Below are 129,297 nucleotides of genomic sequence, written 5' to 3'. Positions count from 1 at the left end.
TGTTGGTAACAAGTGACAAACACAACCCCTGGCTGTGTTAAAAACACTCGATGTGTCTGCTGGCTCTGGAGCCTGTCCAGCATGTGCCACACTTTTTTTTTTTTTTTTTTTTTTTCTCCTCCCTGATTTCTATGTCTCTCTGGGTGTTATTGTTCAAGCTCAAGCGTTGTCTCACTGTTGAAGTGTTGTGCCTGTTCTCTCTTGGCTTTTTCAGGTGTGTTTTGTTGGGAACCTGCCCCTGCTTTGTGCTGGGGTTTTCCTGAGCTGAGGTGCTTCAGCCCAGCCCCATTGCCCCACCAGGAGCTTGGCCTGGCTGCCTCCCTGCAGTCCCTCCCTCCTTCCCACGTGGAATTTTCCTGCCATCCCAAGTTGACTTTTTTGTACGAGGCTTTAATTTCTCTTGACAGCGTTCTCCAATTTAGAAGATTTGTTGCTTAGCCAGCTCCATCAGCCCCATCTGCTCCTGCCTTAATTGCAGTGAAATCATCATGATTTCATATCAGCTTGAGGTCATAGCACACGGCGGTGAGCAGGCAGGAGCAGGAGCTGCAGGGATGACACAGAGCAAATGCCCTCCCTCCTAATAGGGCCTGAGTGGAGGGACTGAGTCCCTGGCTGTTCTCATGTGGAAATGGCTCTTTAATGTGATCCTCGTTAGCCTGGGCTCAGCACGAACGGGGAGGATGGGAGGCATCGAGACTGCCTCGTGCTGGGGCACAGCTGCTCCAATGAACCTTCCAAACACACCCAGCCCTGTCCCTCTCTTTAAACTCACCACAGTGAGCTCAGCTGCTCACTGAGCAGTACTAAAGGTGTAAAACCCATTCCTCTGAGATGCTAATGTAACTTTTTACATGATGTGAGGTGTTCTTCGATGTCACTGTGGGTAGGGCTGGATTTTGGGAGCTGCAAATCCAGAGGAGCCAGGGAATATTCTCACAGCAGACTCAAGTTGTTTGAGTTTGCAGGTATTTTGTGATCATAAATTAATAAAGATTGATGTAGCTCCTTTCTCAGGGGTTTTGGTATCAGGCACTGCTCCTGGAAGTACCTGAGCACGCTCAGCCCTCCCCATTCTGCCTTTTGTTCTTTGTAAACACAGCTGATTACCTGCATTTCTTTCCCCCTCTGAGTTTCTCGTTTGGCTGGAGGAGAAGCTCTTCCAGAGCTCCAAGGCTCTGCTGCTCCATCCCCAGCCCTGGAATGCCACCGTGCCTTGGGCTGTTTTGCAGGTGGCAGACTTTGAACTTCTTTTGAATGGAAGCAATTTGAGCTGCTGGGGAGCCCTTGAAGGAGTGAGCGTGTTGTCCTACAGGGTGGACTGGCTTGTGAGCTTCCCTGCTGCACTCAGAGTGAGCATGATGAATTCATGCTTCACTTTACAGGCCTGGAAATGCCCGGGGCAGGAGCCTGACTTGGCAAAATCCTGTGCCTGGCAAGGTGGGGCAGGGAATTGGTGTGACTCAGCTTGGTGGGACTGCATGAGCCACCAGGGCAGGGGCACGAGGAGCAGATCCTCCTGTCCCTTCCTCATGGCTCAGGTGAGTCCCTCGTGTTCTGTGGCCAGGGCAGTGCCCTGGGACTTGTCCCAGTGAGACCATCCTGAGTTTAACTGGGAATCTGCAGGGCTGGGCTCTGGGCAGGGCTTGCCTTGATGGGTCTGGATCTCCTGAGCTGCTGCACTTCCTTCTCCTGGGGCTTTCACTGCTGCTCAGCCCTGGGCATGAATTAAGGACTCTTGACTCACCCATCTCTGGTGACTGCGAGGATTTCACAAATCCAAGTGGGCACAGTGGGGACCAGGACCAGCCTGGGGCTGGCAGCTGCCTCTGCTTGAGCAGCCAGACCGAGCTGGGTGACCTCTGCTGATGGCATCTGCCACATCCTCATCTGCTGGGAGCCCAGATGGGGCACAGAGGGCAGGGATTGTTCATCCTCATCTGCTGAGAGCCCAAATGGGGCACAGGGAGCTGGGATTGTTCATCCTCATCTGCTGGGAGCCCAAATGGGGCACAGGGAGCTGGGATTGTTCATCCTCATCTGCTGGGAGCCCAAATGGGGCACAGGGAGCTGGGATTGTTCATCCTCATCTGCTGGGAGCCCAAATGGGGCACAGAGGGCAGGGATTGTTCATCCTCATCTGCTGGGAGCCCAGATGGGGCACAGAGGGCAGGGATTGTTCATCCTCATCTGCTGGGAGCCCAGATGGGGCACAGGGAGCTGGGATTGTTCTCCTGCCTGGGCAGCTGCAGGCAGGCAGTGGGGGAGGAGAGCAGAGAGGTAAAACCAGAAACTGGTGCAAGTCCTTTGAGCTGAGAAAAATCACTTAGGCAGCAAATAGAATCGTTCTCATGTGCCAACAACTTCCCCCAGGCACAGCCCTGCCTTGTGCTGAGCTCTGCCTTCCTCCTCCTCCTCCTCCTCCTCCTCTCAGGCTGGAGTTGGGCCAGGGCTGTTGGTGCCACTGGGTCAGGGCAGAGCCTGTGAGCAGCTCCAGGGGGGTGGGCAATGGGCACGGTGGGTGGGGGCGTTAATGCCCCTTCAGGCTGGCATTCGTGGTGCCACCAAAGCCTTGGGGAGCTCCTGCTCCATGGAAGAGCAGACAGAGCCAGAAATCCCTGCTGACACACCCTGGGAGTGCCTGCCTTCCTTCCCAGGCCCCTTTCACTGGGGAGGAAGGTGAGGAACAGGCTGTGGCCATCCTTGGCTTTCCCAAGCCCCTTTTTGGGGGTAGGAAGGGTGAGGAACAGGCTGTGGCCATTCTTTGCTTTCCCAGGCCCCCTTTTTGGGGGTAGGAAGGGTGAGGAACAGGCTGTGGCCATCCTTGGCTTTCCCAAGCCCCTTTTTGGGGGTAGGAAGGGTGAGGAACAGGCTGTGGCCATCCTTGGCTTTCCCAAGCCCCTTTTTGGGGGTAGGAAGGGTGAGGAACAGGCTGTGGCCATTCTTTGCTTTCCCAGGCCCCCTTTTTGGGGGTAGGAAAGGTGAGGAACAGGCTGTGGCCATCCTTTGCTTTCCCAGGCCCCTTTCTTTGGGGAGGAAGGTGAGGAACAGGCTGTGGCCATTCCCCCTGGGCTGCCCAGGGGTGTTTGCTGCTGTTTTTTATGGGATGGCTCAGTGCTGTCTGTCCTGGGGAGTGTTGCCAACCCTGCCAGAGCTGCATCCCCAGGAAGGTGGAGCTGTGCTGGAGCTGTGCTGACGCCGTTCCCAGCCGGCCTGAAGCTGCTCACAAATCCCATAAACTGATTATGGGTGTTAAGTCCCTGCTCAGTGACCTTTCTCCCTCTCACTGACAGCTTTTAACATGGGGCCCCTCCCCGAGGTGCTGGCAGGGCTCTGGGGACAGCCAGGTGGGTCCGAGGCTGCCTCGCGTGCCAGCCCTGCCAGCACCTCCCAGGAGATGCAGCCCGGCCTTGGCAGCTTGATGCTGATGGGAAGTGATTTGTTTTTGCTTCCCAACATGCAAAACAGCTCCTGGGGTCCGAGCTGGCTCTGCTCAGCCTTGCCCAGTGAAAAGCTGCTGGCAGGAGGTGCCACCAGCTGTGCCCACTGCTGTGGTGCCTCCCAAACCCCCAGCTCCTGCCAGGGCAGGGCAGGGCAGGGCAGGGCAGGGCAGGGCAGGCAGGAGCCCGTGGTGGCTCTGAGGGATGGGATGATGGCCCTGGGCAGACTGGCTCAGCTGTGGCTGGCAGCTCTGCCTGGGCTGGCAGTTCCCAGGAGGAGCTGATCCTGAGTGCCAGGGAGCACCTGGGCATCCCTGAGGCCAGGGTGTGTGTGCACGTGTGTTCATGCGTGTGCATGTGTGTTTCCATGTGTTTCCATGTGTGTTTCCCTGTCTTTCCATGTGTTTCCATGTGTTTCCCTGTGCTTCCATGTATTTCCATGTGTCTCCATGTGTGTCCCTGTGTTCCCCTGTGTATGCCTGTATTTCCATGTATTTCCCTGTGTTTATGGCCTTCCCTGTGTGCCCATGTGTGTTTCCATGTATTTCCATGTATGCCCATGTTTATTTCCATGTGTTTCCCTGTGTATGCCTGTTTCCCATTGTGTCCATGTGTATTTCCATGTATTTCCCTGTGTTTATGGCCATCCCTGTATGTCCATGTATATTTCCATGTATTTCCATATGTGTCCATGTGTTTCCATGTGGATTTCCATGTATTTCCCTGTATTTCCCTGTGTTTATGGCCTTCCCTATGTGTCCATGTGTATTTCCATGTGTTTCCATGTGTGTCCATGTGGATTTCCATGTATTTCCATGTATTTCCCTGTTTCCCTGTGTTTATGGCCTTCCCTGTGTTTCCCTGTGTGTCCATGTGTGTTTCCATGTGTTTCCCTGTGTTTCCATGTGGATTTCCATGTATTTCCCTGTGTTTATGGCCATCCCTGTATGTCCATGTATATTTCCATGTATTTCCATATGTGTCCATGTGTGTCCATGTGGATTTCCATGTATTTCCCTGTGTTTCCCTGTGTTTATGGCCTTCCCTATGTGTCCATGTGTATTTCCATGTGTTTCCATGTGTGTCCATGTGGATTTCCATGTATTTCCATGTATTTCCCTGTTTCCCTGTGTTTATGGCCTTCCCTATGTGTCCATGTGTATTTCCATGTGTTTCCATATGTGTCCATGTGTTTCCATGTGGATTTCCATGTATTTCCCTGTTTCCCTGTGTTTATGGCCTTCCCTGTGTTTCCCTGTGTGTCCATGTGGATTTCCATGTATTTCCCTGTGTTTATGGCCATCCCTGTATGTCCATGTGTAATTTCCATGTGTTTCCATATGTATCCATGTGTTCCCATGTGGATTTCCATGTATTTCCCTGTATTCCCTGGGTTTGTGACCTATGGGGTGGGGAGCAGGGGAGGAAGCAGCTGCTCCCCACAAGCCCCATCCCAGTGCCAGGATCATGCAGGCACCTGCCTGTCCCTGCAGCCTCCCCCATGTCCCATGGCCCTGTTTCCTGCAGCTTTCTGCTCTGTGTCCCCTTGGGAAGCTCCAGGAGCTGCCCTGTCCCTGTCCCTGTCCCTGGTGAGCCTGGCACCCCTGCCCTGCTGCTCCTGTGACACAAACCCAGCAGAGGCAGTGCCAGCCCTGCCTGGAGCAGGGCACAGCTCAGGGGGCATTGAGGACCTGCCTGTGTTTGGGACACGCTGCTGACCCTCTGTGTGCCCCTTGCCCAGCCCAGGGGGCTCTGCTGGGCCAAGGTGGCTCCTTTGTGACCCCAGTTTTCATTTTGGCTGCTGGGGCAGCTGCTGAGCTGGCCCGAGGGTCCCAGAGGGTCCCAGAGCTGCAGCATCCCCATGGCCACGGTGCCTCTCAAACACCCCGTGCCTGCAGCTCCCTCCTACCCCCTAGGAAGAAGTGTAAATGCAGGATATTTAAAGTGTAAATGCAGGATATTTGATATGTGAGCAAGCAGGGCACAAAAATCCTGTCTGGCTGTTCCTCAGCCTCTTCCCAGGCCTGCCTGTGGGGAGCTGGTGTGTGTGGGGAGCACTGGGACTGGCACCCCAGTGCTGGAGGTTCTGGGACAGGAAAGCAGCTCTGGGAGCAGCCCTGCTCTGGAAATAACCTCCCAGCTGCTGGTGCTTGTTAAGCTCCTGCAGGAATGTGAGATGTGAGGCACTCCTGGATCAGTGTCCAAGGGCAGCTCTGTGGGGACGGGGAGGAATCCCAAATGCCAGGATACACTTTCCAGGAAAGCAGTGTTTGTGCCCAAATCCCAAATGTCTGGAAGGTCAGGGCAGCCTCCTCCGTGGCTCTGTGGCTGCTTTTATTTTGGCTGTGGTAACAGAGCTGGGGTTGGAGTCCTGCTCAGAGCCTCTATGGGAGCTGAGGGCTGGCCCAGCCCCACAGCAGCTCCCCCACAGCAGCTCCCCAGCTGCCCTGGAGCCACTGCTGGCACTGGGGCTGTGCCCTGCTCTGGGCACTGGGGCTCTGGGCATGGGGCTGTGCCCTGCTCTGGGCACTGGGGCTGTGCCCTGCTCTGGCCACCGGGGCTGTGCCCTGCTCTGGGCATGGGGCTCTGGGCATGGGGCTCTGGGCATGGGGCTGTGCCCTGCTCTGGGCATGGGGCTCTGGGCATGGGGCTCTGGGCACGGGGCTGTGCCCTGCTCTGGGCACCTGCATCTGCCCTGGGCAGGGTTCAGAGGTGCTGGCAAAGCCCTGATCTCACTCCCAGCTCCCCCTTGCTCCTCCTGCCCCACCAGGGTCCCCTCCTTGGTGTGGGGGAGCATCGGGAGCCCCCCATGTGTGGGGACAGCTGCAGTGGAGGTGGCACTGGAGCTGGTGACAGCTCTGCCTGCTGCCAGCATGCCCAGGGCATGGGGAAGCTGGGGACAGCTCACCTTGACCCTGCAGCTGTGTGCCAGCAGCTCTGGGAAAAGCCCTGACTGTGCTAAACCTCAGCGTGGATGAGCTCAGGTGAGCTCAGTGATCACAAAGCACCTCGAGGTCACCCTGGGCCCGTGACAGCCCCTGGAGCGTTCCCCAAGCAGGACAGACGCTCAGGAACCTCTCAGAGCTTTCTACCCCCCTTGAAAAAGCTTCTCTGCAGGGCACTGAGTGCAGAGGGGGTTTGGAGGGGCAGCTGGGCAGTCTGGGGTGGTGCTGGAGCTGCTGCAGGAGCCAGGAGGGGTCTGGAGCACAGGGACAGAGTGTGGCAGGAGCAGGCCAGGGCTGGCAGCGTCCTGGGGTGTGCCAGCCCAGCTGGGAGCCTGCCTGCACCACCCGAGAATGCAATTTGGGGTGCAGGCAAGTGCCTGTGGTGCTCTGCACGTCAGCTTTAAGGGAAGGGCTGGAAGTGTTCCCCAGGTGTATTTCCCTGGGTTTCCCTGTGTTTGTGGCCTTCCCTGTGTGTCCATATATGTCCCTGTGTGTCCCTGTGTATTTCCATGTGTGTCAATATGTATTTCCATGTATTTCCCTGTGTTTATGGCCTTCTCTGTGTGTCCCTGTGTGTCCCTGTGTATTTCCATGTGTGTTCATGTGTGTCCCTGTGTATTTCCATGTATTTCCCTGTGTTTATGGCCTTCCCTGTGTGTCCCTGTGTGTCCCTGTGTGTCCATGTGTGTCCCTGTGTATTTCCATATGTGTTCATGTGTGTCCATATGTATTTCCATGTATTTCCCTGTATTTCCCTGTGTTTATGGCCTTCCCTGTGTGTCCATGTGTATTTCCATGTGTGTTCATGTGTGTCCATATGTATTTCCCTGTGTTTCCCTGTGTTTATGTGTTTAAACAGGGAAACACATGGAAACACATGGAAACACATGGAAACACATGGAAACACATGTCTGGACAGCACAGCTCAGCCTGGCTGCCCAGCCCAGCCCCACAAACAGCAGCAGGGAGGGACCGAGCTGCTCCTTCCTGCAGCTGCCATCAGGAGGGCTGTGATAAACACCCAGCGCTCGCCTGGCTCTGCCGATAGCAGGAGGGGCTGCTGGTGGGAGCTGAGCGTGAGAGGAACGTTTGAAGGAGCTGGAGCTGCTCAGCCTGGAGAAGAGGAGGCTCAGAGGAGCCCTCATTGCTCTCTGCACCTTCCTGAAGGGAGGCTGCAGACAGGTGGGGTTGGTCTCTCCCACCGGGCAGCACTGACGGAACCAGAGGGCACAGCCTCAATCTACATCAGGGAAGGGATAGGTTGGATATGTCAGGGATAGGTTGGATATTAGGAAAAAGTTTGTCACCAAAAGAATAATAAAGCACTGGAATGCCCTTCCCAGGGAGGTGGTGGAATCACCATCTCTGGATGTGTTTAAAAAGACTGGACATGGCACTGGGTGCTATAGTCTGGGTGAGGTGTGAGGGCACAGGTTGGACTTGGTGATCTTAGAGGTCTCTTCCAACCTCATTATTCTGTGATTCTGTGATTGTGTAATCCTGTGATTGTGTGATTGTGTGATATTGTGATTGTGTGATTGTGATTTTGTGATTGTGTAATCCTGTGATTGTGTGATTGTGTGATTCTGTGATTCTGTGATTCTGTGATTGTGATTGTGTGATTGTGATTGTGTGATTGTGTAATTCTGTGATTGTGATTGTGTTATTCTGTGTATGATCCTGTGTGATTCTGCGTGATTCTGTGGTGACTCTGTCATCAGTGTCTATGTGACTCTGTCTGTGATTCTGTGACTCTGATTGTGTGATTCTCTGATTCTGTGATTCTGTGTGTGATCCTGTGTGTGATTCTGTGTGACTCTGTGACTCTGTGTGTGATTTTGTGTGATTCTGTGATGATTCTGTGACTCTGTCATTCTGTGTGTGATCCTGTGACGATTTTGTGACTCTGTGACTCTGTCTGTGATTCTGTGTGTGATCCTGTGTGTGATTCTGTGTGACTCTGTGACTCTGTGTGTGATCCTGTGACGGTTCTGTGATTCTGAGCTCGGTGTGAGGCACTTTTGGCTCTCTGTGCTCGCTGCCCCTCGGGTCCCTGCGGGAGCAGCCTCAGCTCCTGCGGGGCCGGGCCGGGGCAGGCGGCGTTCCCAGGGCTCTGTCCCAGCTCTGGGGGCACAGAGCCGCCTCTCTCTCACCCGCCCGTCCTGCCCGATCAGCATTTCTGCTCTCAGAGCCCTGCCCGGGCTCGGCAACGCCTCCGGTGCCGGGCAGCGCTCCTGCCATCAGCAGGATCCATCGGGAACATCCCTGTGCCTGCCCACCCTGCCCACCCTGGCAGGCTCCTGTGCTCTGCTGCCACCGAGAGCCCCGGCAGGAGCAGGGCTGAGAGCCCCCACCTCTGCTGGATCCCCTGTCCCTGAGCCCCCAGGATGGCTGGAAGTGTCCCCTGGATGGAAATGTCCCTTGGCTGGACATGTCCTCTGGATGGAAATGTCCCCTGCATGGATGTCTCCCCTGGCTGGATGTGTCCCCAGGATGGCTGGATGTGTCCCTTGGATGGAAGTGTCCCCTTGCTGGAAGTGTCCCCTGGTTGGCTGGAAGTGTCCCCTGGCTGGAAATGTCCCCTGCATGGATGTCTCCCCTTGCTGAGAATGTCCCCTGGCTGCTGGGCTCAGGATGCAGTGTGCAGCAGTGTGCAGCAATGTGCAGCAATGTGCAGCAATGTGCAGCAATGTGCAGCAATGTCAGTTCTTTCCCAGGCTGGGCTCCCTTTCCCCAGCAATAAAATCTTCAGGGCACTTTTGGAAGTGCTCTTCACTGGCTGCTCTGTCCCGAGTGACTCTGGAGCTGCAGGGCTCCGGCTGCTTCGTGCCACCCCCAAACACCCAGCTCCAGCTCCTGCATCCCACTTAGCCCAGATTTTCGTCTAAATAGGTCACTCCTTAATTGAGGGCAAGTACAAAGTTGTTCTGTTTCTCCTTGTTCTGCAGGCTGGACAGACCCACTTGAGGAGCTGCCAGGGCTGGGCAGGGCTGGCTGCTGGGAGCCTCCAGGAGCTGTGCAGGGCAGGTTGGGGCTGACTCTCCCCCTCCAAGGCCGTGTGAAAGCCCAGCCCTGGCTTGTTTGCAGGAGGAGAGGGCAGTGGAGCCTGGCTGGTGGCTGCTGGCAGGCAGGGAGGGATGGAGGGAGCAGGATGGGGTTTTACCCTCCATGGTGGAGGGGGACAGGCCCAGAGTGTGTTCCTGCCCCCAGGCTGGCTGCTGCTGCTGGGGGGTGACACCAGGGTGCTGGGGACAGGGGACAGTGTGGGCTGGGCTGTCCCCTGTCTCTGGGTGTCCCTCTGGAAAGGGATCCCCCATCCCTGCTCCTGCAGGGCTCAGCTTGCCCTGCTGTTTGCAGGCAGAGCCCTGGGCATGGAGGGGGGCAGCTGCAGCCTCTGCATCCCAGCAACGTGGACAAAGTCCAGCTGGGAGCCCAGCACAGCCAGCACAGCCCAGCACAGCCCAGCACAGCCAGCTGTGCCCTCCTGCTGCCCAGGGAGGGTCTGCTGGAGCAGGGCACTGGGTGCCACCCTTGGCCATGGCACTGCCCTGCTCTGGTGCTCCTGTGCTGCTTTATCCTGCCCAGGAGCTCATCCCCAGCCCAGGGTGGGGCTGGTGGGGTTGGGGCAGCCTCAGGACCTGCTGGGAGGACTTGGGCAGCTCCCCCAGGGCAGGAGGAGATAAGGCTGGAGCCAGGCCCGTGGAGCTGTGCCTTGAGTCAATATTGGCTGTGGCAGCCCGAGGGCACTGCTGGCAGGGCCTCAGCTGTGCCCCTCCGGGTCAGATATGCCCTGGGCTGGGCTCTGCTCGGCTCTGGGCTCAGCTCTGGGCTCTGGGCTCAGCTCTGGGCACCCTGTGGCCGCCCTGGTGGCTCCCATTGCCACCCCTGGTGCTGGGTAGGTGCTGGCAGTGCCCAAACCGCCTCCCCTGTGCCAGCCAGGCCCTGGCAGGTGTGTTTGGCACCGGGCTGGGGTGTGCCAGGTGTGCCAGGCTGGGACACGGCAGTGCCCTGCCCAGTGCTGACTCAGCAGGCACTGCCTGCCAGCCCAGCCTGGTGCAGGGTGCAGGGCAGGCTGAGCCTGGGCAGGGACAGCCCTGCCACGCTGCCACCCCCTCCCTGCTCCAGGGCTCCATGGCTGCCCCCTTCCTGTCCCCCTGCAGCTTCCCACCCCATTATCCCACCCCATCCCATCCCATTATCCCATCCCATCCCATCCCATTCCATTATCCCATCCCAAACCATCCCACCCCATCCCATCCCATCCCATTATCCCATCCCATCCCATTATCCCATCCCCTCGGCCTCCCCTCCCGGGGCTGTGCAGAGAGCAGGGAGCACGTGGAGCTCACCCTGCAGGAGCAGGGAGGTGAAGAACGAGCAGGGCAGCCCCGATCCCCCTGCCCCCTCCCTCCTGTGCCCGGGGTGGTGCCAGCGGCTGCTGCTGCTCCGGTTCTGCCGGCTGAGTCAGGGCAACTCCCCTTCCCTTCCCTTCCCTTCCCTTCCCTTCCCTTCCCTTCCCTTCCCTTCCCTTCCCTTCCCTTCCCTTCCCTTCCCTTTTCTCAGCATTCCCCAGGACCCTGTGCCAGCAGGGGGAAACTGAGGCAGGCAGTGTGTGGCACCTGCCATGGTGGCATCTTGCCATCCTTGCCCACAGCAGGCCGGGGTGGAGCAGAGCCCTGGCTGGGCTGTTCTGGAGGCAGGGACCCCGTGTGTGCCTCAGTTTCCCTGGCAGTGGCTGGGTCAGCACTCCTGAGCTTGGAGCTGGGGGATGCACCTGGAAAATTCCATGGGAATCGTGGCTGGGAGCTGCAGCCCAGCCCTGCTGGGGTGACTGGAACCAGACTGGAACATCCCCACAGAGCCACAGCTGGGTCACAGGCAGCCTCTGGCAATCAGGAATTCTCCAATTAAAGAGCTTTTTCTGGTCAAAAATTACTGATATTGTCCAAACCTCAATCTCTCTCAGGGACAGGGAAAACCTTGGCAAATTTTCTGGCTGGAAAAAAAAAGGGTAGTGGAGGGGAGAAGGAAGAAAGAAACACTCAAAGCTCCCAGAGCTGGCATTTCCTGGAGTAAGTGCCACATTTTTTTAATTGGGGTGTGTGAGAGCCGTGGCTTTCCCTCCTGCCCCGGCATGTCCTGCAAGCCCCTACCAACCCAAACCCAAACAAATGCTTGGAAAGTGTTGAAACAGAGAGGCTGGAGCCATGGCAAAGCCCCAGCGCTGGCACGGGGAGCAGCAGGGCTGCATTTCAGCTTCCCATTCCTTTGTGATTTCCACTTTTCCTTCTGCTGTGGGGCAGGAAGGGCTTTCCCCATCACTGCCTTCCCTTGGCTGGGTTTGGGGTGTCCTCCTGGGGCTCTCCTTGCCCATCCCAGGCACCCCAAACCTCACTGTGGGGTTTTTCCCATTAAATTTCCCCAAATGAGTTCCCAGGTCCTGCATGGGGCGTGTGGGGGGTTCTGGCCCCACGTCACTGTCCCCTCAAGGGACAGCTCTGCTGCTGGCCTGGGGACAGGGGACAGCTCTGCTGCTGCTGCCAGGGCTGGGGAACGTCTGTGGGGCAGCCTGGGGGGCTCCATGGTGGAACTGGGGAGTGTGGGGTGGATGGGATGGGATGGGATGGGATGGGATGGGGTGGGATGGGATGGGATGGGATGGGATGGGATGGGATGGGATGGGATGGGATGGGATGGGATGGGATGGGATGGGATGGGATGGGATGGGATGGGATGGGCAGGGCAGGGCTGGGCTGGCCCTGCCCGCTGCCATCGAGCCACCAGTGCCACCTGCCGGCCTGCCCAGCCTGTACCTGCACCTGCACCTGCACCTGGACCTGCCTGCTGGGCCAGGGCAGGCTCAGGGTGGGCACAGCAGGAATTTCCCCATGGGAAGGGGGCTCAGGCACTGGAAATGCCCAGGGAGGGTTTGGATCCCCATCCCTGGAGTGCCCAAGGAAGAGCTGGAGGTGGCACTGGGGGCTCTGGGCTGGCGACAAGGCGGGGATGGGGCAGAGGTTGGACTTGGTGGGCTGGGAGGGCTTTTCCCAGTGAAACAGTTCCGAGATTCTTCTGTCTCCATCCAGCACTGGGTGCAGGCAGGGCTGGGCGCCAGCGGGGATCACTGCAGGGTGCCCGGGGGGCTGCAGGGAGAGCCCCCAGCCCATGCCCAGGCCCAGCTCCTGCCTGCAGTGCCCTCGGTGCCCCACGGGGTCACACACCAGTGCTGGGCATGGGGGGGACACGCTGGGGACAGGTGGCTCCTGCCCCACAGGTGGTTCCTGCCCCACAGGTGGCTCCTGTCCCCCCACCCTGTGCTGGCAGCCCCTCTCAGCCCCCACCCTAAAGCACGGGCAGGGACGGGCACTGGGCACAGGAGACCCTGACTGAGCCTGGGTGCAGCCCCAGCCCCGGGCAGTGCATGGAGACCCCCGGGGACACCCATTCCCCCCTGGGTCTGCAGGGGCTCCCCTCCCATCCCCTCCCGTCCCCTCCCCTGTACCTCCATTGCCGGCTCTCCTCAGGCCGGGTTCCCGGCGCTGGCTGCCAGGCCGCGGCCCCAAGAACAGTATTTCCAGGAATCCCCATCCTAGAGCCTGAGGGATTCCTGGGAAAACTGGACCCCGGGGACACGGCACGCCAGGCTCTGGGCCAGCCCCGCGGCCTCGCTGCTCTCCAGGTCTGTGTGGGGCTGATGGGGGGAGCCACCAGCGTGTCCCTGCCGTGCCCCCAGCCCTGCCACCCCTGTGGGACCCCTCCCATCCCTGTGGGACCCCTCCCATCCCTGTGGGACCCCTCCCGTCCCTGTGGGACCCTCCCCGTCCCTGTGGGACCCCTCCCATCCCTGTGGGACCCCCCCCCGTCCCTGTGGGACCCTCCCCGTCCCCGTGGGACCCCTCCCGTCCCTGTGGGACCCCCCCATCCCTGTGGGACCCTCCCGTCCCTGTGGGACCCCTCCCATTCCTGTGGGACCCTCCCGTCCCTGTGGGACCCTCCCCGTCCCTGTGGGACCCCTCCCGTCCCCGTGGGACCCCCCCCGTCCCTGTGGGACCCCTCTCACCGAGCCCAGCGCCGGGCTGGGGGTCCTGAGCAGACACAGGGGTCCCTCTGCTGCAAGGAAAAGCCTCCCCACCCTCCTATCCCTGCCTCTCTCTGCTGGGAGCCCTGGGATGAGCCCTTTTCCTGCAGCCAGCTCTCCTTGTGTCACCTGTCCCCCAGGGCGTGCAGTTTCTCCCTTCCCGAGCTACAGTGCTTCATCTCAGACTCCCAATTGACCAGAGATGCAGCACTGCACCTTGGGCTGGGAGACATGGACGTGTCCGTGCTGCTCTCGCTGCGGGGCCATGCCTGGGGACGGGAAAAGGGGTCCCCAACCTTGGGGGACAAGCAAAGACAGTCCCCATCCTCCAGGAACAGGTAAACGGGGGTCCCTATCCTCCAGGGACAGGTAAAGAGGGTCCCCAACCTCGGGGGACAGGTAAAGGGGGTCCCCAACCTCCAGGGACAGGTAAAGGGGGGTCCCCAACCTCGGGGGACAGGTAAAGGGGGGTCCCCAGCCTCCAGGGACAGGTAAAGGGGGTCCCCAACCTCCAGGGACAGGTAAAGGGGGGTCCCCAGCCTCCAGGGCTGTGTGCCCCTGTCCCCAGCGTGCTGGCATGGCAGGCCTGGGCTGGGCAGCTCAGCCTGGCCCCAGCTCTGCAGGGACAGGGGGTGGTTGAGCGGCGGGGCTGCCTCTAAATCCCAAATGTGTCTCTGGTGCAGAGCTGGGCAAGAGGGCGAGGCTGATGGGGGTGGGCAGGACAGCGTGGGGCTGGGGGTGCCACACAGCACATCCTCCCTGCCCCTTCCCCACCCTGGGGATGAGGGGTGTGGGAGAGCTCCTGCTGTCCCTCCCAGCCCTGTCCTTGTCCCTGTCCCCAGGAGAGCCTGCAGCTGGCCAGCACTCAGCTTCCCAGGCCCAAACCACGGCCTGATCCATTCCCAGGCTGGCAGAGCCCAGCCCAGCCCTTCCCTGGGGCTGGGGGACAGAAGCTCTGTGGATCTCCTCCCTTGGCTCTGGACAGGCTTCAGCCCACCTGGCCTGGGAGTGAAGATCCAGGGGGAAGCAGGAGGCGAGGGAGGACGGAGGGAGCGGCCAAGCCCAAAAATATCCTTCCCAGGCAGACACTAACATCCTGAGCAGGGCTGGAGCTGATAAACAGACCATCCATCACAGCCCCAGCAGCCTGATGAGAAGCAGATGCTGCAGCTCTGCCCTGAGCCCCTGCATCCGGCCCAGCCCCCTGGTCCCAGCTGGAGCCGGGGCAGGAACCTCCCCGTGCACTGAGCTGGGCTCCCCCCCTGCCCCTTCCTCTCTGGGGGGACACAGTGGGGAGAGGAGCCCTGTGGAGCCCCAGGATTGCAGCATCCACTGCTCAGGAACGAGGCTTTGGAGCAGCCTTGGCCAGCCCTGAGCCCTGGCCAAGTGTGACAACAGCCACAGGGACACAGAGCAGGGCAGGGGCTGCAGGGACCCTCCTGCCTGTGCAGAGCCTCTGCCTGGCCCCTGCACATCCCCAGGAAGGGGCTGCAGTGAGCTCTGCTGGAGGGATGTGTGGCACTGCAGTGTGCCCTGGGATCCATCCCTGGGATCCATCCCCTGGGATCCATCCCCTGGGATCCATCCCTAGGATCCAACCCCTGGGCTCCATCCTTTGGGATCCATCACTGGGCTCCAATCTCTGGGCTCCATTCCCCGGGATCCATCCCTGGCATCCATCCCTGGCATCCAGCCCCCCTGGCATGGCTGGCAGGGAAAGCGAGCCCAGGGCCTGTCCCTGCTTGTGCCCAGGCAAGGGCCGCAGCGGTGGTGGCCGTGTGGCAGCGCGGTGGCACCAGCTCTGCCCCCTCTCCTGGTGGCCGTGTCGGGGCTGTGCCATCCTCTCGTGTGTTCAGCAGCTTCCAGACCCCAGGGGCAGCCTCAGCTGAGCCTGTAAAACACAGAGCATGGGGGTGAGCAGGGTGTGAAGGGCTGAGGGTGCAGCCACGAGCTTTGGGTCAGGGATGGCACTGGGCCAGCCCTGGGCAGCTGCTGTGGGGCTCCTTTGGGTGCTCAGCACCCCCTGGGCCTGAGGACAGCAGTGCCAACAGCTCTGTGCACACACCAAACCCTACAGCAGCCACTCAAAATCCTCCTTTTGCTGCTCACAGCCCTGTGTGCCCAAAGGCCACAGGTGTGGGACACGTCACCTCTGCTGGGAGCGACTGCCAGGTCCCCCAGGTGTGTGGGAGCCCTGCCCTGGGCCTGGCCCTGTGCTCCCCTGCCAGCATCCCCTGGTGGGACAGAGCCTGGTGTGCCCCTGGTGCAGGGCTGGCACAGCTCAGCTCTGTCCCACTGGGAGGAATGCTGGGCTGTGCATCCCGCTGGGATGGAGGCAAAACATCCGCACAGCTGCCCCTGCCCTGCCCCAGAGGGGCTCTCAGGACAGACAGACACACAGCCCAGAACTCCCTTCAGTGTCCCCAAAATGGGACAGAACCCCAGCCCTACAGGGCCTGCCCTGTCCCCCTTTGATTCCAGTCGTGGTTTTCCCCCACATTCCCAAGGGACGACGACTGCCACCAGCACGGCCCTGGTCCCCACTCCCACTGCTGCTGGCACCTCCCTGTGGGGGACACCAGTGTCCCCTGAGGCAGGAGAGCTCAGCCCAGGCTGCCCATCTCACTCCTGAGGGTGTGAGGGCACCACACGGGCTCAGAATGATCCGGAATGAAGAATGGCTGGGAGGTGATGGTGCTGGCAGCACTGGGCATCCACCTACCATGCCACATCCCCTGCTCAGCGTGGCCAGAGGGTGCCCAGGGCATGGCCAGGACAGTCCCCTGGCACCTCCCAGGGCCACATCCCCTGCTCAAGGTGGCCAGAGGGTGCCCAGGGCATGGCCAGGACAGTCCCCTGGCACCTCCCATGGGCACATCCCCTGCTCAGGGTGACCAGAGGGTGCCCAGGGCACGGCCAGGACAGTCCCCTGGCACCTCCCATGGGCACAGCAGCTCAGCTGGCACTGCCCATGCCCCGACCCCGCCGCTCACCTCCAGCCTCGCCTGTCCCTGGGTGTCCCTGGGTGTCCCTGGGTGTCCCTGCTGCTGCTGCTGCTGATGCCCCAGGAGGAGGATGAGGAGGAGTGGGTGAGGGCTCTGAGAGCTCCGTGGCCACCCCAGGAGCTGCTCCCGGCAGTGCTGGGCTGAGTCAGAGCTCGGCCCTCCCCGTGGTTACAACACTGCGCCCTTTCCCCTCTCCAGGCTGCAGGAAATGTCCTTTTTTAACAGCACTTGGGATTTGTTCCTCCTTGAAATTCCCCAGCCCTGCCAGGCCAGGCTGGGGCTCCTCAGGGACGCCGGAGCCCCCAGGCCAGGGGGGTTCTGCTGTGAGCAGCTCCTTGCTCTCAGCAGGGTGGAGGGCACTGGGTGATGCTCAACCCCATTCAGGTCCCCTTCCCCTCCTCCTGGCCCCCAAAATCCTGATCTCCAGCAGCCATCAGAGCCCCATCCCTGCCCCAGACAGGCTGTAATCCATCAGCTGCCCAAGCAGCCCTGATGGCACCACCGAGGCAGCACCAGGCAAGGTAAATCCTGCCCAAGAACCCCCCCAGCTGCCCCTCCTGCACTGGGATCCTGTAGGAGAGCATGTCCTTGCTGGAAGGACTCGCTCAGCTCCAGAAATTCAAGGGGCTGAGCCCAGGGCAGCTCCTGCAGGCAGTGATCACACAGGGCCCTGCTCCCTGGCACTCTGCAGCACGGGCTGGTGGCAGGGCAGCCCCAGTGCCCCCGGCAGCTGTGCCAGCGTCCCCATCCCGTCCCCCTCACACCACGGCGGCCTCTGCAGAGGAGAGGTGCCTCCCTTCTCCCTTCCTCCCTCCCTCCCTCGCCAGCACCGGTATTAAATCAAAGCTTTATGAGAAAATGGAGGGGCCAGGGGAGATCCTAATCTGGTCACAGGCTGATTAACCCCGGGTTCAGGCTGAGGTCCTGATGCTCAGCTATAAATAGCTCTGCCTTCCCTTTCCCATCCCTGCCGGGGCTGCGTGCCTGCCCTTTTATGGTCAAAAAGGCAGCTTGGAGCCCGAGCAGCCCCCATCTCCCCCCATCTCCCTCTGTGCTGGGGACGAGCCAAGGGGGCCCAGGGGATGCTGCTCTGGCTCCCTGGGTTCTGCTGGGATGAATTATAGTGCCAGGAACAAAGGAGCAGGTTTGGGGGGCTGCAGCAGGGCATGGGTGCGCGGGGAAGAGAGAGCATCTGGTTTGTGGGGCCAGAGCTGGGGAGAAGTCACCTCCTGTGGTGTCTCTGCACAACTGGGACCCTGCACACGCTGCTCTGCTGCTGGTGGCACGGCACGGCACGGCTGGAGGGAGCCCAGGGACAAACGAGGCCTCTGCCACCGTTCTGTCACCCCGGGGAAGGGCACTGTCCCCACTGTCCCTGCCTGGCCACCGCCGTGCCCGGCTCTGCCCTGCCCTGGTGCCAGCGCTGTGCTGAGGGGCTGAAAGCCTCCAGCTCCTGGCCTGGGGCTGAGGATTCTCCAGAAGGGGAGGAGCAGCAGAGCAGGGACTGGTTCATCCCTGGAAGGAGCCATGGCAGCTGCAGAAGAGCCCAGGCACACAGGGCACTGGGCACTGCCATTCCCACAGCCTCAGCTCTGCCCTGCTCCTGCCAGCCCTTGGATCACCAGCTCCCCATCATCCCTGGCTGCTTTCCTCCCCCACAGCTGCTCCACAGCCCCGTGCCCGCTGCCCTGCCCAGCCCTGGAGGGTGCTTTGGGGCATGGGGATGGCACAGGGATGGCCCTGGGGCACACGGGGATGGCCCTGGGGCATGGGGATGGCCCTGGGGCACACAGGGATGGCCCTGAGGCACGGGGATGGCACAGGGATGGCCCTGGGGCACAGGGGCACACGGGGATGGCCCTGGGGCACAGGGATGGCACCAGGGATGGCACTGGGCTGGCACTGGGACACGGGGCTGGCCCTGGGGCACAGGGATCGTGGGAGCCCAGCCTGCAGCAGCCTCCCCGCTCTGTTTACACTCTGTCCCATTCCCGGCCTGCAGGAAGTGGTGCAGGGGTGAGGTCCCAGAGGGGACAGGCCAGCACGTCACCGGGAAGGGCTGGTGGGAACCCAGAGCTCTGCAGGGACAGCTCCCCATGGACGCTGTTCCCAAGCAGAGCGGGGAGGCTGCTCCAGCATCCTCCTGAGCCCGGGCTCTGCTCCTCACCCCACTGCTGCAGGGCTCCTGAGGGGACACCTGGCATGGTGGGCATGCAGGAGCTGCCCCAGAACCTGGAGCTGCCTCCTGGGGCAGAGGCACAGCCATGGTGTGCTCCTTCAGCTGCCACAACTCTGGCTGCTTCTCTGGGTTCTATCAGCTTATCTCTTGGTGAGGTTGTAACTCACATCCCTCCCACAGGCTCCCAGCTGCCCAGCCATCTAAACAATAAAAGGCACCAAAATAAAATGCCATAAATGGGTCCAGTTCCCAGCACTCGGGAGATGAGATGTGGAAGATCAGGGAGCACAAATTTCCACCAGGATTGGTGTAACAGGCATTGCAGAGCCTCCAGCAGGAATTGTGGGGCTGCAGGGGAGGAAGAATCAAATTCAATTTAAAAAGTAAGGTTGAAAAGGGAGAAGGGGAAAAAACAAAAGACAAATCTGCAGTGAGGGATCCCAGTTAAAAAGGCCAAGCTGCAGAGACACTGTCCTAGGTGCCAGTGGCCACCGAGCTGGTCCCAGAGCGAGAGCAGGGTGACCTGCTGGCCACCAAGGAGCATCTGCCCCACATGGGGCACACCAGAGCCACAGCCCCATCTGCCCCACATGGGGAACACCAGAGCCCACAGCCCCATCTGCCCCACATGGGGCACACCAGCCCCACAGCCCCATCTGCCCCACATGGGGCACACCAGCCCCACAGCCCCATCTGCCCCACATGGGGCACACCAGAGCCCACAGCCCCATCTGCCCCACATGGGGCACACCAGAGCCCACAACCCCATCTGCCCCACATGGGGCACACCAGAGCCCACAACCCCATCTGCCCCACATGGGGCACACCAGAGCCCACAGCCCCATCTGCCCCACATGGGGCACACCAGAGCCCACAGCCCCATCTGCCCCACATGGGGCACACCAGAGCCCACAGCCCCATCCCCAGGCCCTGCTGCTGCCATCCCTTGTGCAAGGGGAGCTGCTCATCCCAGCAGGGTCCAGCCCAGGGACAGACAGCGCTGCCACCAAGGCAGGGCTGTCCCTGCACAGTGGGGACACCTGCTCAGGGCAGCCCCAGCCAGCCCCCACAAACCCTGCTGGCCAGGCTGGGAAGCCTCCAGCACTGCCAGCACATCCCAGCCCCTGCCACCACCCCCTGGCACTGGCACAGCCCGTCCCAACCCAGACCCAGGCAGGGCTGAGCCCCCTGAGATGCACTGGGGCAGGTGGCACTGGTGCCATGGCACTGGCACAGCCCATCCCAACCCAGACCCAGGCAGGGCAGAGCCCCTGAGATGCACTGGGGCAGGTGGCACTGGTGCAATGGCACTGGCGCCATGGCACTGGCACAGCCCATCCCAACCCAGACCCAGGCAGGGCAGAGCCCCTGAGATGCACTGGGGCAGGTGGCACTGGTGCCAGCCTGCAGGGCTGGCAGAGCCCCCTGAGATGCACTGGGGCAGGTGGCACTGGTGCTACCCTGCAGGGCTGGCAGAGCCCTGGGCAGCCCCCAGCACGTCCTGCACCTTGGGCATGCCCTGCAGCTCCAGCCCTGCACACAGCAGGTTTCAGTGAGGTAGCACAGGGAAGATGCTGCTGCTCAGAAGCTCCTGCCTGGATGTGTCACCTCAAGCAGAGCCTGGGCAGGGTGACCACACACAGCTGTCACCTGCTCAGCTGGCAGCCATGCCCACTGGGCACACAGTGGGGGCACAGGGCTGGCCATGGGCCTGCCAGGCCTCCAGAGCCCCCTCCCCACAGACAGCATGACCATCCCCAGCTTGTGCACAAAGCAGCTCCAGCCTGACCTCAGCCAGCAGCTGCAGCCCTGGCACTGCCCCTGCATGGAACTGTCTCCATGCCCATGCCAGCCTCTGTCCCTGCCCTGAGCCAGAGAGATGGGCACCCCAAGGGCTGGGGGAGCACCAGCAGCTCCCAGCCAGTGACCCCTTTGGGGGTTACCACAGGAGGAGGAGGGGGAGACCCCAGTCCCCTGTGCTCTGCCAGTGCCCGGCCGGCGGGTGCTGTGCTGGGCACACCCTGCCCCAGCAGCCCCAGAGCGGGCAGGCAGCACATTCCCAGCAGCCTGGCATGGAGACAGGGCAGGGATGAGCCCTGTGAGCACACACAGCCCCGGGCAGGCACAGGGTTTGGGTTCAGGAGCAGAGAGCACCCCCAGCACCACCGGCCCTCAGGCACAGGGTGTGCCCGGGGCTTCACCCGCCCTGGCTGGAGCAGATCTGCTCCCATGGCCTGCTCTGAGCTCCCAGCCAAGGTCAGGCCATGGTGAAACAGCCCCGGAGCTCAGATTTCAGCCTCTGGCCTCATTGCTGAGCTCTGCTGCCTCTGCCCTGCACAGCCTCAGGTGCTGCCCTGGGGACAGCGGGGTCCCCAGCCTGGCACAGCCCCTGCACTGCCCTGTGTGTGCCACACCACTGCCCACACCTGCCAGGGCATGGCACAGCACCCACCACAGCCAGAGCTGTCACTGAGCAGGAGAGAGCAGTGCCATGGCCACCAGAGCTGTCACTGAGCAGGAGACAGAGTGACACAGTCACCAGAGCTGTCACTGAGCAGGAGAGAGCAGTGCCACGGCCACCAGAGCTGTCACTGACCAGGAGAGAGCAGTGCCACGGCCAGAGCTGTCACTGAGCAGGAGAGAGCAGTGCCGCAGCCAGAGCTGTCACTGACCAGGAGGCAGCAGTGCCACAGCCACCAGAGCTGTCACTGAGCAGGAGGTCAGCTGTCACTGACAGTGCCACAGCCACCAGAGCTGTCACTGAGCAGGAGGTTCAGCTGTCACTGACAGTGCCACGGGCTGAGGGAGAAGCTCATCCCAGTGCTGCTCTCCAGGAGCCACTGCAGGATGATCCACTGATGATCCACTGCAGGATGATCCACTGATGATCCACTGCAGGATGATCCACTGATGATCCACTGCAGGATGATCCACCAGGCACCGAGCACTGGCTGTTCCCACTCAGCCTCACTCAGCCCCAGCAGAGGAGCAGGATGCCAGGGAAGAGCAAAGGCAAATTGTGGGAAATGGATTTGTAGAAAATACCCAGGCACTGCAGAGGAACAAACCTCAAAAAAGCCTGATCAGGGACAGGGGTAGCTCTTGGACAGAAAAGGAGACCAAGAGGGAAAAAAGGGATCTTAATCATGTGCAGGCTGTCCCTTGACAAGTGTGGAGGGAAATGCCACCCAGAGCTGCAGCCTGTCTAGACACGGCCTTTCCCCAATTCCTGCTGATAACTGCTTGGGAAATCTCTGCCTGTGTTTGCTGGGAGTTGACTTCTCTCCCAGCAGCTGGCAGTGAAGAGGCAGCTCCATTGTCCTGTGCAGGGCTCCCCGGAGGGTGCCCGGGGTCTGGGGAGCCAGGCTGGGCACAGGGAGGACAGCCCCATGCCAGGGACACTGCCAGGGGATGGGCACACAGCAGTGGCTCCCCAGCCCCACGTGCAGCATGCCAGGGCCATGCAACAGTGAGAAACCCCTGAGGAACTGCAGAGTGGGGACAAACTGGGACTGTGAGAGGCTGCAGTGCCCTGCTCACTGTCACTGCCCATTGCAGAGGGACACAGAGCCCATACAGAGCCTCCTGCACCCCCAGGGATGGCACCGTGCCCTGGCTGGACCCGATGTCCTTGTGCTGGACCCGAATGACACCTGGCAGCTGTCCCTGCAGAGGGAGGAGGCAGGAGGACGTGGCACCTTGCAGTGTCCCCAGGTGACCCACAGGGAGGGGACAGCCCCTGCCAGCGCTTTGGGGGCAGAGCAAGAGCACAGAGCTCACAAAGGCAGCCCTGAGGGACGAGGCACCAGCCGGGGAGCCTCTGCAAGGCCACCAGCCCTGCTGGCCACCACTGCTGCCCTCCCTGTGCCCTCCCCTGCATCAGGACAGGGCTCAGCTGTAACCCTCACTGTGCAGCCACCATGGCAGCTCCGGGGCCTTGAGAATGCAGCCACCATTGCCCAGGAGAGCGATGGAGCCGGGGAAGGGCCCCCGGCTGGGAAAACGCGATTTTTGGGGCCATTCCCGGGGGATGGAGAGAGGCAGGACAGGGCTGGGCGGCCCCGGGGTCCCAAAAGCCGCGGGCAGCAGCACCGGGATGCTCCCAAAAGCCGCGGGAAGCACCGGGATGCTCCCAAAAGCTGCGGGCAGCAGCACCGGGATGCTCCCAAAAGCTGCGGGCAGCAGCACCGGGATGCTCCCAAAAGCCGCGGGCAGCAGCACCGGGATGCTCCCAAAAGCCGCGGGCAGCAGCACCGGGATGCTCCCAAAAGCTGCGGGAAGCAGCACCGGGATGCTCCCAAAAGCTGCGGGAAGCAGCACCGGGATGCTCCCAGGTGTGAGTGCTCTGGGAACGGCGGCTCCAACACCCTGCGAGCCTCGGGCTCCGAGCCCCAGCTCCGTTCCCTCCCCAGCTCGTTTTCCCAGAAGGGGCAGCAGCACAGGAGCCAAGCAGGGGCTCCATGTCCCTGCTCTGTGAGGAGCCCACCCGCCCGGGCTCACCTCCACCTTCCCGGAGTTTCCATCCCAGACATGCACAGGGCAGGCAGCAATTCCTCCCCCAGCCCTGGGAGGGTCCATCCTCACATCTGCAGAGCTGGGCGAGCCCCGCCAAGCCCAGCAGCAGGACGGAGCTGTAGGGACAGATTTTGGGGACCCCCTTTGCCCAAGGATCCCCTAACCCTGAGGAGGCTTCAGCCACTCAATGCCCAGCAGATTTCCCTGCTTGTGCCTGTGCTCCACTCAGCTCCTGGGGTGCATCACCCTAACCCAGCTCCCCAGAGCTGCTGCTGAGCATCCCAGGCTGGGCTTCACTCAGGTCCTGGGGTACAGCCCAGCTCCCCAGAACTGCTGCTGAACATCCTGAGCATCCACTCTGCTCCCAGGGTGCAGCCCAGCTCCCCAAAGCTGCTGCTGGGCATCCCAGGCTGGCAGAGGGGATGCTGGATGAGCTGTGTTCCAGACAGTTCTCCCACACCAACCTCCCCATCCCCAGCGCCCCACACGCCCACCCGTGCCCCCTCCATCCACGGCCACCTTACCTGCGCGCCCACAGCCGCCCTGTGGCACCGCGGGGACACGGCCACGTGCCCGCCACCCACCACTGCCACCCCGGCCACGCCGCTCGGGCCTTTTTGAAGCGGCCGGCACGGGAGCCCTTGGGTGCAAAACTCCTCGCAGGCTCCCGAGAAGCTGGAAAAAGCTTTTTGTTTTTACCTTATATGAGCTGGCGGGGGAGGCCAGGCCGCGGCGGGCAGCGCTGTCAGGGGCGCTGGGGGGATCCATTGGCTGGGGGGCCGTCACGTGGGGCCCGGCGCTGCTTTTACCCCCTAAGGAAGGGCCGCTTGACAATTTTCATATTTCTTCTAAATTTGGAGATTTCAGACAATGCTGGGAGGCTTGGCTGGGGCTGCCAGAGGCCCATGTGGAAGTCATTAAGGCGGAGAGGGGGAGCGGAGGGAAGGAGGGATGGGGGAAGCGAGGGGGAGGAGAGCGGCCGGGGCTGTGCCTGGGAACCGGGGCCATGGCGGCCAGAGAAAGTTGTTTGGAATAACTCAACTCACTTGGAATAACTCACATGGAATAACTCACTTGGAATAACTCACTTGGAATAGCTCACTTGGAATAGCTCACTTGGAATAGCTCACTTCCTCCCAGTATCGTGCATGGACCCTGGTTACTCCGTTCTAGCATTAATTCTCCTATTTAAATACAGGTTAGCCTGTTAATGGGGAGGGAGTCATAAAGTTCTTGTATTTTTGTAGTGTAGAGCTGTAACGCACTCTTTGTTGATGGCTGCTTGAGGGCCCGCAGCGTAATTGGGAAATCAATATTTATCTGCTCGGAGAGATTGTATTCTTCTTTAAAGGAGCTGTACCCCCTTTAAATAGTCCTTAATTCGCTTCATTAGGGTTTGTGGGTTTTCCTTGGAGAAGGATTAATTCAGAAGAATCCCACAGCCCATGGGGAGGATGGCTGCAGGGAGCTGGGGTGGTGTGGAGGCCAGAGGAGGAAGAGGAGATGCTCCCCGGCCTGTCTGGAGGGTCCCGTGACTGCCATGACTTTGAAAAGCTCCATCTGGCCTTGCAGGAGCCCTGGGGCTCTGCTGGGAGAGCAGGGTGAGGTCCCTCGTTTTCCCAGAAGGGGCAGCAGCACAGGAGCCAAGCAGGGGCTCCATGTGCCCGCTCTGTGAGGAGCCCACCCGCCCGGGCTCACCTCCACCTTCCCGGAGTTTCCATCCCAGACATGCACAGGGCAGGCAGCAATTCCTGCCCCAGCCCTGGGAGGGTCCATCCCCACACCTGTAGAGCTGGGCGAGCCCCACCAAGCCCAGCAGCGGGATGGAGCTGTAGGCACAGATTTTGGGGACCCTTTTGCCCAGGATCCCTCACCTCTGCGTGTCCCCAGGGCTGGGGGGCACCCATGGGGCGGTGGTGGCGAGGCTGGGGCTGCAGGGCTCCTGCCTGTCCTGGTGCCAGGGGTGGGGGAGCCTGCCTGGGAGCTCCATCACCAGCCCAGCCCCTCCTGGCCCCGTGTGAGTCCATGTATGGCCTCCAGCCCCCACAATGAGCAGCACTTGGCAGCTGGGACAGGAACATCCCCTGCTCCATCAGCCCCCAGCAGGGCAGGATGGGGTTTGGCCCTGCTCTGGGCACCTCTGCTCTGCTGGGTGACACTGGCAGTGAATCCAGCACGGAGCTCAGCTCTGGAGCAGCAGGAACAGCCTCTGCTGCATGAAATTACTGAGGGAGACACCGCCAGCTTCAACTCTGGTTTCCCAAGGTGGTGACGTTCCCTGAGGGGAGCACAGAGCTGGGTTCTGTGTCCATCAGAGCGTCCTGGCTGTGGGAAGGAGGCTGATCCTGAGCCATGCACAGCCACAGTGGCTGCTATAACCTGGATAGGGAGAAATGTGGAGGAGGAGTCAGGCAGGGCAGAACTTCCACCAGAAACACATCCCAGAGAAGGCTCCTACCACCCTCAGGCCCCTGGGCAGGTTGGGACAGCCCCAAAGGCAGGGCCAAGGCCTCTGTGCCATCATACCAGGCTTTGTACAGGGATGGTGTGGAGTGCTTGGCATCCCTGAGGCTCTCCCTGGACTCAGGCACCAGCTCAGCAGCAGAGCCAGTGCTGCAGGAGCTGAACCTGCCCTCAGCACTCCGGGGATATCCCTGATCCCAGAGGGAGCTGCAGGAAAGGAGAAGCACGGAACCAGCCTGTGCTGGACCAGGCACCAGGAGCTGCCAGGAGAGCAGGGATGGGAGCAGCAGGGCCTGGATCTGCCAGCAGCATGCCCAGACCTGGCAGGGACAGGCACCTGGTGGCCTCTGAGGAGCCAGAGCCACCTGCGACCTACCTGGAATATGAAGCACTTCCCAGAGTCTGCTTGGGGGGAAAAAAAAAAAAAAAAAAAAAAAAAAATTAAAAAAAAAAAAATTTTTTTTAATTGGTGCACACACAGAGATGCAGCGGCCCTGGCAGCACGAGCCTTGGTTTTGCAGGGCCCAGCAGCTCTGCCTGTTGTCAGCAGGGCAGAGATGGGCCCAGGCTGACTGAACTGCAATGGGAATTGCACAGAGCACAGCCACAGCAGCACCCCCAGCACCCCTTCCCCTGCTGCAGGCAGCCTTGGTGCACAGCACTGAGCTGGGACATCACCTGTGGGATGTGCCCAGGGGCTCTCCCTGGGCACAGACCCTCCCTCACTGCCTCCAGTCCCCAAACCCCTGTGTGTCCCCAGTTTAATCCCCGTGCCATGCCCTGGGAGCCAGCAGGGAGATCTCCCAGCCCTCCCACTCCCCTCTCGCTCTGCTCTGGGAGGGCTGGCTTTGAGTGAGGCACAGCCATTAAACAAACACTATAATTAGAAGCCAGGTTCCCTAAATGAAGTGAAAAATGTAACGTTAGCCTCTGTTTGTTCGCTGGATGCTGCGCTCTTGTTCCATGACCCAGAGGGGTCGTGCCCTGCGGTTTCTGAGAAGCCTTAATAAGGTAATGTTTAGGAGGTTACTATCTTTACAGCTCTTGTCTTATTACAACTCCATAAGAAAAACATTTGGGGCAAAGCAGGATTCCTTGGCGCGGGTTTGTTTTTGTTACTCCTTCACTAAGATGCTGCCCAGCCATCCCTCCTCAGCGTGGATTCAGTTTCAGTATCTCCACAAAAGTGCCATTTTCCCCACCTCCCGCTGAGCTCCAGCCTCTCTGGCTGGGTGTAGGGGCAGGGGTCAAGTGGCAGCTCTGTCCCAGGCAGGTGGGGAGGGGACCACGGCTGCACAGGGGGCGATGCCACAGGGCAGTGATGGAAAGGGAGCCCTGGGCTGCTCCCACCTTCCCAGGAGCCTGGGACGTGGAGAGAGAAACCCTTCTCCTACAAGCCCTGCTAACATCCAAACACACCAAATTTAGAACCTTTTCATCTGCTGCCTGACATCAGAGGGGCTGCTGGAGGGCACGAGGGCATTTCTCAGCCCGTGTTTGATTACAGCCCCTGCTCCCTCAGCCCCTTGCAGGGGCAGGGCCGTGATGAATGGGCAGCTGGGCTGGAGCAGCTCTCAAGGTGACCTTCAGGAGTGGCCAGTGCTGCCCTGGAAATCCCTCCCCTCCCTGACACAGGAGCAGGGAATGGGGAGCAGGGCAGGGAACTGCCTGCTCTGACCTCAAGCCACCAGTTTCTACCTGGGGATGATTCCCCAGCAGTTTGGGGGTCCCTGCATGGAATCCCTTGCCCAGGGGCACAGAGGGAAGTTTGGCTTGGTCACGGCCCTCCAGGACAGACATCAGTGCCACTGCTGAGCTTTGCACTTACCCCCGCCCTTCGCCTTGCCCTGGGAACTGGCAGCTTGGACTCCTGCCCACCAGAAAAAGCCACCAAAGCCCTTCAAGTCAGAGGTTTTCTCCTCACAGACGCAGAGGGCACTGCTGCCCTGTCCCTGGGAACATCCCCCAACCCCTGGCCTGGCAGGGAAGGTGGTGGGGATGGCTCCAGGCTGCTCCGTGTGTCCCTCATGGGGCTGAAGGACCAGCCCTTCCCTCAGCCAGAGCTGGGGTGCAGAGGGATCCCCTGTCCTGGCAGGGCTGTCTCACCTTTGCAATCCAGCACAAAATGAAGCCACCCCTCCAAAGCACTCGGGGCTTTGTGTCTGACTGCCTGAGGCTGCAGGGGGAAGGAAAAGTGAATTATCTGGAAAGCCAGCAGTGCCCAGCCCATGCTCTGTGCTGGTGGGCAGGGGGGCACAGCCAGGACAGGCTGAGGGCAGGAGCCCAAAGGGCTGGAAAAGGTCAGAGAGCAGGCACAGGGGCATGGAGGGAGCAGGGGCCAGGCTGGATGGAGGGACCCATGGCCAGGTCGTGCCTCAGTGGTCCCAGCCTGGAGGACACCATGGTTCTGTCCCCCTCTGTCCTCCGGGGACCCGAGGCTGCCCCGCACAGAGGCACTCGCCGAGCCCAGGGTCTGTCCGTGCCCTGCACTCGCACCGGCCCCTCCAGCCCTCCCCAGAGCCAGCACCGGGGGCCAGACCCGGGCAGGGACGGAAGGAAGCTGTTCTCCGTTTCCAGAACAGGCTTTTTCCATCGGGGGCTCTGTCTCCAGCAGCAGGAGGCAAAAGAAAACAAAAGGCGCGAGAGGAGCGGGACAGGAGGAACCTGCGCGTCTGGATCGTGTAAGCAGCGACGTGCTGTAAACGGCAGCGGGTGATGGATGCGCCGGAGGGGCCGCGCAGGATGTGCCGGACGGACGCACGGACGGACGGACGGACGCGCATCTTCCCCCGCCCCGCCCGCACCGCTGGCCCGACAGCCCCGGTCCCCCCGGAGCCTCCTGCCCTCTCTGCTGTCCCCCAGCCCCAGAGGAGAGCCCGGCTCAGCTCTGCCTCCCGACGCCCAAACCCGGCTGATTTACAGGCAGCCCCGAGCATGGCCCAGCTGCCGCCCGGGGAGCTGGATTGGGGCTGGATAAATAAAATTGTGCTGGGAGCTGGATAAATAAAATTGTGCAGCGATTGTGCAGAGCCCGGGCCAGCCAGAGCTCGGCTGCCAGCCTGGTCACCCCTCCTGCCGCAGCACTGGCACCACGGTGGGGCAATGCCCCTTCCCTCCCTCCTGCCAGCGTGAGGGACTTTGGGACAGTGGGGGCACAGAAGAAGTGGGGTTCTTGTCCCACAACAGCTGCTGAGGAGTCTTTGTCCCACAACCCATCCTGCTCGATGCCAGCGATAAATTCCTGGCCCCCTGTCCAGCCCTGCCTGCTTCTGTGTTTATGCAATGGCAGGAGCCGGCAGAATGAAGCACTTTTTGTTTTTCCCTTTTTTGAGAATGGGGAGTTTAAATTCCCACCAAACAATGTTCTTTTTCCAGCAAGCTTAAAATAAGCTTTTTTGGCTCGGGTGTCTCTGGAGCCGTTGTGCAAATAAGGATGTGAGCTCCGTGCTCTGGCGGGGCCAGCAGTACCTGCCAGGGGGGTTCTGGGGGGCCTGACCCCCCTCCCAGCACGGCACAGGGCTGGCTCTGGCCAGGACAGCTGCCTGGAGCTTTGCTTTGATGAGTGGAAAATGTTGCTCACCCAGAGATAGGGATGAGCCGTGCTGGAGCCTCCTGCCAGACCCGCCCGTCTGGCTGGGGTGGGTGTGTGCTGTGCTCAGGTGTGCACAAACCCCATGGGGAGCTGGGTTCTGGAGCAGCCTGGTGCCCAGAGAAGCGGCCATGCCCTGCAGAGTGGCACCGGCGGTATTTCTGCCCATTGCCCAGTGGAGATGGAGGGGACTGCAGCCCTCACCCCAGCAGGGACATTCCTGCTTGTGGGAAACTGCACAAAGCTGTTTTCTGCCAGCCTGGAGCTGTGGCCTGACTTCCCCCCGTTCCCTTACCTGCAGTCCCTGTGCTCTGCCACACGATCCCTGCCCAGCACATCCCTGCTGCCAAGCACCAGCGTGGCACGACACAGGTGCCCTGCATCTCCTGGGCTGGGGTGGGTTCCACGAGGCTTATCTGGCAAATAAACACCTGGCTTTACTCAGGGCAGGTGGAGCTTATCTTCACAGCCTCTCCTGCCCCATTTGATCCCTGTTCCTCATCTCCAGGCCTTGCTCTCCACCCAAATTTCCCATGGCAGTGTGGTTAAGTGGTGACAGCAGCAGAGATGAGCACAAACCAAACCTGAGAGCACCTCTCCTGTCCCCTCTGGCTGCAGCAGAGCCCTGGGGGGTTCCAGCACACCCTGCTCCTTCAGGGGTGGCACTGCAGCCAGGATGGGCACAAAGAGCCCCAGGCTGGAGGCAGAGCTGGCCATGGCCCAGCCTCCCAGCACTTCAACCCCAGCACACCCTGCTCCCTCAGGGGTGGCACTGCAGCCAGGATGGGCACACGGAGCCCCAGGCTGGAGGCAGAGCTGGCCATGGCCCAGCCTCCCCATCCCAGCCCCTTCCCTGGGCAAGGCCAGGGGGGAAAAGCCTCCGGCCCCCGCCTCCCCCAGCTTATCAAATTTGGCCATGTCTGCAAAGGCCTGGTTTCCTTTTCACCAAAAAAGATCAAAACTGGGTAATTGGCTGCCGGCACAGATGCCTCTGCGCCTCTCTCATGTGTAAACAGCATTGCCGAGCGCTGACACAACGCTCGCTCGGCACACGCAGGCGCCCGGGGCTGCCACCGGCCCTGCCACAACAGGGCTGAGGGTGCTGGGTGCAGCCTGCAGCTGGCTCTGCACCCCAAAACATGCTGGTGGCCAAAGGCCGGGTGCTGCCATACACCTGAGCACAGGCGGGTGGGTGCAGGGCTCCTCCGGCAGGTGCTGAGGTGACAAACGGGACAATCTGTGCTCAGATGCCAGCCCAGGGGACAGCAAAGCCTCTGGAGCTGTGCTGGGCTGTCCTTGGGGGTGTTAATGTGAGATGGGGCAAGGGAGCAGCCAGGCTGGTCCCTGCTGCATCCCAGAAGGAGGGGGACAGCGTGAGCTGGGGCTGCAGAGACCTTTACCCAGTTATGAGGTTTCCCAGAGGCACAGCTCATGGATGGGAAAAGGAGGTGGAAATTTCCCTCTGCCCTACAAAGCTCAAGGGCCTTCAGATCCCAGGGGATGCACAGTGAGGCAGGAGGAGGAGGGAAACATCCCAAGGAGCAGGGCAGAGCCCGGGAGCGTGGGGAACAGCGGCGGCATCCGCCTGCGGCTGGGGCTGCAGGGGAGGAGACGGGGAGGGACGCAGGGAGGGATGGAGAGGAGGAGGAGGGATGGAGGGCGGGATGAAGAGGAGGAGGGATGCACGGAGGGATGGAGAGGAGGAGGGGCGGAGGGATGCGGGGAGGGGTGGAGAGGAGGAGGAGGGATGGAGGGCGGGATGGAGGGGCGGAGGGATGCACGGAGGGATGCAGGGAGGGATGGAGGGGCGGAGGGATGCAGGGAGGGGTGGAGAGGAGGAGGAGGAAGAGGAGGGATGCAGACGGGCAGGACTGGGAGCGGTTGGGTGGCGGACAGCACCATCGCGTGGCTCTTGAGCGCACGGACAGCGACAGAGCAGGGGGGTGCAATGCCAGCCCTTGTCCTCTGCACGGGGAATGACAGCCAGCGCCCCCGTGCCTCAGTTTCCCCCACTGCAGCACCCTGCAAAGCGGCGCCTGGCCCAGCACAGCCAGCCCCTCGCAGCCCCAGGGCGAGCTGTGGGCACAAGAGCTGCAGGACAGCACAAGGGGAAGGGTTTGGGGACAGACAGACCGGGGGTGCAGGGAGGGATGGGTACCATCATCCCAGTGCTGGGCAGAAGGGCCTGGCGGCTCCTGGGGACAGCAGAGCTGCTGCCGGGGGTGGCTCACAGAGGACAGCGGGCCCTCAGCCCCAGGTTACCCGCTCGCCTTGCTGCCAGCACGGGGCACAGCCACCCCTGCTCCTCCTGCTGCGAGCCCTGCTCTGCCAGCCCAGCAGCCGTGTCCCTCCGGCCTGTCGGGGCTGTGACCATGCCGGTGACACCGAGAGAGCCCAAACGGCCTCCCCAGAGCACGTTATTGCCAGGAGAGCCCCTCGGGGCCGCCTGCTCCAGAGGGGACTCAGCGCTGACCGCAGTCACCGCGGGCCGCAGAGGCAGCGCCCGGGGCGGTGACGGCGGCCCAGCCCCAGCCCACGCTGGCCCCCTGCCCTGGCTGCTCCGAGGCTCCCTGGCACCTTGGGGAGCGGACACACCTCTGGCCGGGCACAGCCCGGGGCTGGGGCTTTCCCTTTTTAGCTGCGCGGCTCGCAGGGAGCAGGCACAGCGCAGGAGGGCTCCGGCTCCCCTCGGCGGCCATGGAGCGGGCTCCAAACCTGGTAGGTGCCTCCCCGGCAGCCCGGGGCTTGCTCCTCGCTTTCCGTCTCTCACAGAATGATTTGCATGCTTGCTCACCTGGGGTTGTTTGCTTTGGGCCTGCCAGGGCCATCCCCCCGTGCCCAGCAGGGTGAGGATGCAGCAGCCACGGCCGGACAGACAGACGGCCGGACAGCGCGGCTCCGGGCACCGAGCCTCCCTGCCCCGGGGCACTGCACACCCACGGGCAGGGTGTGGGGCAGCCCGGGCCACTGCTGGGACACGAATAGCAGCGAGCAGCACTACAGAAAGCAACTTTGTTCCCTGCTGGGCAGCCTGCCGGGCGGGTGGCAGCACACGGCGGCGAGGCTGGAGGGAGAAGGGAGGGAAAAAAGCATCTGTTCTCTCTCACCGTCCTCAGAGCACAGAGGGAGGGAGAGGAGGGCTTGGATAAAGATCTCATTATTGACTGTGTCATCTCTGTAAGGCTCCTTTTAAACCAGAGGCTGCCCAGGTACAGCCTGGGCTGGGTCACTCCCCATGCCTCAGGGTGGGCAGGGAGGGGACAGGGCACAGCTTGGGCAGGACAGGCAGGGGCACTTTGGGGAACACAAACTGCAAGCAGGGTGAGGGGCAGCCACACGCATCAGCTCATCATGAGTGTGCCCACCATCCCTGCAAACTGCCCTCAGGTGTTTCTCACCTGCAGGCCAGCGCTGCCTTTGGGCATTGAATGTGCCACCTCAAAGCCAACGTGGTCCCGCCATCACCTGGTGACCCCTGGGAGCAGGGAGAGCTCCCCCTCCATGCCAGTCCTGCAGCCCAAGCAGCCTCTCACCATCCTCATCCTCCTTCTTCCTCAGCTTCTCCTCTGCATCTTCACCTTCGCCATGGTCCCGGTTCCCGAAGCCAAGGACCAGAGCAAGGCAGCCAAGGGCAGGAGAAGGGGCCTGGCACGGGCACCCACAGCCCCCCCCGGGCTGGCCTGGGCCCCGGATGACGCCTACAGCAGCATGGCAGAGTACGAGCACAGCATCCAGGACATGGTGCGCCAGCTGAGGAACGGCTCCGAGCCGGGGGACACCAAGTGCCAGGTGAACCTGAGGCTCTGGAGGTCCAACCGCAGGAGCCTGTCCCCCTGGGCCTACAGGTGAGCTCGGGGACAGGCAAGGGGCTCGGTGCCAGCACAGGGGCTGTGGAGGCTGCTGGAGGCTGTGATGCAGAACCCATTTCACCCCATCACCACCTCCCCAGCCTTGCCCCGTTTCCCTCTCCTCCAGGATAAACCACGATGCCACGCGGATCCCAGCAGACATCCCTGAGGCCCGGTGCCTGTGCAGTGGCTGCATCAACCCCTTCACCCTGCAGGAGGACCGCAGCATGGCCAGCATCCCCATCTTCAGCCGCCTGCCCGTGCGCCGCCGGCTCTGCCCGGGCCAGCTGGGCCACGGGCCCTCGGGCAAGAAGTGCCACAAGAAGTACCAGATGGTGATGGAGACCATTGCTGTGGGCTGCACCTGCATCTTCTGAGGCTGCAAAGCTCACACCCTGCAGCTCCCCCAGTGCTGGCCATTCTAACCAGCTTGCTCTTGCTTCCCCAGCTTGCCCAGCCCTTTGGGAGAGGCCACCTGGCTGGGCAGCAGGGTGAGGGGAGGGCCCTGTGCAAGGGCTCCTCAAAATCCCCTGCAGACTCCGTCAGCCTCAGCCCCAGCAGCTGCTCTGGGGACACCCAGTGCAGAGGCACCCCTGGGAGTCACCCAGAGCAGAGGCAGCCCTTGGATCAGGATCAGGATCAAGATCAGGCCTCCTCCCTTCCCAAAGTCCCCACTTCCCTTTGTTTGCTCCATCGCTGCAACAGCTTCTGGCAACACCCAGCCCTCCCATCCTCCCCAGTCCTCCCCAGTCCTCTCCAATCCTTCCAATCCTTCCAATCCTCCCCAGCCCTCCCACAGGTTCCTCTGTGCCAGGCGGGGTAGCCCAAGGAGTGGGGCAAGCTGCTGGTGCTTTGGGCAGCTTCTGAGGTCTCAATAAAGTGCATTGCTGGCTCTGGTCTGAGCTGCCCCTGCCTTGGCCCCTCACGCTGCCCCTCTGTCCTGCCCAGCTTCTCCCACTGAGGCTCTTCTGCCCCACAAACACAAGCCTGGACACCCCCAGAAGCACAGAGCACCTGGCAGGAGCTGTGAGAGCCCTTCCTGCATCCCTGGGGCACAGGAGGCAGGGTTGGGCTCCAGGCATGGGAGAGGCCCTGGGATCTCCAGCCTTACCTGTGAGGCTCCCAAGGGCAAAGCCAGGAAGGCAGGAGAGACTGGTGGGAGCTGGGAAGCTCGGGGGGACCCATCTGCTGCCAATGCCAGCCAGCCTCACCCCTGAAAGCCCCCCAGTATCCCTCCCAAACACTGTGAGCCTTTCTCAGGAGAAGGCACAGGCTCCTTTCCAGCAGAGCCTGGAGTGAGGAAACAGGGAAACTGAGGCACACAGCACAGACACAGCAACACTGGGCAGGAACTGTATTCCTGAAGGCCTTCAAGTCATTGGGACACAACCTGTCCCTTGTCTCCCAGCCCCCCTGGCCTCCCCAAGGCAATAAATACTCCCCAAACTACCGCACACCCCAAAGCTCCTGGCCCACCACCCCTCAGGGGCGTCACAGCTCCGTCTTCACCTTGTGCATCAAGTCCTTCTGGTCGATCTTGTCCAGCTGCTGATGCCAGCGGTTGTAGGCCAGCAGGGCCACGTTTTTGGCCGCCACTGCCGTCATCTCCATGGAGCTGGCCACCCACTCCACGCCGCTGAGGTAGAAGAGGCTCTCGTGGAGCACGACGGGCGGCAGCGCCTTGGCGGCGTCGTAGCGCGGGTACGTCGGCCACTCGGCCACCTGCACCGAGTAGTAGGACCTGAAGAGGGTCTTCAGCTGGGGCTTGTCCAGCGGCCGCGGGGACAGCACGCGCCACACGGCCGCCTCCTGCGGCTGCTTGCGCCGGAACGCCGCCGAGATGTTGACGGGGCAGATGTTGTCCATGGCGTGGAAGAAGAGCTCGGGGGTGTCGGTGGTCAGGATGCTGGTGAAAGGGAACAGCTTGGGGTCGGGGAAGCCGAAGTAGGAGGAGTTGAGGTAGCCGTGCACCACGGAGGTGACGGAGGGCTGGAAGGCGCCGGGCAGGTCGGCGATGGGGGGGTCGAAGTTGTCGAAGGTGAAGTTGCTCCTGCTGGGCTGCAGTGGAGTCGTCACCACCACCAGGTCGTAGAAAGCCGAGCCCTGGCCCTCGGTGCTCTCGTAGTGGACCTGGTACAGGGCTCTCCCCTCTGAAGAGAGACAGGGGAAAGTCAGGAGCAGCCCTGAGGTCCGGGTGGTGCTGCCCTCACCCTCTTTTTTTCCAGCCTGACCTCCATCCCCTGGTTTTCCAGCACACACCAGTGCCGGACCACAGCACCTGATGGTTATGGCAGAAAGGTTTCATTAAGACATAAAATGTTTCCAGAGAGGCCCAGCCTAGTGGGGGCAAAGAGGACTGGGGGAACACAGCCCACATCCCAGGCCCCAGATATTTTTCTGCTGCGGTGGAAGGGGGAGCGAGCCTGCAACAAGGATGGTGCCACAGGAGAACCTGATGGACCTCAGGAGGAAGGGAGGACAACCTCAGGGCTGAGGTTGGAGCTGCAGAGTCCCCACTGGATCAGACAGACCCTCAGGGCCTCTCCCAAATGCCTCACCAGAATCAGGATTCCCTCCAGCCACAGCACTCCCATGCTGCCACCACCAAGCTCCCACCCTGGTGCCCGCAGAGCCACACCTGTGCCCAGGCTCACCCGAGCTGTGCAGGGAGATGCCTGTCACCCTGGCTGAGATGACATTGGCTTTGGTCAGCTTCAGCAGACCTGAACACACCAGCTTATTCCCTCCTTCCACCGCCCAGGTGCTGCCCTGGGCTCCCGCCAGCGACATGGCCCCTGCAGAGAGGAAGACGAGGGTGGCTCCACAGCCTGGCCGCAGAGGGGCCACTGAGGAGACTCACACAGCAAGAGGAGGTGGCTTCACCTGCGAAGGCGGGCACCAGCACGGACTGGCCGTAGCTGGAGCGCAGGACGGCGGCAATGACATCGTCCACGAAGCGCTGGGTGACACCGACCTCCAGCAGGGACTCGGCCACCGAGCGCTGGGTCATGTTCACAAAGGCCTCCCCGCCCAGCGAGCGCAGCAGCTCCTCCAGGCTGGAGAAGGCGTAGCCGTGTGCCTGGTACTTGTAGATCCTGGAGGGGACAGGAGCAGGGGGCACCTGGTGATGCCCCAGCCCCGGGGAAACCCCCCCAGCGCCACGGGCTGTCCTACCTCATGAACTTCTCCATCACCTCCTCCACCCACATCTGCAGGCGCAGGAAGCTGATGCCATAGTGCCACCAGAGGCGGAAGAGGTTGAGCAGGTACCAGTCGGTCTCCTCCAGGACGAAGTGCTCCCCGCTGAAGATGGCGCTTTTCCCGGCCACCTCGCGCCGGTGCTTGAGGCCTGTGGGAACACAGGGAGCACGGGGCTGGGTCCCACCCTGGGACAGGCCAGCACTGCACACGTCCCGGCAGGGATAGGGGCAAGGATGCTCTTGGAGGAGCATCAGGAATGAGAGACCCCAAGGCACAGGTTCCCAGCCACATCATGTTGGGGCATCTCATGGAGCTGCTGCTGCCGACAGGGACAGACTGGCAGGAGTTTGTGAACAGCCACCCAACACTAATGCCACCAGACCCCGGATGGTGACCACCCTGTCCCCTTCTCTCTCCAAGGCACAACAGGAGAGAAAGCAAGGGGATCACCACATTCCTTGGGTGCCAAGGGGGACTGGCAGAAACCCTCCCCACCACCCCAAGCACAGAGCCCAGGGGTGTCCAAACCCCCCAGCTCAGCGAGGGAGGCCATACAAGCGCCGGGACGCCCAGTCTCACCCAGGATCTTGACGAAGTCCTGCATGTGGAGGCTGAGGGCGTGGATGGAGGCTCCGCGGCTCTCATACTGCTGCTTGTTGACGGTGACGGTGGCCAGGCGCCCTCCCACGCCCGCCGCCTCGTACACGTCCAGCTGCACCTGCGGCCCGAAGTGCTGCTGCAGGAAGTACGCGGAGGCCGAGCCCCCCAGCCCGGCGCCCACCACGGCTGCGGGCGAGAACGGCCAGAGGCCGGGTCAGCAGCGCCCCGGGGCCAAGGGGGTCCCGCCGCTCCCCGGGCCGCGGCGGGGAAACACCAGCGGGGATGGGGATGCGCGGGGATGGGGATGCGCGGGGATGGGGATGCGCGGGGATGGGGATGAAGGCTGCGGAGCGCAGGAGGGGTGCGGAACGCTCGGTGCCGGCCCCGGCGGGGCGGGGAGGCGGCCCGGTGCTGCCGGTGCTCCCGGATGCCCACCCCCACCCTGGGCATCCCCGCGTGTACCGATGGAGCGCGGCGCGGCGCGGGCGGCGGGCGCGGCCGGGAGCGCGGCCAGGAGCGCGGCCAGGGCCGGCAGCAGCGGCAGCGGCAGCGGCAGCGCGGCGGGCGGCGGGGCCATGGCGCGGAGAGCGGGGCCGGCAGCGCCCGCCCCGGCCCGCCCCTCCCGCAGGCTCGGCCCCCGCGCCCCCCGCGCCCGCCCCGCCCCGAGCCCGGCACGGCCCGGGAGGCGGCACCGGCCCCGGCACCGGCCCCGGCACCGCGGGGACGCGGGGGACAGTGACACCCTGCGACAGCCCCGGGCAGCCCCCCCTGCCCTCCGCTCCTCACAAGCGTCCCGCTGCGAGGGGCCAGCCTGAGCCTGAGATTTTCCATGAGCTCCATGTGCACCAGGTAATGCTCACAGAGCTTGGGCCCCGGTGCTGCCTGGGCACGCTTTCTATCAGCTCCATGTGCTCCGGGTGATGCTCACACAGCTCGGGCCCCGGTGCTGCCTGGGCACGCTTTCCATGAGCTCCATGTGCTCCGGGTGATGCTCACAGAGCTTGGGCCCCAGTGCTGCCTGGGCACGCTTTCCATGAGCTCCATGTGCTCCGGGTGATGCTCACACAGCTCGGGTCCTGGCAGAGCAGAGCAGGCTGGGTCCTGCCCGCCTCATGCAGCAGCAAAGGCGTTTCCAGCTTTCGCTCGGACTTTCTGCCCTGGGCAAAACAAGGTGCCTGACAGAGAGCGGTTTGTGCCAAGGGCATCCCACGGGAGCCCGCTGCTCCTCGGATTACAAAGGATAGCAAAGGCTGAGCAAAAACTCTCGAACAGGTTGGACATGTAATTACAGACCCAGAGCCTGCTCCAGCCCAGGGCTGGCTCCTTACCCAGGGACAGAATTTTGTTTGAGAATCCATCCCTTTGTCTCCAGGAAACACAACACAAGCACAGGCCCCTTCCTTTCCCCAGCCAGGAGCCACTCCAGACTTTCTGCACGTACAACCCTGAACCTCAAGGCTGAATATTTGGGGTGTGCACAGACAAAAATGACCCTTGCTCAGCTCCCCCCACAATGGGCAAGATCCCACCGGGATGGGGAGAAGATGATCCCAAGCAGCTCAAAACACAGCACACAAATATCTTTGCAGCACATCTCGGGTTTTAACAAGCTCTTACTTAACCAGCCTGATTTCCCCAGGGCTGTGGGTGACAAGAAATGTGCTGTGCACACAGCAGGGCTCCCAGGCAGGTCAGCACTGCTCCCAGTCCCCACCCTGCTCGCAGGAGTTTGGGTATTTTCTCATGCCATAAGCAAAATGCTCTGCCCCAAGCTCTGAGGCTTTTCTGCACATGGTGGTTTGAGAACTCCCAACTCTCACTGTTGCTGCAGAGAAAAACCAGCAGAGCCAGAAATTGCCTAATGGCAGCAGCAGGATTTCCTGGGCTGGGGTGCATTTCAGGAGGATGAGGAAAAGCCCTGTAATGGGCCATCACGGCTGGCTTTGCTGGCAGATCTTTAGCACGGAAATATTGATCTCGCCCCCATAAAGGCTATTTGTAAATGGTCTTTTGCAAATGCTTTTTATTGCAGGGAGAAGTGCCCGGGGGCATCCAGAGCTGTGGCAGAACAAGGCCCACCCGCACGGCACCAAATGCCACGGCAAAGGCAGGAATGGAGGCCCAGCTATTTTTGCAGAGAAGGAAATCTGTTACAAACACGCCCTCACAGAGAAAGCCTCGTCTTTTCTCCCACAAATCCCTGAAATTACAGCCTGCCTGTGGGTACCAGTGTGAAGGCACCCTGTAAATTAACCCACCCTTAACTGCAGTGCTGCACAATCCCTGGATTGCTGCAGCACAGCACACACAGGGGCAGAGCCAAGCAAAGATAAACCCAGAGATCCAACAGATTCCAGCTGTTGGCAGAGCTCTGCTGAACCAGCCACCACCAGAGAACATTTCTCTCCACAGTCACCCAGGAGCAGACACAGCAGAAGGTGTGGAAATGCCTGGGCAGGTTATCAGGGCAGGAATCACTGACACCAAGCCTGTGTGTGTGCATTTCTGGGAGTCCTCCTAAAGCATCATTAATAAAATGCTCAGCCAAATGCTGCTGTGGCCCTGTCACAGACAATGGGACCTGGAACAGCCAGAAACTTCCCGTGTGCAGCCCCAGCTGGCTGGAGTTGGAACGAGCAGCAGTTTGAGGCAGGGAAAAGGCAAGAGAAATCACTGCAATTCTTCTGTTTTATTAGCAAATGGACACATCTGGACAGCTAAAGGAAATCAGACCTTTCCAACATCAACTCAAATGTTGTTGTCAATTTCTTGCACTGCTCCCACACATCTCTGTCCTTCATACAGACAGAACCTTTGGGTAAACAAAGAGCACAGAAACACACAAAAATTACAATATATACACATTTTCCCTCCACTTCAATGGCCTTGGGTTTTTGGACATTAGCAACGCTTTGTTCGTTTGACTTTGCAAATAATACCAAAACATCTCGAGTTTTAAAATAAAAAAATACTACAATATTCACAATATAAAACTTAAATACTTTTTTGTTTTTTTTTTTTTAAATTAAGGTACTGCTAGGAGCTATTGAGTGATCACAGCTCTTCCAACAGAAGCTCTGCTGCTGAAGCACTGGAAGTTAAGGTTCACAAAGCAACATCCATTTCATTCTGCACTGCTCCTGATCAGAGCTCAGATCTTGCCATGCTCATGACAGTGCCACTGGAGACTTGTCCAGGTGTGGACATGTCTAAAAGGTACATGACACTTCCTTTCCTCTGCTATTCCTGCCCTGTTCATGTATTCCTGTGTTTTATTGGACAGTCACTGGATAAAGTGACTGCAGAGGAGCAGCTCATGGTCAGTGCCCTCCCTGCAGGAGTTACAGAAACAGGGCAGAAAAAGCAGCAAGAAACAAGGAGAAATTCAGCCCCCCCTTCCACAATCTCATCCAGGACAAAAAAACATCATTAAGTGTGCTTGAAAGGCAAGGGAATCAAATTTTACCTGTGAAATCTGGATTCTGTGATGGAATCCAGGTTTGGTTATTTCATTTTCACTTCACCTTTCAGAGGAAACAGAAACTGGGACAAACAACAGCTAGAGGATTTATCTCTTTGGTAACATCTGTGAAAGTCTCTCAGCACTGCCTCAGTTTCACAGGAATCATAAAACCTGACAGGATCCTGTAGAAGTTTTGTAGTGGGAGAAGAACTTGCCCCAAATTCAAGAGGGCCTCTGTGAGGGTGGGGAAGACTGCAGAGGAGCTGGATCCCTCAGAGTCCTGCTGCAGCCACACTGCAGTGCCTCAGTGAGGGCAGACCCCAGACAGACAAACTGAACAAACCACATCTCAGTACAGACAGGAGGCCTGGAGTGCATTTTAGGGTATTTCCTTAAGGCAGAAGTGGGTGAACACTGGCTGAGGGGACAGGCAGAGCAGCTCCATGGGTGACTTTAAAGAGGATTTGGATCCCATCACTCCTGGTCACACTCAGCTGCAGCCTCTCTGTGACAGAAAACTGTCTATAGTGTAAAATGTCAGTGCATCTGTCTGGCTCCTTACAACTAAAGTTTCACTTTCAAAGTTGGCTTCCACCTCTCCCCTCATACTGCAAGATTCAACTGATAGAGCAGGGGCTGAAGAGGCAGCAGAGACCTCACTGTGCCAGCTGAGGACATGGGCTCCTCCTCGCTTTTGAGCAAGAACAGCCACATCTGTAGTGTCATATTTCATATTTTACCATTCTTCTCTGGAGAAACAGCAAACCCTGGTGACCTGCTCAGCACAACAATGGATAGGAAGTCCTGTTTATCTCTGAAACTTCCAAAACCATGGTAATGATACAAGACACTGAACAAGAGGTCTGCCCATGAGCTAAAGCTGCCAGAAGTGCTGTTTCAGGGCTGAAATCTCCATAACCTACTGCACAGAGGCAGCAACCCACACTCCAAAAAGGATCCACTACAGACTCACACCCCAGCTGCCACTAAAGAAGGTTGCACGGAGCAGGTTAGAAATGTGCAAATTACTTAAATTTCTGGGCTGCCAACCCACTAACTGCACACAGTCTCCCTAGGTGAAAGACTGGCAGTATTAAAGGCTGTAACAATCTTGAAGTCCACCACTAAAGGGTTTTTCAGCTGAAGCCTCTGAAGGAATGGGAGAAGAATAAATTTTCTTCCAAACCAGGGATGGCATTCGCTCTAAAAGTAAAGCACTTTTGGAAGTGCATTTGTCAGGTTATGGAACCAATTCCAGACAGTAAAAGGAAAGGAATGAACAAATCAGTAAGAAACAAGCTGAAAACCAACCATTCCTGGTTTTGTGGCTTAAGTGTTCTTCTGTCATTTGACTACTTGCTACTCTGCAAAGGGTTAAATTCTGATCCTCCTCAGTGACTGCATCCTTTCAGCTGAGATAAATGAACTCCCAGGCAATAGGGCCAGTGGGAAATACATATGTGCTGTGACAACAACATGCCTCCAACCAGGAGGACAGCTCGAGGTCAGCTTTCACTTCCTCAGCCTTCTGCTTTTCTTGCTTTCTTGTCACTGCTGCTAAAATTGGTTCAAGGGCACTTGAGACTTTGGAGCAAAAAAGGTTTTTCTCCTTGCATCAAAACCCAAAAGGCTTCATATTTACTAGGATCATTGAAAGTAGAATCAGAATGAGGACTGGAAGTTGGTGTAATGTGAGGATCTCTGCTGGAGAGCTGAGAAAACAGAACAGTCCAGATTTCCTGCTTAAGGGCACAGCTCCATTTTGCCAGCAGCTGCAACAAAGAGCACATAGTTTATCATGCTTGAAAGCTGCACAAATACCCACCAGGGAAGAGAAATTACTCTCCTCTAAAACATACATTTGGGTTGGAGATTAAGAGATGTGAGGACAGTTTTCTGGCTCCACCACAAATCACCATTCCCTGTTTTACCTTTGGGAACAAAGAGTCAAGCTGGAATTTTACCTGGAGAAGGAATATTAACATTAGTCTGACCTAACAACTGAATTCTTTTTAAACCCTCATCTCTATTCAACTCTAGTACAACAGAGATTCCATGAGTTCCTGATTGTTGTCCTGAAGCAACATAAGAAAAAGCTGCCCCTAAATGTTATTTCAAGTGATCATCTTCACCCCATCCGAGGGGTGTGGGGACAAGGGAAGACATCAAATCCAAGTGATAAGAATACTCATCCCTCTGGACTTTTCCCAGTGCTTTGCACATGAAAAGCCTCACCACATCCCTGTGAGGTAGGTCAGTATTATTAACAGTCCCTTAACACAGCTGTGGAAAGTGATGCAGAGAAGTTCCTTTCCTGGAGGCCACTGCAGGAGATGGAACAGGGAGACAAGAAGAGAATTTCCCTTTCTCTCCACATCTCCCCTCTTCCCCATACAAACCATGGAGAAATAAGCAGAGAAGGAGGCTACAGTGCCCCAAATTTCTGACCAAACAGCAGGAGCCCACAGCTCCAAGGAGGATCATTAAATACACAAGTACCTCAGAAGGAACGGCGGCGACCCCGAAGCCACCCCACGACACAAACCCAGCTCAATAAATAAGTAAAACACAAACAGCTGGCACTGTCCCCAGCCCAGCAAGGTGCCAGGTGGAGCAGCTGGAGCCCCGTCACTCCTGTGCCTCCACGGCCACGCCGACCAGCGCGTGGCGGATGGTGCGGCCGTGCAGTTTGTAGCCGTCCTGCGTGACCAGCGCCACGGTGCCCGGCTGCACGCCCTCGGCTGGCACGTGGCAGACGATCTCGTGGTCGTAGGGGTCGTACCTGCCCCCCACGGGGTTCATCTTCTGCAGGCCGTGCTTGGCGAAGACGCTCTGCAGCTTGGCCTCGAGGAGGGACAGCCCCTCGTAGATTTTCTGCAGGGCGGGGTTGGGGTCGCTGGGCTCCTCGGCGTGGCCCGCGGCGCTCTCGGCCGTCTTCTCCAGGATGTCTGCCACCTCCACCAGGTCCCTGCAGAAACTCTGGATGCCTGCAGGAAGGGAGTGAAGGACAGCTTACAGAACATCCAGAGCTCCAGCACCAAGGGCAGACTAAGGCACGGTGGCTTGAAGGCACCTTTAAAGCTGCTCATTGATTTGGAGTTAATTCAGCAAGACCAGGAGGTGTTCTCTGATTGCTGGAACCAAAGCTTCAGCATTAAAAGTAATCTAAAGATTCCCCAAACCAAGGTATATGCAGGAAATGCACGTCCATACCATGACCATTTATATATTTGGTATTCCTGACAAAACAGAGCATTAATGTCTCACTCCAAACAGGTTTTTGCAACTCAGATTTGTCATTTAGGGCTCTGCTCCACATTCCCTGCTCCAATCCCATTTGTGTGGCATAATTTTGTCACACAAATGCCCATTCCACAGGGAACAAACACAATGGGGGGAAGCAAAAACAATGCATGGCTATTCAGAAGTACAAAGTCCCCAATTTATTCATAGCTTAAAACCATTGTGGAAGGACTGAACCAAAATGGTCCTTGGGTTGGTCATGAAAAGCCAGGCAGGTTTTATCATTCAAAAATAATGACAAAAGGGTTAGACTGGCTGCATTTCCAGCAGTGGTTCCTTGCACAGTGCAGAAATTCCAGGAAAAGCTGCCTCCCTCAGTTACATAAATGTCATAACTCCCTGACTGGAATGACACATTAGGGAAACAGAAAATGAGGCAATAGTCAGGTGCTGTCTGCAGCTGTACATGTGAACAAAGGGAGAGGAAGGAGATGCAGCAAAGCAGCAGACAGAAGCCCAGCAATTACCACTCATTTCATGGAATCAGAGCCACTGAGGCTGTTCAAGACCTTTAAGATCATCAAGTCAGCACTGCCAAGGCCACCACTAAACCTTTCACAGTCTTTCCAACACCTCCAGGGATGGTATCCCCACCTCTTCCCTGGGCAGCCTGTGCCAGTGCTTGGCAACACTCTCAGTGAAGAAATTTCTCCTAAAATCCAATCTAAACCTCCCCTGGCACAACTTGAGGCTGCTTCCTCTTGTCTTACCTCTCATCGATTGGGAAAAGAGACTAACCCCACCTTGCTATAATCTCCTTTCAGATTTTCCTCTTATTTACACAACTCCAAGTCTCACTCTGTGAGCAATTTCTAATAAGGAAGTTATTTTTGATTCGTGCTACATATCAAATCCCAAAAGCTCAAAAAACCCTCTCAAAATCAATGATCCTGTTGTTGATTATCTCCAAACTCAGCAGCCATTTTATAGCACCATGGGTGGAAAGTAAGAAAATACAGCAGCTCTAATTTCAAGGCTGCTAGAATTAGCTAACAATAAACCTCTTGAGATCCATGCATTATGGAGAAAAACAGTTTTTCATTCTCAGAGATGGTTCTGGCACAGTGCAATGCCTGAACAGCACTTTCTTCCCCCCTCACCTCCTTCTGCTGCCAAAGCTACAAATCCAGCTCGTTTCACTGATGCTAAAATATTTCTTTTAAAGGTTTTAAACATCTAATCTAGAGATTGACAGCTACTGCCCCAGGCTGCATCCACCTCCAATGAACTGAAGCACAGGAGGCTGTTAATACAGAAAAGGAGATCACAACCTGATGACACAGCTGAGTATAAAATGCACCCTGCCAGAGCCAATCCTCAGCACACAGCAGAGCTGCATTTTCAACCAAGTCAGCAGAACTAAACTCAGCTGCACTGGGACTATTAAAAAAAAAAAAAAGTCATAATTCTGTGATTCTGTGGGTAAACCTGATAGGACAGGACACAGCTGGACACAGAGAAAAAACCAGTGATTAAGCCCAGATATCAAGAGTCCAAGCCAAGCATCATAGCAGGATTTGAAATAAATGTGGGAGGGCAGGACAGGGGGACAGAAAGCTGCTGATCAGCATTTTCTGCTCAGGCAGGCAGGCCAGTGCAGTAAACACAGCTCTTCTGCTTACCAAAGAGTTTGGCATCTTCCACAAACTTCTGTGTTCTCCTCCGGACATTTTCAGAATCTGCCAAAGCTCTCCGGTATCGCTCCTGCAACCAGAGGGGACACATCCAAGCTGCAGGTGAAACCCTCTCTGACACTGCAAAGCGCTCAGAAAGGCTTTAAAGAGAGAAGGTTGTGCTGGGCTGCTGCATTTTCACACAAAGACAAGTCTTTCCACTGATTAACCAAAAACTGCAACTCCTTCGCAAGACTCAAGGCCAAAAATATTCTGGGCACTGAATGGCTGAATTCAGCTGAACAGCCACGGTCAGGCTGCTGCTGAGATCCTGCTCTCTCCAGCAGGCAGCTCTGTGACAGCTGATTTCTCACTCAGGGCAGCATTCTCAGGGTGATTATCTCCAGAACAGCCCAGTGCTGTGGCATTTAATCCTCCCTCAGTCACGTGCAGTTCTTCAGTATAGAACCTGATTTCCATCACACACGGGCACTTAAAAGGGCTTTCCTGCTCGGATAATCTGGATCCAGTGTGACATAAAGCTGATAAGGAGTGTCCAAAGGAGGGGCATGAGGGTGGAGAAGGGTCTGGAGGGGCCATGGAGGAGCAGCTGAGGGCACTGGGATTGTGCAGCTGGAGGAGGCTGAGGGGAGACTCCTGGGACAGGGACAGGACCCAGGGAAGGGCTGGGGCTGGGCCAGGCTGGATTTTGGGAAAGGTTTTTCCCCCAGAGGGTGCTGGCACAGCCCCGAGGCTGCCAGAGCTCCAGGAGGGCTTGGACAGCGCTCCAGGGATCCCAGGGTGGGATTTTGGGTCTGGGCAGGGCCAGGAGCTGGGCTGGATGATCCTGTGGGAACTCAGGATATTCCATGACTTTATGCCAACATGTGACACTAATCAGCATAAGGCTACTGCCACAAGGCTGTGAAAGAAGTGACCAGCTCCAAGACACAGCTTTTCCTGCCAGGATCACACCATCAGTGAGTGCCCTGCTGCTGGCACTGCTGGCAGATGGTGTTTTGGGGAGGGCAGGCTGGAATTTCACCCTCTCACACTCAGGGCACAGCTGCTCTGGAGCTCTGTGTGTGTGTGTCACAGCATTTAGGGAAAAAGCCAGGGCTGAAAACCAAACCAAGCCACTGAAGCAAAGGCACCCAGCACACTCACAGTTAAATCCCGGACTTGCTCTTCCAATTTGATGGCTTTGTGCTCCAAGGCACAGCCAGACAGGGGATGCTTGGGCTCCTCACTGGGGTCCTCAGGGCCACACTCGTCTCCTGTACTCCTCTGCTGAGCTGCAGTGCTGAAAGCACAGGGGCACCCTCTGAAATACAAGCTAGGGACACAGAAACAAAGTTGAGTAACTTCAGGGTCCATGAGAATTCAAGATTAGTGTCAGTATTAAAAGCAGGCTCTCTTAAAAGAGGTACACAGGATTCTAGACACTATTTTAGTTCTTTTTAGAAAACACAGACAATCAGCAAAGAAACACAAAGAGGTGGGTTTAATTTCTTTTATTTTAGACTAACATGGCACACAGAGGCTTTACTCCACTTCTTTGGCATACCTTCAAAAGAGTCAGATTTTCACAGAAACACAGAATGAGATTGGAAAACACCTTCAAGACCATCAAGTCCAACCTGTACCCAATCCCCACCTTGTGACCCACCCAGAGCCCTGTGTGCCACATCCAGTCATTCCTTGGACACTTCCACCACCTCCATGGTCTTTTCCAACATAAATAATTCTGTGATTCCCTGACTGTGTTTCACTCTCCCTCCTATTACAGTTGCTTTTACAAACCAGCCTAGACAGGGCTCATTCCTGCCAGTGTGAGCCTCAGCTCCACCTCCCTCTCTCACCTCACACCAGGAAGAATCTGCAGAACAAAAGAGAATTTACTTCCAAACCAGCTCCACCCAGGAAACATTTCGGTACACATCTAACAAGGAAGGGTATATTCTCCTTTTTTGGGAATACCTGGGCTCTTCCTCTGAGCAAAGCTTTCAACACCCCCATCGTGCAATGTTTTATATCCCCTCTGTGCAATGTTTTCCATACATTAAGTGCACATCTACCCCTGTGAAAGGCAGCAGAGCCCAGAAATCCCTGAGCTGGCACCAGCTCCACTCCCTGTGCTTTTACAGAACAATTCCACTCTGCACAGAGAGGTTAATTTAGACCTCAGAATCGATTCAGCTGAGTTCACATTACCAGGCCTGTACCATGAAGCATTCTTCCTCTTTAGCAAGGCTGCATTGCTCAGGTTCAATGTCACACAAGTGCACAGAGTTTGTTCTGGGGTCTATCATGAAGCCTTCAGTGCTCTTCAGCTGTTTTGCCCCCTTTATTCCAATGCTGGAGCTGAGCAGAATTCAATCTCAAGGAGTTAAACCAGCTGAAAAATAACCCTATAAAACAAGAGGACTTTTCTCTCAGTGTCCCTGAATAGGTCTGCTGACAGATCAGATCAGATCAGATCAGCACAAGTGCCAGTACCAAAGAGAAGCCAAATACACGAGGTGTGGGGCAGGGAGGAGGTGTCCCTGAAGGTTTAGACTGGCTCAACCCTCAAAGCCCAGCTCAAGAGATCTGTGTCTGCCCAAAGACCACCAGGCATCTCCTCCCACCCCTGTTTAACAGCTCAGATGTTTCATCATTTAAATCCTTAATAGCAGGGTGCTAAATGTCCCACAGCACTAATGACAAACTTCCTCTCCCCACCTGAGGACATTTGCATGTGCAGTTTTTATTAAGCGGGCACTTAAAACATCATCTGTATGTCAAACCACTCCTTTTCAACAAATTATGTGCCAAATACAAACCTCAAAGTGCTTTCTCTACTTACACTTGCTCTAGAGAAGGATGTTCCTCAGACTAATCTTTAAAGGGTTCCAGGAATGCCATTACAGGAGAAAAACCCCACATTTCATCCCTGGCTGCTGTTTGGGTCACAAGACCCCATCTTGAATGATTTGTAAGATTCCTGCCATGTTCATTTTATTGACTGATTAACAGCACTTTATCAAAGTTAGAGAAAGTACATTAAACTAGAGGGGAGGAGAGAGCAGGACCCCTTCACCAAGCCTTCAAAAATCAATCTGAGGCTTTCTTTGCACATAAAAACGTCCGTGGGAAGCAGCAGCTCCAAGCTTTATCCTTTATCATCTCACATTTCATTTCAAAGAGCTGCAGGGATGGAAATCAGCCATGCTACAGCTGTACCAAAGAACCTGAACCGCAGCTGAGACATCTCACTGGGCCCCTCAGAGGTGAAACTCCAGGGTTTTAAAAATAGGCTGTGCAGCTCAGTTGACTCCTCTGCCCCCAAGATGCCGAAGCTGGGGAGGTTTTTCCCTCTGCCGGTGGTTCCTGGCAGGGATGGGTGTGTTCTGCGTGGGAGAGGGGCATGGAGGAGCCGGTCCCAGCTGCCTACGTGGAGCAGGGAGCTGCCTGCATGGACTCCTCTCTGCAGCCTCTGAAGCCAAATCCCAAATCCCAGAGCGCTCTCCCCGAGCAGGGACATGCCCTGGCAGTCACATGCTGCCTGGAAAAGTTATGGCCAAGAAATCCCAGCCTGACTCCGAAGGGAATTCTTCAGGTCTGTTATGCGGGAGTTGAAAATGCCGCTCGATTGACTCCTTGCTGCAGGATGAAAGGAATTCTCCCCAACAAGTGGCAGGAGCTATTTACAGGCTGTCCACTGAACGGGCTCCATCTTCTGCAGGCTGGTTTGATCACAGCTACCCTAAAAATAGGCATGGATCCCACGGGAGGAAGCTGACACATCCCGAAGTGACAGACACGTGGAAGTCGCGGGGCGTGTGAAGGGAGTTACACAAGTTGGTGTTACAGAAAGATTTACACAGGGATGTCACAGAAAGCCAAAGAGTTAAGGAAGAGCAGAGAAGCTGATTGCAGCCATATGGCTTAAGCCAATTGTCCTTCAAGATTAATATTTCAGTGATGAGAGAGGGTTTCTGAGCTACAATGGTATCAGCACCTCTTTCTGGAGCACCCGACCATTCGGAAGTGACAATCAGCTCTCCCTAACGCAAGGGTCCTTCCCTACCCTGCTGGAACATTCCCTCCTCCTCCTCCTCCTCCCAAATCAGCATGACAAAGCTCTCGAGGGCTGAGACACACAGGAACATCTGCGCTGGTTTCAGCTCTGATGAGACTGCTTTGGAAGGAAATTTAATTATTGCCAATTCCTCCGCGCTGTTTCATCAGGGAGTGACTGCAGAGATAATGCAGCGCAAGGAGGGGATTGTCCCGCTCTGGGGTGGCCGCACCTCGAGAATTGGGGCAGTTTCGGGTGCCAGGAGGTGAGAAAGACCTAAAGCTCTTAGAGAATGTCCAAAGGAGGGACACGCAGATGGTGACAGACTCATCGCACATTTTTCAGGGAGGCGAAGCAGTTTTCACTCACGTAAGAGGGAGAATTTCCTGACACGCATCTACATTTAGTCCCAAACACAGCTGCCTTTACTGTGTGCTGCAGATTTATTATATTACATTTAAATAGTCTTTTAGCGGCTTCTCTTCTAGACAAAACCAAAAAATTACCAGGCATTTTGGCTTTTTTTCTTTTCATCTGCCCACACTTCACTCAAGTAGCCAAAGCATCTTTATGGATTTCTCTTTTCTAAGCCGTATTCCGTGATGTAAAAAAAAAAGCATGAGTGGACATTGTTCCTGTCTAAATATTGACACCATTAAATGGATTCTCTACTCGCGACCACCCAAAACAGACTGATAGCACATGGGCTGCCTCACCACCAGAAACAAAACCCGAGGAGCACATTAAACCTGAATAACTAATGAATAAATTAATGAATAAATGGTTCCGCCGGGCGAGACACAGAACCCACCCACAGTGGCAGGAAACCACCTCCCAACGTGACTTATCGAGCGCGGAAACGTTTTGCCTTAAAAATGAACAATAATTTGCAAAAAAAAAAAAAAAAAAAAAAAAAAAAGACCTTTCTGGGAAAGGAGTTCGGTTATGGGGGGTTATTTCTGCTCCAGGGCGTTCTGAGGAGCGCAGAACAGCAGCGTGGGGTTTCGGGGCTGAGATGGGGAGCGGCGGGGGATGATGGAGCCCGGCGGGGTCTGGCTGTGGGTTCGGGTCTGGGTCCAGATCCGGGCCAGGGTCGTGCTTGGGGTCCGGGTGTGGATCCGCTCCCGTTGCCGCCCCCGGCGCGGCGCCCGCCCGGGCCCGGCCCCGCGGCGCTGCCACGTCTGTCCCCGACGCCCCGCAGCTCCGGGCCGCCCCTGTATCCCCATCCCATCCCGGCCCGGCCGGTCCCAGCCCGCCCCACGTACCTGCCGGTGCCGGCCTTGCCGGCCGCGGGCAGCAGGGCCCCGAGGCGCCGCAGGGAGCGGGCGGCCATGGCCCCGCACGGAGCGGCGGAGCAGGCGGCAGCCGTGCGCCCGCGGCAGCGCCGAACTACAGCTCCCACACGGCCCCGCGAGCGGCGGGCGGGCCGGCCGAGGGGCTGCGGCGTGAGGGGAAGGCGGGCATGAGGGGAAGGCGGGCACGGGGGAATGGAGGGCGGGAGGAGAGCGCTCCGCCCGCCGCCGCACACGCGGCTCCGGGTATCCGGGACTCGGCTCTGGGCACAAGGGGCCGGGCCCCGAGACTCGGCTTCGGGAACCCAGGACTTGGCTCCGGGCACAAAGGGCCGGGCCCCGGCATTTGGCTCCGGGCACGGCTGCTGTGCTCCGAGACTCGGATCTGGCACCGGGCTCCGGGACTGGGACCCGGACAGAGCTCCGGTGTGCTAAGGATCAGACCCGGGCACGCAACACTGGTTCCCTGGAGCTCGGCCTGGATACAGCTTCCAGCGTCCCAGGGATCAGACCTGGGCACGCAGCACCGGGTCCCTGGAGCTCGGCCCCGGACCCAGTTCCATCCCCCGGGACTCTGATTCGGCCCCGGCCCCAGCTCCTTCCCCGGCAGAGCTCGGACCTGGACACGGGTACACAGCTCCGGGCCCCTGGGCTCGGACATGGGCACACGGCTCTGGCCCCTGGCGCTCAGACCTGGTTCCTCCCAGGGCTCAGACCCTGCTCACCCCGAGACACACAGCTCCTGCCGCTGCCTGGGCGGGTTAAAGGTGATAACAGGACAGGTTTCACCTCTAGTTCAGGAAAGGACTGGAAGAGACTGCGAGTGTTCTTTACCCGTGGTGAATAAACATTAACCAAAGCCCAAAGCCTTGGTCAAAGTTGCCAACAACTGCATGAAGGATGAGGGGGAATGGCTTCAAACTGCCAAGCACAGGGTTATATGGATATTGGGAAGGAATTCTTCCCTGTGGCAATGCTGAGGCCATGGCACAGGGTGCCCACAGAAGCTGTGGCTGTCCCACCCCTGGAAGTGTCCAAGGTCAGGGTGGATGGAATCTAGAGGAACCTGGGATAGTGGAAGGTGTCCCTGCCCCTTAAAATAAGAGATGAGCTTTAAGTGCCCTCCAACCCACACCAGTCTGGGATTCTCTGATGTGCTTTCAGGGAGCTGCTTGTCCCAGCAGCTGCTGGCACAGGGGTACTGAGCCCAGCACAGCCCCTTTCCCTGGGAGCAGGAGCAGCATTCCCACCCTGTTCCCTCAGCCACAGGACCGGGCAGGCCACTGCCAGTGTTTTTATTAAAAGCTGCTTACCTAGGTACTAACACAGGGCTGTGGACAAGTGAGCTCCAGAGGTTAATTGTGGCAGTCCATAGCATGAGAGGGTGATGGTGACTCCCTTGTTCCCAGCACAAAAGCTGGGGCCTTTCCATTCCTGTCCTTTGTTCTGCCTGTGCTGAATAACCTTACTCTATTTCACTTTTCTGCTCCAACAGCCCTGCTGATTTTTTTTTTAATTTTTAGACTTCCCTTCACTCCATTTTGATCACATGCCTTACCAACCTGTGTCTGAGTGCAGCAGCCAGAGTGTGAATGTGTTGTTGGCCAGGAGACAGCCCTGTCCCCTTCCCTGCTCCCCCCAAAACCAGCATGGGACCAGGGCAGGAAGCTGGCCTGCCTCCATCCCTAGCCCTCTGCAGCACTTCTAAGCTGTTTAGCAAAGGTAGAAGGTGCCCACTGTTAATTTGCTTTCCAATGCTGACACTTGAGCTTCCTTCGTTCCAAGGGAAGGCGGCATGCCCTCACCCTTACTGCCTGGAGGACAAGAAGGAAATATTGGACAAAGGCACTTGGTTGAGTCCCAGCAAGCTTGAGCCATGAGGAACCCTGAGATGAGACCCTGCAGAGCTGGGAGCAGTGAGCAGGGTGAACAACTGGCATCTCCAAAGTGGCTGGTCCTGAGCAGCTCCTGAATCCCAAAACTGAGGGGGCCAAAAACCCCAAGGAGTCCATGGTTGCTTTGGCAGGTGTTAGCCTGGACACACGCTGATCCCCAAAACTGGAGCACCTGCTGGGCAGTGCCACCTGCCAGCCCAGCCTCTCCCCTCTTTCCTCCTGCACGCAGAGTTTGTGTCACACTCCTGGCTCCAGGGCAGGCTCCCCCAGAGCTGGGTTTCACAGCAGTTTGTGACCTGATCCACAAGGAACTCCCCTTCCCCACCCGCCTCCCCAGTCCCCTCCCGTCCCCTTCCCCTGGTTTGTAGAGGTGGTGGTGCCATGGTGGGGCTGGCAGAGCAGCTCTTCCACCACGCCTTCCCTGCACCCTCCCAGTGTCTCAGAGAAAGGGGGCTGGCAGCTCCTCCGTGATCCCCACTGTGTGTTCAGGGCTTGGCAGGCTGACTTAAGTCTGCTTCTTTTCCCATTCCTGCAGAGAAAGGAAGAAAAACAATAAAAAGGGATGAGGAGACATCACTGGAAAAGCAATATTTCAAGGCATCCCTCCCTGCTGGGGGCTTTGGACTCAGCATCTTCCAAGCATTTTCCTCTCCCACCCAGCCCTGCACTGCCATGATTCCATGGTTAAACAAGGGGCAAAAACTGAGATTTCCCGGGGGGCCAGGGAGGAGAGGGAGAGCCGAGCAGGACCTTGGCTTTCCTCAGCACACTGCCCGTGTTGGCAGGGATGATGGAGGGGCTTCTCTTCCTCAGCTCTGCCGCACAGTTCACAGGGACCAAGTGCTCAGGGGGGCTCCCGTTTGCCTTGTTTGTAGTTTCCTGTGGAAAAGTGGGAGCAAGAAAAGCTCAGGAAACTCGGGAAGCATTGACAACAGATAAAAAAAAAAGCATGAACTGTAATGAGATAAAAGTTGAGGTGACCAAATCCAACTCACACACCTCTGTCCTCACAGGGACAAATCTACAGGGATGTCCCCTCTCCCCTCTGCTGCTCCCCACAGTACCCCAACCACTGTTTCTTGCAGGAGTTGGAGCTCTGAGTGAGGAGAAAGGGATGCATACCCCGTTCTCAGCCTTGCTGGTCACGGCCAGCCCCAGGGCCGGCCCTCCTGCCAGCGACTGCTTCAGCTGCTCCTTCACTTCGGTCAGCTTGAGCTCCAGATCGACCCGAGACTCCTCCTTCTGCCGGCAGCGCTCCTCCAGCTCCGCCACCCGCTGCTCCAGCTCCTGCAGCCTCTGCCCTGCTTGCACAACCGCCCAGCTCAGCGCTGGAGAATCCGCCCATCCTCCGCACGGGGACACTAGATGGGGCTGGCAGAGCGCTGCAGCCAGCCCAGCTCCCGGCCCCCGTGTCCCTGTGGCCAGCCCGGTGTCCCTGTGCTCGGTCCCCGAGCGCCTGGCAGCTCCCGTGGCCCCGACCTACCCGTGCTGCCCTTCAAGGCTTCCCGCAGCTCCCGCTTCTCCTTCCGCAGCAGCATCAGCTCGCTGCGGATCGATGCCTTCTCCTTCTCCAGCTTCTCCTTCTCCGTCAGGAACCGCCTGGCGTCCTCCTCGGCCCGGTTCTTGCCGTACCTGTACTGGTTGGCACCTGCAGGCACGGGGAGAGCCCATGAAGAGCTGCAGCGATGGCACCACGCTCCAGCCGAGCCCACCCACATCCCTGTGGGGAACTGGCCAGGAGCCCTGGGGAGGTTTGCGGCCCGGGGACTCACTGGACGCGTGTCTCTTCACTTTGACTTGCGGGTCCACCCGCCGCGACTTCTCGCTGCAGGACGAGGCGTGGCGCTTCACCTGAGCAGCCCCCGGCCGCCCCGGCTCCTCCTCCGCCTGCTGGGAGGAGAGAGAGCTGAGGCACCTGCAGGGCATCTCCCTGCTGGGACACCTGCAGGGCCATCTCAGCACCCTGGGCCACTGTGGTGGGAGAGGATGAGCCATGAAGTTGTGCTCACCTGAACCTTCTCATAGGGGACATCGTCGTACACCACCCGAGAGGAGTCTGCTCGCTGATCCTGGGAGGAGCTGGCCCACCTGCAGAAGGAAGGGTGGGGTCTTCCTTTCCAGAACATCATTGCCAGCCCCTCAGGGAACCTTTCCAGCTCAGAGAGATTCCTGCATCTCACGACCCCACCCTAACACACCCTGCATCAGCACTGATGAAACCCTTTCAGCTTCCCATGCTGCCCTAGGGAACAACCCCTGGGGCACTGACTGTCCCTGAGATCCCAGCCACAAACCACAGCCCAGCCTGTGCCCGTTCTGAGACTCCACAGGGCCAAGAATCACCATGCCCAGCCCAGCACCCAGCCCCTGGCACTGCAGGAGGCACACAGCCTTACAGGTAGGAGTGTCTCACGGCTGTCACAATGTTGGCAATGGTCTCCACATCCACGTAGTCGTAGTGCAAGGCCTCTGGGGCTGTCTGGGAGCCTGTTTCCACCAAGAGGAGACCCAGCCAGCGGCCCAGGTCTTCAGAGCAGCTTGCCTGGAGGACAGAGGAAGTGGTCCACACTGGGGTGCACACCCAGCTGGGCTGCACACCCAGCTCCCAGCCCCTCATTCTTGCTGATGACACAATCCCCCTCTGTGCACCAAGTCCCCATGCAGCTCCCCCAGCTCACCCAACAGGCGCCCTGAGCTTTCCAGGCGAGGACAAAACAAGGCACTGCTTGCACGGGGCGCCGATCACCCCAAGGGCCGCTCCCCCAGCCTGGCAATGCTGTCCTCAGCGCCCCCTGCTCACCTCGAGCGCCGTCACCTCGTGGCCGTGGCGCAGGATGCGGAAGGCGAAGGGGTGCTTGGGGCCCAGGCCGGGCAGCACCTCGCAGCCGCGCAGCACGATGGCATTCACGTGGGTGCGCAGGTCCGAGCGGTCCTTGTGGAAGTACAGCGTGTTCCCCTTGAGGCGACACCAGCGCTCCTTCCAGCACTGGTTCACCAGCACGCTCAGGTAGCCTGGAGAGGGAAGGGCATCAGCGCCTGCCCGGCTATGCCCCAGGCAGGCTTTGACAGGACAGAGCTGACAGCACGGCTTCCTGCTCATCCAGCCCTCCTGGGCCTCAGTTTCCCCCCAGACAACCAGCTGGGCCCAGGGGAGCTGCCAGCTCAGTACCACAAAGTCCCCTCAAGCCTGTTTTTGGGGACATGGGTGACTCCTTGCCTACTCATCACTGGAATTTTCAGAGCCAGGCCTGGGCAGCATTTCCCCCCCAGTGAGCCCATGCTGGACGGGGGGGATGTCACTCCCCACTGATCCCACTCCACTCCCAGCCCCATCTCTGCCCCCAGCCCACACGAACCGCAGCAGGGGATGTCCTCCTCGGTGGAGGAGGCCTGGGTGTCCTCAGGGCATGGCTTCTTCTTAGAGAAGCTGATGATCCTGGTGATTTTCTTCCCCGCTGCCCGGCTCATTGAGCCCTTCAGGTCAGCCAGGCCGCTCTTTTTGCCTTTCCCTGGAAGGACAGGGTAGCTGTGTGACCCTGGTGCGTGTCCTGCCATCCCCCCTGGCTGCAGAGGATGCTGCCCAGCTGTGGGCACACAGCTGGCCCTGGCTGGGTGGGCAGTGGGGACAGGGACTGTACCGTGCTCGCCGTGCTCCCTGCGGGTGGCTGGGGACCCGGTGTCCCCCATGGCCACACTGTCTGAGTCTGAGGTGTGCTTCTCCTGGGACAGCCGCTGTGGGAGAGCAGAATCCCATCAGCACCACCCCAGCCCTTCATCCCCCTGCACAGGGCTGGGATTTCCAGCTCCTGTTCCCCTTTCCAGCCCTGCAGAGCTGCTGTGAGAATGGGAAAGGCTCCTCATGCAGCCCCAGGAATTCGGGGGTGCTCCAACTCCGTGTTCCCCACGTTTGTCCACAGCAGCCCCACACAGCTCCCAGACAGGGCCCCTGGAAACCATCACCTTGTCCAGCTCCATCTTGCACGGCATCACTGGGGAGGTGGGGGCCTCCATCCCGCCTCCTGCTGGACTGCTGGCTTCCTTTATCACCTGCACAGACAGCCCCAGCTGTCACTTCAAAGTGACCCGAGGGCCAGGGCTGCCCTCCCTGGCTCAGCTCCTTCACTACCAGAGCCAGTCTGAGCCAGGGGGACACATCCTGGTCCCCACAGCTCAGGGCAGCACACCCACATCAGGACTGCTCACACCTTGGCCCCTTCAACACTTCAACCACTTTTGTGGATTTTGTCAGGGGTTTTTTGAAATCTCAGAAGGGACAGACATAGATGCCAAGTCAGCATCACCCTGCCAGCACAGGACACCTCATGACCCCCCTGTTTTAAGGTGTGGTGTGCCCTGGGTGTGTAAACCCCCCCATTCTCCCACATTTGGGGTGACAGCTGTGGCAGTGGTGTGCTCAGAGGCTCCTTTCCCACCCGCCACCCCTTCCCCGCAGCCCCCACTTCCCGGCCCTGAACAAAGGCAGGAAAGGGCCCTGGGGAAGAGGAAGGGGAGAGCAAACATCCCCCAGCCGGGGCTATCAGCGCCGGAGCCGCCCAGCCCTGGGAAGCGGCCGATAAGGGACAGGAGCAAAGCCCCCGTCCCCTTCCAGCGGGGCAAAGCCATTCCCAGCACAGCCCCCTCCCAGCCCGGGCAGGGGGGATGCCAAGGGGGCTCTGTGGATGCCCCTGGCAGGAGCTGTGGTACCTTGAGCCACTCCTCAGCCTGCTCCTTGCTCTGCACTGCCAGCACCAGCGCCTCGGCGCCCGGCAGCGAGAACCGCAGCTCGTGCTTCTTGCGCCGCCCGTCCTTGGGGACATAAATGACGTTGCAGGTGGGCAGGGGCACCTCCACGTGTGGCTGCCGGTCCTTGGAGCTTTTGTAGCACTGAGGGAAGCGGAGAGAACTGCTCAGGGCTCAGCCAAACCTGCCTGGCTGGCTGGCTGCTGTGCTGGGGGTCCCACAGGTGACATGGGGTCTTGGGGTCCCTCGCTGGTGGCACAGATGGAGATGGCTCATCTGAGGGTGCCCTCTCACTTCATGGTGTCCCAAAAACAGGGGAGCTGTGTGTTCCCTTGCAAGGTAAGCAAGGGTAGCTGCTGCTTGTGTGGCAGCCTTGGGGCAGGGGCTTTGTTTGGATGGTGCTTTTGTTCCTTCAGCTTGGGCTCAGCCGCCCTCCCAAGCCCCCACGGGTGTCTGTGCCCCCAGGCCAGGCTCACCAGCAGTTTGCCATCCCGGATGATGGTGAGCTGCTTGGCCCACTGCCCAAAGCGCTTCTTGCGCAGGAGGAAGGCGCAGATCCGGCAATCCTTCACCAGGTTCATGGAGGCCTCCTCCGAGGGCCACTGGTGTGTCAGCTGCTGGCCCTTGCCCTCCTCCTCCTCCTCGTCGTAGGACTCGTACGAGCTGCTCATGGCATCCGAGTCATTGTCTGGAAGAAAGCAGCAGAGTCACCCTAAAAGGTGCCACACACCCTGCCAGGGTTCCCCGTGCCCAGCAGCTCCAGACAGAGCTGGGTGCCAGGAAAGGTGGATTCCCTGGCATCCTCTGCAAACAGCAGCCTTGGGCAGCAGCCACCTCCACTTCCCTTGGAATCCCAGCAGGATGCTCGTGGGCCCAGAGCCAGCCCCAGGTGCCTCTGTCCAGAGCCCTGGGCTGGTTTGATTCTCTGAGGTTCTCCAGCCTCAACCCCAGCAGCCCCCAGCCCACTGCTCAAGCCCCAAACCTTGCCAAAGCTCTCCCCTCGCTGCTGAGGACACCCAGATACCTACAGGAACTTTTCTGCTCCCCGTTTATCCTGGTGACGGGGTAGCTGCTGTCTGCATCCTCGTAGTAGCCGTCCTCGATGGAGTTGGGGGGGCTGGAGCTGTCTGCAGGGGAAGCACAGGGGGCTGGGGCTGGTACACCCTGGTTTCCCTCATGGATGCTCGGTGGGGCACAGCCAAGCACACCCTCCCAGGGCATCCCAGCATTGCTCCTCCCATGGCTCTGATCCCTCCCATCACCTCACTCCCAGTCTGGCTGGAGCAAACAACTCCTTGCAATAGCAAGTGGGATGGAAGGGAGGGGGACAGGAGCGCTGCTGGTGGCAGCAGTGACAATTCCTTCCCCAGGATGAGCAGAACAGCCCACTGAGAGCTGCCTGGGGTGTCAGGCAGGTGAGGGATGCAGTGGCAGCCCGTGGGGCTCCCCCCAGCCTGCTGCTGGCCTGGCTGGAGCAGGACTCACTGCGGGAGGTGATGTACTCGGGGGCCTTGCCAGGGCCCAGGGGCAGAGCTTCCTCGTAGTAATCCTCAGGAGGGGGAGTGGTGGGCAGAGGAGGAGCAGGATCCACAGGAACCTAGAGCAGGAACACCCCCAGCTTTAACCAAGGCAGCAGCAGGGCAGGAGCCCCAGCAGGGCACAGGAAGGGTCCCACCCTGGCCACTGTCACCTCCCCACGCAGAGCTGGCTCGGGGACAGCCAGGCACTCACAGGTTTGGCTGGCTGGGTCCCTGCCAGCTCCAAGCCAGCAGCGTCATTGGTGTCCCCCTCCTCCTCCTGCATGTCCTGCAGGTCCCGCAGGTCACAGTCTGCACGGTTTGATAAACAGAGGGTGAGGGGAGCAGGACAGCAGAGCTGGACATCCCAGCTGTGCCCTGCAGGGATCTCCCTCCATGGCCCTGCCCTGGGGAGGTGCTGGGAGATGGGAATCACTGCTAAACCCAGCTGGAGCGTGGGTTCCCTCATGGCCAGCCCCCAAACAGCACCAAGGGAGCAGGAACAAGCACCCAGAGCAATGGTGCCCACTCTGGACACAAGGATGTAGCTGCCACCCTTCTTCCAAGGGACCCCAGCACCGGCATGACCCCCAGGGCACCCCTCCAGCTCAGCCACACGTACCAAACTCCTCAAAGAGGGACTCCACGAAGCTGGTGCCATTGCCCAGGGATGCTGTGTTGACATACATGTAGTCCACATCCTTCCCTGGAATTGAGGGGGACACTCTGAGCCTGGGGCAGGCACTGCCGCCCCTCGTGCCCCCAATCCCAGGGACATGGAGCAGGGGTGGGAGGAACCCCCAGGGCTGCTGTGGCTCCCCCAGGAGAGCAGGAACGGGGGCTCTGTGGAGGCCCAGGTGCACAGCGCCGGCGGAAACCCCCGTGCTCAGCACAAACCCGGGCAGGAAGGGCTCTGGAAGCAGCGTTTCCGCAGGGAGCAGCCCTCCCTGCTGGCCCTGGGGCACCGCTGACGCCAGCCCTGCTCCGGGGGCAGGGAGGGGCTCACAAGGGAAAGCAAAGCGCCCTGAGAGGGCTGAGCAGGTGCTGGGCTCATCCCTGCCCTGCTGGGGACACCTCTGGGAACAGCCAAGGCCACCACGGGAGAGGGACACAGACCTGCAGGTGGCTGCAGCTTCTGCAGGATGGTGGACACAGCCAGCTTCTTCTCCTGGGTGGTGGCACTCAGGTACTCGTGGTCCAGCAGCTTGAGCAGAACGCTGAGCTCTGGCAGGAGCTGGTCCAGCACTGAGGGGAGCAGGGAAAATCCCATCAGCCAGGGGGGGTTGGGATGCTGGGGTTAAGACAAGGCAAAATGGGCTGGAACTCCAGCAAACTTGGAGCTCTGGATGGGGCAGAAAGAAAGAGCTGCAGCTGCTCCCAGTGCAGGATCCTCCTCTTGGCAGGCACCAAACAGCACAGCTGGGGTGGCACCCAGCTGGCTTTGGGTCTCCAGGGACAGAAACAGAGGCCAAGGGTCACCCTGGAGGCAGCTCAGACGTGCTGACTGATGGGGACAGCTCCAAGGAGGGGACAGTGTGTGCCCCAGAGCGTGGGGACAGCCTGGCTGGGCTGTAGCTGTCCCCACACTGCTCCTTGGCACAGCAGGGGCTGGCACAGGCTATCTCCCAGAGGAAGGGAAGGATTCTGAGCTCTGATGGGATCCTCCTTCCTCATGTAAGGAACACAGAGCCGAAAGCAGCACAATGAAAGCAGCACAATAAAAGCAGCACAATAAAAGCAGCACAATGAAAGCAGCTGGTGTTTAAAGGTGAAGGGGAGCCCAGCAAGAGCAGTGCCAGCCAAGATGAGCCCCTGGGCACAGAGACAACATGCCAGCCCCAATTGCCACCATCCCAGGACACAGGGCAGGATGTGGCTCTTCCTGCCTCCCTGCACTGCACAGACCTCCTGCTTCCTCCTCCCTCCCTAGTGCCAAGCTGAGCCCCAGATGAGCCCTTCTGGCCACAGCACTGGGCAGTGCCCAGCCAAGCCAGGACAGGCAGCCCCAGCAGCAGGAGAAGCCTCAGCACTGCTCCAGGAGAACACACAAGCACCCCTCAGACCCTGGGGAAGGAGAAGGCAACCACAGGGAATGGATTCCTGCTCCTGGAGCTGCAGTGACACCCCACAGCCACGGGACAGGCCCTGCCCATGCACAGCCTGCTGTCCCTGCCAGCACACCCCTGCCATGGTGGGGACTGCTGAGCCCCCCGGGTGGGGTAAGCACCCAGCCCCAGGCCCCTCTGCCTTACAGGGAGGCAGGGAAGGGAGGAAAACCCTCCCTGGGGTGTTGCAGGGTGCTGCACAGGCAGGACAGGATCAGGCTCAGGCTCCTGCTGGTGCTCTCCAGGAAGGTGGGACGTGCTCCCTGCAGGGCTGGGCAGGGCAGGGCACTGCAAGGAAGCAGCTGGGACCCAAAGGCACATTTCCCCTGTCCAGCCAGCAGCTGCAAACATCTCGGGAGTCACTCAGCCTCTCCTGCTGCCCCAGCTCTGCCACCAGCTCCCACAAAGGGGACAGGGACTGCGCAGGCTCCTCCCTGCACCGGCTTTCCACAGCTCACCAAACCCCAGGCTGTGGAGTCAGCAGCATCCCCCCACTCCTAGGTCACCCTAAACCCCACCCCATGGGGTCAGCAGCATCCCCCACACTCACAGATCACCCCAAACCCCAGGCCATGGTGTCACCAGCATCTCCCCACTCCCAGGACACCCCAAACCCCAGGCCATGGTGTCACCAGCACCCCCATCCCAGCCACGTGTAGGACACATCCCATCACAGGCAGCAGCTCGTGTCAGGGCTCTGGGCCAGCCAGGGCCCCAAGCACAGCCTGGTTCCTATCAACAGTGCCCCAGCAGGCAGGGAGGGGGCACAGGGACCCCCCTGGGGTGCCAGGGCTGCTGGCAGGGGCTGGGCTCAGCAGCAGTGCCCCGAGCTGGGCACACTCAGCACGGACATGCAGCTCTGAAGGCGCCTTTGTTCCCCCAGCTGAGCTGTCCCCTCCATCTCCCTTGTTAAACATCCTCCAAAATACAACGGGGGAGGGAGGGGGGGCACTCAAAGAGGCCTGTGATCCCAGGAGGGCACAGCCTGGGGGAGCACAGGGAGGCAAGGAATTCATTTCCTATGCTCGTTAGGCTCCCAGGCTGAAGGAAATTAATGGGGGGGCTGCAGGAAGTGAGGGGAGATTGCTCCAGGGGGGCAGCAGGGGATGTGGGACACCCAAGGTCACCTGGCAGGCAGGGACCAGCACAGGGGACAGGGACACATCTCCTGTGCTGGGGTGGGCACTGGTGCCACCACTGGGGGCTCTGAGCCCGGGGACAGGGACAGCAGGACAGCAAAGGGCTCCTGGGGAGGAGGGCTGGGCTGTCAGAGTGACCACAGTGACACACAGAGCCTGTGTCCCCTGCTCTGGGACACCTCCAGGCGGTGCTGGCAAGTGGCTCCCACCTGCTGCTTTCTGCTGGGGCTTCTCCTGCATCCAAAACCTGTGGGAGCACAGCCCAGGACGGACAGGGACACCAGCAATGCCCTCCTCTCCACGTCTGAGGCAGGGTGGCAGATGTCCACGAGCTCTCTGGGCCTGGGCAGGCCAGGACCCGTGGCAGCCGATGGCTTTAGCATTAACCAACAGGCCTGGAGGGACCCAGGGTGGCCCAGGGGACAGCAGCAGGACATGGTGCCATGCAGGACACTGGGGCAGGGCTGCCACATCCTGCCCTGGCAGCAGCACCAGGCACGGAGCTGCAAGGGAGCTGCAAGGGAGCTGCATCCCCTGCATCCCCTGCATCCCCCTCTCCAGCCCAGCTCTATTTTTAGAGCCCACAAGTGCTGCCCTGCTCAGGGAGCCGTTTCCCAGCACACAGATAAGGGCTGGTCACAGGCTGCAGCTGCAGAGCCTCCCTGGCTCTGCCCCAGCACAGCAGCACAGACCGGGTCCTGCTCCAGTAACCCACAGAGAGGAGGAAGAGGAGGAGGAGGAGGAAGAGTCTCTGGCCAAGCCAAAGCAGGAGTTTCCTGGTGTAGAGAGACCCAGCTTGAGCAAGGGGAGAGATAAGACAAGCCCATGGAGGTCTCACCCCCAAGAAAAGCTCAGCCTGGAGCTTGAGAGAGCCCCAGGGAGGGGAAGAGGCTGAATCACAGCTCTGAAATGTGGTGGGAGCTGCTCAGGGACCCCAATCCTGTGCTCAGAGCTCTGAAATGCAGTGAGGGGTGCTCAGGGACCCCCATCCTCTGTTCACAGCTCTGAAATGCAGTGAGGGGTGCTCAGGGACCCCCATCCTGTGTTCACAGCTCTGAAATGCAGTGAGGGGTGCTCAGGGACCCCCATCCTGTATTCACAGCTCTGAAATGTGGTGGGGGATATTCAGGGACCCCAATCCTGTGTTCAGAGCTCTGAAATGCAGTGAGGGGTACTCAGGGACCTCCATCCTGTGTTCACAGCTCTGAAATGCAGTGAGAGCTGCTCAGGGACCCCCAGCCTGTGTTCACAGCTTTGAAATGTGGTGGGGGATACTCAGGGACCCCCATCCTGTGTTCACAGCTCCCCTGGGGAGGGGAGATGCTGAATCACAGCTCTGAAATGTGGGAGGTGCTCAGGGACCCCCATCCTGTGTTCACAGCTCCCCTGCCTCCGGCCACGCTTCCTCCTGCACCAGGTGATGCCTGGGGCCGGGGGAAATCGGATGCTGGGAGTAACAGCCATTGTTTGTAGCTAAAATAAAACCCAGGCACAAATAAATCCTTCCTGTTGGCAGGGCAGGGCCCTCGGCTGCTCTGCCTGCCAGCACAGGGCTCCTCACAGCTGCCACCCCAGCAAACCAACCTTGGGAGCTCCTGGGTGCCCTGAACAGGAGGGGACAGCACCAGGGACACCCCAGCCCCCGGAGGAGCCCTGCAGGGAGGTGCCTGTGGCACAAACAGGCCCAGGGTCACTCTCTGCAGCACACCAACCCTGCTCACCTGTGCACAAACAGCCCCAGGGGTGCTCTCTGCAGCACACCAACCCTGCTCACCTGTGCATAGATGGGACAAACAGCGCCAGGGGTGCTCTCTGCAGCACACCAACCCTGCTCACCTGTGCACAAACAGCCCCGGGGTGCTCTCTGCAGCACACCAACCCTGCTCACCTGTGCACAAACAGCCCCAGGAGTGCTCTCTGCAGCACACCAACCCTGCTCACCTGTGCACAAACAGCCCCAGGATGCTCTCTGCAGCACACCAACCCTGCTCACCTGTGCACAAACAGCCCCAGGGTCACTCTCTGCAGCACACCAACCCTGCTCACCTGTGCACAGGTGGGTGTGCAGCCACCTGCAAGAGCCCTGCAGTGCTGGGAGGTGTCCCCAGGCCTCGCTGGGTGCCCCAGGATGGCAGCACCAGAGGGGTGAGATGCTGGCAGCCCCCTCCAGCCCCAGCACTGCTGCTCTCTGAGGAAGCCCACGGCCACTCTGCTGAGCTCCCAGGGCAGCTCCTGTTCCCATCCCCACTCCAAGGAGGTTTTTTCCCAGCAGGGATGAGGAAATGCCTCGGTGCTCCCAGAATTGTTCCTTTGTGCAGGGGACAGCAGGACAGAGCTGCCTGCACCCTGCCCACGGCCACTGCCCTGCCAAGGGGCAGGAGAGGGGCAGCACAGGGCCCTGGAGGGGGCAGGAGCCAGCCAGGCTCTGCTCCCATCCCTCAGCACCTGCTGGTGTGGGGCAAACTGGGATGGGCTGGGAGGGCCAGGAACAGCAGCCTGGAAAATGCCACCAGCACCTCCTCCTCCTCCTCCCAGCCTGTCCTGCTCCAGGCCTTGGGGCTTTCAGGAAGAGCCAACCATCAATGATCCCTCTTGAGCCCTGGCAGCATCCCCTGAGAGTGGAAGATTTGCTGAGGGGGTGCACATGAATCATCTCCTCTCTGCAAACAAGGGCCCCTTGAGTGGGGAGGATGGGGCAGCCTCTGACTCTGCATCCAACAATTCCAGCAGCACTGAGCAGCCAGGGCTGGCTCCGGGGCCCTGCCGCCCTCCCTGGCCTCCCAGCTGCCCCTCACTGGGGTAACTCTGTGGTTCTGCTCCCACCCTGGGGGCTGCAGCACCCCTGGTTGATGTGGAACACGAGGAAAGCTCAAATCTCAAATCCCAGCACTTCCAGCACGCAGGCAGAGCAGCCATGCACAGCCCTGGGGCCCTCATCAGAGCCTGGCAGTAATTAACATCCTCAGCTGATAGCCTTGGAAAATCAATGCTGGGAGGTGAATGTGGAACCTGACTGCTCGAGAAGGCACAAAGCCCCCAGTTCTGCCCCCAGAGCAGCAGCTTCTCCCCTTCCACAAGGGCTTGGAGGGCTCCTCCATCCTGGGAGAGGGGCAGATGAGCCAGCAGAAGGGTTAAAAACACAAAGGGTGCCCTGGCTGTGCCAGCAGAAGGGTTAAAAGCACAAAGGGTGCCTGGCTGTGCCTGCTGTCCCTCTCCATCAGTGCTGCAGACAGCCCAGCCCCGGCAGCAGCTCTGGGGATCCTCTCCCAGCTCGGCTCCCGTTCACTCCAGCAGGGGCACGGAGGGTCCTGGGCCTGTCCCAAGCCCCGGCCAGCTCAGGCTCCTCTCCCCAGGTTAAACAGCCTGCCCAGAGCTTTATCTCCTGGCCTGGCCCAGCCCAGCCCAGAGCTGCTCCCCCGGCCTGGCCCTTCCCAAGCCCCTGTCCCACCCTGGCTCTTTGCACAGAGGGGCTCTGAGCCCTCAGCACCCCCAAAAAGGGGGAGAAGAGCTGTGGGACCCCCCTGGAGCCCCAGCTCTGCCCTGCACAGAGGAACTGGACACAAGCAGGACTCCAAACACCCCCTGTGAGCGCAGCCCTGCCCGGAGGAGGCAGCTTCTCACATCCTGCTCCCCTCCTGGAGGAGGAACCGGGACTCCTGAATGAAGTGTAATTACAGCTGATGGAGCGTGCAGAGGGCAAAGATTATCGCCGGCATTAGTGGCCCTGGCAGCTCACACCCTGCAGCAGCCAGCGCTCACTCCGGGGGGCACAGAAGCCTCTTCCCCGGGTAATTAGATTAAATGGGAGCAAGCATTAATTGGGATCCCAGCCCGGCCCAGGGAGCGGCGCTGGGCTCATCCCCGGCCGGCTCAGGGCTCTCCGGGCCGTGCCGCACCCCGAGCACGGCTGTGGCTGGGAGATCTCCCCCCGCACACTCCCCTGGGCACCCCAGCGTGGGCAGTGACCCCCGCACAGCCATGGGGCACCAGAGGGACAGAGGCAGTGCCACCACCCCCGGACAACCCCTGCGGGGCATGTCCTTCCTCAGGCAGCTTCTGAGTGCTGCAGGTAATGATTAACCCGTGATTAAATCACCGGCAAGCGCCTCCCTGCGAGCCAGGCTGCCAATGCCCCCCAGGGCTGTGGCAGGACCCCTTCCCCAGGGCTGTCCCCCCTTTTCTGCCTCCTGGAGAAGGCTGTGGCTGTTTGCTTTAGCTCTCCCAAAGCAAACTCCATCCCCCTGGCCCAGAGGAGCAGGGGGTGGTTCCTGGGTCACCCCTCTCACAGAGAGATGCTGAGCAAATAAAACCACCCAGGGGAGAGATCCGAGTGACCCTGCTGGGTCCCCAGAGAGGCACAGGGAGCCTCCACACTCTGCTCCTAACCCCAGCCACGAGGGGTTGAGCTCCAGCTCAACACGATCAGCTCTGGAAAATCACATGCAGCAGGTTTAGTACTCCTAGACTACATTTTAGGAGTCTGTGCCAGGCCCAGACTGCACTTTAGGACCCAGTGCCAGCCCCAGACCACATTTCAGTGCTCGGTGCCAGGCTCAGCAGGCTCATGGCAGGATGCTCCAGCCTGGGAGCTGGGCTCAGAGGCTGCTGGCTGGAAAACACATGTAAATAATGAATGAAAAGGAGAGGTTTGAGATGCCCTTTAAAGGAATAGTCAGGCAGGGGTGAGACCTGCTGAGTAATGTATAAAAAACAAGCTTCAGGCAGAGGAGAGATGTTAGGATTACTCAGGACCCAGAGTAAACTGTGTTTCCTCCAACCAAAATTTTGGTGTCGGCCTTTTCCAAACAAACTCCAGCAACAGGTTGGCCTGGGCTCCTCTCCAGAACTGGGAGAGGCCCTGGCACGGTGCCCCAGCCCTGTGCCCACCCTCTGTGGTGGGCAGAGCAGTGGGGAGCCTCCCTGGGTCACACCTCCCTGCCTGTGGGGACCTGGAGCTGTCACCTGCCTGTAGCCCTTGGTGTCCTCCAAACTTCAGCCTCCAGGAGAGCTGGACCCCAGCTAAATGTAGGAATTCCAGCTAACTGCAGGGATTCTAGTGGGAAACCCCAATTCCCACCAGTCCACACCACCACTCAGGGCTGGATCCAGCCCCCATATCCCCAAAATCTCCTCTGGTGGGGGTGGAAAGCTCTCTGCACCCCAAAAACCACTTCCCCATGTCCTGTGCATCCCCATTCCCCAAAGCCAAGGTCCAAAACACCTTGGATGCAATTCCCAACCTGCAGGAGTGAGATGTGGGGAGGCCACCAGAGCTGGCACATCTTCTTGGGAGGAAAAGTCACCTGGGGAGCTTTTGACAGGATCCTGAGCAGGAGAGCAGGATCCCAACCCTCACCTCAAAGCAGGGCATGGCCAGGGATTTGCAGGATCTGCTTTCCCAAATCCCACTGTACTTCCCCAAATCCCTTCAGCAGCAGGATGGGGATCCTTCTTTACAGAGCTGGTGGAGAACCCAGTGGGGAATATCCTGGCAGGTAACCCACAGGTGCCAGGGGGAATATCCTGGCAGATAACCCACAGGTGCCAATGAGGAATATCCTGGCAGGTAACCCACAGGTGCCAGTGGGGAATATCCTGGCAGGTAACCCACAGGTGCCAGTGAGGAATATCCTGGCAGATAACCCACAGGTGCCAATGAGGAATATCCTGGCAGGTAACCCACAGGTGCCAATGAAGAATATCCTGGCAGATAACCCACAGGTGCCAATGAGGAATATCCTGGCAGATAACCCACAGGTGCCAATGAGGAATATCCTGGCAGATAACCCACAGGTGCCAGGGGGGAATATCCTGGCAGGTAACCCACAGGTGCCAGTGGGGAATATCCTGGCAGATAACCCACAGGTGCCAATGAGGAATATCCTGGCAGATAACCCACAGGTGCCAATGAGGAATATCCTGGCAGGTAACCCACAGGTGCCAGTGGGAATATCCTGGCAGATAACCCACAGGTGCCAGTGAGGAATATCCTGGCAGGTAACCCACAGGTGCCAAAGAGGAATATCCTGGCAGATAACCCACAGGTGCCAGTGGGGAATATCCTGGCAGATAACCCACAGGTGCCAATGAGGAATATCCCAGCAGGTAACCCACAGGTGCCAGTGGGGAATATCCTGGGGCTGGGGCAGGGAGATGTGCCCAACCCCAGCCCTGGCCTCCCTGCCCTGCCCCCAGCAATGCCCAGGAGTTCAGAGCTGTGCTGGACACGAGTCCCCCTCCCTGCCGGGGGGGTTGAGACCCTCTCAGTGGCCCCCCCAGCCCTGTCCCCATGTCCCCAGGCTGGGGCACAGCACAGGGTCCCCGTGTGCAGGGCTGGGGCCGCGCTGCCCCGAGCACCCTGGGCCAGCAGGATGAGCGTTATTTTCTCAGCCCTTCCCTTTCCTTCCCTTGCCCAGCTCGGCCGGGAGCATCAGGTGCAGCGGCAAGGCCACCACGGAGAGCATTTCCTACCCGGTTAACCCCTGCAGGGCCGGGCGGCAGGGACAGGAGACCCGCGATGTCCCGGTGACAAGGTGGGAGGGACTGCTCCGGTGGCTCCAGCAGTGCTGGGACTGCTTCACCTGCTTTTCACACCAGGACACCAACACCAGCTCTCAAACTTAAATTCTGTTTCTTGTTCTTGTCCTTCATAACCGTGATTTCCCAAAATTTTGGATCACATAAAATGAGCAGCTGTTTCTCCATCACAAACTTGGGTGGGTTTAATGCTCAAAAAAAAAGAAAAAAAAGAAAAACCAAAAAAAACCCCGGAGAAAGCCAAAGCCATTCTTCAAAGTGCTCCTTACACATCTCCTGCTAATTGGCAGCAATCAGAGCATACCAGCGTCTCCCCCAGCTCCCTCTTATCACTTCCAGGATCAAATGCACACGAAAACCACTTCAAAAAAAGAAAAAAAAATTATTTTGAGCATGGAAACCCCTTGCAGCAAAGCTGTTTTTGTTCCAAACTGTTACGAAATGTCAGTGTTTCCCCTTGCCTGCCAAAGAGCCGCCTTTGATGCCATGGGAGGCTTTATCAGGAGCAGGAATGGAAGGAGCTGCAGCGGGGGGAGGCTCTCAGAGGTTATTTTATCCTTCCCCACTGCAGATTGTCAGCCCAGAATGCCCCCGGGGACCTGAGCTCCTCAAATGCCGCTGCTTTCAGCGCCTGCGGGTGATGACAGGCACGGGTGCCCTCCCTGCTCTGTCACCTCCTGGGTGCCCTGGCTGGGGTGCCAGCCCCTTGTTTGTGCAGGGCTGGCAGTGGAAGGGTGCCAGCCCCATTGTCTTGTCGCCGGCCTGGGACAGTGACATTGAATGGGTATTTTACAGGACACAGAGCTGTGTCGGTCATCTGAAGGTTCCTCATATGCAGGAGGAGATGTGCTCCTCAGGAGGGAGTGTGAGCTGTGCCAGACTAGATAATAGGGAAGGGTTAAGGGGTTAGGACACGAGTCTGGGAAGCCAGAAACCACTTCAAGCCTCCACTCTGCTCCCCTGTTATCTCCTGTCCCCAGCAAGTGATTTGGCCACTGAACAACAGGCAGAGCTTGGGCTGAGCCCAGTGCTCTGCTCTGAAGAGGCTTCCCACTGCTTGGGATGAGACAGCTCCTTCCAAACCTTAAACAAAGCTTTCCTGGGCAGGAGAGGAACCTCCTGCAGGCCCGTGGGAGCTCTGCCGCACGGCACAGGGCACGGCAGCCTCGCAGCTCAGCACGTTTGCACAGGAAAAGAGCATTTCCAGGTCAAGAGTGGGGGACAGGCAGGTTTTCCAGGCAGTGCAGGCAGATAGGACAGTCCCCAGGGCTCCTGGCTGGGGGATGCTGTCCCACAGTGTCCCTCCCCTCCAGAGCTGCCAGGAGGCTTCACACAGACCCAGCCCTTCCCTGCTATGGCCAGCGCTGCACACAGCAGACTGGAAAACCCAGAGGGGCAAACAAGCCCAGCTCTTCATCAGCACCAGCATCCCACCTCTTATCCTGTTTTAGCCACCTCAGCCCCTTCCCCACCTCCCCCGGGCCAGGAACAGGCGGTGGCCGCTTTCCATGGAAGGAATGGCTGCAATGCAGAGCAGAGCTCGGCGCTAACAGCTGCCCCGGGCTGTGCTCCCCAGCACCCAGGGCCCTCCTCGCAGGCAGGATTCAATGATCCCGGCTCCCTCCCACCCTCCTGCAGCCTCCCCATTCCTGTGGGCGAGCTGGAGCCAAGTTTATCCCCGACACATCTCCCGGCTCTGCTGGATTTAGAGCCCAGATAAGTTTGGGGCAGGACCTGCATTGTGGTGGCTCAAAAGGTCAGGGAAGAGGCACTAATGAGGGAGGAGAAGCCACGTGTGAGCACAGGCGTGTTTGAGCAAAGGATCGCCTCCCAAATGACGCTGTGGGAGCTGGGATCTCCATCAGCACATCCTGAAAAGCTCTGCCAACAGCACCGATCCCCTGTCAGCCTCTGATGCAGAGCTGGGCCATGCTCTGGGCACGAGAAAAAACTGGCAGGTGATAAAATCAGGGTACAGCAGGGCCTGAGCAGAGCTCCAGGCGAAGGAAGGGGCTGCCAGAGAGCAGCCAGAGGCTGGGAATGGGCACAGAGCTCGTGCCTAACGCCATTCCCCCTTTCACTGGGGAAGGGAACCTTCCCTCCTCGAGTCACAGCCCCCAGAGGGATCCAGCAGCTCTGGCTGATGAGCAGGAGGGGCTGGAGGGGGTTTCCATTAGCGAGGAGCCATCCAGGTGCCAACAGCAATTCATCACAAGCACTCAAAACAAAGCAGGCAGGCACCAGCGAGGGGGATAAAACGGCTCTTCCCTGGCAGGGACAACGTGTGGAGAGCCCAAACCATGGCCAGACACGGCTCCCTCAGCTGGGCATCCCCTCCTTCCCTGCCTTGAGGTCCTAGGTTTGGTTTTTGGGGGGCAAACGGGGAATTTCCCATCAGCTCACACAGCGAGAATGGGGAAGCCGAGCCCCTGTGCCCCCCCTGTCCCCAGCAGTGATGTCCTCTGGGACCCTGGGGGACAGCTCTGGCACCGAGTGTCACTGGACAACACTGTCCCTCCTGCCACAGCTCCCTCCTGCCCCCAGAGCGGGCAAAGCCACCCGGGGACGGCTGTCCCTGTCCCCTCCCGGGCTGCAGCCACTGACACCGTGCCGGTGTTTGCAGCGATCCCAGCCTCCTCAGAGCCGTTTCCAGCGCGGAAACGCCACCCCATCCTTTTCCATGGGCAAAGGGAACTCTTGACCCGCGGGTGCTGCCCTGGGGCTGCACACACAGCGCTCCTGAGCCGCCCCGGGCACCCCAGCGCGCTCCTGCAGCCAGAGACGGCCCTGGCCGCTCTCTCATGGCTTTTGGCCACCTTTCTGCAGCACAGGGCAAGGGCCAGCACCCCGTGCTCCGTCATGTGCAGCCCCTGCAGCACCTGCACCCCCTGTGCAGCCCCAGCAAGGAGCAATCCCCCTGCAAACCTCCCCGCGCTCCTTCCAGGGACCTTCCCTGCAGAGCTGGCCCGAAGCCCTGGCAGGCTCGTATAGATCCCAGATCAAAGCCCAGGAGCTCGGCGGTGCCACGGGCTGCAGGCAGGAGCCCCAGGCGTGTGGGAAGGAGCTGCTCGCACCCAGCAGGGTGGGGATCGCGGCTCTGGGAGACTCCCGGACAGGGAAACCCTCTGACCCCAGCAGGGAGCGTCGCCTCCCTGTCCACCACCACAATTTCCCCTAACGAGCGCTTACACCCCACAGCCTCCCTTGCAGGCTGCTGGTGGTTTACCCATCCCACCAGCAAAGAGAAACTGGTTCCAGTTGGTGCCCGGCCGGCCCTGCTGGAGCAGGGTCCCACAATGGATGCGCCACCCGCGACTCGCTGCGCCTGGCACGGGCATCGCCGGCGCCCTCCGCGCTGTGCCCGGGGATGGAATGGAATGGAATGGGATGGGATGGGATGGGATACGCGTCCCCCCGTCCGTCTGTCCGTCCCTTACCGCTGAGCCGGTCCATGGTCCGGAGCCGCGGCCGCCCCGGGAGCTGCGGGCGGGCGAATGTCGCGGGCAGCGGCGCCCGGCGGGGCCGGCTCTGCCTGGGGGCGGCCAATCCCTTCAGCCGCCCCTCCCTCCTTCCCTCCCTCCCTCGCTCGCTCGGAGCACGGCAGCGCCCAGCCCCGGCTCGGCTCGGCACGGCCCCGGGGACAGCCCTGGGCTGGGCTGCGCTGCCATTCTGCATCCCCGTGGGCACCCAGAGACACCCCCGGCGCAGGGTGGCGGTCCCGAGTGGGTCACCTCCACCTGCCCGGCTTGGGCAGCCGCGGTTTAGGGGGAAAATCGCGAATTCCCACAGCCCGCGGCACGGGAGCTCCCCCTGAGCCCTCTCTCCTCGTTTCCCCCTCCCCAAAATCCCCTCCTGTGCCCGGCGTGTCCCTGGCCTTGCCACTGTCATTGTCCCTGCCCAGCACAGCCCTGCAGGGACACGTGGGCTCGGGCAGCCTGTGGGATGTGTGACAGTGTCCCAGGTGTGGCAGCAAGGACAGAGGCTGCTGGCACTGCCAGGACGGTCTGGGCTGCAGCTGAGCCCTGCGGGGACAGCGGGGTGGGACAGAAATGTGATGAGCTTCCACATGTACCCAATTATTGTCACCTGGGAGAGCAATAATTGAAATATCAGCTGTGAATTAGCAACCAGGCTGGAGAAATTCCCCTTTTTGGGGCAATTTCAGCCCAGGAAACTCAGCCCCTCTCACCCTCCCCAGTCCCAGCTGGGAACCAGCTCCTGCATGGATGGTGCTTGGTGGTGTCTCCATTCGATATTGAGTCCCAGTTTTCTTCCCCAAATTGGGATCTCCTTTGGGGAAGGAATCTCAGCCCAGGGCTGCCAATGCTGCCAGGCTGCTTTGGGAATTGCAGAGCAGCCAGGGACAGCTGGTGACACCTGGGGTGTCCCTGCTCCCCCCGGGGCAATGGCACACCAGCAGGGACCCTTGGAGTGTCTGCTGCCCCAGAATGGAGCTGGGCATGCTGCCCTGGCTCTGAGAGAAAAAATAAATAAATAAAACAAGCCCTGCCTCAGTTTCCTCACTTTTGCCATGCAGGTCCTTGTGGAGGAGAGTTATGGTCCATAAAATGCTTTGGGAATGAGAAGATCCTGCTGTTGTGTTATTACTGTTATTAATAACAGCCCCCAGGCTCCCTCACTGGAACTGCTGTTGGAGAGGGAAGATTCCTACAGCCACAAACAGTCGAATTTGATTTAGAGAGCCCTGTTTTGTGTGAGTGAAATAATTACAAATCAGTGTGGCTCATTTACTGCTGCACTGGAGCAGATGAGCAGCTCCCAGGGCAGCGTTGCCATCCTCACCTCAATCCCCAGCCCTCTCCTGGCTGGCACAAAGCTCCAGAGCTGGAGCTGCTGCTGGGGAAAACCCTGCCCTGAGGGAGCCCCTCTGGCAAACCCCTGCAAGGGGAACCTCCTGATGGCATTTTGGGCAACAAATTGGGCACTGAACCCACTCCATGGGGACACCAGGACAGGAGGGCCTCAGAGGGGACCAGAATGTGGCTCAGGGCACAGTGGAGGTAAAACCTGCACTGTCCCATCAGAGGAATTCTGCTGAACACCCCACAGGTCCCTGGGCTGTTTTGGGACTGTCCAACCCTGCTGTGTGCCTGAAAATCCTGCAGGATGAGCAAGCAGGAAAGCAGAGCAGCGCAGACAGCAGGGAAGGTGTTTGTGTGGAGACAACCTCATTCCTTTTATGAAAAATAAGGCAACAACCAAAGTTATCCCATAGAGTTTGGGATACAAAGATTGGAGTTTGCAGCAAAGGGAATTGCATTTCCAGAGGGATTCATCAGGGAATGATGGCAGTTGTGATGGGGAATTCAGGAAAACCCAGGAGAGCTCCAGCAGGTTGTGGGACCTGCATTTCCCACTCCTCTCCTCTGGCCTTTCCCAGCTCCCAGCTGGAATATCCTGGAATACTCAGCCCTGGACAAACCTGAAGAGCAGCAAGAAACTGCACAAGGCAGGAGGTGGCTTTGGCTGTTCCACTTGAGAAGGGCTGGGTTTGGGGATGGAAAGTGGCTGTTCTGGCCCCTTGGGAGGATAAACTGGCTCTGGAGCAGGCCAGGCTTTGCAGGGAAAGGCCCCAGCCCAGGAGGGACTGGGACTCAGGTCCCCAGCACTTCTATCCCCTGCTCCAAGCTCTGCATTTCAGATCCTGAAGTGCCCCCAGTCCTGGCCATGCAAAGGCAGGGATGGATTTAAGGAGCCTGGAATGAGATCTCACTTTCCTGCTGTTGTGCCCAGGGCCTTTTCCACCCCAACTCCACAGCCCAGCTGAGCAGGAGGGGATGGAACACCCCATCCCAAACCCCTGCTCTCTGGAAAATCCTCCCCTCGTGTCCCTGTGAAAGTTGAAATATCAGAGGTGAATCCTCCCCCTCCCCTCGTGTCCCTGTGGAAACTGAAACATCAGATGTGAATCCTCACCCTCCCCTTGTGTCCCTGTGGAAACTGAAATATCAGATGTGAATCCTCACCCTCCCCTTGTGCCCCTGTGGGGCAGCAGTGTCAGACACCAAGGGGAGAGCCCAGGGATCCCTACAGAACTCAGACTGGAAAAGAAAAGGAAACACAGAGCACCAAAGGATCTGCAAGACTCCAATTCACTCTCAGGGGTGCAGGGATGGCCCCAGTGGCCTGTGCAGCCCCCAGAATCATACAGAGCTGCAATATAGAGATCTCTCTATGTATATATTTATAGGTATGTATATATTTATAGTGCCCTGGCTCAGAACAGCCGGGCCTGCTTCTTCAGCTCGTTCCTCTTCCACAGCGCCAGGCGGTCGAACTCGGCCATGGTCATGCCGAAGATCTGGTAGAATTCCTCCTGGGACAGGTGTCTCTGGGGAGAAACAGGAGGCTGGGCCAGAGCTGGGCACCTGCCAGGGGCTCTGAGGGCATCCCCTGCCCGCTGGGACAATGGGGTGACACCAGCCCAGCACTGCTCCCCTGGGAAAGGCGGGACCTGACTCCCTCCTGCCCCTGCCAGAGGCACAGGGGGGCAGCAGGAGCCCTGTGACAGTGCCCTGCCACTCGTGTGCCCCTGCCAGAGCCCTGTGACAGTGCCCAGCCACTCGTGTGCCCCTGCCAGAGCCCTGTGACAGTGCCCTGCCTCCCTCCTGCCCCTGCCAGAGCCCTGTGACAGTGCCCTGCCACTCGTGTGTCCCTGCCAGAGCCCTGTGACACTGCCCTGCCACTCGTGTGCCCCTGCCAGAGCCCTGTGACAGTGCCCTGCCACTCGTGTGTCCCTGCCAGAGCCCTGTGACAGTGCCCTGCCACTCGTGTGCCCCTGCCAGAGCCCTGTGACAGTGCCCTGCCACTCGTGTGTCCCTGCCAGAGCCCTGTGACAGTGCCCTGCCACTCGTGTGTCCCTGCCAGAGCCCTGTGACAGTGCCCTGCCACTCGTGTGCCCCTGCCAGAGCCCTGTGACAGTGCCCTGCCACTCGTGTGCCCTGAGCAGACAGGGAAATGCTCCTCACACAGCCCCACACGCCGCGTGCCAGGGCCACCCCCAGTGGGATCAGGTCCCTGTGGGCCCTGATTGTCCCCAGTGCCAAGGGCTCCTCTCACCTCTAACCGGGTCCTGTCCACGTCTTTGGGCAGCTGGTTCCTCCCCCTCGTCTTCACCAGGAGCAGCTCGTAGGGGTAAATCTGCACAGGGACAGGGACACTGTGGGGCACCCTTGGGAAGGAGGGCAAGGCCTCCTGCTGTATTTAACAGGGTTTGGGTGCCACAGCTGCCTCCAGGGCTTGGGTGGGACAAGGAGAGGTGGGAGCTGCTCTCAGGGTGACTCTGATCCACCCTGAAGCTCCATGGCGGCTCTGGAACAACCTGCTCACTCTGCAAAAGCAGGAATGACCCAGGAAACCACCAGCACAACCCCCCTGCTCTGCTCCTCACCCAGGGGACAATTGTGCTCAGCAGCACCTGGGGAGGGGCTCTAGTGTGAGCCCCACAGGCCTGGGATGGGGCTGCCAGGTCCAGGATGGAGCAGAGCAAAGGCAGAGGGCTGAGCTCCCCTCTGAAGAGCCTGGGGACACACACAGACCTGTGCCTGGGGCTCTGGCTGGTGGCCTCTCCTGGCAGCAGAAGGCTCTTACCTTGTACTCTGTGGGGAGAGCAGAAAGAGAGACGTGAGCCACAGCTCTGCTGCCACCACCCTGCCCTCAGCAGGGGCAGCCCCTCAGCAGGGGCAGCCCCTCAGCACGTCCCGGGGATGCCCCAGTGTCCCCCTCACCTCGCATGCCCCAGTTGACGGCGTTGGTGCTGTCGTAGTGGAACAGCTCCGCGCTGGGAGGCTGCAGGGGGATGGACACAGAGAGAGGGGCTGAGAAAGGGAGGGAGGCTCCTCCCGACGCTCCAGGGGCACCTCCCATGTCCCCAGGGAGGGACACCGAGGTTCCCACCCAGCAGCAGGGAAAGGGAGGCACCAGGAGGTGAAGTGACAGCCCAGAGGCAGCAGCAGAGCTGGAGTTCCCAAACTACCCCCAGGATATAAAGCAAAGCTCCCCTGCTGGAAAGCAACACCAGCATCCCTCTGGGTTTGCCCTGTGGGAGTTTCGGGGCAGGCACTGCCTGGACAGGGCACTTTGGACCCTAATCAATAACGATTATTAATGATAATAATCATTTTGGATTGGCACAGGGCAGCAGTGACAGCAGGGATGCACAGGAGGGGGAAAACAGGACATGCCAGTGATGGAGAGGGAGCACTGGGGGCTTGGAGGAGCCTGGGAGAATGGGGAAAGCCTGGGAGAAGAGATTTGGGAATGCCTGGGAGAATGGAGAGTGCCTGGGACAAGAGGGAAAGCCTGGGACAATGAGGAATGCCTGGGACAAGGGAAAATGCCTGGGAGAAGAGATTGGAAATACCTGGGAGATTGGGGAATGCCTGGGAAAATGAGGAATGCCTGGGAGATTGGGGAATGCCTGGGAGATTGAGGAATGCCTCAATCCTCAATCAAAAGGGCACAAGGGGGAAGGCCTGGCAGCAGCAGGAGGCACTCACCCTGTGCAGCCCATTCCTCCTGTAGGCAGGAAGGGAGGCTGACTTTGAAATGAGGGGATCTGCAAAGAAGGCACCAATTCCATCAGGGGAAAAGCAGCAATGAGCCTCAGAGGCCAGGACAGCCCCCACCCTCTGCCCCTGTGCTCCCAGCTCTGTCTCCTTCCAGCTCCAGCTCATTTCCAGCCTGTGCTGATATTCCTCTCCCCAAAATCCCCTTCCTGGGGCACCCTCCCACCTCACCCTACAGAGCCGCCCATTCTGCTCTCTCAGCTCCCCCACTCGTCCTCTCTGCCCTGCTCCAGCTCTGTCCTAACCCAGCCTTTCAAGGGCTCCTTTTGGCTTCCCTTCTCCCCTCCCAGGTCCCAGCAGCTCCTCCAGCTCAGCTCTGGATCCCCAGGAGAGGCTGGGGAGGGCTTGGGTCAGGCACTCACCGCTGTCAGCCAGGTAATGGGTGCGGGGAGCTGCAAGGAGAGCAGAGCTGCTGTCAGGGAGAGCCAAGCACCCCATCCCTGCACAGCTGCCCATCCCCAGCCCCACAGACCCTCCCTGGGGCTCCCAGGAGCATCCCCAGCCAGCTCCACCAGGGCAGATGTGCCACGAGGAAGGAGAGCATGGGATGGACACAGGGCCATCTGTGCTGCCAGGCTCTCAAGTGGCCCCAAGGGCAGGGCTGGGGGCACTGGGGGCTCTGTCAGAAGAGCAGGGCAAGCAAGGCAGCCCTGGGGTGCCAGGAGGTCCCTGGGGTGCCAGCCCAGAGCAGGTGACAGCACCTGGGCATGGCTGTGCTGCCAGACCCCCAAGAGACCCCTCAGCCATTCCAGGCTGCCCCATCCCAGCTGGGGCACAGGGGATGGATGGAACCCTCCAGAGAGGAAAAGAGCCCAGCTCCCTGCCCAGCACCTCTCATCAGCCCTTTCCTCATCCCATTCCTCCCTGTCCACCCGCCCTGAGGGGCTGGGGCTGTGCTGGCTGGGACAGAAGGACAGAGGGACAGCCTTACAGCCATTGAGGGAGCCCTCATAGCCCACTGTGTGCAGGGCCTCCCTGCTGCTGGCCGAGCTGCGAGGGGGGGTCCAGGGGTCTGCGTAGGAGTTGGAGCGAGCCTTCATCTCCTCCCTCAGGATCAGCCTCCCGATGCCACTCTGGATCTGCCAGGGGGGAAAAGCCACCTGCCACCCTTCCTGTGCCTGCCCAGCCCTCCCTGGCACCCCACAGAAGGGCACAGCATCCCCTGGCATGAGGCTGAGCTGCTGGGGGAGGCTGTCCCCTCCTTCAGAGCCCCTGCTGGGGATGGCCAGGAGGGGACAGATGGCCCAGGGCCATGGGGATGGTGCTGGCACCCTCTTGGGTGGCAGAGCTGGGCTGAGCCTTCTCCCCACAGCCAGTTTGGGGCTGGCTGTGCCCAGCAGGGCTGGCACTCACCTTGTGCATGCCCCGGTCGTACCCATCCTCCTCACCCCCTGAGGAAAACCTCCGGGCCCGGGGAGCTGCAGGAGACACATCAGGGCTCAGATGGGGACAAAAGGGGACAGGCAGGGGGGAGACAGTCCCCAGCTCCATGGGGACACATCAGGGCTCAGATGGGGACAAAAGGGGACAGCCAGGGAGGAGACAGTCCCCAAGTGCATGGGGACACATCAGGGGTCAGATGGGGACAAAAGGGGGACAGGCAGGGAGGAGACAGTCCCCAACTGCATGGGGACAGCTGGCTCCCAGACACTCTTTGGGTTTTGGGGTCACCTTTGCAGGTATCTCAGCCCAACCCCACTTTTGTGTCCAACTCAAAGCAGCATTTCCTCCCAGAAAAGGTGGAGCAGGAATGGGTTTCCCTTTCTCCCAGCCCAAGGGGAATTTGTTACCTTTGGGTGAGCCCTGGAAGGACCAGTACTCAGACTCAGAGTGGTAGTAGGGGTCAGGGGAGTAGGCAGGGCTGTACTTGGATGACTGAGCAATGTCCTCGCTGGTTTTGCTCTTTGTGGCTGCAGAGGGGGTGTCTGCAGAAGGAGAGGGCAGAGCCAGGGTGAGCATCTGCAGAGATCCCTCCCAAACCAAGGCAGATCCTCTTCCCTCCCCAGGACTGCCAGGGATTTGTGTCTGGGCACGGAGCAGAGCTGGGAATAATCAGTTTTCCAACTGAGGCAGACAGTGGGGACAGTGACAAGCAGGGGATGTCACTGATGTGGCTGGGAAGGGACCCAAATGGCTGAGAGCCCACAAGTGCTGGCTCCTGCACCGTGCTCATCCAGTGCCAGCAGTGCCACCGAGCTGTGCTGTCCCCAGGAGGTGACAGAGGGCATGGAAGAAGGCTCAGCCCCAGCAGGGACGGGGCTCTCTGGGTTCTGCCTGGGACAGGTGGCAGCAGAGGGGCTCTGGCTCCTCATGGCAGGGACACACAGGGTGCTCAGGCTGGGGACAGAGCCTCCACAGCACACGGGGGGAGTCCTGCTGCACCAGAGGCCAGGAGGGTGACAGGGGAAGGAGCAGCAGGGCCAGGAGGTGGCAGAGCCACCGGCACAGGGACCCAGCAGGTACTTACAGCAGCAGGAGCAGGCAGCAGCAGGCGTGGGAGGTGGGCAGGAGGGAGGGGAGAGCAGGGAGAGAGAGGAGACACAGTTACTGCCCAGAGAGAGCTGCTGTCCCTCTGGGAGCAGGAGGGGACAGAGCCAGCCCCTCTGAGAGCCACCAAACACCAAGAGCCACCCAACACTGAGGGCCACCAAACACCAAGAGCCACCAAACACTGAGGGCCACCAAACACCAAGAGCCACCAAACACCAAGAGCCAACAAACACTGAGGGCCACCAAACACCAAGAGCCACCAAACACCAAGAGCCACCCAAGCACCAAGAGCCACCCAAGCACCAAGGGCCACCCAAGCACCAAGGGCCATCCAAGCACCAAGGGCCACCCAAACACCCTCTCCAACCTGCAGCACCCCCAGGCCTGTCACACGCTGGAGCAGCCGCCCAGGATGGGCTGCATTTTCTCCGGGGCTGCATTTTCAACTGCAAATTGCTCTTTTCATCCCGTTCCTGAGGCTGCTCTGACTCCCTCAGCCACCAAGGCCTTGCTCCCCCTCCCACAGCCATCCCTGGTGTCACTGCCAGCCTTTGCTGCATCCCTCACCACAGGGACGTGCTCCAAAGTCACACCTGTCCCCTGCTGAACCCTCCCTGCTGCCCGGAGCAGGAGCATCCCAGCAGAGCCCAGCCCCATCTCCCACCCAGCCCTGAGCACAGCGGTCCCCTCCCCGGGGTGACACGGGGACAGGGACAGACACACAGACCGTACCGTGCCGCTTGTAGATGGGTGGCTTCCTGTAGATGTTGCTCTCGCCAGCAGCTGGTGGGAGAAGAGAGAGAGAAAGGGAAGAAAGGAAGGGAGAGGGAGGTGAGTGCGGGCGTGCTGAGAGCGCACAGGACACGGCTCCTGCCGGTGCCACCACCTCCACGCCACGTCCCCATCACAGAGCCACCCCCGGGCCCTCCAGTGTACCGGGAGTGCCCCGGCAGGGACCCGGAGGGCTCCGGGGAGGCCCCGGGAAGGCTCCGGGAGGGCTCCTGGAGGGTCCTGGAGGGCTCCGTGAAGGCCCCGGGAGGGCCCCGGGAATGCCTCGGGAGGGCCCCGGGAAGGCCCCGGGAAGGCCCCGGGAGGGCCCCGGGAAGGCTCCGGGAGGGTCCCGGGAGGGCCCCGGGAGGGCCCCGGGCCGGCAGCCCGGGCAGGGAGCGGTCCCGGCTGCCCAGGAGTGCCAGGACATGCAGCGAGCACCCAGCGACAGCATGCACCGGGGGCAGGGGCACAGCCTGGCAGCCAGGCACCGTTCTGGGGGTGCCAGCGCCGGCAAGAACCGCCTGCGAGCTACCTGGGGCGAGCCAGCATCAGCCAAAGCCTCTTTCCGCAGCACAGAGAGAGAAAAGAGCGAGTCGGGAGGGAAAGCGAGCTGGAGCAGGGAGGGGGCCATCCATAAACACCGAGCGGCAGGGCGGGGATGGGATGGGCAGGGCAGGGATGGGCAGGGCAGGGATGGGCAGGGCAGGGATGGGAGCGGAGCTGGGGGAGCCTCCGGGTGTCCTCAGGGCATCGGCGATGCCTTGGGGAGGGCGCCAGGCTGTGGGGACACGGGGAGATGCCCCGGCTGGGTGGCCGGTGCGGGGTTCTGACCCCGGCGAGAGGTGACGATGGGCAGCTCTGCCTGCTTCCCAACCCCCTGTCCCTTCCTGCCCGCTCCGGCCCCGTCCCCGTGGGCTCGGCGGGGCCGGGGGCGGGGGTGGCCCTTACCTGGTGGCCCCCTGCAATCCCTGCAGAAGGGCAGCAGGCATCTGGCAAGCCCAGCGGACACTGGGGGGAGGGAGCGGCGGGCCCTAGGGGGAGTATAAAATAGTCATCTGTAGCGGAGGGGCGTGCAAACGCCTCTGGCAGACACGCTCCGGCTGTGACCCTGGGGAAGGCAGGGATGGGGACAGGCTCTCACCAGGACACTCATCTCGGTGTGGGGGACAGTGGAGGAAGGGCAGGGAGGAGGAAGAAGAGGGATGCTGCAAGGATGGAGCAGACTCCGGGCGGCTCTGGGACCTCCGGGTGGCGATGGGGAGGAGAAGGAGGAGGGGTCCTGTTTATGGATGGCCTCTCCCAGGGGTAGATCCTGGCTCTAGGCAGGCGGCGGAGCTGGGCATGCGACACAGCGGGGACGGCACATGCGGGCATGCCACGGACACGGCTCCCCGGGCTGCGGGGCGCTCCGGAGCCTACCTGGGATGTGGAAATGCTTGGGCGCTTGGTATGAGGTTGGAGTGGAGGACCTCACATCTAACTGGCTATAGTAGGGGGAGCTGCGCCCGCTCTCGGTGCCTGCGCGGGGCCCAGCAGAAGCAGCCGTGAGTGACCGAGAGAGAGAACAAGAGGCAGAAGAAAATGGGTGTTAAATGCAGCGGTGTTAGAGCAGCGGCGGTGACCCGGGTGAGTCTGGGGTGACGGGGATCTGCGGCCCGGGAGTGGCGCTGATGGAGCGGGGCCGTTCCCGCATCCCCGGTGCGGGGCTGGCAGGAAAGCCGAGCGTGCTGCAGAGGCAGTGAGGAGCCCCTGGCCGTGCGGGGGGCTCTCGGTGAGCTCAGAGTGTTCCGGTCCTTCCTCCACAGCTCCAGAGGACGGGAGACACGGCCCAGGCACGCTCTGCTCCCCGCCGTGCTCCGGGCTGTGCGTGTGCATGGGCACAAGCATCTCCTGCACGCCCCTCCCAGAGCCGCCGGGGCAGCTGAGGGCTTTTCACCAGAGCTGCATTCCCTGCCTCTCATCCCGTCCTGCCCGAGCCCCAAATTCCCCTCGGCCTCTCCTTGCTGCTCACAGGGGCACAAACACCTCCTGCACATCCCTCCCAGAGCCACCAGGGCAGCTGAGGGGTCTTCACCAGAGCTGGAGGCCACCTGCCTCTCACCCCAAATTCCCCTTGGCCTCTCCTTGCTGCTCACAGGAGTTTGGAGAACAGAGGATGGGCAGAGCTGGGCACTGCTCCCACCATGGGCCAGCCCGGGCCCCCTGCTGCCGGCCAGATGAGGAAGCACAGAAATCCCAGAGCTGTTTTTGCGATCCTCTCTCCCCCTGGCGGTGGGGCTGCAGCCCAAATCCTCACCTGAGCGGTAGAAGTGGTGGGGGGACCTGGGCATGGTGGGGGACATGCCCTGGCGGCTGTAGGTGGGGGAGTCGATGTAGCCGGGGCTGGAGGCTCGCCTCTGCCGCGGGTCAAAGCTCTCGTAGATGTCCTGGCGTGGGGAAGGCGTGGAGAGCGGGGTTAGACTGGCAGGGGTGCCCCACAATGGGGTCCCTGCCCGGGGGTGCCCTGTGTGTGACATTGGCAGTGGCTCTGAGTGTCCCCTGAGGCTGGAGGGGCCCCCAGCCTGCCCTGCCAAGGCACAGGCAGCACAGCCCAGGGTTTGGGAGCAGGTGACAGAGCTTTGGTGCCTGGAGATTGTCCCCTTGCCTTGAACTTGTTCCCAGTTACTGGGGCTGCCTCCACAGGGCAGAAGCTGCACCCTGGGGCCATTCTGCTGTGAAGGGCTTTCACCCTGCTCTCTTTGGGGCCTGAAGGACACAACAGCCCCCCTCCCCTGTCACCCCCCACCCTGGGACAGCCACCAGCCCAGGGGGACGAGCAGCAGAGGCTCTGGGCAGGGGGACATCCTGGGGCAGCAGCAGGTGACAGACCCAGTGCCCACAGGGACATTACCTGTGAGTATGGGGAGAGGGTCCCCAGGGACTGCAGGCAGCAGGAGGCAAAGTGAGGAGGAGAACAGAGAGAGAAAGAGAGACAGCACATGGTTAGGAGGAGCAGGGACAGACTGGGGTCCCACAGCAGCTGGATTAGTCCCTGGGTTACACTGGGGGTGCAGGCAGAGCTGAACTGGGCAGGGAGCCCTGGCCAGGAGGGGAACTGGCAGGAGCAATCAGCAGCTGCCACCTCTCAGACACCTCTGTGGAGAGGGGGAGGCACACAGGGCCATGGCCACGCTGCCTGCACCATCCTGGTGGGCTGCAGGACACCAGGCTCGTGGCAGAACCTTGGGCTGGGGATGGGAGAGGGGCTGCTGCCAAATCCTCTTCAGGAGCTGCTGCCAAATCCTCTTCAGGAGCTGCTGCTCCTCTTGCAGCACCCTTCAGGTGCCTCCCTGTGTGAGCTCCTCTCCTTCCCTGGGCTCCCTGGGCTCCCCCAGCAGGGCAGGCAGCACAGCCCCGTGCCTGAGCCTCCCCTGCTCCCAGCCCTGCAGGAATGCACTGCCCAGCCCTTCCCTGGCTGCAGCACCCACAGGGCAGCCCTGCTCCAGAGGTGCTCCAGAGGTGCTCCAGAGGTGCTGTGCTGGCTGCCTGCAGGATTGCCTGCCAGGGGCCCTGCTCAGGGCTGTGAGGGTGCATTCCCTGCCCATCACTCCTCTCACACAGCCCTGAGCTCACTGGGATCTCTCTGACTCTACAGCAGCATCACTTCACCTCCATCACTGACCCTCCCCATGCCCCTGGGCCAGGCTCTGCCCTACTCCTGCCTCCCTGCACGGCTCCCCCTGGCATGGACAAGCCCCCCAGAGCTCTGGCCAGCCTGGGGCCCGTTCCTGCCCCCCAGCAGGGCTCCTGCAGCCTCAGTACCTCCCCACAGCTACATCAGTACCTCCCCATAGCTACATCAGTACCTCCCCATAGCTATATCTCTCCAGCGTCTCGTCCGACGTGTATCTGTGATAGGGCTCGTAGGAAATGAGGTCAGGACGCTGCACCTCATAGATGGCCTTAATCTTGGGAAGAGCTGCCAGGTCTTTGTAATTAAGGATCTCATTATCCACTTTAGCCTGGGGAGAGGGAGAGACAGGCACAGGGATGGAAAGGAAGAGGAGGAGAGAAGGGAGGGGAGGCTGGAGCACAGTGTGGAGCTAGCACAGGGCAGACAGAGCTCAGTGGCACCCCAGCAGCAGGGACAGGTGAGAGGAGAGGCCTGAAAGGCAGCAGGGGAGGGCAGAGGAGCTGGGAGGGCAGGACTGTGCTGCTCCTGTGCCCCTGAGCTGTGCCATGGCACTGGTGGCACAGCGTGCTGCAGGGACAGGGGGATTTGTCTGTGCTGCCCCCAAATTCTGGGCTTGTCCCACTGAAGAGCAGCTCTGGCAGCTGCTGCTGGCAGCCCTGGGGAGGGGCAAGCTGGACTTACACAGATGACACGGTTTGGGGAGCCAATGCTGGAGCCAGGGGGCGAGATGGAGGTTTCTGACGTCCTTCTGTGCTGTGGAGGCACAAACGGGGAGGGCAGGTGAGGGCAGGGCAAGGAGAGATTGTTGGTTTGGGGCTGAATTTCACTGTCACAGCCCCAGCCACGGCCACCCACCATCCCCTGGGCAGCCTCAGGAAGCCACTCCAGGTGTGGGCACTGCCAGAACAGGGACAATGGCACCTGGGACGTGCCACCCTCACCCTGGTGCCTACCTTCAGCTTCTTCTCTGCCCTGGCTGCCTGCTTGCAGATGGGGTGCCACACCTCAGAGCCTGCAGGGCAGCAAAGGGACAGTGCTCACACACTGTCACCCCCTGCCAGGTCCCCCTGCCACGTCCCTGCCACCTCCAGCAGTGCCACAGGAACGTGCAGGGCAGCGGGGACTGAGTGTCTGTGATCAGGAATGGAGCAAGGCAGGGCCAGACCTCAGCTGGGACATTTGGGGTGGCCCAACCAGTTGCTGCTGGTTAAACCAGGTGACACCGAGCTGGGGACACCACAACACCCCCATCCTTTGGGCTCAGTGAGCAGAGATTGGGCTGTGCCCAGGTGTGCAGGGAGAGGAGGAGTTCCCAGCTCAGGGGCAGGGCTCATGGAGAGCAGGGGTTTCTGACACAGCAGCTGGAGAGCAGTGGGAGGGGGATCCCTGGCACTGCACACACACAGACACAGACCCTTGTCAGGAGGCCAGGGCCTGGCCAGGAGGTGCCAGGAGGACCCAAACCCCCCAGGCCCCCAGCCCTGCTGTCACACTTTACCTGTCAGGTACATCTCCTCTCCCTCTGTGAACATCTGGTGGCAGCGCACACATCTGGCACAGGTGGGGTGGTAGTGCTTCCCTCCTGCCTGTGAGGAGAGCAGAGAGGAGCCCTGAGCCAGGCAGGACACGCTGAGCTGGCCCTGTCCCCTGTCCCTGAGTGACCCTGCCACCCTCACTGCTGCCCACAGCGAGCAGGTGAAGCAAACTGGGGTGGCCCTGGAGGCCTCCATGCCCCATGGAGAAACCAGAGAGGGCTTCATCCCCGCTGGAAACTTGCAGGACCTTCTGCTCTCCTGGAAACCTGCCAGACCAAGCCGAGCCAGGGGTCCCAGAGCAGCAGGGCACCCTCGTGCAGGACCAGGCACTCACCTCCAGCACGCGGCCGCTGATGTAGCGGTCGCAGGTCTCGCACTTGATGCCGAACTGCGCGTGGTAGTCGGACTCGCAGTAGGGGATGCCATCCCTGGGGACAGGCACAGAGGGGTGGGTGCCAGGTGAGTGCCAGGTGAGTGCCAGGCCAGCCCCTGCCCGCCCCAGCCCCGAGGTGGCACTCACTTGCTGATGTACTCGCCCGTGAGGATGACCCCGCACGTTTGGCACTTGAAGCAGCTGACGTGCCACTGCTTCTCCAGGGCCAGCAGGGACTGGCCCTGCTTGATCTCCTCCTTGCAGCCAGCGCAGTCTGGGGGGACAGGAGGGGACGTGGGCACAGCAGGGACACCCCCAGCTGCTGTGGGACAGCCCTGGCAGTGCCCTCACCCCCAGAGGAAAGCCCTGCCCCGGAGGATGAGCCAGGGATGATGCTGTGTCACTGTCACATTTTCTGAAAAATCCCTTTGCCCAGGATTTTCTCCTGGGAAGCTGAGAAGCCTCAGAGAAAAATGAAAACAAGAATTATCTCATTAGCTTCTCCTGTGTTTTGCTTGTCCAGCTGTGTCAGGACTCTGGAAGGAGTCACGAGTTTTCATTAGTATCTCTAAGCCTTCTGTCTGTATCCTTTCTCTGTTCTTTGGTATAGTTTAGTATCGCATTCTTTTATATAATATAGATCATAAAATAATAAATTAGTCTGCCAAGAACATGGAGTCAGATTCATTCCTTCCTCCTCCGTCTGGGGAACCCTGAAAATACCACAATGCTGTTACAAACACCCTGCTCCTGAGGCAGCCTCGTGGGGATCATTTCACTGTGGCAATCTGTCACCTCTGCTTGTCCCCAGCACAGGAAATTTGGGACCTCACAGGTACCTCTGGCACCCAGCCACAGCCCTGGACTTCCCTCGGGGTGCCCAGTCTGAGCCAGGCCAGCTGGGCCTCAGGAACAAACTCTTATCTGAAGCACTGGAATGGCGCAGGGAGGGGCTGGGTCACCGTCCCTGCTGGGTTTCAGAGCCTGGACCTGGCACCCAGTGCCAGCGTTGAGCTGAGGAGTAGCTGCTGGGTCACAGCTTGCACTCGATGACCTCAAGGGTTTTTCCAGCCAGTTTCATTCTGTGCTGGGCTGTGGGAGGGCCCTGCTGGGCTGGCAGGTGCCCAAGGGTGGAAGTGTCCTGCAGAGGAAGGGCTGTGCTGTCCGGCCCTGCTCCGGCCTCCCTTCCCTTCCTCCCCTGGCTCCCAGCAGGAAGCACACGGGCCTGGAGCCCTGACCTTGATTCCTCCTTGTCCTCCCCTCCCCTGGGCTCCAGGGCTGCCTGGAGGGGGTTTTGTTTAACCCTGTCCCTGCCATGGGGGAAGCAGGAGCAGCCAGCCCAGCCCAGCCCAGCCCAGCCCAGGCTGCTCTGTCCCAAATCCCTGCCTGGAAGATTTCTGAGCCCTGCACAAAAGCAGGATCTGCTCCCTCCTTCGGGTCCTGCAGGGCTGGGGCTGCAGGGAGAGGCTTCTCATGCTGCTCCTGGGGATGCCTTCCCTGTGGAATGCAGCACAGCTCCCTGCCACCCTGCCGGTGGCACTGCCAGCGCCATTGGGGCCACCAGGGAGGGACAGGCTCCGTGTGCCTGCAGCTGCTGTGAGTAGGGCAGGGTGTCCCCAGGTAACCCCAAGGCGTGGTGTCCTCAGGTAACCCCACTGCAGCACCGGGAAGGGGATGGGGAGGGAGAGGAAGGAGGGAGGGAGGCAGGGCCTGGCCTGAAGATGAGGGAATTCCTGTCCTTTGGCTCAGTCCAACCCTGCCACGTCCCCCCCATTGAGGGCTGGGCAAGGGAGGCAGCTTGGGGGGCTCACAGGGCGTCCATCAGCACCAACCCTGCCACCACCGTGGTGACTGGGTGACAAGGAGCACGGTGACACCCAGTCCTGGCTGCAGGACTGTGTCAGGCACTGAGCTCCAGGGCAGGAAGGGAAGGTCCTCCCAATCTGGAGTCAAAAGCAAGGCCAAACCCACCCTAAGGAGCTTGTCCATCACTCCAGCTGACTTTTAGGGGATCTCTGGGGTTCACCAGGGCAAGGGGATGAGCAGAAAAACCCTTTCAGTGCTTGCAGAGCCAGCAAGGAACACCAGTGCTGTGACAGCCCCAGGGGCATTCCCAGGGCACCCACTTGGACACAAGGCAACTGACTTGGAGCAAACCCAGCTCCAGAACCCCCCATGAGCTCTGCCAGGGTGGTGGCACCTGCCCAGGTCACCAACAGGCCAGGGCAGTTCCCAAAACCAGCTGCAATCCTGGGTGGAGCTGCAGGACTGCCCTGTCCCTCCTCCCAACCCTCGGTGACACCCTGGCTCTGCAGGGCTGCAGGGGGACCCCAAACCTGTCCTGTCACCCCAAAGCTGCCCTGTCACCCCTGCAGGGACACGTGGCCCCTCTCTGTGCACCCAGCACAGCACAACTTACGGCTGGGCCCGTGGATCTTGATGGGCTTGGTGCTGAGCAGGGCCTGGGAGCAGTTCTGGCACACGCAGTCCTTCCCGCTGAACGTCACCTTGTCCCCGATGGGGAACGGCTTCCTGCGGCCAGGGACACGTGGGGAGGGGTCAGCAGGACCCCCGGGGCCAGCAGGGAGCTCAGCAAGGGCTCTCAGAGGGGCCAGCAGCTGGCACTGACCTGCAGGTGCTGCAGACAAAGCACTTGGGGTGGTAGGTCCTGCCCAGGGCAGAGATGACCTCGCCGGTGATGAAGTCCCCACAGCTGTCACAGCGGGTCCCGTAGAGCTGCTGGTAGTCCTGGGTGCAGATGTACTCCTGGTTCTTGAAGAAGAAACCTGACTGGGCCAGGTCACAGCCACACACTGAGGAGAGGACACGCAGCCATCAGGGCGGGTCCCTCACCAGCCTCCTGCAGGCATCTCTAAGGGTTTCCTATCTCCAAGGGCCTCCCTTGCCTCCTGCAGGCATCTCCAAGGGTTTCCCATCTCCAAGGGTTTCCTATCTCCAAGGGCCTCCCTTCCCTCCTGCAGGCATCTCCAAGGGTTTCCCATCTCCAAGGGTTTCCCTTCCCTCCTGCAGGCATCTATCTCTGAGGGTTTCCCCAGTCTCCTGCAGGTATCTATCTCCCAGGGTTTCCTATCTCTGAGGGTTTCCCTTCCCTCCTGAAGGTATCTCCCAGGGTTTCCCATCTCCTCCTGCAGGCATCTCCCAGGGTTTCCCATCTCCTCCTGCAGGTATCTCCCAGGGTTTCCCATCTCCCAGGGTTTCCCATCTCCTCCTGCAGGCATCTCCCAGGGTTTCCCAGCCCAGCCGAGCTCTGGGCTCTCCCAGCAGATGTCAGTGTCGGGCTGCGGGATGGGGCCGCTCCCGCAGGGATCCCAGAGCCGGCAGGGAGCCCCTGCACTGCAGCGCTCCTGCAGCACGCACGGACGTGGGCACAGCCTGGGCATCCCCTCCCTGCGCTGCCCTGCCCGGGGCTCAGCCCCTCCGTGGGGTGAGGAAGATGAGCACAGGGCTGGGAGTGCCCCGGGACAGCTGGGCAGGGGCGTTGTCCTTGCCACCTCCGTGCTGAGCCACCTGCAGTTCCATGGAGCCCTGCCCTGATGGGAGCAGCTCCTGGGAACACTCGGAGCTCTCCCTGCTCGTTTTTCCATGTGTCCAGCCCTGCTGGCTTCCTCCCTGCTGTGGGAAGTGTGGGTGGTGCACAGCCCATCACAGGAATCCGAGCAGACGTGGCCAGCCCTGGCCTCAGCATCCCCTCCCTCCCTCCCTCCCACGGCCTCTCCAGCCAGAGGGACCTGCAGAGCAGCAGAGCCTGGCACCGGGGTGGCACAGGGTGGGCACCATGCCCAGCCCGTCCTGCAGGGTGACAGCGTGGGGAGGGCACCTCAGAGCCACTGGGCACCCACCTTGGTCTGGGCTTGTCCCTCAGCCCCCTCTGTCCTGACCCTGCGTGGCAGGGGACAGCTGGAGCTGCTGCAGGCACAGGGAGCAGCTCCTGCCCTGTGCAGCCTCCCCTGGCCCAGCTGCTCCCTGGGGCTGGGTGTCACAGGCATTCTGGGATGAAAAATCCTTTCTTTAAGATTTTTCCTCCTGAGAAGCTGAGAGGCTCCGAGAACAAAATGTAAGCATTGATTATCTGCTGCTGTGGAATGCAACAGGTGGATCTGTGATTAGCTCATGTTAGATGTTTTTAATTAATGGCCAATCACAGCCCAGCTGGCTCGGACAGAGTCCCAGACAGCGCCTTTGTTATCATTCTTTGCTATTCTATTCTTAGCCAGCCTTCTGAGGAAATCCTCTCTTCTATTCTTTTAGTATAGTTTTAATGTAATATATATCATAAAATAATAAATCAAGCCTTCTGAAACATGGAGTCAGATCCTCATCTCTTCCCTCATGCTCAGATCCCTGTGAATTCTGTCACAGCTGGGGTACCCAGCAGGGGAATTTGGGTCTCCCTAACACCCTGTCAGCAATGAGGGACAGGCCAGCAATGCAGGGACAGCATCAGGAAGCAAATGCAAGGTGAAATGAGGCTGCTGTGTGCCCTGTTTGCTGTGGAACAGCCCATCCCATGGCTCGCTCCTGTGCCAGCTCAGCGGGGCTGGAGCCAGCCGGAGGTGGCAGGAGGTGAGAGCTGTGAGGGAAGGTGAGACAGGAGGATTTCCTCTCATTATTTATTCCCTTTCACTTGGAAATCAGGCAGTGAGCTCTGCCAGGCTCTCCCTGCTGGCTCCTGCTCCCTTTGAAGCTGTCTGAGCTCTTTGTCTGGATGATGCTCAGCTCCTGCTGGAGCCTCCAGGCCGGGCTGGGGAAGGGCAGCGAGCTCAGCACAGGGCCCTGCAGGTGCAAGTCAGCCCTGAGGGCATCCCAGGACAGATCCCCCCTCCCAAAAACCTGGGGCTGCTCCCCACCCCGGGGGACAGGGCTGCAGCAGGGCGGGGACAGCCTGGGCAGTGTCACCCGCAGCCAACCCCTCTGTTCTGGCAAGGAGCAGAGGGTGGCCAGGGGGATGGGGACCATGCTTAGCACAGGCAGCTTGGAAGAGGCCTTTAACGAGCCCTGCAATGGGGAATTTTACAGCCTGCAGGAGCTGCTTGAGAGCAGCTGCTCCCATAAAGGAGCTGAGCAGCAGCAGCAGCTCTGCACCATGAGCTTTACAGCCCTGCAGCTCAGGAGCATCCAAAGAACCTCCCTGCTGCACTCCTGCCCGCCCTGGGGGCACCAGGGCCCAGCTGCATCCATGGGCAGGTGGCAGGGGTGTCATAGGGGTGTCACAGGGGTGTCACAGGGCTGTGTCACCCAGCCCCAGCTCTGTCAGAGCTGCTCTGGGCATCTCCCCACCTCTCAGCCAGGCTGGCAGTGCCTCCTCCCCCTGCTCGCTTTGGGAGCAGCTGAAGGACACAGTGGCCCCCCCAGACACAGATGGGCACGTTTGGGACCTGCAGGCTGCTCCAGGGAGGTGACACTGGACACCCAGAGGTGTCACTGGCATCACTCAGGGAAGGCAGATGTGCCACACCACCTCCCCCTGCAGCTGCCACCCCTGTCCCCAGGGCTGTGGGACAGCCCAGCCAGGAGCTTTTTGGGGGCCTGGTCCTACCTTGGCAGGTGAAGCAGCGGATGTGGAAGTGGTTGCTCTGCACGCGCACGACCTCGCCCTTGCAGGTGTCCCCACAGCGGTAGCACTGGATGGCAGAGGAGCTGCTCCCAGGGCTGTAGGGGTTCTGCTGGTAGGGAACTGCTGGCAGCAACAGGGGAGAGCAGGAGGAGAGAGGGGAAGGCTCTGTTAGGATGTGGGACATGGCCGGGTGTCACTGCACTGAGCTCAGGCCTGGCTGTGGCAGGGCCAGCACTGAGGGACAGCACCCCAATGGTGTCACCATCACATTTTCTGAACAATCCCTTCACCTGGATTTTTTCCTGGGAAGCTGAGAAACCTCAGAGAAAAATGAAAACAAGAATTATCTGATTTGCTTCTCCTGTGTTTTGCTGCTTTGGAATGTGTTTGGACATTGTTTACCCACAGGTGATTGTTTCATTGGTTTCATGTGAATAGTTTTAATTTAAGGACCAATTGCAGTCAGGCTGTGTCAGGACTCTGGAAGGAGTCACGAGTTTTTCATTATTATCTTTTAGCCTTCTGTCTGTACCCTTCCTGTATTCTTTAGTATAGTTTAGTATGGTATTCTTTAATATAATACAGATTATAAAATAATAAATTAGCCTCCTAAGAACACGGAGTCAGATTCATAATTTCCTTCCTTCATCTGGGAACCCCACAAACACCAGACAGTGACTCTGAGATGGGAGCCCAGCCCTCTCTGGATTTATTTGGGATTTCCCTGCCTACAAAAGAGGCTCACGGGCCTGCAGTGCCAGACTCTGTGCAGGGCACCCTGTCCCTGCATGGACAGCCAGGTGACAGCATCACCCCAGAGCTGCCCAGTGCTCTCCTGTCCCCAGAGCAGGTGCACAGGGCACTGCTGTGCCAGCCCTGCTGGTGCTGATCCTGAGCAAGCTCTGAGCTGGCAGCAGCTCAGGAAGGAACTGCTGGGGTTTTGGAGCTTCTTGTTTGCTGAGGATCTGGAGGAAGGAGGGATGGGTCAAGGAGCTTTCAAACACCGCAGCAATGGAGTGCCTGGCCCTGGTGGGGCTGTGACCCCCTCAGCAAGGAGAGCAGCCCAGCCCCACTCAAGGAGAAAAGGAGACTCAGAGGTGACCTTATCACTGTCTTCAATGTCCTGAAGGGTGCCTGTGGTGAGCTGGGGGTCGGTCTCTTTCTCCAGCCAACAACAGACAGAACAAGAGGACACAGTCTCGAGCTGCACCAAGGGAGATACAGGCTGGAATTAAGGAGGAAGTTTTTCACAGAAAGAGTGATCAAATACTGGAATCATCTACCCAGGGAGGTGGTGGAGTCACCATCCCTCGATGTGTTTAACAAAAGCCTGGATGTGGACTTGGTGCCATGATCTGGTTGAGGTGTTAGAACATGGGTTGGACTCGATGATCTTAAAGGTCTCTTCCAACTTAGAAATTCTGTGATTCTGTGAATCCCTTCAGAGCAGGGAGGTTCTGGGGGCTGCAGGGAGGGCAGGGCAGGAGCTGAATTCCTCCTGCTGCAGGCAGTGCTGGGCTTCCCCTCCACTCCTCACCCCTCTGGGACACGCACAGGGGATGCCCAGCAGCCTCGCCCCACGCTCCAGATGAAGCCCTCCTGCTGTCTGAAGGCAATTCCCAAACACATGGAGCAAACAGAGCAATTCCTGCTCTCCCTGCCCCTCCCAGGAGTGCCTGGGCTGGGCAGGAGCTCCAGCCAGGCTGACACCACGCCAAGCACCACAGGATTTATTTGCTGTAAGATTTCCGACAGGGAGTCGCAATCTGGGCAGGTCAAGCAGCAAAAAGGAGGATTTCAATGGGCCAGAGCTTCTCTGACCCAGGGCTGAACTGCATTCCCAGGAACAGGAGAAGCAGCTGATTGAAAGGCAGCCTGTGAAGTCCCTCCAGAGCAGGGAGAAAGGGCACAGGACAGAGGAGATCACTCATCAGAGGCTCCTCGCTCACCCAGGGGCAGATCAAGTGACAGGGAACAGAAACAGCCCATTATCAGCTTCAAAAGCCGAGCAAGAGAAGTCAAAATGACATTGAGACTGTGGCACAGTAAAATCCCATTCTCTGTGCCAAAGGCCCAGGGCCACAGGGGCTGAACCCCCTGGAGCAGAGCTGCATCCCTGGAGCTGCTGGGAATGGGCTGTGAGGGAGCTCCCAGCGCCTCCTGCACAGCTCAGACCCAGCCTTGGCATCCTGGAGCTGCTGGGAATGGGTGAGGGAGCTCCCAGTGCCTCCTGCACAGCTCAGACCCAGCCTTGGCATCCTGGAGCTGCTGGGAATGGGCTGTGAGGGAGCTCCCAGTGCCTCCTGCACAGCTCAGACCCAGCCTTGGCGTCCAGGAGCTGCTGGGATTTCCCTTCCCTGCGAGCCCAGAGCTCTCAGAGGCACCTGAGGCACTGAAGGACACCAAGTGCCAGCAGAGAAGGGACAAGGCCTGGAGCCAGCCCAGCAGAGACTAATTAGTCTAGACTTGAATCTCTCTGAGGTCCCAAATAAAAGGAAGGGAGCAGGGAACCCCCACCCAAGAGCCAGCAGCCCTGGGAGCAGGGATCCAGCACCTCCTGTGATGGTTGCTGCTGTAATGGGTGCGCAGGGGCTCTGCAGCTGCCTGAGGGGACCAAGAGGATTTCCTAAAGCTGGAATAAATCAGGGATGTTGTGTGCAGGGGTGTCCAGCAGAGCAAGAGTTACAGAGCTGAGCCTTCCTCCCACGCACCCACAGCTCACACCCTGGCCCAGAACGAGCCAAGCCCTGGGACACAGCCATGGAAATCCACAAAGCTGGAGAGGAAAGCAGGACACAGGCGGGGGGGGAGCCAGGAATTCATAATTCATCCACACTGAAACATTCACAACAAAGAAGGGGGGGAGACCAAAATAAAAATAATAATAAAAATAAAAATAATAATAATAGGAGACTCAGAGGTGACCTTATCACTCTCTTCAGCTTCCTGAAGGGTGACTGTGGTGAGCTGGGGTCAGTCTCTTTCTCCAGCCAACAACAGACAGAACAAGAGGACACAGTCTCGAGCTGCACCAAGGGAGATACAGGCTGGAATTAAGGAGGAAGTTTTTCACAGAAAGAGTGATCAAATACTGGAATCATCTACCCAGGGAGGTGGTGGAGTCACCATCCCTCGATGTGTTTAACAAAAGCCTGGATGTGGCACTTGGTGCCATGATCTGGTTGAGGTGTTAGAACATGGGTTGGACTCGATGATCTTAAAGGTCTCTTCCAACTTAGAAATTCTGTGATATAATAATAATAATAATAATAATAATAATAATAATAAGTGTCGGAACACGCAGGCATCACTTGATACAGGCTCCTGGTCTCCAGGGAAAACTTCCTGGTGTCCATAGCAACACATCCCAAACCCTTGCTGCTCTGATGGAGAGGAGCTGAGGATGGCAAAGATGCTTTCAGCTGTGCTCCAGAGCTGGCTCTGAGCCATCACTGCTGGCTGTGCCCATGGGGACGGGTCAGGACCCAGCTCAGGGCACCCTCACCCTCCTGCTCTGCCCAAAGCTCCCTGGTTTGTGCTGAAGGCCCAGGCCAGGCTGGAATTGTGTCCAGGAACATTGGGGCATTGTGTGCAGGCAGCAGCTGCCCGCCTGGTGGCCCCGTGCAGGAAGTATTACACAGCCCCAGCTGAGCGGGGCAAAGCTCATTACACCAAATAATCCCCTAATAATGTAAATAGCATTAGTGGCCTCGCAGGCTGGGACACAGCAGCCCTGCAGAGGGGGTGGGAGCTGCCCAAGGAATGCCAGAATCTGCCCCCACTTTGCTCAGAGCTGGCTCGTGCCAACAATTCCCGGGTTTGTGCTGCACTCTCAGTGCAAAACATGCCCAGGGCAGGGCTCCTGTGGGGCTGTGCCCGTGTCCCGGTGGGCTCTGGGTACAGCCAGGCAGGGAGTGCCACAGGGCTGCGTGGGCACGGGGCAGATTTGCCAGTGATCCGGATTACGGTGGCACCTCCGGTCAGGGATTGCTGCCCTGGGGTCAGGCAGCGGTGCCAGTGCCCAGCCAGGGGGGCAGCTGGGCAGGGGACAGTCCCTAAACACCCCCAATGCACAGGGGACAGCACCCAGACACCCCCCAGGGCACAGGGGACAGCCCCCAATGCACAGGGGACAGGCCCCAAACACCCCCAATGCACAGGGGACAGCCCCAATGCACAGGGAACAGCCCCCAAACACCCCCAGGGCACAGGGGACAGTCCCAATGCACAGGGGACACCCCCCAAACACCCCCAGGGCACAGGGGACAGCCCCAATGCACAGGGGACACCCCCCAAACAACCCCCAGGGGACAGTCCATTGGTGACCTGGGCAGGGGACAGCCCCCAAACAGCCCTAGCAGGGCACAGGGACCCTGCCCAAGGGCTGCTCTGAGCTCACAATCTGCAGCTCCCCTCTGCAATGCCCTCCTTGGCTTCAGGAGGGTCAAGGACCTTGTTTGGTTTCCTGAGCTCTTCCTGCCCCTGTCCAGCCTCCAGCAGGATGGGGAAATGCTGAACCTCTGGAACACTCTGAGCACTTCAGGAGTGGAAGGATAACAGGGGATCATTTCCATTTGGAGGCCTTGCTGCTCAGCACCAACACAAATAGCAGGGCACAACAAGCTCAGAACCAGCTCCTGCAGCAGCTGGGTCCCCCCAGGCAGCCCCAAACCCCACAGCCCCACATACCCGAGCAACAGCAAACCAGGAACAGCTTTCCCTGAGCACCCAGAGGCATTTTTAAAGATCCACCCCTCCTTCTTTACAGGGATCAGAGCAGGTGATGCTCCTTTCCCACCTATTTCCCTCTTCCAGCCCATTGGCCCTCCAGGAAGGTCGATCAGGGATGAGCTGCTCCAGGTGGGGTTTGGATCATTATCCACAGGGAACTGGAAATTTCCACCCAGCCCTGCTGCCAGCACGGCTGTAACACAGCAGCTCCACAGGAAGATGGGCATGCCTGGCTTAATTAACAGTAATTAACAATCACACAATGCTGGGAGAGCCACAAGTGAAGGGGACTGTGGCAAAGCAAAGCATTCACCCTGAGATTAATAAGGAGGGAAAGGGCCACCATGGGAAACTGAGTTTGGTGGGTGCAGGGACTGAGAGCTGGCACCTGCAGCAAAGGGATGGATCCAGCCCTGGGGTGTGCAGGGAGCTGTGGGTGTCACCATGGGATGGATCCAGCCCTGGGGTGTGCAGGGAGCTGTGGGTGTCACCATGGGATGGATCCAGCCCTGGGGTGTGCAGGGAGCTGTGGGTGTCACCAGGGGATGGATCCAGCCCTGGGGTGTGCAGGGAGCTGTGGGTGTCACCAGGGGATGGATCCAGCCCCTGCAATGTTCAGGGATGTGTGGGTGTCACCAGGGGATGGATCCAGCCCTGGGGTGTGGCCAGCTGAAGGTGATCCCCTTTTGATGGAACAACACCCTCTGCTTGCAGACAGGCCCAAGGGGCAGAGCAGACCCTGCCAGCTTGGCAGAAGGGGCCCAAAGAGGAGTTTTTAGGGTTTAAAATGTAACCCAGTGTGGTAATGGAATGATTCTTATAGGCTGTATGTAAATGCTATAGGATTTGTGTATTGTACTAGATTGGTCAGTGAGAATCAGAATATTCAACACAGAAGAAGATTTATGGTATTGTAATGGGAACCTCGCTCTCTTCCCCTCTTTCTCTCTCTCTCATCCTCTCTCCCCCTCTCTTCTCTCAGTCCTGCTCTGAGCTGTGCCTGGCAGCTCCAAGCTGGGCCCTTTGCAATAACCTGCAAGTTCCAAGACCAGAAGAAGATTCATTGTATTGTAACAGGAACCTTGCCCTCTGATCCTCTCTTTTACTCTCTCATTCTCTCTTTACCACACTCTTGCCTTTACCTCTCTCTCTCTCTCAGTCCCGCTCTGAGCTGTGCCTGGCAGCTCCCAGCAGGGCCCTCACCCAGGCCCTTTGCAATGAACCCCAAGTTCCAGCCCTGGCTGCAGAGATCTCTGCTCTCCATCCATCCTGACCCCCAACACTGCTCCACTGCAGGACCCTGCACCCCAATCCCCTGCAGGGGACCTGGCTGGCTCTGTAGCCATGATATTTTCTGAACAATCCCTTTGCCAGGGTTTTTATCCTGAGAAGCTGAGAGGCCTCAGAAATGAAATGCAAACAATGGTTATCTGCTGCTGTGGAATGCAACAGGTGGATCTGGGATTGGTCTCATGTGGTTGTTTCTAATTAATGGCCAATCACAGTCCAGCTGTCTCAGACTCTCTGACCAGTCACAAGATTTTATTATCATTCCATTTCTTTTCCTTTCCTTCAAGTCTTCTGATGAAATCCTTTCTTCTATTCTTTTAGCATAGTTTTAATCTAATATATCTAATAAAATAATAAATCAGCCTTCTGAAACATGGAGTCAGATCCTCATCTCTTCCCTGCTCCTGGGAGCCCAGGGTGAGGATTTCCCCTCAGGCAGAGCTGAGCTGTGTCCCAGGGCTGCTGGGGAGGAAGGCTGGGAGCTCCAGGGCCACGGGCTGTGGGTTTTTCTCATCAGCAGCAGGGCCAGAGGCTCCTGCCTGCTGTGCTGCAGCCCCAAGAAGGCCCTGGGAAGGAAGGGCAGGATGGGCTGGCAGGCAGTGATGCTGCTCCTTCAGCAGGCAGGGAGAGCCTGGGCCGTGCCCTCTGGGGCTGCCCTGAGCCCAGAATGTGCCTGCCCCAGACACAAACCCCAATTAACCAGGCTGGGAAACACCTCAGAGTGCAGGCCAGGTCCCTGTGAGGAGGGGACAGCAGCACAGAGCTGGGTGAGGGACACAGGAAAAGCTCAGCCAAACCCCCTGAGATAAAGGAAGGGCCCAGCAGGACAGAGACCCAGGAAAGGCTCAACCAAACCCCCTGAGATAAAGGAAGGGCCCAGCAGGACAGAGCTGGGTGAGTGACACAGGAGAGGCTCAGCCAAACCCCCTGAGGTAAAGGAAGGGCCCAGCAGCACAGAGACCCAGGAAAGGCTCAACCAAACCCTCCTGAGGTAAAGGAAGAGCCCAGGAAGCAGTGATGGCCAGCTCTGGAGGTGAACTGAGCCCTGCACGGCCATCTCAGTGCTCAGGCACTGCTTCCATGGAGCTCCCACAGATAAAATCCATTTCCACCAAGGAGAAAACGCCAGATTTACCTCTGGACAAAAGATTTTTCTCTGCTGATCCTTCCCCTCAGTGAAATGCAGAAGCATCACGTGGTTCCTTATTTAATCTTTACATTTTTAAGCTGGGGAGGGCTGACAGTGGCTAGGAGGAGGCCGGGAGTGAGGGGAGAGCCTTGGAGTACTTCTGGGAATCAGAAGTGGAATGGCACCAGTCCTACTTTTACTGCAATTGCTGAAGTTAGGACCAGGCAGGATGTTGGGTGGGTGAGCTGGGAAATATCTCACTGTCCAGTGTGTCATGCATTGCTCATGCTGGAGAGCAGGACAAGGGCACAAGCAGCTGCTGGGGTTAGGAAGTACTTAGTGGCAGCTTCAATGGCTTGTGGGTGGTGGGATTTTGAGATTAATTTTGATTAATTTTGATTCTGAGTGCTCCTGACGGGCTGAGGACAGGCACCAGGGATCTGCAGTGGGACAGCCTGAGCCTGCAGCAGCTCCAGCTGCTCCTCCTCTGCTGCACTGAACCCCTGAGGCTGGGACAGTGCCTGGGGGCACCCAGAGCAGCCCCATGGCTGCTCCCAAACCTGCCAGTCAGCTCAGAGCGTGTTCCAGGCAGGATTAGAGCCCCTCCAGCCCATGCCAGCCTCTCCTGGCTCCCAGGCAAAGCCATCTGTGGCTTACAGCTAAAACCCCTCCCCTGTCACAGCTCCTAATCCAGCCCTAGGCTTCCCTAATTAGATCAGCACCAATTATTGCCCCCACCTGGCCCACAGTGGCCCCTTGGCCCCCGCTGCTGCTGCTCCCTGGGTGGGACACGGGACACAGAGGAGCCCTGGTGAGGGTGGCACCAGGAGCTGGAGTGGCAGTGCCACCATGCAGAGGGCACGGGAGGCTGGGCCAGCGCTGCCTCCACGCCAGGGAGGGAGGAACGCCCTGCACTGGGAGCTGGAGCAGGGCTGCAGGGATGCCACAGGTGCCCAAAAAGGTGCCAGGGCCTGGTGAGGGCAGGGCAGCACACTGTGCCAGGCTGGGAGCTGGGTGACACGGGGACACGCTGCACAAACTGACGGGAGGGAGGCCAGAGACACCCAGAGGAGACAAAGGAAGGGAGGAGACAAAGGAGAAAAAGCAAGGGGAGAGAAGGAAAATAAAAACAAAACCAAACCAAAACAAAAACCTAAAAAAACCAAACCAAAACCAAACCAAAACAAAAAGCTAAAAAAACCAAACCAAAACCAAAAAAAACCAAAAAACCAAAGAAAAACACAAAAAACCACCCACAAACCCCAAAACAAAACAAAACCCCCCCAAAACCAAACAAAAACAAAAAAACCAACCAACCAACAAACACCAAAAACCCACAAAAAAAAACCAAACAAACCCCCCCCCAAAAAACAAACAAACAAACAAAAAAAAACCCCAAAACCCCAAACAAAACAAAATAATTAAAAAAAAAAAATCAACCAAAAAATAAAGCCAGGGCCCTGCCTGCACAGCAGAATTTGCTGCTGGCTGCGTTTGTGGAAATTATTCTCCAAATGAGTGTGGAGGAAGCTGTGATTGTCTCCCAGGCTGACCTGGCTGCAGAGCTGCCCCTGCAGGATGTTTACTTCCCACACAGGCAGGGCTGGAATGTGCCAGGGACACCCAAACCCTCCCTGGGGCTCAGGGCTGGCACCTCCTGCCCGCAGGAGCCCCCAGCCCCATCCCAGCAGCACCTCGGGGGTCCTGGGGGATCTGGGATCGGATGGAAGCACTGGGTGCTGCTGGCATCTTCCCGGATTCCCCAAGAAAAAGAGGGAAAAGTTGGGAGCCTGCCCAGCTGAGAGCTGCACCTGGGCTGGGCAGGGCCAGGAACACGCTGGACCCTGGGGATTCCACTGCATCCCAGGAATTCCACTGCATCCCTGGAGTTCCACTATGTCCCAGGAGCTCCTCTAAATCCCGGGAATTCCAGGGTATCCCAGGAATTCCAATGTATCCCAGGGGTTCCACTACATCCTGAGAGCTCTACTGTGTCTCAGGAACTTCACTGAAACCCAAGAATTTGCCTGTATCCCAGGAATTCCCCTGTATCCCAGGAATTCCCCTGCATCCCAGGAATTCTACAGCATCCCAAGAATTTGCCCGTATCCTAAGAGCTCCACTGTATCCCAGGAATTCCCCTGCATCCCAGCAGTTCCTCTGTGTCCCAGGAATCCCAATGAATCCCAGCAGTTCCCCTGTATCCCAGGAATTCCAATGAATCCCAGCAGTTCCCCTGTGTCCCAGGAATTCCCCTGCAGGGTGGTCTGGAGGGACACAGCCCCTTGGATTTGGATTTCCATGCCCTGCCCTGGATTTGGTTCCTGATGGTGCCAAGGGGGAGCCCCAGGCAGGCAGAGGGAGGGGTGGCCTTGCCTCAGGCTGCACCCAGCCCCAGCCCACTGGGGAATTTCAGAATTTCCTATTCCAAAATAGCAGAAATAGGATTTCTGCTGTTTCAGCTCCAGCTGGGCTGGACAGGTTTTGGGGGGTCCACACAAGGGGCTGCACTTGGCTCCTAAAGCTGAGGGACGTGTGGAGTAGAGAATCCAAACTGGAGGTGCTGGCCAAAAGCTGCAAAGCCTGAGCTCATCCCTTTGCTGGGGCCAGATTTCCTGCAGAAAAGAGGAACAGGGGCTGTGCTCAGGGCTGGGACACGGTGCTGGCTGGGGGGGACACAGGGACTGTCCCTGGCTGCCAATGCCACCCCCAGCAGCACTCTGGGCCAGCTGGAGCACCAGGGACCCAGATCCACCTCCGGACAAAAGATTTCTCTCTCCTGATCCTTGGCCCCCAGTAAAATGCAGAAGCATCACGTGGTTCCTTATTTAATATTTACATTTTTAAGCTGGGGAGGGCTGGGTGCTCCTGACGGGCTGAGGACAGGTACCAGGGATCTGCAGTGGCACAGCCTGAGCCTGCAGCAGCTCCAGCAGCAACTTCCCTGGCTGGTCCAGCTGAAAAACCCCCCAAAAAACCCCAAAGAGAAAGCAGCAAAGGGAATTTGTGAGGAAGGGAAAAGGCAAAGGAGCTGTCAGCTGTGGCACGTCCTGCTGGGCACCATGGAGGCAGCGCCAGGGTGGCCAGGACAGGAGGTGACACAATGGAAACATTCATTGCTGCTCACATGGGACAGGCAGGACAGAAAGGAGATTATTGCTGGCTGCTGCAGCAGGGATTTGCTGTTTGCTGCTGCTGTGTTTTTGTGTTTGCAACTTCCCGTGTGGAAATGCTCCTTCCCTTTCACCTCCACCCACCAGCCCGGTGCATTTCGGGGCCGTTTCCCAAACATATGGCGCATCCATCAGAGACATAAAGGCTGCTATATTTAAAATATTACAAAAGAAAAGCCAGGAGCTGACTTTTTTTTTTTTTTTTTAAACTAGGCCAGCCTCCGAGAGAGGGAGAAACGTGGGGATTTAGGATTTTCTCTGCCAGATCAGAGCAGCAGCCCCGTGGGATGAGGCAGAGCCAGGCTGGCACCTCGCCACCCTGCAGCAGACTGTTGCTTCCAGAGTCTGGGAGCACTTTTGGGAGAAGGATCTGCCTGCTCTGTCCCTGCCTGCACCTCCAGGAGGCTGAGCCCAGCCCTGCTGAGCCCTGCTGAGGTGCAGAGCTCCAGAGCAGAGTGCTCTGAGCCCCCTCCTCCCTGGTTCCCCTGGGGCTGAGAACCTCCTGAATTCCCCCGCTGATCTCTGCGTGTGCCCAGTGTGATATATGTTACAATATATATTATTATATTACATATTATTATATTATATATTATCATATTATATATTATCATATTATATATTATCATATTATATATTATCATATTATAGATACAAGAATTCATGCTAAAGGAAATTAAAACCACAGCATCGTGTGTACCAAGCCAGTGTTGGGCGATGAGCAGTAATAGTGATAAAGAATGGAGATTCCAGCACCAGGAGGACACTGGCTCCAGGGATGGATATTTCAAGGGATTTTTCAGCTGACAAGACCCCAGCAGGAGGCATTTGATAGGCATCATCGGGAGTTGATCCCAGGAAGTTTTCACCTGACAGAATTACAGGAATTATCCACTGGGAAATGCAGCAGCAGGAAAGAAAAAACTACAATAAAATGCTAAAATATGCTAAAGAAGGGCCCCTTCCAGAGCCCAAACTGTATAAAACAGACCCCAGAAATGACATTTGGAGGCCCACAGGGACTTTGGGTGTGATAGAGGCCAAATCCTGGGTATCCCCAACCCTGACTGCCTGGCTCAGAGCCAAAACCACTTGTGGCTTTTTCCAAATTTATACTTTGATAATTTAATAAATTTCCTTAATTATTAAATTGGAGTATTCATTTATAACACCCAGCATCATTTATCTGCCAGGCAGACAAACTCCTGCCTGCCTTATAAAACCAGGGGCTCCTCCAGGTCTTTTCTCCCTTTGCGGAGTGCAGAGCACTCCCTTGTTTTATTTTAAACCCTATTCCTGTCGGCATTGTGACTCCAACCTGGGAGACTGCGTCAGAGCCAGGGAATGAGGGGTGGTGGATTTGCTATTTTTAACTCTTTCTACTCCGGGGAGCCAGCTGAAATCAAATCCCCATCCAGAGGCACTGCATGGATATTAATGCAATGGGAATTTGGGCTGGGGGTGACAGCTGGCAAAGCAAGCCCTGGCGTCACCGAGGGGACAATGTCCCCAGAAATAGTCTGCAGGGCTGGGATGTTTGTTACAGAGCCCTCTCAATGCCACCAGCGCCGAGCAGCAGCCCCAGGCAGTCCCATTCCAGGGGATGAGTTACGGCTGGGGCCGGGGCAGAACTGCAGCAGGAGCTCCCCGGGCTGGTCCAGATTCCTGCAAGGGCTCCCAGAGCCTGGGAGGAGCTGGCTGGGACAGCTGGGGGCTCTGTCAGAGCCAGGGAGGCACTGCCACATCCCCTCAGTGCCCCCTGGCACTGCCACATCCCCTGGAGCCCTCCTGGCACTGCCACATCCCCTGGAGCCCTCCTGGCACTGCCACATCCCCTCAGAGCCCTCCTGGCACTGCCACATCCCCTGGAGCCCTCCTGGCACTGCCACATCCCCTCAGAGGGCACTGCCACATCCCCCGGAGCCCTCTGGCACTGCCACATCCCCTCAGAGCCCTCTGGCACTGCCACATCCCCTCAGAGGGCACTGCCACATCCCCTGGAGCCCCCTGGCACTGCCACATCCCCTCAGAGCCCTCTGGCACTGCCACATCCCCTCAGAGGGCACTGCCACATCCCCTCAGAGCCCTCTGGCACTGCCACATCCCCCGGAGCCCTCCTGGCACTGCCACATCCCCTCAGAGGGCACTGCCACATCCCCCGGAGCCCTCTGGCACTGCCACATCCCCTCAGAGCCCTCTGGCACTGCCACATCCCCTCAGAGGGCACTGCCACATCCCCTGGAGCCCCCTGGCACTGCCACATCCCCTCAGAGCCCTCTGGCACTGCCACATCCCCTCAGAGGGCACTGCCACATCCCCTCAGAGCCCCCCTGGCACTGCCACATCCCCTCAGAGGGCACTGCCACATCCCCTCAGAGCCCTCTGGCACTGCCACATCCCCCGGAGCCCTCCTGGCACTGCCACATCCCCTGGAGCCCCCTGGCACTGCCACATCCCCTGGAGCCCCCTGGCACTGCCACATCCCCTCAGAGGGCACTGCCACATCCCCTCAGAGCCCCCCTGGCACTGCCACATCCCCTCAGAGGGCACTGCCACATCCCCTCAGAGCCCCCCTGGCACTGCCACATCCCCCTGGAGCCCCCTGGCACTGCCACATCCCCTCAGAGGGCACTGCCACATCCCCTCAGAGCCTCTCTGCACTGCCACATCCCCCTGGAGCCCTCCTGAACCAAACTCCTGCACATTATGGGGCTGGAAGAGATGAAATCCACTCCTGCAGTCCCCTACCACAGAGCAACCCCAAAAACCCTGTGCCAGGGACACAGCAGGATGGAGTGGGCACTTGGGGCAAAAACAAGGAGATGAAATAAATCAGTGAATATGTAATACATACATAAAAAATACAATAAAAAAATAAAATACAATTTTAAAATAAATGTGATTTAAATAAAAATTTAATTGAAATAAATAGAATTTTAAAAAAAGTAATAAAATATATAAAATAAAAATTAAAGTAAATAAAATAAAAAATAAAATAAATAAAATAAATAAAAATTAAAGTAATAAAATAAATTAAAAAATAAAATAAAATGAATAAAATAAAATAAAATAAAAATTAAAATAAAATAATAAAATAAAAGCAAAATAAACAAAAACTAAAAATTAAAATAAATTAAATAAAATAATAAAATAAAATAAAATAAAAATAAAATAAAATAAAATAGATAAATTGCCTCAACAGCAAACAGAGCCCAGTTAATGGCTGGAATCTCCTTCCACTCCAAAGCAAGCTGGTGGCACCTTGTCCTGCTGGTCACCTCTCCCTGCAGGGTGTCCCCACCCTCTGTGCACCTGCACTAAGGCTGCACAAGGCACCCCAGTGGCCCAGGGGGGCCAGGACTGCCCCCAGCCCAAGGCAGGCTCAGTTTCTCAATTTCCAGCCCAGGAAAGCACTGCTGAGAGCCCCAGGGGGGATGTGGCAGTCGTGTCCCCCTGGCTGGGATGGCCCAGGGCAGGGTCCCCTCCTGCTCCCTGGTCCAGCCCAGCAGAGCCAGGCCCAGCTCCCATCAGGGAGCTGAGATGGGCTGGGCTGGGCTCCCTGGGTGGGAACCCAGGGCTGTTCTGGGATGCTCTGCCTTGGCAAGCCCCACTCTGCTTTCAGGCTCTCTGAAAAGCAGAGCTGAGCCTGCCCAGCCCCTGACATCTGCCCCAGGCAAGCAGCAGCACACAGGCACAGGCAAATTTGGCAACTTGATGCCTGTTAAATGTGTGTTTAATTGAGATTTATAGGGAACTTGCAGTAGCAATTGATTATCAAAATCAGATTATTTATGGAGGTTTAGCAGCTATACAGGAGATTAATGCTGGTTGCAGAATAAATCCTCAGTAAATGTATGTTTCCCCAGTAATCAGCTAATAACACATCAACCTAATTATCTCCTGAAAGGGGCCCAGCGATTCTGACACACACTGCAAGGAGATATTGTCATCTGCAAATCGCCACCAGAAAGCCACAAGCAGCTCTGCCTCCACACCCCAGGGACTCCCTGGGCTGCAGCAGCTCCTCTGTTTTCCTCAACTGGTGTTTGCTCATTAAAAAAATATTTACTGAAGGTTTTATTGGCATGTCTGTGGCAGCAGTGAAGCTGTGCCACGCAGCCAGCCCTGCACCCCAGCCCTTCCCCGAGCTGCTCAGGGCCACCCCACGCTGTCCCCTCCTCTGCCCAGACGGCCACAGGGATGTCCCCAGGGAATGCCGTCCCTGGGAGGGGCAGGAGGGTGTGCCCTGTCCCTGCCATGGCCAGGCTGGGCACAGGAGCACTGCTGGGGATGCAGAGATGCTCTGGCAGTCACCATGGCAACCCCAGTACACAGCCAGCAGAACAAAGCTGCCAGCAGAGAAACAGCGGAGGGAAGAGAAGAGGAAGGTGGGGAAAGGGTGGAAGGAAAAAAAAAAAAGCAGGAAAGGCAAAAAACCACGGAGCAAAAATGGGGCAGGAGAGAGCCATGGGGAGGGAAATCAGCTGGGGTGGAGGCTGCTCCCCTTGGGATGAGCTTCACACAGCCACCCTCTGAGTGCACCACTGGGACAGCTCCTGACTGTCCCAGCAGAGGATCCCTCCAGGACAGGGCCTGTCCCCTGCCAGTGGGACTGGGACAGGAGGGGACAGTGCCAGAGACCCCTGAGGAGCCTGGGGCAGCTCAGGGACCCTGGGGGATGCAGGGATGATGGATGGATGGATGATGGATGGATGGATGGATGGATGGATGGGTGGATGGATGGGTGGATGGATGGGTGGGTGGATGGATGGGTGGGTGGATGGATCCATGGATGGGTGGATGGATGGATGGATGGATGGATGGATGGATGGATGGATGGATGGATGGATGATGGATGGATGATGGATGGATTGATCCATGGATGGGTGGATGGATGGATGGATGGATGGGTGGATGGATGAGGTGATCCAGCACCTGCCCCTGTCCCGGCACACGGGGCTGGCTCAGTTTTGGGGCACAGCACAGCACACACATCACAGCAGCTCTGGGCTCTCCTGCTCTGCCCCAGTTTTTAGCCCCAGGCACATTTCTCAGCCCAGCCGTGCCAGCTCTTTGTCCTGCTGCTTCCCGAGTGGAGCAGGGCTGCCTGAGCCCCCTAAAAGGGGTAAGAACACAAACAATAACCAGTCCCAAATCCACAGCAGTGGCTGGGTGTGAAAGGAGCCTGGACCAGGGGAAAACAGAGTCCAGGATAATTAATGCATGACTCAGGGCTCCCCTGAACCCCAGAGCAGGGCCAGAGTGGGAGGCAGAGGTGCAGCCACCAATCCCTTGTACAGCAAGAACACATCCACACTCTCCACTCTTGCTTCTCCTCCCCGCTTCAGAGGCAGAGAATCCAAAACCAGACGTCAGGGATGGGTCAGAAAGCAGCAGCTCCAACCTCTCTCAGCAGGAATGGAAAATAACATCCCACTTGGCTGTTTATCCTAAAGAAATAACAAATCCAGAGGGGAGATCCCCTCTGCAGAGCAGCCCTGCCTGCAGCTGAGCAGGAATCAGACACAGCCTCTTGCTGTGAGAACAAGAACGGGCACCCAGAGAGCTGGAGGAGGTCACAGGTACATGGAAACCTGGCAGGAACGGCAGAAAAACAGAGAAAACACCCAGAGAAGGGACTGGTGAGGCAGCTCAGCCATTTTAGCACAGAGGAGATAAAAGGAGCCACTGAGGTGAGTGGCACAGGTGCCAAGGAGCTGCTGGGGCAGGGATGGGCACCCAGGGAGCTGCTGCAGTGGGAGAGGAGTCTCCACAATAAAAGCACAGCTCTGCAGCAGTGTGACCCTCCTAAGGGGAATCCACACCCACAGCCCCATCCTGAGCCTCAGCTGGGGGACCTGGGGGTGCCCAGCAGGAGGGGCCAACAGGGCAGGGCCACACCTGGCTGGGGAGGGCAGGGACGTGGCAGGACAGGCACAGCTGGAACTGTGAACCCCCCTGGGCACACCAGGGCTTGGCACAGATGGAATCACGGAATTCCCAGAATCACACACAATCACAGAATCACACAGAAATCACACAGAAATCACACAGAAATCACAGAATCACACACAGAAATCACACACAGAAATCACACACAGAAATCCCAGAATCACACACAATCACAGAATCACACAGAGAATCACACAGAAATCACAGAATCACACACAGCAATCACTGGGTTGGAAGAGACCTTCAAGCTCATCGAGTCCAGCCCAGCCCCAACCCCTCAGCTCAACCCTGGCACCCAGTGCCACATCCAGGCTTTGTTAAATACAGCCAGGGATGGTGACCCCACCACCTCCCTGGGCAGAACATTCCAGAACTTTATCACCCTTTCAGTAAAACACTTTTTCCTGATATCCAACCTAATATCCAAGCCTTGGTGTGGTTTGAGGCTGTGTGCTCTGGTTCTGTCTGGAGAAAGAGCCCAGCCCCAGCTGAGCACAGGCACCTTTCAGGAGCTGCAGAGAGTGATGAGGGCAGCCCTGAGTCTCCTTTCCTCCAGGCTGAGCACCCCAGCTCCCTCCTCTCCTCCTGCCCACACTGGGGCTCCCCTTGGCTCCCCAGCTCAGAATGCAGGGGGAGCCCTGGGCAGGCAGGGCTGGCTCTGCTGAGAGCCTTTGGTGCCTTTCATGGGGCTGGGGAACAAGGGTCTGCCTGCCATAGGCCAAGCCCTGGAACAGCTCCTGCTGCTCCTGGGCACAGATTGAGTCCTGCTGGTGCCTTCAGAGGCTGCCTAGAATGGAGGCTGGACTGGTAAAGGAATGAATGTGGGATTTGTTAAAAGCCCTTCACAGGATCCACCTTGGGCAGTGCCAGAGCCCGGCCGTGGCTCCACCCCAGATGGATCCTGGCCACGAGTTCTCACACTTTGATAAGTTTGGGTCCATTTCCATGCTGGCTTCATTGTCCAATTCCAGCTCCAGGTGATGCAGTCCCACCCTCCCAGGTTGCTCCCCTCCATTCCCTGTTGTTTGCACTTTGGGGCTGAAGCTGCAGCGGTGTCCTTGGTTCTGGGGCTGGAAAAGGATTGTTCTGTGGGACTGAGCTGTGAGGAGAACCTGCTGACACCTGATATGGAGTGCAGAGTTATAAACTAACACAGTACTGAGTCTGGAAAATATGAGAGCTCAAACTTAAAGCATCACTTAAAACATGGGTGGGTTTAGCCCTCTCCATCCCACTCTCCAGGTGGAAATAAATCCATCTGTGGACAGGGGAGCACCAGAGCCCCCGTGCAGCCGAGCTGCGGGCACAGGAGCTGGAGCATTCCTCGTTAACAAAGCCATTCATGCAGCTCAGCTCAGCTCAGCCACGCTGCCTTCCCCGCTGAGCTGTCCCTCCCAAGCCGAAGCGACAGTCTGTCCCCAAGAGCCTCTGGATGCCACTTCACCAGCTCCTCATTAGCGACAATTAACGGGCAATCAATGGGCCCGGCAGAGCTGGCACTTTCCGGGAACAAGTCCCCTTTCAGCGAGGGGGAAAATGAGAGCGGGCTTTGATGTGCTTTTGGTAAAGTGAGCCAAAACCCGCCTGCCAGGGAACAGAATTGTCCCAAACCGGAGCCTTGCTGCCACCTGAGCAGCCCAGGAGGCAGAGAGGGCTGGGACTGCTGCAGGGTCCCCATCCTGGCCAGCTGCAGTGTCCCCATCCAGGTGTCTCCCATCCAGGTGTCCCCATCCTGGCCAGCTGAAGTGTCCTCATCCTGGTGTCCCCATCCTGGGCCAGGCCTCCCTCTGGGCACCCAGGGGATGCTCCCAGCCAAGGTGGGAGCAGGGACCAGGGGTAGAATCATGGAATGGTTTGGATGGGAAGATACCTTAAAGCTCATCTCATTCCACCCCCAGCCATGGCAGGGACACCTTGCACTGTCCCAGGTGTCACCAAGCCCTGTCCAGCCCGGCCTTGGGCACTGCCAGGGATGCAGGGCCTGCCCACCCTCCCAGGGAGGGATTTCATCCCAGCATCCCACCTAACCTCACTCCCTGGCAGTGGGAAGCCATGCCCTGCATGCTGCCACCCCATCCCTGGTGAATCCTCTCTCCACATCTCCCCAGGAACTGGAAGGCCACAGCTGGGTGATCCCAGAGCTCCTCTCCTCCAGGCTGGACAATCCCAGTGCTGGGAGCCCAGAGCAGGGTGCAGCCCTGCAGGTGAGGAGGAGGATGGACACTCCAGCCAGGAGGTGCTGCTGCCTCAGAGCCACCCCCAGCACCAGGCAGGGTCTCTGCAGCTCCACTATTCCCTGGAGATGGGCACTGCCAACCCTGCACAGCCTCTGCTTCCCTGGCTTCCTGTCTAGCTGAGGGAGGGAAAAAAAGGACAAAGAAGGCAAAAAAGTAAAGGGAGATGGGCTGGATGTGACAGGCTGGTGGCTGTGACACAGGAGCCTCGTTAGCAGCATTTTTTCCCTGCAGTTGGAGCGGGGGCAAAGCCAGGGAGAGTTTCCCAGCTGCCTGCACCAAAGCAAGGCTCCTGTACAGGGCTTGTCCTGCCAGGGGCAGAGCTGGGCAGGGGCAGCCCAGGCGTTCAGCTGATGGCTCCTGCCCCATCCCCAGGATGGGAAACTCCTGTGACCCCTCCAGCCCAAGGGGAGCATCTGAGCATGCTGAGCCTGCCAGGGGCTGAGTCTGGGGGGTTCCACACCCCAAAGAGAGCTCACAGTGCCTCGTGCCACCCGATATCGGGACAGGCTGGGGACAAGAGGGGGTGTGGGGACCAGCATGGCCACAGCAGAGCCCAGCAGCTCTCCAGGGCATCCAGAGCAAGGATCTGGCAGAGCTCTCAGCTGACTAAGAGCCCTTTGTGCCCAGTGGCTGTGCTGTACCGAGGGAAGCCAAAGCAATTAGCATTTCTTGGAGACACTCTGGAAAATCCTCCCTGAGTGCTGGGGGAGAGCTGCCACAAGCTCAGCAAAGGCCTGGAGCCTCCTGCCCTGCAGGGAGCCGCTGTGCTGGCAGTGCAGAGCGGGACTGTCCCCCTGCAGGCCACTCCTGCCAGCCCCTGGCAGCTGTGCCCTCCTTGCTGAGCCCCCTGCCAGTGCCACCACCCTGGGCACCACGAACTGCCAGGGGCACAGAGCCAGGCAGCTGCCAGCACCTTCCCCAGGGCACAGCCTGGGGGGGAAAAGGCACCTCAGGGTCCCAGCCTGGGGGGGAAAGCCACCTCAGGGTCCCAGCACCTTCCCCAGAGCACAGCCCAGGTGGCAAAGGGCACCTCAGGGTCCTAGAACCTTTCCCAGGGCACAGCCCAGATGGCAAAGGGCACCTCAGGGAGATGCAGGAGTGATGCCATCCCTCAGCTGCAGCCTGCAGGGAGGGGAGGAGCAGGGCTGAGCAGTTTGGGATGAGAAGTTTGGGGATGAGCACTCTTTTTGGGGATGACACAGGAGCAGCAGCTGCAGCTGGCCAAGGCAGGGATTATTTTTAACAGCCACTTGTAGAATGCAGGGAGAGCCTGGGGGAGCCACAGCCCGAGCTGCTGCTCAGCCCAGCCCTGTCCCCAGCACGTGCAAGGCACAGATCCCCCAGGCAGGCTTTTTATAGGGTTTCCTGCTCCTGCTGGGCAGCAGCTCAGCGTGGCCACCCCATCCCCTCCCTCAGCAGCCGCTCACATGCCGTGCACCAGAGTCTTTCCATTCCCTCCCGAGCTGTTTCCTGTCCTCTCCTTATTAGGGATCCACCTACCTATCCATCTTCTGGCTCTCTCCCCCTCTGGGGCTATTTTTAAGATGCCATAAAAGCTTTCAACGGGGAGCATCCTCAGGGAGGCAGGGGATTTTATATGGAGCCCATCAGGAGGAGTCATCAGCACATAACTCACCACACAGGCACTGCCTTGGCTTTTTTTCTTTTTTGTGAAAAGCAGGGGAGGGGAGAACATCCACACTCAGCCCCTCAGGGGAGGGGAGAACATCCACACTCACTCAACCCCTCAGGGGAGGGGAGAACATCCACACTCACTCAATCCCTCAGGGGAGGGGAGAACATCCACACTCAAGCCCTCAGCAGCTCATCCAGCTCCTCCTTTTGCAGAGGGGAAGGATCAGCTCAGCCCTCTCTTCTCCTGGTGGGACACCAGTGCAAGGGCTCTGGGGATGGATGGAGGGATGGTTTTGCTCCCTGATCAAATGCTCCAAGCTGGGATCATGCAGCAGCTGTCAGCAGACCAGGGATGGCCTTGCTGAGAGGGGCTGAGCTCTCCCTGTGTGCCCACACACCTGGAACTGCTCAGCTCCTTGGCTCATGGTCAAAAGGTGGGGGAAATTCCACCCAATCTGCCTCCAAAGACACAGCCTGGACAGACAGACAGACAGGACCAAGAGCTGGCTCCCTGATGCCCATAGGCACAGCCTGGACAGACAGATAGGACCAAGGTCACCCTGATGCCCATAGGCACAGCCTGGACAGACAGACAGACAGACAGGACCAAGGGCTCTCTGATGCCCATAGGCACAGCCTGGACAGACAGACAGACAAGACCAAGGGCTCCCTGATGCCCACAGGCACAGCCTGGACAGACAGACAGACAGGACCAAGGGCTCTCTGATGCCCATAGGCACAGCCTGGACAGACAGACAGACAGGACCAAGGACTCTCTGATGCCCACAGGCACAGCCTGGACAGACAGACAGACAGAAGGACCAAGGGCTCCCTGATGCCCACAGGCACAGCCTGGACAGACAGACAGACAGACAGAAGGACCAAGGGCTCCCTGATGCCCACAGGCACAGCCTGGACAGACAGAAGGACCAAGGGCTCCCTGATGCCCACAGGCACTGCATCAACCCCACAATCCCCTCTTTTCCCCCTCAATCTGGTTATTCCCTGTGGAATAGCTGCCATCCCCCTCTGTCCCAAAGCCTGGCCACAAACCCCAAGGACACCCCACCCGTGCCACCTGCACCCTGGCACAGCCTGGCAAGAGCCTAAAGCAGGCTGGCACATGTGTGCCACGGGGGAAGGATGCCCACAGTGCCAGCCAGGTGAGGGCACAGTGACCCCAGTGCCAGCCAGGTGTGGGCACAGTGACCCCAGTGCCAGCCAGGTGTGGGCACAGTGACCCCAGTGCCAGCCAGGTGAGGGCACAGTGACCCCAGTGCCAGCCAGGTGAGGGCACAGGGGGCCCTGCAGGGGCTGCAGCTCCTGCTGTGCCTCAGGAAGGGGCTCCACACTCAGCTTTGCTCCCCCTGCTCCTCTGAAGCTTTGAGGGCTTTGCTCAGGGGGTGCAGCAAAGCCACCCTGGGCCAGCCACCCAGCCACCCTGTGGGAGCCTCTGTGGCTGCCCTGGGAGCAGCTGGCACTGGGAGAGCCCCACATGTCCCAGCAAGTGCCTCTGAGCCAGGCACAGACCCACCCAGTCCCCAAGGGGGTTCAGAAATAGCTCCCATTCTGCAGCCAGAGCAATCCCTGGAAGTGTCCAAGGCCAGCTTGGGCAGGGCCTGGAGCACCCAGCTCTGTGGAAGGTGTCCCTGCCATGCCAGGGGGTGCTGCAACAAGAGCTTGGGTGTCCCTTCCAGCCCTGGCCATCCTGAAATTCCAAAAAAACAAAAAAAAAAAGACCAAACCAAACCAAAAAAAAACCCCCAAAAATAAACCCCAAAAATAGTTTAAAAAAATCCAGAAAAAAATCCAGAAAAACTAAAAAAAAAAAAAAAAGGAAAAAATTCCAAAAAATTCCAAAAAGACCCCACAAAAATTAAAAATAACAAAATAAAAAAATCCAAAAATAATAAAAAAAATTAAAAAAGAATTAAAAAAAATCAAAGAAAATAAAAAAAAATTAAAATTAAAAAAAAATCAAAAAAATTCCAAAAAAAAAAAAAATCGCCCCAAAAATATTCCAAAAAGGGCTGGCAGCACAGCACAGCTGGGATGTTGGGAAGGACAGGCAAGGTGCTCTCACAAGTGAGGTGTTTCTGAGGGGGGCTGCTTCACAGGGCCTGGCAGGGGATTTGAGATCCTCCTGGGCAACAGTCACACAACTCCCTGCTCTGAGGACAGCTCAAACCATGGAGCTCAAACTCAGCCTGGTTGAGGAAGGGGTTTTGAGGCTGGCATTGGCACCAGCAAAGCTTCTCCTGCCCCCCAGCTCTCCAAATGTGCCTCTTGTTGCCAAGAATAACCAGAAGCCAAGGGATGGCTTCAAACCTCGAGCACCTGCTCCCCAGAGAAACCTTCCCACAAAGAATTCCCCAGCTCTGAGCCTTCCCCAAGGCTCAGGAAGAAGCCGATTCAAAATGGAAGTGGAGTAAAAATGTCCATGAACAGGAAAAACAGATGATCCTTGGGGCTCTGCAGGCCTTGCCAGGCCAGCAAGGGTAAGAAGAAAGGAAGGTCAGACAGGCTGGCTCAGGAAAGCACAGCAGCAGCAGCAGCAGCTCCTTTTTCTTGCTGCTCCCCGCCCCAGGCAGTGCAGAAAGCTCATCAATTCCCAGGCCAGGGCTTATGGCTGATACTGATAAAGCATCCACAAAACTCCACCTGAGCTGAAAAATGCACCCAGAAACTGGGGCCTATCAAACACCTGAGCCACCGGCAAATAAATGGCACCAGTGAGCTGAGGAGAGATCCCTTTGGGCCTGATAAACCTCAAACAGCCCTTTCCTGAGAGCAGGAGTGCCCACGGGCTGTGGGGCACAGCATTCCAGGAGTGCCCACGGGCTGTGGGGCACAGCATTCCAGGAGTGCCCACGGGCTGTGGGGCACAGCATTCCAGCTGCTCTGCTCCCCCAGGGATGCACTGAGCCCCCTGACCCCTGAGGTGCTGGGCACAGGAGGACTTGGCACAAAATCCCTGCTCCAGGCTCCTGCCAGCCTTGGAACAACCACAATCCCTGCTCCAGTCCCCTGCCAGCCTTACCCACAGCCACAATCCCTGCTCCAGGCTCCTGCCAGCCTTGGCACAACCAAAATCCCTGATCCAGGCCCTGCCAGCCTTGGCACAACCAAAATCCCTGATCCAGGCCCTCCCAGCCTTGCCCACAGCCACAATCCCTGCTCCAGGCCCTGCCCACAGCCACAATCCCTGCTCCAGGCCCCTGCCAGCCTTGCCCACAGCCACAATCCCTGCTCCAGACCCTCCCAGCCTTGCCCACAACCAAAATCCCCAAGCCTGAGGCACCTGTTCCTTCCCTCCCCATCCTGCAGAACTCCCCATCATTCCTCAGCCCAGCTCCTGCCATGACCACTCCACCCCCAGATGCTTTCTGGAGGTTCTGCAGCGCTCCCAGCTCAGTCTCTGATGTATTTCAGAACTAAAAATACCAAATGAGGTGTTCCCAGAGCTTCGTGATGGCCCCAGCACGACAGGGCTGCAGGGTCTGCCCGGAGCTGGGTGGGATTTCCCTCCCTCCTTCCCAGCAGAGGCAGCAGCACATGGACTCCTGTCCCCAGCCCAGCCTGCTGGCACCCCAAAGGCTCTTGTCCTGCTAAAGCAGAGGCAGTTGATGATTAGAAAATGTGCTTTTTGTTTGAGAAGAGCACGCCAGGCCCTTGGAAGAATTCAGTGGCTTCCATTGACCTTCCAGCACGCACTCCACAGGCCTGCAGGGCTCCTGCTCTCCCAAGGGCCAGCTGCCAGGAAAGAGGGTTTGAAAGAGCCTGGGTGAGAGGACAGAGCCCATCCACCAGCCCAGGGACAGAGCTGCTGCCTGGCATTGGAATTCTCTGGCAGCAAAGAGAATGCAATGGGTGATTGTGCCTCTGCTAGGCTGCCCAGGAAAACAGAGAATATTTGTGTCTGGTTGTTTGTCATGGTGCTGAGAGGACTAAAATGCAGGCAGGGAGTCTGGGAGCTCCTCTTGGTGCCCAAATTCTGGAAAACTCCCTGCTCATGGCATCAACAGGCTGATCCCTCCGGGTTCCCTGCATCTGTGACCACGGGAAACCCTCCCAGCTGGGTGGGGACACCTGGTGAATCACCTGGCCCAGGAGCAGAGCTGCAGCTCCCAGAGATGGCCAGCACCACGGGATTCCTCTTCAATTACACAGGCCCTTAATGGAGTTTGCTGGTAAACACCTTGTACCCACATGTGCCTGCAGATTACGGGGTAATCACGCTTAGAGGATCACGATCTGAGAGAAGCATGATTGAGGGAAGACAAAAATAACAGGCAAACATGCTGCATCCCCCAGGGTCTGTCAGGAAACCTCCCTTCCCAAATGCTCCACTGTCCAGCCTTGCCTCTCTCAGGGCAGGGGCAGGAATTTGAGAGGTGCCAGGGATGGGGGGGACACTTTGCACCTGGCATTCCAAATCTGCTTTGGGAGCCCTCTGTGCTCCACCAGGCTCCCACTGCTCCCAGGATGGGGGAAAATGGCTCAGCCCACCCTGAGCTGGTTTGCCATCAGATTCTGGCCTTGTTTTTCCCACCTTGGGGACAGGAGGGAGTCTGGAAGATGCCAGGTGTGTGAGCCAGCCCCATCACCCTGTGCCACGCTGATCCAGACCTGCCCAACCCAGAGCTGGCCAGGATGGCACCCACAGGGGCTGGCATGTCCTTGGTGGGAGCCAGAACAAGCAGGGGCACCTTGATCCTGCCCAAAGCAGTGCCCAGGCTGGCACAGCCCCTCTGCCCTCACCCAGAACAAGCAGGGGCACACTGATCCTGCCCAAAGCAGTGCCCAGGCTGGCACAGCCCCTCTGCCCTCACCCAGAACAAGCAGGGGCACACTGATCCTGCCCAAAGCAGTGCCCAGGCTGCCACAGCCCCTCTGCCATCCCACAGGGACCCAGAACAAGCAGGAGCACCTTGTTTCTGCCCAAAGCAGTGCCCAGGCTGGCACAGGCTCCCTGCCACCCCAGCAGGGATGGATGATGTGCAGATCCCACGGGGTGACTCACAGCCAGCACTCCAGGGACCTGCAGCACCCAGCCCTGCTGGCTCCCTCCAGAGCAGCAGAAGGGATCCTTCCCACTCACTCCAGAGGCTCAAATCCTCGGGGCAGGGGCAGCTTTAACCCTTTCAGCACAAACACAGCATCAGTCATGCTGTTCCCAGGGAGATGCTGATTTTAAGGGATGTTCTCTTGGCCAAGGGTTTGTCCTGCAAGCTCCAGCTCCCATGGAAGTGCCAAGCAGCATCACAGACCTGTTTGCTAAGGTAGGGATCCATTTGTAAGCAATTAGTGAGAGGCAGTGATAGCCTAAGGAATGTAAACACCAGCACTGTGCCCTCCTACCCATCACTGCAAGCCCAGGAGCAGAGGCCACCTTCCCACCCTCGGGGCCACCTGAGCTCCTCTACAGCCTCAGGACAGGCATTTACACCTGGCATCAAGTGGTTTCATCTCTTCACCCCAAACACACAATTCCTATCTGGCTTTGCCTTCCTCATGGGACAGATGATGATATGGTGACACTCAAATCCAGGGTGCAAAGCACCCCCTGTCCCCTCAGCAAGGCTCCTGTGCGCTGTGCATGGAGCATCTCCAGGGATAAACCCAGCAAATCCTGCCCAGAGCTCCTGGAGGCCTCTCAGATTTGCTCAGCAGCGTGGCTCAGGGCCAGCCATGGCCCACAGCCACAGGTTTCCTGCCTCACATCAGCCTCAGGCAGGGGAGAAGCGTGAACAAAATGCACCCAGCGAAGTGGGAAGCAGTGGTGGGAGTTCACAGATCAGATGGTGGCATTCTGTCCTCAGCTGTGCATCTCCTTGCTTTGCCAGCCCCAAAATTTTAGGCCTGCAGGCACAGGCACACCTGGGCATCATAAATTTGTGCACAATCTGGCTGCTTCAGCCCTTGTCCTGAGGGGAAAAACAGCCAAAAAAAATCAGAGCAGCAGATCTGCCCATGCTGGGAGGGCTGGGAAGCTCTGGCAAGTGGCACCAAACCCCAGTGAGCCACTGGCCACCAGCAGAGGGGTAAAAAAGCCATGGTAAGGCAGTGCCAGGGGCATCACAGGGGTGAAACAGAGATGGCACAGACACAAGGCTGCCAGGATTTGGGTTTTGTGCCTCGTGGATGGACTGGGGGGCTACAGGCTGGGGAGGGATGCCCAGAGCTGGGTGAGGCAGCTCTTGGCAGTGTTCACAGCAGTCCCAGAGTGAGCTGATGGCAGAGATGGCCCCACAGCCCAGCCTGGCTCGCAGAGTGAGCTGGAACACAAGTGAAGCAGCATTTGGGCATCCAAGCCCTGCTCAGAGCACTCCAGCTGCTGGGAGAGCAAGGGGAGCCCAAGAGGGCAGAGCCAGAGCCCAGCAGGGTTTGCACAGCCCTGGGGTGGTCCCAAGGCACCTGCAGTGACCCAAAATCACCAACCCCCAGCACCCTGAGTGACCAGGAGATGTCACAGAGTTGCTACTTAAAATGGGGGAATGGTAACTTAGGCAAAGACTGCAAAGCCCCCCAAAAGGCTGAGCAGGAGGGTTTGGCACTGCTGAGTGATGTGCCCAGGGCCACAGCGCTGGACAGGGGCAGAGGAGCAGCTCCCAAGGACTCCTGGCTGTGCCCAGGGGCCTCCCCTGTGTGGCAGGGAAGAGTAGGGGGCATAGCAGGGGGGTTTGGATCCCTGGCACCTCCATGGGCAGAGCTGCAGGGTTTGCATCCCTGGCACCTCCATGGGCAGAGCTGCAGGGTTTGCATCCCTGGCACCTCCATGGGCAGAGCTGCAGGGTTTGGGCTCCCTGGCACCTCCATGGGCAGAGCAGGGGGGTTTGGGTCCCTGGCACCTCCATGGGCAGAGCAGTGAGGTTTGGCTCCCTGGCACCTCCATGGGCAGAGCTGCAGGGTTTGGATCCATGGGCAGAGCAGGGGACAGGCAGCAGGGTTTGGGGCAGGCAGCAGGGTTTGCATCCCTGGCACCTCCATGGGCAGAGCTGCAGGGTTTGGGCTCCCTGGCACCTCCATGGGCAGAGCTGCAGGGTTTGCATCCCTGGCACCTCCATGGGCAGAGCAGGGGGGTTTGGGCTCCCTGGCACCTCCATGGGCAGAGCAGGGGGGTTTGGGGCCCTGGCACCTCCATGGGCAGAGCTGCAGGGTTTGGGGCCCTGGCACCTCCATGGGCAGAGCTGCAGGGTTTGGGCTCCCTGGCACCTCCATGGGCAGAGCTGCAGGGTTTGGGCTCCCTGGCACCTCCATGGGCAGAGCTGCAGGGTTTGGGGCCCTGGCACCTCTCTGGGTGTGGGAGGCTGCAGCTGAGGGAGTTGTGCAGCACCATCAGATAGCTGGAACACAGCAGTGCCATAAACAGCCCTTATCTCCAGCAGCAGCCCAGGCTGCTATTAAGAGCTGGGAAGGAATCCCAAAAGGAACCAACAGGCGTTTGTCAGAATTGGCTCAGAGGAAGCCCAGCAGTCCCACCTGACCAGGGAGGCCCGTGATGCCAGCAGGGCTGAGCTGCTCCCCCGGAGGAGCAGAGGGAGGACCCTTTGTTTTCAGGCATCCTGCAGGCTCGGAAAGGATCAGTCCCTATTGTTCCCCACCCAGGCAGCGCCAGCCCCGCTCCCCCGGGAAGGGGCTCGCTCCTGCCCCAGGTGTGGCTCGGGCAGAGGGCACCTGGAAAGTTTCCTCGCCTCTGACACAGCCCAACAGAGCTGGAATCACCTGTTCTGTTGGCTCGCAGCGTGCCAAGGCATTTTTCACGGTGTTTTGCTCGGGAACCACCCCAAGCCCTCGGATTGAGAAACCTCAGCACGCCAGAGCAATGGAGAAGTTGCTGCTCTGCTGTTCTGTGCCTGGGGGAGGGCTCGGCTCCTCACACAGCTCCAGGAGCCACGGCAGGGGCAGGGGGGCTTCCCTGCAGGGGTCAGGCCGGGAGGAAGCCCCTCAGGTGGCCCTCAACACCAACTCCTTCACCAGGGACTTAAAGACGGGGATCAAAGCCGTGCCAGCGAGGTGGGCACAGCTGTCACACAGCACGGCAGGCAGGAAAAAGAAATTGATTGTGACTTGCTCAGCCCTGATCAATCTTCCCAGACTTTCCAGCAAGGGCACAGAATCCAAAGTGAGCAGCCTGGTGCCAGTTCTCATCTTATGCAGCACATTTCCGAGCTCTGCTTCTTTAGAAATTCATCCACAGCGCATGAGTGCCTCCGTCCCTGTCTCACACGCACAATAGCAACACCCACATCCCCAGCTGCAGAAGGTTTGGGGTTGGTTTTTTTTCCCCAGGATTGCACCTGTGCTTTGCTCAGGTTTCTGGGTCTCTCCTCACCCTTCTCCTCCTCCCCTCGCATCCATTTCTGCCCAGGCAGAGGCAGCAGCAAGTGAGGCTGTGCCTGTCAGAGCGCTCCTGGCTGCCTCTCACCATGTTGCGTATCGACATTTCAGTCGATGCTCTGCCCTCCAAAACCCCAGCAATCCAAGCCAAGAAAAGTACTCCGTGGAGATAAGCACCGCGGCTCAGCCCACATCAAACACGGCCGAGCCAGAGCCTGTCAGAAAGCAGGCAAGCAGGAAAATAACCCAAAATCCATCCCACTGGGCTTGTCAGCGCTGCTATGACATTTTCTTTCCAATTCCTCCCAGCCAGCTCGGTGCGGTATCAGCCCCATTCCCTCAGCCAAGGCGAGAGGACGCCGTACTCACTGCTGGTGCTCATCCTGCCGCTCCTTCCCCGTCCTTCTCACCCAACAAAGGGGCCGAGATGCTCTTTAAATCCGCTTCTCCTGCTGCTCCCCAGCCGCGGGAGGAGGCTGCCGCTCTCCCTCTCCCAGGAGAATATTCCCGTGCGATCCGCCGCCTAACGCATCCTCCGGCGGCTGCCCCCGGCGCCGTCCCCGCGGCCGGCGGATGCCAAGGTCACGGCCGGCGGGGAGGGGACGGGACCGGCCCGGGGGAGGGTCCCAGCCCGGGGGAGGGTCCCGGCGGAGCGGCGGGGGCCAGCCGGAGCTCGGCCATGCACTGCAGAGCGCGGCCGCGGCCGCCCGCTTATAGCGGCTGGGAGCGGCGGCGGGGCCGCGCAGCACCGGGACCGCCTCGGCACCGCCCCGGCAGCACCGCCCCGGCACCGCCCCGGCCCAGCGGCACAGCCCCGGTACCGCCCCGGCACCGCCCCGGCCCAGCGGCACCGCCCGGCACCGCCCCGGTAGCCCCCGGTACCCCCCCGGTACCGCCCCGGCCCAGCGGCACCGCCCGGCACCGCCCCGGTACCACCCGGCACCGCCCCGGCACCGTCCCGGTACCCCCCAGTAGCCCCCGGTACCCCCTGGCACCGCGCCGGTACCCCCCGGCACCGCCCCGGCACCGCCCCGGCCCCAGCGGCACCGCCCCGGTACCACCCGGTACCCCCGGCACCGCCTCAGTACCCCCCGGTACCCCCCGGCACAGCCCCGGCACCCCCCGGTACCCCCCGGTAGCTCCCGGTACCCCCCGGCACCGCCCGCGGGCAGCGACCGGCCCGGGAGACACGGGCGGGGCCGGGCGGGGCCGGGCGGGGCGGGGCGGACGCGGATCCCTGCGCGGACCCGGAGGCGGCTGAAGGATGCTCAGCCTTGGCAGTGCCCTGCCCTGCTTTGCTCTGCCCACTGCCCTGCCCTGCCCTGTCCTGGCTGCAGTCGTGCCCGCAGTCCAGCCCAGCTTTGCCCTGTCCTGCCCTGCCCTGCCCAGCCTAGCCTTGCCCTGCCCTGGTTGCAGTCGTGCCCACTGCCCCACCCTGCCCTCAGTTCTGCCCACAGCCCAGCCCAGCTTTGCCCTTGCCCTGGCCTTCCACCTGCCCTGTTTTCAGCCCCCTGCCCTCAGTCCTGCCCACAGCCCTGCCCTGCCCTGCCCTGCCCTGCCCTGCCCACAGCCCCTGAGCCCCCTGGCTGGTCCCTCCTTGCCGCAGGGCTCCTGCCCAGCCCTGGGTGCCACTGCTGCCCTGTGCTGTTTGCTGTCCAGCTGAACATCCCAGAAATGCTGTTCCAGGACAGAGGGATGCGGTTTGTGCTAGATTTCCTCCAGTGCCAAGGTTCCCTCCTGCAGCTGCCCAGGCTGGCACCCCGGCTCTCCTGGCAGCCTGGGTGTCTGTCCCATGCCAGGATCAGGAAGGGAGCTGAGGGTGTCTGCACGGCTGTGGGACAGAGAGGGGCTCTTCCCTCGGGATCAGAGCAGCCTTCCCTGCTGGCAGCACCTCAGGATCCCTGCAAGGCTCCAAAGCCTTGAGCCCCCTGTTTTGTGGCTGAGACACTCTCAGTCAGAACAAAGCCATGCCCAGGCTGCTCCCCGGGTGCCCGCAGAGCCAGGCTGTGCCCCATGCCCACTGTGCTGCCCTCTCAGGCTGTGATCCTCGCTGTGATTGCAGGATCTGAGCTCAGCCCTGCCACTAATGAGAGAGGTTTGTTATGCAGCGTGGCAGGCGCTGTGTCCCTGCACTGCTGGGGCTGCAGAGCTGCTCAGAGAGCCCCTCTGGCTTTCCTTCCTCTCGCTGCTTTATCTGCAGCAGCTGCTGCTGGTGACATGACAAGACAGGTAGCAGCGAGCTGTGCTGGTGCTGCCAGCTCCCTGCCAGCCCTGCTGCCTGTCCCTTCTGGCTGTCCCCTCCCCTGAGGTGTCAGGGAAGAGCAGGAGGAGCAGCGGGAGTGGGAGCCTGGAGGTTCCTGCAGGGCTGGGGGGAGCAGAGCTGCTGATACAGGAAAGATTGAGACGCTGTTTACAGGAGCATGTAGTGACAGGACAAGAGGGAGTGGCTTTAGAGGAGGGTTAGATTAGATATTGGGAAGAAATTCCTCCCTGTGAGGGTGGGTAGGCTCTGGCACAGGGTGCCCAGAGCAGCTGTGGCTGCCCCTGGATCCCTGGCAGTGTCCAAGGCCAGGCTGGAAGGAGCCCTGAGCCACCTGGGCTAATGGAAGGTGTCCCTGCCCATGGATGATCTTTAGGATCCCTTCCAGCCCAGGCCATTCTACAATTCTGTGGTGATTCTATGGCCCAGCACGGTGGGATGGCTCAGGCTGCATTGAGCTTGGCCTTCTGTAAAGTTTCCTGTCCAGATGTGTCCCCTCAGGGAAGGTCCCCATCCCAGCCAGAGTGTCATGAATGGTGTCAATGACCCCCATCTGAGGAGTCAATAAAGCAGTCAGGACGTGAGCTGGTCCCCACGGTTCAGCAGCCAATTGAGCTTCTTCCGCTGACCTGGTTTCCAAATCTTGTTAACTTGCTGCCTTTAGAACAACTTGAAATCTCCAGCACAGACAGGCTGGGGTTGCAGAGGGCTGCACAGGAGGATGGGGTGGGTCTGGTGGATCTCAGGGGGCACCGTGCAGAACCTCTGCTCTCGCATCCCCTCCCCAGCTGGGTGGTGCCAGAGGTGCTCTGCGGGGAAGGGGAGAGGGCACTGCCAGCTGGGCAGGGTGATCCCGCAGTGGGATCTGTGAGTTTTGGTGCTGGGGAGGCGGCAGCAAGGAGCTGTGGCCCTTGGTCACCTCCCCATCCCAGCCAGCAGCTCCTGGGCGCTGCTCCGAGCCCTTCACCACCAGCTCTGCCGTCCCAGGGCGTTTTGGAAATCCCATTTCCTTTCCTTTGTCTGAGGGAACTGCCTGCGAAAGCTGCCGCGAGAGGATGTTCGGGATGCCTGAGACAGGAGTCACAGAGGAGGAAATGTCAGGATGTTAAGGCAGCTCCTTTCATCCCTTTGTGTCTGTGCACTGCAACATGAATTTTCACAGCAATTATTGGATGCGTTTTTCCCACAAGGCTCCTGCTCCGCTCAGCACCTGCAGGTCCCACAGAGCTCAGGCTGTGCAGAGGAAGGGGAACCCTGCACTCTCCAGTGAGAAGGGACACAGGAGTGATGGAGATAAAAGGACAGAGGAGAAAAAGGTGCTAATTTCATTTAATTTTCCTTCCCTGGACACTGGGATTTTTATCCCTCCTCCATAAGATGCTGAGAATCACCTGAACCAGCCTTCCCCCACCTGCTCATCACTGTGTTCCTGCCTGATCCCAGCTGGAGAGCTGGAAGTTGCTGGTTGCACGAGGAACCACCGGGAGCTGGGCTCAAACACATCCTGTGCCACAGCTGCCCCAGGAATGGTGAGAAATCAGGCTCAGTGTGAGCCATGTGTCTCTGCGTGTTTCCATGTGAGGCTGTGCTCAGCTGCTGCCCCTGGGAAGGGATTTTGGTCCCCAGGGCTGGAGGGGCAGCCCCAGGGAAGGGGATCCCTCCTCAGTGCCTCAGTGGGACAGATGAGGAATGGTGAGGCTGCAAGGGGAATTTCGGATAGCAGGTCCCAGGGCTGGGAGAGAGTCAGGAGAGTAAAAGGATCACACAAACACCCGGTCCTGGAGGCACGGGGGATGGTCCATCAGCAGCCTCTGGCGTTTCTGCCTTATTCGGGGCTGGATCATCCCTTCCAGCACACCTGGACACCGCCCACACATCCGTGCTTGCAGCACCAGCTTCCAGCGCTCGCCCCGTGCTTTCCCAGCCCCTTCCCTTGCACTGGGAGTCATTTGGGTGCACAGCCTTTGCTGCGGGCTCCGAGAATCCCCGGCGAGCTGGAGCTGCCTCTGCCGGGGACGGCAGCTGCAGCGCCCATGTGTCCGTCTGTCCCTGCGGCTCCAGTTGGCCAAACACGGCCCTGGCAGCCCAGCCCCCGGCTCAGCTCCTGCCCAGCGCTGCCAGCACAGCCTCTCGTGTCTCCAGGATGATCTGAGTGCAAAGAGCAGCGGGAATGCCCTTGGGGACAGCCCCACGCCCCGCACGGAGCACTGGGCAGGCTGCACACAGCCACGGCTGACTCATCACAAGCTGGTGACATTTTCCAAAAAAAGCCTCAAAGTCCGGGGCTGTGATGTTCCCAAAAGGCAGCAGAGGAGCCTAAGGGGGCTGCAGACCCCATTCTACCACGGCACATGGGCTGTGGCATGGCAGGGAGGAAATTCTCCCTCGCTGGGCAGTTCCCATCCACTCTCCTTGTCCCTGGTTGCCCTGGGAGGTGGCATCTGGCAGGGGTAAGGTCAGGCGTGGGCAGATGCTGCTGCCCACTGCCCCAGTGCAAAGCCAGGCACTCCTAGTGGTGGCAGAATTATTTCCCATGTTATGGGCATGAACATTTTAATTTGTGGGTCCCTGGAGCACAGAGCAACTGGGAGCAGAGGCAGTGAACTGGGCAGTGGGGCTCTGGTACAAAGGTCCCTTCCCATCCTCTTCCTCCTCATCCTCCTCATCCTCACAGCCACCACCAAGGCATTTGCCAGTGGTTTGGCTTTCTTCCAGTTTCCCCAGCAGCCCTTCCCAGCAATTCCCCACATCAGCAGAAGGAGACACAGCCTGGCAGAGGCAGATGTTCCCCGGGCTGCCTGCATTAAAGTGATAATCAAATGATAGATTATTTTCAAGCAAACTCTCATTTTCAGCATTAATTTTAGTGCCGTGCAAAGAGAGGCAGTGAAAAGAGCACCCAGGCAGTGGAGGATGGGTGGGATCTGGATGTGCTCCAGGGAGAGCTGATGCACCACAGCCCATCTGTACCTGCAGCCATCCTGCAAATCCACCAAGGGAGGGCTCCATCCTCTGGCTCCTGCATCCTCCTTCCTTCTTATCCTCACCAAGGCTGCCTCTGGGTCAAATGCAACCAATATTCCCCAACCAGCAGCAGGTGAGTCAAAGCAAGTCCTGCAGGAGCTCTGCACATCAGGAATGTTCACATTCCCTCCTGAAGGACCTGGACAGTGGGAGAGGAGAGGTGCTGCATGGCCTGGACTGATGGCAAAGGTTCAAGGGCTTTGAAAGTCAGTGTTTTCCCCAAAACCTGCAGATCTTTCACCCTGGAGCCGTCTGGAAAAGGAGGAGCAGTTGTTGTGTCCCACAGCAGGGCTGGGGCCCCCAGGCTGTGTCAGGAATTAATGCCCAAGCTGGGGCTGCTTCATCTGCCTGTCCCAGCCTGTGTGTGACACACAGGGACCCTTTGTGGGCACAGCCACCCTGCTGAGCCCAGCTGGCAGCTCCTGCCTGGCACAGGGAGCTCAGTTCCAGCTGCAGCCCAAGGTCCCTGCCCTGCTTTCACCCCACGGGAGGGCAGGGGAAGCCGGGGTTCATTTTGGTTTTCTCTTTGAAGTGGCCCTGGAGCACTGAGGGCTGCTGGCAGAAGGAATTCCTCCCCTTGGGCTGGGATCAGGAGATGTCCATGGACAGCCTTGCCCAGCATGAACCATCAGTGGGAAGCTCAGCTCTGGGATCTGTGCACTCCTGGAATTCCTCCAGCCTCCCAGAGCTCCTCAGGGAGCACCCCCTGCTCAGGACGACCTGGGAAATGCTGCTGCTTTCTGAATGCTGCAGTGGGATTATGGCAATAATTCAGTTTTCCTTTTCTTCATCAAATTATTCCATGGGAAAAGCTGGACTCGGGGTGATTCTGGAGGAATTTAGGGCACCTCCAGGAACTGGAGCTCAGGCCAGGTCTCCAGATCCTCAGGAGGAGGCCAAATGCTGTAATTAAGGAGAGCTAATTTCTTTTTCCACTTCTAAGCTGCAGAATGGCTCGCCCCAGGTAAGCAGCAGGTTATCTCTTTTCTAGGAAATCTCACTCTTTTTTTTTTTTTTGTTCCTCAGTCTAAAAATGGAATGCAGACCCTGAAAGTAAATTCCCAGAGAACACCACTGTGCAAACATCCCAGGCTTTGATTCAAAGTGTTTGGATTAATTAGCTTAAACTGAAAGCTTTCATTCTGATTTCAGCCTCGGTTTTATGGACAAAAAATTAAAGCAGCAAAGCTTTGGAAGTTGAAAAATCAAAATGTTCCAGCCTGGAAATATCAAAACAAGATGCTGAGCCTCGCTGAGCTGCTTTGTTGCGTTCTAAAAGGAAATGGCATCGAGACCAGCACCTTTACAAGAAGCTTGGATCATTAAGCACTTCAAAAAAAAACCCCAAAAAACCCAAAAAACCCCCTTAGTTCAGCATAAGCAATTAATTTCTTAATTAGATTTTCTCTTTTTCTTCCAGAGGGAAGTCTAAAAATATTGATTTTCTCCATTTTATCCAAAGATTTCTTCAAATACTATCCCCTCACTGGATGGTTAAGCTGGAGCTTGAGCTGTGGGAATTACATGGGGTGGTTCATTTAAATTCACTTTGTCATCTTTCCTTCTCCTTGTCCTGTTTATTTCTGTTCCAGTGGCAAAACAACACCAGGGTAAAAGCAGAGGATAATACAGAAAATAGAGACTGAAAGGGAAATTGAACATTAAATATTTTGGAAGTGTCATTTTCTAGAGGTGAAACACATTTCCTTTGGAACCCTCTCGGAGGAGAACAGCTCTGATGTTTGGAGCAGTTTTCCTGCTGATTTCCATCCAAAGCAGCACCTGGATGAAGCTCAGCTGGACATTCCCATCAGCATTACCTGTCCTGGGCTGTCTTTAACCCAGGGACCATAAAATCCCTGCTGGAATTGCATGTGGCTGTGCTGGCCACTGAGTCACACCCAGCTGGGAGCTCCTACAATCCCTGGGAGAAGGTTCCAGAGGGTTATTTCCCAGGAGATGTCCTCCAGCCTGGCTCTTGTGTCCCTGCTGCTGCTCAGGGCGCTGCTCCCCTATTTTGGAGCTTTGCCTTGTTTTTCCAATTCTGCAGCCCCACAGGGCGTGGGGGGGTTTTGCCAGCCCATGGAGCTGCTGGGGCTGGGAGAGCAGGGCTGGGAGAGCAGGGATGGGGAGAGCAGGGATGGGGAGAGTAGGGATGGGGAGAGTAGGGATGGGACAGCAGGGATGGGGAGAGCAGGGCTGGGGAGAGCAGGGCTGGGACAGCAGGGCTGGGACAGCAGGGATGGGGAGAGCAGGGCTGGGGAGAGCAGGGCTGGGACAGCAGGGATGGGAGAGCAGGGATGGGGAGAGCAGGGATGGGGAGAGCAGGGATGGGGAGAGCAGGGCTGGGACAGCAGGGCTGGGGAGAGCAGGGATGGGATGAGCAGGGCTGGGACAGCAGGGATGGGAGAGCAGGGCTGGGACAGCAGGACTGGGACAGCAGGGCTGGGAGAGCAGGGATGGGGAGAGCAGGGATAGGGAGAGCAGGGATAGGGAGAGCAGGGCTGGGACAGCAGGGCTGGGGAGAGCAGGGCTGGGGAGAGCAGGGATGGGACAGCAGGGCTGGGACAGCAGGGCTGGGGAGAGCAGGGCTGGGGAGAGCAGGGCTGGGACAGCAGGACTGGGAGAGCAGGGCTGGGACAGCAGGACTGGGAGAGCAGGGATGGGAGAGCAGGACTGGGAGAGCAGGGATGGGGAGAGCAGGGATGGGACAGCAGGGATGGGGAGAGCAGGGCTGGGACAGCAGGGATGGGGATAGCAGGGATGGGACAGCAGGGATGGGGAGAGCAGGGCTGGGACAGCAGGACTGGGAGAGCAGGGATGGGACAGCAGGACTGGGGACAGCGGGGCTGCAATCGCGTTTTGCCCATGCTGGGAGGCAGCGGAGCGGTTCCTGCTGCCATCTAATGGCTCTGACAATGAACACCCAGCAGGGAGGGCCCGGCTCAGCCAGCACTGCTGGCTGGTGAGTCCCTGAGCTCTCCCGAGGGCTGCAGGAGGTCACACCGAGCCCACGATGTCCCTGAGGGGACACTGGGCACGGGGGAAGGGCGAGGACAGACATTCCTATTGCAAAGCTCAGGACAAGCTCCTTTGGGATGATGCTTCTGGTGCCAGCAGCTCTGCCTTTTCTGGGGCAGGGTGAATGTCCCTCACACCCTGAAATGCTCGGAAATGGGAATATCCTGAGCTGCCAGGACCTGTGGGATCAGCAGTGCAACTCCTCACCCTGCATAGCCCCAAAATCCCACCCTGGCCATCCCTGGAGCTCTGTCCAAACCCTCCTGGAGCTCTGGCAGCCTCGGGGCCGTGCCCATTCCCTGGGGAGCCTGGGCAGTGCCAGCAGCCTCCTCTGGTCCTCCCTTCCATGCCCATGCACGGCCTCACTTTGCTGGCTGTGTCTGGGACAGTCTGGAGGCTGCCCTGGCTGTGGCACTGAGCTGCTGCCCTGCAGTGATGGTGACAGGAGCAGGGAGCATTCCTGGGATTCCCACCCCAGTGCCAGGGAGGAGACCCCAAACCACAGCTCCTGGTGTGGCAAAGGTTCCAGACCCACAGGGATCCATCCAACACACACTGAACCATTTTTCTCATTCTCCACTTTCCCAGTTTTCCCATTCTCCACTTTCCCAGTTTTCCCATTCTCCACTTTTCCAGTTTTGCAGTTTTCCAGGAGGGTTCATTTCCTCCCCTGGCTGAAAACAATGCAAGAGGAGCAGGACTCAGCATTTCTGAACACGAAGCGCTGAGTTCAGCTCAGTTCAGCCCCAGAGCCCTCTTAACCCTTTCGCTGTGGGATGGAGCAGAATCCCCAGGGCAGCAGCAGCAGCTTTGGATTGCTTTGTGTTGAGAGAATTCAGAAAGGCCTTGGAGGTGGAAGAAAATTCCTAAGGGAGGGCCATCGATGAGGAGAAAAGTCTCAAAGCCAGGCCAGTCTGGCTGCACTCAGGGACTGGCCACACCAGTTTGGCTGTGAAAGCCTTGAGATTTCCGT

At 59.0% G+C, this 129,297-nt stretch overlaps 5 protein-coding genes across 10 annotated transcripts; 1 reads left to right on the top strand and 4 right to left on the bottom strand.

Moving 5' to 3' along the window:
- Positions 1-32,781: 32,781 nt before the first annotated feature.
- IL17B (interleukin 17B) lies at positions 32,782-33,823 on the top strand. The gene is made up of 2 exons (XM_071443755.1): positions 32,782-33,059; positions 33,190-33,823. The coding sequence occupies exons 1-2, from the start codon at positions 32,800-32,802 to the stop codon at positions 33,437-33,439; spliced, it is 510 nt and encodes a 169-aa protein (XP_071299856.1). The 5' UTR covers positions 32,782-32,799; the 3' UTR covers positions 33,440-33,823.
- Positions 33,824-34,399: 576 nt separating this feature from the next.
- On the bottom strand, positions 34,400-37,468 carry PCYOX1L (prenylcysteine oxidase 1 like). Its single transcript, XM_071443612.1, has 6 exons — positions 37,326-37,468; positions 36,843-37,049; positions 36,237-36,411; positions 35,946-36,157; positions 35,717-35,857; positions 34,400-35,212 (listed from the first exon to the last, which is right to left on the bottom strand). Exons 1-6 carry the CDS (start codon positions 37,438-37,440, stop codon positions 34,554-34,556), a joined length of 1,509 nt encoding a protein of 502 aa, XP_071299713.1. The 5' UTR covers positions 37,441-37,468; the 3' UTR covers positions 34,400-34,553.
- Positions 37,469-39,533: 2,065 nt separating this feature from the next.
- Positions 39,534-50,731, bottom strand: GRPEL2 (GrpE like 2, mitochondrial). Its single transcript, XM_071443610.1, has 4 exons — positions 50,571-50,731; positions 46,410-46,578; positions 45,252-45,333; positions 39,534-43,313 (listed from the first exon to the last, which is right to left on the bottom strand). The coding sequence occupies exons 1-4, from the start codon at positions 50,636-50,638 to the stop codon at positions 42,955-42,957; spliced, it is 678 nt and encodes a 225-aa protein (XP_071299711.1). The 5' UTR covers positions 50,639-50,731; the 3' UTR covers positions 39,534-42,954.
- Positions 50,732-52,849: 2,118 nt separating this feature from the next.
- On the bottom strand, positions 52,850-72,069 carry AFAP1L1 (actin filament associated protein 1 like 1). 2 transcript variants are annotated; one of them, XM_071443753.1, is made up of 19 exons: positions 71,968-72,069; positions 59,866-59,994; positions 59,372-59,455; positions 58,964-59,061; positions 58,718-58,829; positions 58,261-58,359; positions 57,709-57,920; positions 57,197-57,376; positions 56,453-56,539; positions 56,131-56,224; positions 55,849-56,001; positions 55,293-55,504; positions 54,889-55,034; positions 54,502-54,580; positions 54,265-54,382; positions 53,976-54,140; positions 53,615-53,793; positions 53,243-53,371; positions 52,850-53,021 (listed from the first exon to the last, which is right to left on the bottom strand). In XM_071443753.1, exons 1-19 carry the CDS (start codon positions 71,981-71,983, stop codon positions 52,998-53,000), a joined length of 2,316 nt encoding a protein of 771 aa, XP_071299854.1. In that variant the 5' UTR covers positions 71,984-72,069; the 3' UTR covers positions 52,850-52,997. The 2 variants fall into 2 exon arrangements, with proteins under 2 accessions (XP_071299854.1, XP_071299855.1); XM_071443754.1 differs by having other exon boundaries at positions 54,265-54,379.
- A 2,558-nt stretch (positions 72,070-74,627) lies between these two features.
- On the bottom strand, positions 74,628-120,845 carry ABLIM3 (actin binding LIM protein family member 3). Of its 5 annotated transcripts, XM_071443605.1 has the most exons (22): positions 120,389-120,832; positions 91,518-91,655; positions 88,590-88,773; positions 88,380-88,492; positions 86,108-86,234; positions 85,922-86,015; positions 85,551-85,638; positions 85,006-85,064; positions 84,734-84,805; positions 84,225-84,380; positions 83,270-83,299; positions 82,676-82,805; positions 81,799-81,897; positions 80,341-80,391; positions 78,909-79,028; positions 78,472-78,536; positions 78,050-78,197; positions 77,481-77,510; positions 77,050-77,108; positions 76,279-76,339; positions 75,611-76,149; positions 74,628-74,882 (listed from the first exon to the last, which is right to left on the bottom strand). In XM_071443605.1, exons 1-21 carry the CDS (start codon positions 120,399-120,401, stop codon positions 75,959-75,961), a joined length of 2,028 nt encoding a protein of 675 aa, XP_071299706.1. In that variant the 5' UTR covers positions 120,402-120,832; the 3' UTR covers positions 74,628-74,882; positions 75,611-75,958. The 5 variants fall into 5 exon arrangements, with proteins under 5 accessions (XP_071299706.1, XP_071299708.1, XP_071299707.1 ...); XM_071443607.1 differs by lacking the exon at positions 81,799-81,897 and having other exon boundaries at positions 120,389-120,837; XM_071443606.1 differs by lacking the exon at positions 77,481-77,510 and having other exon boundaries at positions 120,389-120,833.
- Between the last annotated feature and the right edge of the window lie 8,452 nt (positions 120,846-129,297).

The sequence above is a fragment of the Agelaius tricolor genome, unplaced genomic scaffold (assembly GCF_023055355.1).
Source record: "Agelaius tricolor isolate 1412-34295 unplaced genomic scaffold, bAgeTri1.0.p SCAF_18, whole genome shotgun sequence".
Lineage (NCBI taxonomy): Eukaryota > Metazoa > Chordata > Aves > Passeriformes > Icteridae > Agelaius > Agelaius tricolor.
This window is presented reverse-complemented; position numbering and strand designations above follow the sequence as displayed.

Coding starts and splice junctions, on each gene's coding strand:
- AFAP1L1 (XM_071443753.1), bottom strand. Junction 57,921..58,260: donor CGGGGAGCAGAAAAGTTCCT/GTAGGTATCTGG, acceptor GCTTTCTTCCAG/ACAATGACTCGGATGCCATG. Junction 56,225..56,452: donor GCAAGATGGAGCTGGACAAG/GTGATGGTTTCC, acceptor GCTCTCCCACAG/CGGCTGTCCCAGGAGAAGCA.
- GRPEL2 (XM_071443610.1), bottom strand. CDS start 50,638: ATGGCCGCCCGCTCCCTGCGGCGCCTCGGGGCCCTGCTGCCCGCGGCC. Junction 45,334..46,409: donor AGCAAGTCCGGGATTTAACT/GTGAGTGTGCTG, acceptor CTCTGGTTGCAG/GAGCGATACCGGAGAGCTTT. Junction 43,314..45,251: donor GGAAGATGCCAAACTCTTTG/GTAAGCAGAAGA, acceptor CCCTTCCTGCAG/GCATCCAGAGTTTCTGCAGG.
- ABLIM3 (XM_071443605.1), bottom strand. Junction 83,300..84,224: donor AGAGATATAGCTATGGGGAG/GTACTGATGTAG, acceptor TGCTGCCTGCAG/TCCCTGGGGACCCTCTCCCC. Junction 77,511..78,049: donor TGAGGGCTCCCTCAATGGCT/GTAAGGCTGTCC, acceptor CTCTCCTTGCAG/CTCCCCGCACCCATTACCTG.
- IL17B (XM_071443755.1), top strand. CDS start 32,800: ATGGTCCCGGTTCCCGAAGCCAAGGACCAGAGCAAGGCAGCCAAGGGC. Junction 33,060..33,189: donor CTGTCCCCCTGGGCCTACAG/GTGAGCTCGGGG, acceptor CCTCTCCTCCAG/GATAAACCACGATGCCACGC.
- PCYOX1L (XM_071443612.1), bottom strand. CDS start 37,440: ATGGCCCCGCCGCCCGCCGCGCTGCCGCTGCCGCTGCCGCTGCTGCCG. Junction 37,050..37,325: donor CGCCGCGCCGCGCTCCATCG/GTACACGCGGGG, acceptor TCTCGCCCGCAG/CCGTGGTGGGCGCCGGGCTG. Junction 35,213..35,716: donor CATCTCCCTGCACAGCTCGG/GTGAGCCTGGGC, acceptor GTCTCTCTTCAG/AGGGGAGAGCCCTGTACCAG.